The sequence below is a fragment of the Saccostrea echinata genome, unplaced genomic scaffold (assembly GCF_033153115.1).
Source record: "Saccostrea echinata isolate AGI-Se365-2 ecotype Australia unplaced genomic scaffold, CSIRO_AGI_Sech_v1 ptg000001l, whole genome shotgun sequence".
Classification (NCBI taxonomy): domain Eukaryota; kingdom Metazoa; phylum Mollusca; class Bivalvia; order Ostreida; family Ostreidae; genus Saccostrea; species Saccostrea echinata.
The window spans coordinates 28,767,829-28,892,500 of NW_026889750.1; the positions used below are offsets into that span (position 1 = coordinate 28,767,829).

Here is a 124,672-nt window from a genome sequence, read left to right on the forward strand (position 1 = left end):
CTAATTTGGTTCTAAGAAAGCCACGCAGTTGTATACAAATATTCCAAAATAATCTTTCATGTTTAATGGACTGACAGGTGATCAAATTTCCTCTCATTACGATACGTACCCCCCCCCCCCTTTAAAGAATACAATGTTTTTCTTTAGAGCCGAAAATGTCAATCGGTTGGTTTGTTCAGGTACGTATACATATAGGTGAGGGCTCGTGTTGAATTCCACAACCTATTTTAATGTAAACCAATAATCATACGCGACATTTGTTATTCGCGAATCGTCAAATGAATGAAAAACAAGGTCTGCAACGATTAATATCTGTGACTAAGCTTTCCTATTTTATAAACTTTTTAAGGTCTTTTATTTTATTTTAAAACTTAAAAAATGTAACGATTTAATGTGTTCATTGGAGTGGTCAATTGAGCGTCGAAGTGTTTACTAATAGTTTCTTTGGGTGAGGGGAGTTACCATTTTCGGTTTTTGCATTTGATTTCCGGAATTTTGCATTGCACTTTCGACAATTAATAAATTTCACTTTTAACATTTATTATTTTCATTCCTGATTTTTGACTATATTTCCAGAATTTAATGTTAACAAAATAGATGGAATTAAAATTTTGATAGGATATAAATGGTGAATGGCTGAAAATTTATACATTTTATAATGTACATGGTCCTTACGGCCTTTGAGCAATAAGGGATGGAAATCGGAGAAAATGATCAGCATTCCACAGGTGAAATGTTAACGAAAAATGTACTTTTTCTTTGTGGAAAAGAGTGAAAGAGAATAATCTAAATGTGGATACTACACTCTCTTTATTTGATACATATGTAGGTTCTGTTCTTCATTATGGATGTGAGATGTGGGGATTTCATAAAGCCCCACATGTTGAGCAAGTACATATTAACTTTTTGAAGAAAATTATGTCGCTTCGAAAATCTACAAATAACTTAATGGTTTATTTCGAATTTGGTAGATGCCCAATGTATGTTCAAAGAAAACTTCGAATTCTGAATTATTGGTGTAATTTGCTCAATACAAATAATTACATTCTGCGGACATGTTATAAACATATGTGAGTATGAAGAACAACAGGGAAATTGTACAAACTGGTTAAATGCAGTTAGAAAGCGTTTCTAAAACGCTATTTGGTTTGAGTGATAAAATCCTTTAAAAAGAATATTGATGACTACCCTAACTCATCTGGAAAATCTGCAGCAAAATTTAAAATTCTAATGAATCGATTTCGACTTCTTTATCAAAATTTTTCCCGAACTTTTCCGTAGACCTCTGGCTTTTCCCTTTAATTCTGTAACACTCGGAACTCGAGAGTTACCCGCTAGGTGTCGTTTCTGCATCACTTCCGTATAATTTCTACTTTGATATTTCCAAATCTTACATTTCTTACGTTTGACGATGAATACTCGGATTATTGTGGAATGCATAGGCAATTAAATAGCACGATTAAAGACAAAAAATATCTACCGAAACAAGATATAATAACATATTTTGGTGACATGTGGTAGGTATATGATATTTTAGGCCCGATATCCAAGAGAGGTCCAGTGTTAACAAAATAAATGGAAGTGACTTACCTTCTCTATTTCATAATACCGCGGGTATGATTTTTGAATAAAACGTTAATTCTACGGTAATATTTTTTTTCATATGGAATACATTGTAAATGTGTACTAAAAGATTAATTTATGGAAAAAGACGAATAAAAATATTCTTGGACCCCGGGGTGTGTATTGGGTGTATATTTGGGGGGGGGGGGTTCCTGTCCACAAGCACCTGTGCAACATTCAAGCTTAAAAGACCATTCAAACAATATATACAAACTAGGAACAGTGCAAATCTTTTGAAATCAGAGGTAGAATCAAGTGCCATGGATCTGTCATGTTGTAAATTTTGAACTTACCTGTTGTCAGTAAATACAAAATTTACATGTCATGTTGTAAATTTTGTATTTACTGCCACCCGGTAAATTCAAAATTTATAGCATGAGATCACTCATGTTAGCACTTACCCCGACACGAGACCTTATACGGTCTCATCCAAAGGACCGATCTCCACGTTTTACTACTTATCCAAACTGAGCATAAAACATTCTCAATGAATTTTTAAATCATTGTGTTGATCCTAACAAATTATTCCGACTCGCTGTATGGTCTGAAAAAACATGGCTGAACTTATCCATTCAGAAACTCAGACTGGGATTGCTCTTAACCAGTGTGTGTTATGGTCTTGATGCAAGGTCATTTGGTCGAGTCAAGGTCACTGACAGAGAAACTGTAATTTCGCTACCGTATTTGTACTAGTGAAACATTGCTGGTATCATGCAGAGTGTGACATGGCCTTGACTCAAGTTCAAGGTCACTAAGGATAAGATGTTTTGACTGTATGTATGGACTAAAAGAACATGGCGTGTCACTGCGAACTTTTCAAGTCGGTAACACACAGATTGGGTTTTATGACGAGAGTGTGACATGGCTTGTCATTTGGTCATTTGGAATGTTCAAGGTCACGTACATTCCTTTACAGTTTTTCCTAGCGAAATATTGTAAGTTGCTTCCCCTTACAAGATTGCTTACATGTATAACTTTAGAATGTGGCATGACCTTGACTCAAGGTCACTTCTTCCTTCCGCAGCTCCAACGGAAGACCTATTCGTTGCTTTGCAACGAGCTCGCTCTAGTTTTAATTGACATTCTAAAGTGACAGTTAGTTGGCCTGTTTTTTTTTTCTTCTTATGAAGCAGAATGTATCAAACCGTATATATAAGAAGAAGAAAACTGTTGCCTAACGGCCTCAAGCAAACAGTTTTGTTCTTGGGTCCGACAAAACGCATGTTGCCCTCGAACCCAGTCAATAAATATATAATACGAACTAAGCATCTGTATAAATTCTTGTTTTTGTACAATTACCGATATAGGTTGGGAAAATATTTATCACGAACTCATATGAACAGTCTTCCAAATATTATTTGTGTTAATAATCTTTCTGTTTTTTGCACAGATATTCTACATATAGATAGATATTCTGATTGACAGTAATGTAGTCTTCTAGATCTGAGATAAGGTCTTTCAATAGTCTGTTTTGCCACTTTAGATGCTGACCTGTTAATGTACAAAGGTTAATTTACACAAACTCTTTTAAGATAAAACAAGAATTCAATCGCTTTTGCTTCAATTTAGCGTTTGAAATGTGGATATATAGATTTATCAATATGTATCAATTTAAAATATTCATTTATCTCACTAACTAAAAACAAAAGAAAAAAGAGTCTAACACGTCTGCTTAATATGTGGAACTTTTACTATATATGGACATAAATGGCAAAAAAAAAAAAAAAAAAAAAAAAAAAAAAAAAAAAAAAAAATCTAAACTTTATCATAAACGGAATGTCTTCAATTTTTATGCTGGCAACCTCTCTTACATAATCTAGTATCACTTGCACATTACGTGTTTATTACCTATCGATTCGATATTCTAGGACATTAAGGTCAATATTTTGCAAATTCTATGGTCATTATAATGACCTAACTGCTTAAAAATACGTGAGACATTGACTGTTTTTTACCTGCAATTTGTTAGGCCATTGTTTTCATACTGTTTTTTCTTCGTAAAACTCTGTTAACTTGATGAAGACAAAGTTATTACGGCTAGTTTGACGTGTTTAAAATGGATGTTTACTACTTTATGGCACTTAATCCTATTTCTGGTGTTTTCGGAGGCTTTACCTTGGTTTTAGTTTTGTATTGTTACATTGGATTTTGAACTTGATAGCTGTTTTTAATTTTACACTTTTATGAAAGCAAGTGTATAAATTTAAAAGGATTAAATGATGTTTTTATTATTATTATTATATGCACCATAAATTTTTAAAAACTCTAAAATATTTTACATGCCTACGTGTCCTCATATCCTGACTTATCATAATCGGATATAGTTAATAAATTGATTTATAAAATAGATGTTTTTATATTAAGTGACAAACAACATATTTTAATAGCACAAACAATATGACAAATTAAATAGAGTGTTTATAAATACACTTGTCGGCAGGAAGAATCTTATATAAGCATTTCAAGAGATATGTTGAGGACTTCAAATTGAAATGTAAGTTGTCAAAACTATACATTCTTACTACGTTAAGGGCAAATAATAAGGTTTGTTATAATTCTGCTTTTAACTTAAAAAAAAAAAAAAAAACAAAAAAAAAACAGTTTATTGGGCATTGGACTGATTGGACATCACAAGAATTGAAGTCTAGTCCAGCCATTATATGAATTTCACAGCACGATTATTTCGAAAGTCTAAAAAATCAGATTACTCTTTTCAGAACTACCACCAATTTTTTTCTTTGGGTAAATTAGAGTATCCAGGCGAAACTGTGCGGTGGAAATTCGTGGAAACACATTACTAACACAAACAATAAATTATCCATTTATAACAAAAATACTTTAATTCATTTTTGATCGTATTTGATCTGTAATCTCTTAAACTTGAAAGAAAATTGATTACAATCTGAACAACTTTAAGCAATGTGATATAAATTACAAAATTACAATTTCTTATTTAAAACTTTGACTTTGGTCCGTTTTACAACTTTTTGATATGCATATATCGTTTCCTTCGGCAATATACCAATATCAGAGTGGATGCAGTAAAATTTCACCAGTAACATCCTGTTTTGAGAGATAAAGGTGTCAGTTTCCTTTTTCTTTATAAATCTTTTTACGCAAAAGAGCTTTAGAAAATGTGGATTAAAAGAAAGATATACAGTACAGAATATTTGACATGGAATGTCATACTTATTAATAAGAACGTATACATGTATTTTTTATCATTATGCAACCCGTGAGTTCACTTGGCTCGCAAAGCTCACTATAGTCCGAAATATCTTACGTTTTCCAGTCTTTTTATTACGATTTTGATATTTTTACGTGCCAGAAAAACGCCAAAACCGGCGCCGTTACGAAAACTGGGAAATCGCCGCCTCCAACAGGAGGAGGCATTCTCGGGTTGATTTTTGATACTTGCGAACCGAACTAAATGTCAAACTCACAACTTATCAATAGTACAAAACTTTTTGTACTCGCTTAAATCGTTTTATGGTTCGTTTATAAAAAATTACAATCCGATGAAAACATTTTATCTGGCTGTCGAGATTTGTTTTCATTTAGTTTAAAATCTTGCAACTCCTGTATCAAAATTTGGAATGATGTTTTCTTTTCATCGATATTGGTGAGTACTAGAAGCATTGTTTGGTGAGTACTAGAAGCATTGTACTATTGATAGATTGTGAATTTGGCATTTAAATCGGCCTGGAAAACGTCAGATATTTCGGATTAAGCTCACTTTTATTGTTTACATTGTTCATTGATAAAATTGCAGACGCTAACGCTTCACGTGTTTGTATGATCTGTGCAATATAATGCAATGGTTCTTCATGCATTACAAGATAAGCAACATAGTCCCAAGGTTCTTTCGTTATACTGTAAGTGTGCATTACCAGCGCAATGCAAAATTCTGTAGTTCTAGTGGAGATACATGTATCTGTTGAAATACAAATAAAACCTTTGAATTGTGTAATACATTTATTTCTAATATATTATGATTATGGATATGAAATGATTTATAACAAATTTAAAAGGCCCAAATTGGCGTAATATTTAATCAACAAAATACAATGTGTAAATGTGTGTTGAAATGTACAGATTGTCGACATTGTTCACGGTAAACAGCCATATTAAAGTACCATTTTTTTCCTCAATTTCATTTATCATAAGATGAAAAGAGGGGAGGAGAAAATTATTGAGTGTAAGTAACTCCAGGGATTGTAGAAATGCTAAGTTCCTCTGGTAGGTTTACTGATCTTGTGAGCGGTTGTACAATGAATTTATATTTTTTGCCAAAAACCTTCTTACTATATTTTATTGATAACCATGCAAGTTATAATGTATATATAGGTTTGAAAATTTTAAGTGCGCTACTTTTTGTAACTAGTCACATTATATTTTATTTTTCAGAACAAGTGGCAGAAATCTACATTACTCCTTTAGAGATAAATCCATGAAGTAGAACAAACACCCTTGTATACTGAAAAATGTTTAACACTGTTGCACTTTCATTTACGTTTTGGAATTGTAGATGATAACTTGTAAATTTTAAAATCCTTACTGCAATTAAATTTAAAGGAAAAATATCTCTATCCTTTGAAGCCCATTGATCATAGTCACTCAGGCCAATATGGTAATCTAAAGTGGGAAAATCATAATATGGAAGAAAAGTACCTGTTACACAGATGTTTAATGTTTTACAATTATAAATTTGAACTAAAGAAAAATTAATCAATGTTTTAATTTTTAAAAATTCATTATTGTAAAATGTTAAACACGTGTGCATGTAACAATATTTTTTTTTTAGTTGTAATATTTTTTAGATCCCTCAGTATAAATATCGTAACAAAAGAGATCGAATGCAACAAGGCAAAAGAAAAGTCTTTCACAAAGGAAGTGAGCAAAGGAAAGGATATGAAAAACAAAGCAGTGGAAATAAAGTCTGTGCAAAGTGAAGAGATGAAAGGAAAGTTTCTTGGAAAGAGTCCGAATCCCACTACAGACAAAGAAGAGAAGTGTTTGGATGAAGTAAGGGCAAACATGGAAGAGGAATTTACCTCTTCCAAAAGCAATACGACACTATGGCAGAAATCGACAGAGAAATTGATAGAAAGTAATGTCAGTGTTAGTGCAAAACAAGCACAAGATAAATGAAAGGACCCTAAGAAGAAATTCAAAGCAGTTGCAGACCATAACAATAAAACCGGAAATGACAAATAAGCCTGCAAGCACTATGAAACATTTTGTCAATTGTATGGAAAAAAAAAAATCTTCTAAACCAAACTGTTTGATTGACACAGATAATGTGAATCAAAATGATGACGAAGGTTGTAAAGAAGACCAGAAGAGTCCAAAAAGCCTCCCTCAAAGAAACTCAAAAACCAAACCCAAAGTATCAAAATCTCCTCGAATAAAGATCATAGATATGATAAGAGAATCGACAAACAAATCAGATGACTTCATGAACAAGAAATTGCAAAATTTGAGAGGTTTTTACAGATCTTAATAAACAGTCAATGAAAAATGCCATGATTACCCACAATTATATGGAAGCATCATCAGTTTGTGTGGATTCAAGTTTGTTCAAATAATAACCTCCAGGGGTACATGTAGCTAGGGTGGGTCCAAAATATGTGATCAAAGTTATATTTGAAAAAAAAATCTACTGAGAAAGAACAGCAGGGCCATAGTGACTTAGGTGAGCGATGTGGCCTATATTCACACAACTGATATTTTTTTCTAGTCAAAGTATGACATGTGATATTTACATACTTAAAAACTAACCTTTTTAATGATAAAAATTCAGGGTTCTTTTGAAAGTATTATTATATCAAGAGAATTATCTACGTCTATGTCAGTTGTTATATTGATATTATTTTTTCTGTTACCTTAAATAAACGGTTAAACTGATATGTGTTGTCTATTAATTGTAATACTCTATTTAAATAAACTCCAGTATACGAGGGCTGTTCGAAAAGTTTGCGTCTTATTTCCAAGTTTTCAAGATGTTTTAAAAATATATTTGAATGGTTTAAATTCGAAATTTCCAATATATCATGAAATATTTTAAACTTTTTAAAAATTTTAAACTACAAAAATGGGATCACTGAGCAGGTAAGAAATTAGTAATTTACAAATAATGCACTTGATAAAGTCTGGATGGAAATGACAAGGTTGTGAGTGCCAATATCGAACCCTTTTGCTGCGTCAAAATTACAATTTTATGAAGTAAAATTAGCAATTTTAAAGGTCAACTGTTGACAACCATCCTTTTTCAAAAACCCGTTTTAATAAGGAAGAAGATAAACTTCAATATTTTAAACATCAGAAAAATTTTATGTTGGTTTATTGCATACTATGAGCTTGAATACTGTTCGTTATCTCCATATATTGCATTCTATTCATTGACAAATGTGTGCATGAGAACAATGTCTCACAGGAACCGTACATAAATAAATAATTTGTACTGAAAAAAAATGTTTTTACTGCAAGTAGTAATATATACTGAAAAAAAAATCTCGGGTGGTGTGACCGGTCAGCAGGGGATGCTCACTCCTCCATTGCACCCGATCCCATCTCTGATGTTTTGGAGGTCTATGTTTGTTCTGCTCCAAAATTTGTATCGTTTAATGGACTTATGAGCTTGAATACTGTTCGTTATCTCCATATATTTCATTGTATTCATTGACAAATGTGTGAATGAGAACAATGTCTCACATGCACCGTACATAAATAATCTATACTGAAAAAAATGTTTTTAATGCAAGTGGTAATATTTACTGAAAAAAAAAATCTCTTTGAAATGGACAGAGGTTATTTATGCAATAAAAAATCTTAGGTTTGAAAAAGTCAAAAAAGTTAATTTGACAACTTTTTTTTTTAATTAAAATACTCCGTTTTATTTCAAAATAAAATGAAAATGAGCTTATTACAAATAAATATCTCATCCACATGAAACTTGTCACCATCAGAGGAATTTTCTTTCCTTGAGTGCTTACTCATTCATGAACTTCAAGATTCGTGTAAAGAATGCAGGAATTAGGGCTCTATCGCAACATGTTATTAAGTTGCTGTCGTTTTTGCACACCGCCATGAGCATTTGAAAATATGTTGTTGAAATTGTTTTGCATGTTGATTTTGTTGCACATTAACAAATTCCTCAATGTCTTCATCATGTATGATGCATTAATTATGTAGGAACATGTTACTTTGGGGTCATGAAAGCAATTTTCCCTCAATCTTCTAAATCTGCCTTTTAGGTGGCCAATTTCCCTTTCAACAGGCAAGATGAGAGAGCAGAATTGAAACGTTTTTGCTTATTACGCAGATTCCCATTGTCTTGCTACGGTGTCATAAACCGTTGCTTTAAGGGGTAGGCAGAGTCTGCATTGATGTGCATACGTGGTGGAACTAGCGCTCCATTTTTACTTTTAACCTTAAACTGAATTGAAAATGTGCTCTAAAATCACCAGTGGAATACATTGACACACTTTCCTCGACAAAGTCCTGAATACGGGGGATGTGTTTCCGTGGCATTGTAAGTAAATGAATTATTAAATCAATCATTGTATCGAAACAATCGCATTCTTCCATATTATCCTCTAGAAAAATACCCAGTACGCAAGAACATGCTGCAATTGAACTTGACGTCGCCATATAGTTTACCCTAAAATATCAGAGCTGGAAGAGATATATATAAAACCCACTGTTTAGTATTTAACATACACTTATACTTGAACAACCTTTAATAGGCATGATAAATAACTTTTAACCAAAATTACCTAATCATCCCAGCTTTTTTACTTCAATATTGTTTACATTCGTAACAACAGGTGGTGTGAAATTAACTCATTATATTGCAAATTTGTTTGCGCATTTGCATGACGTATATCTAAATTAACTCGAGTTAACCCGGGTTTCCCAATTGAAGTAGGCCTGAGACGTCACTTAAGCACAATTATCTCCATATATATTTTTACGCGTGAATATTCACGGAAATGGCATTCAAATCAATTTCAAAGCTGGTTTAATAAATGACAACAAATGTAAATATTGTTCAATAACTGGCAACATTTATGAAGCAAATATATTCATATTCGGATATTAAATAAAATAAAGTAATGCGCAATATGATATCTAAAAAAAATGATACATGTATTTGCGGTCAAAGACATTGCATAGACACTAAACATTTTTTCACCACGACAGATTAGAGTTCTGGCCAAACAAAAATTATCTTAAAATATTTTTTCAAATGGTTGCCTTATTTCCGTCCAGATGACTAAAAGAAAACACGAGTTAAATGTGCTAAGTGTCTATAAAAAAAATAAACATTTTAACAGAAGAAGGTGTGTTAAATTTGGTTGACGGATAAAGAAACATGAATATACTTTTTATAGCCCAAAAGGAAGATAAATAATAAAATTAAGGATTAGAGGGGTACTGTCGTCCTATTATTGCAAATAGAAGCCAGAACTCCAAAGAGGTCTTGTTTATACAGGTTTTCTTGTTTACTCGAGAGGTCCAGAAATACATGCATGTAGATCCAAAGGAAGGACCATCGATGATAGCTTTCATGCTAAAATTGTAATGAGGAAAGTGAAGCAGGTTTTCTGTAAGGAAGGTCAAAATATCGATACCCAGGGTGATTTTCTTGTACCTTACGATGTTCCAAATAAGCATACTTCATATTTAATAAATGTAAGCAACTAAAAGACATTTCAAAAAATAAAGAAGTTGAGCTTAGAGATGCTAAATGTTCACAAGAACGGTGCGAATTGGTTAATCTTATTATTAGTGGGTACACTATAACCTACTCTAAAGGTAAAAATAAGAGAACAAAACAAAGAGCAATAAAAAAAAAGAATTACAGATATTGAAAATAGACCTTTTAATGAGATTAATAATCAAGAAAAATATAAGTTAGGAAGAGAATTACAAGAAATATTTGATACAAAATCTGAAGGAGCATACATCAGATGTAGAGCAAACTGGATAAAGTGTGGAGGAAAATGCTCCTCTTGTTTCTTAAAACTACAAAATAAACATCAACAAAACAATGTTATAGAAAAAACATGATCAAGATCAAACTTTCTTTAGTAGTGATATTTTTGGATAATTATGTAATTTCTACGAAAAATTGAAAATATACGTCACAAGACCCCAAAACTGAAGACATAAGAAATAATCTAAAAAGTACTGAAAATAAAACAAAATTAAGGAAGCTCTAAACACTAAAGAAAAATGTTTTTTGGACTCTGAGAACATTTGTATTATATAAAGGTGTGCATACTGCTTTTATTTAGTCTATTTTCAACATAGGCTACCAGCCACATTTCTCGAGGAAACATTTTCAAAGACATCAAAATATTGCAGAACAGATTTTCACTGTTATTTACCTTGTTTGGAAAATGCATGCAAGTAATGTTTTCAGTTACTTTATTCTAGTATTATATAACGTTCAGAATATTTTATTGAATTTCAAATTGTGTCATTTACTGAAGTTAATCATTTATTCCACTTAACATATTAAAGGGCAGATTATCCTCACTACACAAAACTACCGTATAATGAGAGTTTCAGTGAGAAGAGCTTAGAGCTTCCTTAATACTGAAAAACAAAGAATATCTGAGGCAAAAACTACTCTCAGAGAGTGTGAAGAGGCAATTAAAATCATGGATAACAAGTCACCCGGAATTTTACAAAATATATTTTGAAGTACATTTATGATTCACTTTTAAAATCTTTTAAATGTGGTGATACACCATCATCTCAAAAATTAGCTGTTATTAGTCTGATATATTCAGGGGGGGGGGGGGATATAATTAAAAAACTACAGACCAATAGGCCCATCTAACTGTGATTATAAAATCCTTGTATGTTTTTGGTTAGAAGATTACAAAGTGTTATTTCTAAATTAATAAATGAAGACCAGTAAGCATATGTTAAATGCCAATATTTAAATAATTATGTTTGTGTTATTCAAGATATATTTGATTATGGTGAAAATCATACACGTAAGGAGAATGAACTACTACTATTTTTAGATTTTGAAAAATTTTTTGATACTATTGAATGGAAATTTACGATACAAACATAAGAAAAATTTAATTTTGGTTCAAATTTTATAAAGTGGAATTAACGTTTATATAATAATTCCACTTTTAAAGTAGAGAATAATGGGTTTAATTCAAAAATGAAATTATGTTAAATCAGTCCTGTGAGTGCTATCCATCACTGTCTTTTGAGCTACCACAAAGAAGAGAATGCTGAGGTATTGCAGTCGTGGGTAAAGAGACCTTAAGTCATTTCTAAACATTAACAGGGAATACGTTGAGGGATTAAAATAAAAAAAAATAATACTTTAAATATTTTTCCATAAAAATTTACAAAATGTAAAAAAAACTTTTTCTCTCTAAGTGACCCTTACCTTATTGAGTGTATATTAATTATTCATTTATGAATACTCAATGCGTGTATATTCTTTTAAATAAATACTGTCTTTGGGTATTGATTTTAACGACTGAATGAAGCTTTCTTATATTGTCACATAAAACTAAGCAATACATATTTGCTTCCGAGTTCAGCTGATCAACATTATTCCTTTTTCTTAGACATATTTTCTAAATTTGCTTTTCTGCCTTTTTCCGCCATTCCCATCATCATCTTTTTTACGATTCCTTCTGGTAACATGCCCATGGCGGTACCCTGTAAAACGCATATAAGACTGGAAAACATTTCAAATATTTTTTACTGAATGTTTAGATAAAACCGCGTCTTATGGTCACGAATCAGACTTATTTTCAAGTATGTTTCAGATGTCTATATGCTGTAAACTGAAACTCAGAATTATACTTTATTGCACTGTAAACTAACAAATTGATTTTATTTTTGAATGTTTCACCACTTCAGTGCTAAATGCGCATTCTGACTCGAAGTTTTGATGTTTCATGATTAACCTTACAAAATTTCATGTAATTGTGCTGAGATATATAAGATGACATTCTACGGACACAATACAAACCTGAACATTATGTGCCCAGTAGCCATTGGTAAAATCTGATACCCCAAAGGAATCCAGGGCAGCTTTCGCATAGGTGGTGGGACTAGGTTCAAATAAGGAAGGTTTTACGATCTTGGACTTCTTTGTTGCAACAAGAAGTGGCATGGACATATTTGTTACAACAAAATATGGCATTACACACTGAAAAGATATGTACAGTCAATGTATTTGCAGGTTGGTCTGGACCAACACAGATATTTTAGTGTAGTTAATTGTATAACGGAGGACAAGAATGGGATACTACAACAAGATTTCATCTTTGTGTTTCTATTCTCAAATAATAGAATTCAAAGAAATGCTACTTCTAAAACAACCAGACTTTAACTTTGGGACAAATTCTAGATTCAAGAATATAAGCAGATACAAAAAGAATGCTTTTAGTTGGCATTAGATTTATCTAATTCGGTGAGTGTTCAAGTATTGTGTTTGATACTGTCAATAAGTAAAAACATGTACAAAGGCATCCCCTGTAGTTTTGAAAAAAAAGTTTTAAAAAGTTATCTTTTCTCTTTAAAATAATGAAAATACAAAACACGACAGATGAACATTGGACACTCTTAAATTTAAAAAAAAAATGATGGTATTGTTTACCACAACCTCAATAAATGTCATGAACATGTATATAAACTGAGGTTAAGTCTTGAATTGAATGAATCTGTGAATTACCAGTACCAGAAGTTAAAACTCAGTTAGAAACACAGATCTTTTCAATTAATAAGTGAAAAAATATAAATCTTGAGGTTGACATATAAATTAATATATACTGAAAGGAAAACAAGGGTAACATAATATGAAAACAATTTTTGCCTGTATAACCGAAAATTATGAAAGTTGGTCTGGGGGATATCTTGGTAACTGTGCAGTAAAATCAGTGTTTAGAACTACTCAACCGTGAAATGTATGACGTCACATAAGGAAAGTGATTTAAAGCCGAAAACACGTGCATATCGATGACGACATGTTTTTCAACACATCTCGCAGTACCATTTGCTGCACTTAAATTATACATTTCGTTTTCGATATTTACAGTCGATTTGCATTTCTCGAAATCAAGGTACGGTTGACGGAAGTACCATGGGGTCTGGCTATTGTATTGCCTAAGTAAGGACAACAACGACAGGTTTCTGTGCAGTTTGTTATGAATTTTTCCACAATAGAACGTCTTACCCGTCCTCAGAGAGGGCGTAGAAAGATTTCCAATCAACCGTGACGATGACGTTGATGCGTAACAGCGCCACGTCAAGATCGGGTTTTTCATCCTGCCACCTGTATAATCACCATCACATTAACCTTAAACTGCTTTTAATACAGCAGACTATCATAATCGTTACATTCACCCCAAAACTGAAGGAAATCGATAGCGCAATTTTGGTTTGTGACTCGTCAACTTTACGTAAGTGTTCCTCTAACTCGCGCATGCGTGCGTCGCTTGCCTATTTTTTGGGCATGTTAACCCCCTCCCAATGCTGCCAGGGTTTGTCAAGATTTTCTCGCAAACTATCACATTTATCCACTTGACTGGTTTCCGTCAAGTTTACCTTTTTCGCATCAAACGTCTGTGGGACTACGTGAGTAGTATATGCGGACGTTTACCCCCCCCCCCCCAACAATGGGGTCTATTGTGTTGGAGAACAATAGGAGAACAATGGGGGAGAACAATGAAGTGACCCTGACCGAGATTTAGTTTACGATATGACCCTGACCGTATTGGTTACTGTGAATGAGCACGGGTATTTAAATGATGATGAAATGGGATACAGGAGCACTTACACGAATGAATGAACACGGGTATTTAAATTTCAAAGTTGGGAGGAAGAGCAAGAGAAGGGCAACAAGTACTCTAACACTTTGTCATAAAAAGAAATGTTGAGATTTGCTCGCGCGCACCGCCGCCGCCGCCGGCCGGAACCGGCCGTGGACTCCGGAGACCGAAGCTACCGGAAACGGAGGACTCCGGAACCCTCGGACTCCGGAACTATTTTAGATGATTAATCGTAAACTTTTTATCGAATTGCGCAGACTGGTTTTAATTTGTGGGGTTTTTTTTTTTGGTCATAGCATATATAATACCCCTGTACTCGCAAATCTTTTCATTACTGCAGAGGATGGCAACAACATACATTCTAAGATCTTCCGAAAGCAAAGACGTGTTCCCCGGCAACCAACCATACGATTTATGGTTATATTACCGAAATGGTTGGTGTTTATGGACCAATGGATTGTAGAACTAAGCGAATTCTATGTCAAGGGCATTGCCAAAACCATAAAGAAAGACCTCTTTATATACTGCGACGTCTGCGACACATTCGTGGTGAGCCAACAGTACAGACCGTTACTGAGACGTATCGTTTTGGAGACTAACAAGAATCAAATCTTCATAAGACCATTCCAAGTGCCACTGCGAATCCAAGAGTTTGAAAAAATACGCGTAGAAATTAGGGATAAAGACAATGAACCTGCTATCTTTTTGAACGGGGAGGTGGTACTAACTCTGAATTTTCGATTGTCAGCCATAGGTAATCAATCGTATTCTTCTACTTAAAAGGATCTTCGTTTAGATGCGTCCTTCATTCGTGTTTCCGACGTTTACCAGTTCACATCATGGATAAAAAAAGACTACTATAAGAAAATTTATGTCTCAGACCCTAGATTCTGGGCGACGAAAGACGTACACATCATCCAACGAAAGCCAAGACATGGTCGCAAAACGGTTAAAACAGTCAAAATAGACAAGACTTTTAAACAGCTGTACCAGCGATTTCCCCCGGCAGAGGCAGCAGTAGAGAGAGCAAATTCTGTGCTGAAAGAGACCGTCAAAGAAGGAAAACCACATATGCCGCTGAAGAGAGAGATCAAGGACAATGGTAACGGACCACCTGGAAAGAGAGTTCGAATGTAATAATTAAATAGAGGTAAATCGGACAAGCCATCATTTGCACGAAGAACACCATGTCGTCCACACCTTGCAACATCTGCCATAAATCTTTTTCACGCACAGATGCCCTAAGAAGACACGAAAGAACCGATCATAAAGGGCAACATCCGTACCGTCGAGGCATTCATGTCGATGGCGGTCACAACCAATTTAAATTTCAGCATCCATTTACCATGGTCATTGCGGGTCCAACGATGTCGGGAAAGTCAATATGGATGAAAGAGCTTTTACTTCAAAGACAGAATTTTATCTCACCGTCTCCTGACCGAATCATTTGGCTGTATAAAAGATGGCAGCCCTTGTATGACGACCTCAAGAGACAAATACCTATCCTTGAGTTCATCCAAGGACTACCGGCCGACCTTGACAGCGACGACTTTCAGAATCCCGACGAAAATACACTTTTAATCATCGACGATCTCATGAAAGATTCCACTACAAATAAAGATGTATGTGAAATATTCGTGGAGGGCGCCCACCACAGAAACATGAGCATAGTTTGCATCATGCAGAACCTATTCAACAGTGGAAAAGAAAATAGGAGGATGAACCTGAACAGCCAATATTTGGTTCTCTTTAAGAATCCGCGAGACAAACTGCAGATCTCTACCCTCGCTCGTCAAATGTATCCTGGACATTCCAACATATTGCTAGATGCCTATCACAAAGCCGTTGATGAAACGCCTCACGGATCCCTTGTCGTAGATTTAAAGCAAACCACACCAGAATCCAAGCGATTACAAACCAATATCTTCTTGAAAAAATTGCCTCCTGTCGATTTCAGCGAGGTTACACTCAAGCAAAGTGAGAACAACATTTTGCAGCCCCTTTGCCTTGATTGTGGTCTCGTGTTTGCTACATCTTACGACTTGGGTCGTCACAGTGTGAGGAAGACTCAGAGGAAGACACTGACACTAGTGATCAAACAGATGATGAGGACGATACAGTTGGCTTTGATATGATGATCAACACCGTCTGAAACCAATTATTCCTCTATTCCAAGACTAAGTTACCAAATTAGTCCAAAAAGGGATTCCAACGGAAGAAGCCAGAGAAACTACCATGAAACGGATGCTGGAAAAAGACAGAGATTTACTTTTGAAAAGTTATAAAGAACAATCAAAACTGTCTGCCTGCCTCATGAAAAGTGCGTTGCATAGGAGTATTCGTCAGGAAATTCACTCTCTTATCAATGAAAATGACGTGCCTCTTGAAGATGCAATATCATGTATTCTCGACAAATACCATGTAAAGTTTAATCACCTATTTCAAGAAAATAAATAAACACGTTTATTTTGTAATGATATTTTTATATATTATTTTGTATTGTTGAACATTGAAATTAAGTCCGAATAAAATCACAAAAAAATCAGGGTTCTCCACATTTGAAAATTTAACCATGGAGGAAGCTGTGCGAAGGCACAATGCGACCAAAAACACGAATGCATGTTAGACTTCCTAACCTTCATTAATCAATTGGTTAATTCACAAAACTTAACCAACTGCAGCACAAAAAAGTTGAAATAACCAATAATTTTTTAAGCTAAAAAATTAAAAATAAAAAGGATTATGTATCTTTATTTATAAATTACTCTACAAATGTACCAAAATTGGTCCAAAACTGTAGGAACATTTTGAAGGAATTTCAAAATAATGTTTTGATAGAGTAACCATGACAACAGTTTTCAAAAACTGATATACAGAATTGATGTTGCCTGTTATATAAAAAGTTTTATTTAAATATGACAAAAACTGATGAATTGGTAGTACTTTAAAAAAAAGTTAACAGACACACAAACAAACGAAAGCCGACATCCTACTAATGCCTAAGCTTTTTTTAACTGCATGATCTATGAAAACTTACTGGTGGCATACATGGTAAAAGTAACTTAGTATAACCGGGGGCATTAATTTGCATTAGTGTAATTTTGCTTTCTCTATTCTGTTTTTCTCTAAACGTTATTTTTTCTACATATTGCATTTTCGCTGAGTTTCCTCCATTCTTAGCACGTGCCCGTGCTAAGAATAGCGCCACGCGAAGTTTCATAAAAACGGGAGGTAACTCTAAAACTGAGACGACGATTGGCACTTACGTACATTTTATCAGAAAGATAATAATTTAAAAGTTAATACTTGAAAACAAAGCACGAGGAATTGATTAAATACAAAGAATAGGAAATTTTGAAAGGGCTCATTTTTTTCTGGGCATATCTACTGCTCGTTATGATCTTTTATCAAATAGTGAACACGTTGGAATTCCCGAAAGTACATGTTTGTATACTACAGGATAATTAATTCTCAAGATATTGATCTTCAGCTGATTGACCCTCCATTGCCACGCTTCCCAGCATAGTCGCCGATCAGCGACCGTGTTTGTTTGCACAGTCCGCTTTCCCTCGAGGCATGCCAGATGCATGGCAGTCGTAGTTTAAACACAATTAACTACGCAAGTCATTAAAAAGTAGGTGTAAATACTAAAATGCAATAAAAATTTAACCATGGCGGCCGCCTATTTTAACCATGGCGCAGCTCGTTTAACCATGGCGCACATAAATTTAACCATGGCGGGCCGCCATGGTAAAACCCCTTGTGGAGAACCCTGAAAAATCATAGTGTTTTGTTTTTGTCATTACATTCTCCACCACCACTACCACCACCACCACCACCACAATATGGTGGTGTTAGTTAAAAAAAATATAAGTTCTATCTGCGTTCTGTAAACCCGGACAGTATGCATTTTGTAAAAAGCACACATAATTTTTTCCCCCTCAGAAATACTTTTGATATCTTAAATTTTTCTCCAAGAATGTTACTTATCATCTAAAATAGTTCCGGAGTCCGCGGGTTCCGGAGTCCACGGGTTCCGGTAGCATTTAAATACCCGTGTTCATTCATTCGTGTAAGTGCTCCTGTATCCCATTTCATCATCATTTAAATACCCGTGTTCATTCACAGTAACCAATACGGTCAGGGTCATATCGTAAACTAGATCTCGGTCAGGGTCACTTCATTGTTCTCCCCCCATTGTTCTCCCCCATTGTTCTCCTATTGTTCTCCAACACAAAAGACCCTCATTGTTAGGGGGGGGGGGGGGGGTAAACGTCCTCACATACTACTTACGTGGACGATAGGGTTTTAAATGTCCAAGCTGGTCTAAATCAACTAAGGGCTCCCTTCTCGGAAGGGTTGAATAATATCCCTATTAGAAGGATAAACACACTGATGAACTGCATGCATTGGAGAATCAAGGCTGTGACAGATGCGCGAGGGAGACATGTGAGATAATGAGAATTTTCATTTTTCACTTTTGGGGGGTACAGTCATATGAGTTTCCATAACTCATGAATTATTGGGGAAAATCAAATGAGATTTTGGTTACATTTTTATCAAAGATGATTTTAAATGTTAGATGGGATAACTGGAAAATAAGTCTGCAATATATAATCTTATTTCACCTCAAAAGTTTACCCTGCGTCTGCGTTTCTTTTTCCTTTCAGTATATTTATTTTATTATTTTTTTTTTTTTTATAAAATCTGTACATTTGACAAATTATTTGTTAGATTAGCTTCTTCTGGCGTTGATGGACAACATACAAAATATGTGCCTACCTGACAAATAATTCCCTTCGATTCATATTCAGATTGTATACACCGGGAGAAAAATATCTCATAAGCCTGAAAAGTGAATTTGTTGTAAAGTTAGCAGAGGTTCAGATCGTACATTACAAAGTTTATTTACTAGCAAAAATAATATTTGTAATCGTGATTTTTCATTTTTTGTCGTAAAAAATTTATAATCATTCAATTAAACAACACTTACATCAAATGCAATATCCCTTAAAACATTTCAGAGGGGATACATAATACTTTTTTGTAAAATCATTTGATTTCAAAATTTATCAAGACGTTACTTGAAGAACTCTTAAATGTTTGGATTGACTGCTAAGGCCAATCTTTCATTCAGAATATTTCAATGAAAAACCTAGCTCTCTCATAAAAGATTCATTCCTAAGTTAAATCGATGTATCCCTTTGAACTCGAAATAAGACACCACAGGGTCTTACACGTCTGTTTCATATTTGGATATTTTGATAGAAAAAGACATGAATGACAATTTAACAAATTAATAAAACAAAATCATAAATATGACGATCTCAACTTTTCTATCATTAACTTCCCTTATTAATGTAGCAATATACCGTTATCACCTGCATATGGACTATATGTGTCCCAGTTTATTCGATACGCAGGAGCATGTTTTAAGTAGGACAATTTGTAGAACGAGGAAAAAAATGAATAAATTGATTATACAAGGATATCAACAATGTCCTTTAAAATTAGCATTTCGCAAATTCTGTGGTCGATACAATAACCTTGTTAGCAAATAGAATTTATCATGCGGCTAGGATAAGGCTGTCCGTAAAGTATCAAACTGTTCCAACTGTAGTATCTTCTCTGAACTACCTAGATATGACGTCGTAATAGCATTTGACGTCAAGTCACTGCACACTTGAGCTTACATGATGGGGATAGTGTCATAACTTTTACATTCCTTGTCATGACATGTAGAATTTTTCTTACGTTGTTGTTTAATTCAAGTGTCTGGATTGTTTTTTTAAGCTCCATTGTGCTTTTATGATGTTGAAGATTTGCAATTAATATCGTTATCCTTTTCGCTTGTCCGATATGCACATATTCACACAATAACATAAAAATGGATGTGAAAATCTCCCCCTTACACGTCCGTAGACGGAGTTGGAATTTATGAATCGTGTATATATTTGACTGGCACAAGTGATTAATAAGGATAAATTGAAGATATTCTGTGTGAATCTACTAGAGAAGTATGTCCTCTAACTGAATTTTGCTGAGGGATTGTATGCAATTTATCCTAGTTTGTATAGATTGCGATAAAGAGTGGAAAATGCCCCCTTCTATGTTGGTAAGTAGAATTTCTCGTGAAATATTTTCTTAAGAAGAAAATTTTGACTTGCCCCCAGCCCTTTAGATGTACCAAAGATCACGATGAATTGATTCATGTAAAAAACTTTTCACAATAATTTTGTTTTGCACTTGTGCCGATGCAATTTGTGTGCAACATTTAGGAATTTATAAGTGTCCGCCACGTGATCAACAGTCATGTGACATCACAAAAATGCCGTATTATAATGGCTGATTAATCTCTCATCACAAGTTGACTACAAATTCATACATGGATTACATATTGAAAATAAAATCTAGCTCAATATAAAATGTATATATTTAATGCATATTAAGCCTTCCGACAGCCTTAACATAGCTGCGCATTAAGTCTGTTGACTAACGTTTTTCATACAAATTGTTAGGCCATTATCTTCACACTGAATTGTCTACAGATGGCAAGGAATAGGTGTGACAGGTCGTTCAGAGGATGCTTAATCCTCCATGGTTTATGATCCCACATCTGTTGTTTTTAGAGGTCTGCTTCCAACTTGTAGTGTTTCAATGGACTTTTGAGCTTGATTACTGTTCGTTGTATCTTTACATTTCATACAGAACATCACAGGTGGAGTACACGGTGAACAGAAGGGAAGGATGCAGACCCGCCGTTTAGGACAGACTGATAATCATTGCTTATATAACTTGCAGAGAGAGTGCACAGTAGAAGAAAATGATTTAATTACAGAACTAAGAGCACACTGATATTAAAAGGTCACGTACATTACAGGTAGGTCAACAGTGAGCAGAAATATGGAGTTGAGTCCTGCAGCAGAGAACACACTCATAACAATCTGATTAAAATTAGATGTTCTGAATCCGCTACGGCTCCTCAAACATCTAACAACATCTCATTAGGGGTCACGTCAGAGCGACCTTCCGATTATGAATAAACATAAAAATTTTGGCCAATCAGATTCAGCCTTCTGTATACGATTCTAAAATTAGTTCCACGGCTACATCTTTACATTATTGATGCTCAATAGACTGTCTTACATTGAATTAAAGTAATTTTGGTATAAATTGAACGTATAGTCCGCCAATCTGGCATTCTTACCTGAATAACGCAAACGAAAATGCAAAACCTACTATATATCCCGCACGTCACATTCATATATAGCATGGTCTTTACCATGCATATTTTGTTTACTACGAAACCCCTTTGGCGTTTAGGTTTGGCAATAAAAATAGAAACGCGTCCGAACTATAAGCCAAGATTTCGGAGACGGCGATTTCATTGGGTAAGGTCGCTCTGACGTGACCCCTGATGGGATGTTGTTAGATGTTTGAGAAGGGTAGCGGACTCGGAACATCTAATTTTAATTAGATTGCACTCATAATAAAAGACCACATGCCTAACAGGCTGAGAACACAGTGGACAGAGGAGAGAGGCATAATTTTACAGCTGCGGAGATACTGAGTATTGTAGGTCACTTGTCGTACAGGCGAAATATACTTTGAACAGAAAAGGGCCTTGTTACACAGCTGAGTATGTAGACTGAAAATTATAATAACGTACCTTACAGGCAGAGTACACAGTTAGGAGAGGCACTGGGTACAAGCCTCCAGCGGAGGAGATGTTGATAACTGCGCCTTTCTTTCTCTCCACCATTGCAGGCATCACAATGCTGGTCATCTGCAATAAGTAACCGGAAAAAACTTTCATAAGTATTAAAAAGGTAGAGGATTAAGCATTTAGATATGTTTTATGAGATCGTAAATGTGTTGTTAGAGACAATATAACTTACCATGGTAACAGCTGTTACATTTACGTTGATCATTTTCATGAAATACTGAAAAGAAATATACATAAGAACTTAAATTTCGTAATATTAATAATGTTGAACATCACTGGAAACATTGACAAGCAAAACCAGGTATAATTTAGATAGAGACCATTTCAAATTAAATTTGAAGGGCAAAAGGGTAAAGTAGACATGTAATTTCTGTAGAACATTTTGTGTTTATTAATCGTTTTGTCTTGGAGTAGGAAGAAAATTTTGCTACTTGTATTTTTTTAAGAAGTAAAAAAAAGAAAGATTTTTTCCCAAATTTTAATTTTAATCTTATTGAGTTAATGAGGCTAAAATTAATCACCCCTTCTTGAAATTAACAAAACCTTTGCCTTTGACTTGTTAAAACACTGCAGACCCTTGTTTCTATGGTGTGTCAAACTTGTCAAAAGACAACTCCAGACAAGGAAAAATGCTCCAGATAAGATTTGCACAGATAATTATTTTGACCTTGACGTTTTATTTGGGAAATTGCATCAAAGTAGATGTACATCCTTTTATCATGAGCATACTTTGTGGACATAAGAGCAAACCTGGGTCAGAGGAAGAAAAAAATATGCTCTAAAGACAAGGTTATACATATGGACTTAGTTTAATCTTAGAATTTCACATGAAATGCATAACGACAGAATGTGCGGAACGTTTGATCACCATATGGAGCCCATTAAAGTGGAACCCTAATTTGAAACAACTGCTGTCAAACTGCAGCTTAAAAAACAACAAACAACCTGAGATTTTCATTTTATAATTTCAAACATAGAAAAAATATTTTTGTTTTCCCTTACCTCTTCTCTATCAGCTACATCCAAAAAGTAGTTATGGAATGGGTAATTCATCCCTACGTTGTTAACTGCAATTTAAAAAGATTAAGATGAATGAATACTACATTTAACATGTTGTACTCCATTTATGATTTTAAAGAAAGTTAACTATTATATTAACAAACAAGATTTTCCATCAACCTAGGCCGGTATACTAGTAATCTTTTTACTTGAAAGTAAGTTGAGCAAAATTTCAAGATACATAAGTGTGATATTCAATTTCATATCAATATAATCAGTCTCGTGCTATGAAATGGATAAAGAAATGTTCATATAAAAGAGCAAGAGCTTCATGTTATAGCCAAATTTGGGCTATATTACAAGTGCCAAATCATTGCATATAAATCATTGCATATAAGTGCAACAATTCCTAGAAAATAATCGTGGAAAAGTCAATCAAAGTAATAAAATATTTTGAAACTAAATATCTACTTTAAAAAACATTGAATTATGATGAACAATATCACACAATAAGATTTCAAGCATTTAGCTTTGATCAGTGTGAGATTCATGAAGTGTCAATGTTGAATTCTCAATTTCGATAAAAGTCAATCCAAACATCATTAGCTTTGTTCCAAATGCATAAGACTGACAAGACACACAATATGACCCAAGTTTGATCTGTATACAGAAAGACTCGATCTCATTGCAAAAATGTGTTTATTTTGTTTTTAATGTCCCTGTTATACTCTTAAAAAAATTAATACTCTTTGTTCTATCTTTACTTTCCAAGAAAATAGATCTGTTTTAAAGGATAAATTAAGATTACCCTTTGAAGAAGTATGACAGAAAAGACTGTAAAATAAGGATGATAGTCCTTTTACCCAGTGTTCCAATCTCCAAGCCGGCTAACTGCTCCCTAATGGAATCATACAACTCCAGACCTTTACTGAAGTCAGCCACAATAATTCTAGTTTGAACTTTGCTCTCTTTTTCTGGAAAGCAAAGCACAAAATACTGTGTACTGTATATGTTACATGCCATCGCTGATGAACATGTCATGATGAATTATTCATTTTGATTCACAAATCTTCATTACCTATTTCATTGGCAACCTCCTGAAGTTTTGCTTCTGAGCGACTTATTAAAACAATATTTACTCCCCTTTCAGCTAGCTAGAAATAGGAATGATTAACATTACATGTACTTTAATACAGTGTATAAACTGTTTCCTTTCCCAATTATTGTTACCAAACGTTCATATACACTATTTTAAAACGCTTTTGATAATACTTGATATCGCGAATAATTAACTTAACGGTACTCTTTCGCGATTGAGGTAGGAGACGTCAATTAACTGGGGGCAATGTGCTGTTGAATACACTATGAGATCAAACACTGTACGTATACCTTTTTCAAGGACATATTAGAAAGAGGTCGTGGTGAAATATCTTGCTAAATTTTCGGTGCATCACGCTGATAAAATTTAGATGCTAGTTCTCTTGTTGCACATTTTTGTAGAAATTTTCGCTTACCCGACTCTTCTCATCATAAATTCAACTATTTCTTTCTGATAAACGTTACTTTTGGAAGTCTAAACATTCCGCATGAGATGACTTACTTTCTGAAGTGCAACCATTGGCAATACATTATACTTTCGGCATACTCATTGTTTAAATCATTCATCGTTACTAGCTTAAACATTACGTTATGCCCCAAAAATGACGCCAGATTTAGAACTTATTTGATTTTTTTCGCAAAAGAGCGGCAGTAAGTTAGATACCCGCGAGGAAATCACGATACTTATTATTCTCTTCGTTTTATAGCACGCTGTATACTCATCCAAAATTGTATATAATTCTTTCTAATATTGTGAAAGGTTGAAAGTAGCGATCCGATAACTATATCAAAAAATACATGCAAGTTGATTCATTCCAAAATATAACCAGAATTCTGAAATGAAATTTAAGCTCTACAGGACTCTGGTTTGAATTTAAACATTCTTGAGAAAGTTGCACTTGGACTTGAAGTATTTCTCTTAAAATTCTTCGATTTTGCTTTTATTTATTAAAGCAAATTAAGTGTTTTCAAATGTTTTAGTTCTTCTTCATTTTCATTTGACAGCTACTAAAATACGGTTGATTGTAGTAAAATTAAAAAAAAAATATCTTGATTTAAATATAAAACAGAGCAGATTTTATTTTAATAGACATATATTCTTGAAGAGGCAAAATATTGAAATAATACGTCATATTTTGCTTTGCGTAAAAGTGTCTCCACTTCATTAAAATCAAAAAGTAGTGCTCAGATTACTTATTTGTATCTCGTCGAAGTCAATTGTACTTGAGTGTGACCTAGTCCTAAATACTAGTTACAAATAGTTACATTTTAGAGACTGCAGGAAAGGAAGCATGTTGAAAGAAATGTTTAAACACATAAGGATAGAATGAAACTAAACAATCCATAGAATTTCTTGGTCTTTTCCAGTAGATTGAAGTAAAAATAAATTCTTTGGTGGTATTTAGAAAAAGATGTCAAATGATATGACTTATAATTAAAAGAAGTACATACCTCTTTTGCATAAGCTTTTCCAATACCATCTGTTGAACCTGTGACAACTGAAAAGAAAAGAGAATTAAACAGTTCTGTAAAAGGGAAACATTCAACGCAGCTTAATTATCGACAATATTTCCTCATTTCAATTCAAAATCTATCATGGTCTTCTAGAGCTCATTTACTATAGTCTTCATATCATATATAGAATCTGTCCATCTATTCTTGCCGCAATTTAGACCGTATGTTCCTTTAAGACAAATTTTAACAGGGTCCGTCAAAAATCATCTCACAATCCGTCCTACTGTCTAACATTTTGAATTTGTTTTAAATACAAGCAATTGAATTTCCGTCCTGTCAGATTTTGTAATTTGTTATCAGTTTGCATTTTTCTGACTCTGGTTTACACTAAGTGACTTTAGGAAATTCATGAAGACTCATGTTACTCTGTAAAGTATGGTTCAATGCCTTACCTAATCGGCACCTAGACGAAATAAGAGAAGAATGAATGAGGAACCAGAAAATTAGAGAAAACGAAAATAAACAGAAGAGGAAGGTCTTTAAGATGGAAAAACAGCAAGAGTAATCAGCTTAAAAGCATTGAAAAAAAAATGTTAAATTAAAAATTAAAATGATGCTACATACACTTTATTTTACGGTGCCATTTTTTAAAAAAATATTGTGTGAGATAAAATGTCAGTAGCTTGCCTCGGTTTAAAAATTGTCTTACCCAGAGCATGCTTTTGAGTATCAAATAAGTTGGGAGGTGACAGAGGAATATGAGTACACAAATAATATAAGGTTGTCAATGGATAGTCTGAAGTCATCTCGTTTGTCATAGAGGTTAGTTGTTAGTTTGCCTTTATCGTCTATAGTCAGTAAAACATATGTAATAGGTATGGAAGACTCTATTGTGTCTTTTATTTCAAGTAAACTGGGATATATCGAGTTGACATATGAATGGAAGTAACTATTGTTTATCGATAAACGTCGTCGATGTATCTGAATGTCGAGTTGAAGGCCACAGCAAGTGATCTCTTCTTCTCATGTAGAAGTTAAAAAAATCTGCTTCATAAAAACAAGTTGGCAAATAAAGGAGCACAGTAAGTGCCAAATAAAGGTGCACAGTTAGTGCCAATCGAAATTACAACAGTTTGTTGCAACTAGAAGACCTGATCTCCAAAACTACATAAATGTTGTCAATGAGGAACTCCAGCATCCTTTTAATATCAACTTTAGAGTACTCTTGTGTAGAATCAGAGTGATTTTTAACAAAGTAATTTTGTTGATGACCTATCATAAGATAAGAAAATTTCCGAGTTCCATTATTATTGAAGAGGTTGTCTATCACATCAAAAAGCCGAGCTTTGAATTGATCATGAGGATTGGTAGTATAAAGTGCAGAAAAGTCCTACGTTTTGATATTATTGACTCTAGAAGAATTTGGTGATTTTATATTTTCTAAAAGTTTTTTTAGAATCTGATTTACACCACTTCTAGAATATGCTCTTGGACAATACGTCTAAAGTTTCTCCTTTACAGCGGTTAATATTTTGTAAGGAGTAAAGAAAGGGGCTTGGTAACGCATTTACTGGATCCGGCAATGTATCTTTATTTGTAAAGATTTTTATGAAGTTTAGGAATCCAGTATAAGTGAATCAAATAAGAAATGTATATTTGATTTATTGATCGAACGATGTCCAGAGCTATGCTCACATCTCTGTGCATTATTAAAAGGTTCCATCACATTTACATTGATATATAGCGGACTAAAGATTCCCCACAATATCCACATTTTCGTTATAACCATACTGAAAAGCATGTCTGGTTTGTCATTCCAGTATTCTTTTCGCTGTCTACGGGGGTAATAACACTGTTAACTACCCAAAAAGCAACAAAGATAGGCCTTAATATTTTTGTTAATAGTCTAGGTGTTGAAACATTCGATTAAAATTACTAAAGTGATTTTTCTAATATTTAATCAGTTGTCAAGTTCAATATTTAGTTGGAACTAAAAATACATAATTTGAAGGATTTAAGGTATGTCACTCGTCAGCCTTTTAGAAAATTTCAGTCAGAACCTCTTACTTAAAAACTATTTATTACAATTCAATCTTTATAACATATTTAAATTAAACAATGTAAAATGTTCAACATTCAATTAAAAAACTGCTCAAAAATTCACAAAGAAGCAAGATTTATAAGGGACTATTTCTTGTGGTGGAAGGATATTTAGCAGAAAATTCTGCAAATCTACACATTTATTAAATTTAATATCTTGGAACTTTAGCCTCACATACTTTTACTCAGAGAATATTTTCCGTTATGATATGCCTGGAATATTAAATATAGGTCTCAATTTATATTATTATAACAAAATTTACACCGTCGCTCAACAAACATTGTCAAGAAATGAAGATATGTTAAGGAAGTTGAGATAAAATTTACACAGTTTTTTGCCTGAAAATTGCATATTTTGACCAATATTTCAAAATTTACATCACTGACCCCAACTTTTTCCTTCATTATTTTAAACTACTCGATACTTTTGACTGATCAGCACTTAAGTCGTAAAAAGTTTGATACAAGAAAATATTCTATTGCCTATTTAGATTTTTAATACCCCAAATATGAGACTTTTTTAGTGCAAAAAGGTCACAAATAATTAACGCGCATTAACTTGCATGATTTGTTCAATGATAAATATTATTCAAACTATTTTACGTAAAATAAGATTATGTTTATTGCCATGGTTACATCTTATAAAATATGATAACGGTTAAAGTGATTAACCAAAGAGTTACAATTTAAGTGCAAAAAGGTCAACTTAATTGTACCGTAGCTCAGTTAGATGCACACTAACCCCCCATTTTCTCTGCGATTTTGAGTCATACTATATGAGTACTTATCCAAAATATACTTCTCAAAAAATCCTTGATATAACAAATTTCACGAGTGACATACCTTAAGATTTTGCCATTTTCACTTGTATACATCTACTTTCTTTTGGACAAGTTCATGTTAACTCTCAGAAAACAAATTCTGCTCTTTATGATTAATTTAAAAAAATAATGCTTAGGTTTCTCTCTCTTTCTCTCTCTCTCTCAAAAAAAAAAGCAATCTTGTATTTTTTAATTTAATATTTTCAAATATGTTTACACCAGTTAAGTGTTTCCAATATACAATGTCAGCTGTTCTCACTTTATTCACTGGTTCTGGTAACCTTTCTTCAGGCCCCTGTATCGATTGGAATAGCACCGTTTTCTATATAACTAACTTCCCCCACTAGACCTTTATTGCTTATTGGTAAACTGCTGTTCTTAACTTTGCCTAATAGCGACTCAGGAAGTTAAAGTTTATGATCTTTTCTTACTATTAAAAGATCTTGAACCATAAGAAAACTCACTGAATGTTTGGTCTCATCAACCATATTTTTTTTAGTTTAATTTGATAATGAAATTGTCTTCAAACAATTATTCAGTACACTGAATTTAACTACACTCCTCCATATATTTTTTGGTTTGGCTACTTTTTTTTTTCATTCCAGAGTTTTGATCGATAAATTGTAAAATTCATATCTAACAGACAAATGGAGTCCGACAACATTGATTTAGTTTTTTGAATGTGTATACGTAGTCTTTGTTATTTGCAAGATGTTCTGTCAATGAAACAATACGACTCAAACCTTAGGAGAATTATGTATTTTTCCTTAAATTCTTAGTTAACAAGATCATTTTTGTTTATTCATGGCATCCCTAATATCTTTTTACATGTATCATAATTATTATAAAGCATTTTCACTGAAACCTCTTTCCATAACATCAATACTGCCTAACAATGACCTATATTCGTCAGTGAAAAAATATATATATATCCTTGAGAATCAAGTCAACATTCAGAGTCAATTTCAATGAATCAATTAAAGACAGGGATTGATTTCAATTGTATTTTTTGTTACATACCATTTGTAGACGGCTTCACACTCGCCTTAGATAATTTTAACTCTATTTCTCTCTAATCTAGTCTTTCACTGTAAAAATTATCTTCAATATTATCAACTATAGTGACAAAACAAGACCTTAATCAGGCATAATGTTTGTTACAACCTAAATATGTGTAATCAAAATGGCAACAAAAAGTATACTTTTGATTTAAACTGATAATCTACCATACTGAAATAAAAAAGAACGCACAAAATAAATCTGTTGACTGCATGTATACATGATAGGCCTGACTTAACATTATGTAATGCTCGCTCAGGAGGAAAGATGCGGTTATATCTCTGGGGTTTATATAGTGTTGATTACCGAGTGTAGTCACATGGTCACTCTTTCGTTACAGTCTTTGCATTTAGACCTTGAATGTAACGCCTAGCTACATTTGGAAAAACAACACTTTATGATACGCCTTGACAAAGCTGAAAGGTGATATCAAATAGAATTTAAAGTATTTAATATAGATGCAAAAAATGTTCTTACGTGTAAGTTGTCCTGTTTAGTTCTGAAAAGCTTAAAGAAATGAGTAAATTTATGAAAATTGAGTCAATGAATAAAGCAGAATACGTTGATACAAGTATCGTTACCTGCCCATGATCCTAGTTTCTTGAAGTTTGTAGATCCAGCAAAAACAAAGTATTTTAAGATTTTGATTACATTAAAAGCTACTTTAAAAGCTATATATGAAGCTGTAACAAATCCAATCATTGCAAAATACGCAGAAGAGTCTTTGCCAAACACATTTATGACATTGTTCAACACAGAGCACGCCATAGTTGCTGCGGAATGTCAAAGTGGTTGTGTCTATATATTCACGGGTAGGCGTTAGAAGTAATCCGGCAGACCGACCGCGTCATAGCTCATAAATATGCATGTATTTTCCGAGTCATTCCGACTAATTTGACCTTATTATTTTCGTTACAAACGAACCAAACAATGACAGTCCTAACAGAGTAAAACTTATGGATTCATTTAATTACTTGCTGTTTTGTGCAACGAGATTTTTTCTTTAAAAATTACAAGCTCCTTTTAGTTTTAATCACTGCATTAATAGATATGCGCTGTTCTTATCCTTGCACACGCAATATACTCATATACATATATGAGTATAGTTAGTTATGCACATTTCAAAAAGATGTAAATTTTAATTTAATGTGTCTAATATTTTAATTATATACTTATATACAATAACTGTTCTTTTTCCAGCCAATACGATGAAATTGTACTGGATGGCAGGTTAATATTGTATATCGACAAAAAAGCAATATTTTTTTTCCTTCAATATGTCGTACGATATGATACAAGAGTATTAAGTCCAAGCCAAATACTGTGAGGGAAGCAAAATTAAAATAAGCATAAAAAGTTGAAATAATTTGAAATTTCTCAATCTAATTAGGGTGCAACCTGGTAATAAATAAAGTCCGGAAATGTTAAAAGGGGGGGGGGGTTACAACTTACAGTCCTTTTTTTGACAAATCAAAAGTAAAGGATGAGAATTCTTCAAATATTATTTTATTGGGGATGTGGTGTTTGAGGTCTTTAAAGGTATGATATTTCGCAATACTGGATCAATAAAGTCAGAAGGTGGTTTACAACGTACAAGCCTTTTAATGAACCTTTTGTTTATTAATCAATTGATTTAGAATTTTTCAAGTTTTAAAAGACAAATTGTCATACATGTATACAAATTTGAATTGAAAAATTCTAAATTTTGGTGGAGGACAGTATTTCTGAGTGAAAGTCAAGTGCATGACAAATATATTTTAAAAACTAATTTTATCAACTTGGAAGTTTACAATTTTAAGTCCAAATAGAAAAAAAATAAATCCTTCTGTTCACCTGGGTCATGTACACGTGAACATGTATTATATAGTGAAAGCATTATTGTCCCTACAAGAACATTCTGCATGTCAGAAACCTGATTAAATCTTACAATATACACCTTTTAACTGTGCAGATACCAATTTAGTAACAATGTATCTGTCACCTATAGTATGTACTATAATATTATATATATATATTATATAATGTAAAATTATATAGGTCAGTCAAGCAGATCTCAAGGTCAGTCTAGCAGATTCACTGAAATGAAATGAGGTCTCATATATGTCATTATACAATAACAAGGAAGTGTACATAATGTCTCTTTCACCTATAGTATGAAACAATATATGTAGGTCAGTCTAGCAGATCCCAAGGTCAGTCTGCCAGATCTTAAGAAATAAGATCTCTTATATGTCATTATACAATAATGAAGAAGTGTACGTAATGTCTCTGTCACCTATAGTATGTAATATTTTATAGGTCAGTCTAGCAGATCCCAAGGTAAGTCTGCCAGATCCCCTGAATTAAGGTCTCATATATGTCATTATACAATAACGAGGAAGAGTACACCTTCTATATAATGTCTCTGTCACCTATAGTATGTAATATAATATAGGTCAGTCTAGCAGATCCCAAGGTCAGTCTGCCAAATCCCTGAATTAACATCTGAAATATGCCATTATACAATAACGAAGAAGAGTACACCTTCTATATAATGTCTCTGTCACCTATAGTATGTAATATAATTTAGGTCAGTCTAGCAGATTCCAAGGTCAGTCTGCCAGATCCCATGATATAAGATCTCTTATATGTCATTATACAATAACGAGGAAGTGTACATAATGTCTCTTTCACCTATAGTATGTAATATAATATAGGTCAGTCTAGCAGATCCCAAGGTCAGTCTGCCAGTTCCCCTGTTATAAGATCTCTTATATGTCATTATACAATAAAAGAAGTGTAGATAATGTCTCTGTCACCTATAGTATGTAATATAATATAGGTCAGTCTAGCAGATCCCAAGGTAAGTCTGCCAGATCCCCTGATATAAGATCTCTGTCATTATACAATAACGAGGAAGTGTACATAATGTCTCTGTCACCTATAGTATGTAATATTATATAGGTCAGTCTAGCAGATCCCAAGGTCAGTCTGCCAAATCCCCTGAATTAACATCGCAAATATGTCATTATACAATAACGAGGAAGTGTACACCTTCTATATAACATACATGCCAACTTTTGAAAATTCCCATGGGGGATTTTGCGCGTGACGACAATTTTCAAAGCTTTAAATTCGCGACATTTTGTCGTGAAAATAAATGTTTATCCCATTTTTTTTTTAATTTATAATATCAATATCACTTGTTTATACAATTTAAGAATAAATAATACAAACAAATTTTTTTCCTTCCAAAATTCAAATATCTTTTTAGTTTAACAACATTATGTTTGAAAAAGACACATAATTTGGTGAAAATGTACAACTTTTAGTTCAAATAAATTTTTTTGCAAAGTTTTAGAAATATATATATAAGGTTTTGTTACTGTACAGTTTCTGGGAAACATTTGTTAAATTCTATATTTACATTTTACACAATTAGAATTTCCTTATTAGACATTAAATTGAAAGAAATATTGAAAAATTGCAATGCATTGTGTGTGTGAGTGAGTGTGTGAGTGAGAGAGAGAGAGAGAGAGAGAGAGATAGGAAAATTTGTTTGTGGTATGTACTTTAAATAGAAGTGTCATTTTATTCCCTATTAATAAGTAGACATCATGGTGATTAATTTTATCACACACACAAAACAATTTGAAGAAATGAATTTACTCTTGAGATCATCAATTATTTATAACAAGGATACCCCCTATCCAAAACAAAAATTAAAATTGTTATAATCATGATGAACTTTTTCATATTAATCCTGGCAGTGTCGTGTGGGTATTCCCTTGTCATATTACATGGGGGGGGGGGGGATTCAGTGTACTTGAGGTATAAGACTTTTTTGTTTCATCTAAATTATTTTTATCTCATTTTAACCGGTAAAATTTACAATATTTTTATTACAAGCAGATAAAATCAGCAGCAATGCTTTGTTGTTTTCTACTTTCGTTTTTAAGTAACGATCAACAAGGATTAATCAGTGTTAATTCCGATTTTGTTGATAGTTTATCATATCACTGTATTTAATTTTTGTTTTTAATAAAATGATATTTAATTAACCCCTAAATCTATGTGTTTCACTATGCATACCCCTTCTGACTGAAAAGTTTAATCCCCTAACTGCTCCAGGCTATATGTTACCTGTACCTGGACAGCTGTGTGCGTTCAAGCGAGAAGTGATTTCCTGTGGCTAATTAACACCTCTGTCTGAGTTAAATAAACAAAGGACTAATCTGTGTGCATTGAATAAACAAGTCTGATATTCTAATCCCGATTGACAAAATATTGCGGTAGGGAAACTCTGAAAATCGGAAATTTTAGGGTGAATTTCTTTCAAATCGGGATTTTAGGGCAATTTTGCTCTCCCGATCGGGAGAGCGGGATCAAAGGGTAAAATCGGGAGGATCCCGCCTAAATCGGGAAAGTTGGCATGTATGATATAATGTTTCTGTCACCTATAGTATGTAATATAATATAGGTCAGTCTAGCAGATTCCAAGGTCAGTCTGCCAGATCCCCTGATATAAGATCTCTTATATGTCATTATACAATAACGAAGAAGTTACTTTTCACCTTTCATATATAAATTATTTTATTAAACAGGGAAGTACATTTTTTTTTTTAATTACTTCAATATTTATGTTATAACCTGCTATTTAAAAGTTTTGCATGGAACTGTACACATACGGGTTATATGAGGTAAGAAATCTTTCAGGTAAATAGTCACACAAATATGAATGTGCTATACATGTTAAATTAAAGGATATTAATTTTAATTCAGCAATAAAATCTATTTTGCTAGCATAATGGTTGTAACCTCACATGGCTTATGGTTTCTGCTACTAATATTAGTAATAAACAGCATGTTTGAATGTCTTAGTTCAAATTGCGATGTACGAGGGGTTATCAAAAAGTTCGTGGACTGATGCGATAAAATTAATACTATGTAGTCTGTGCTTACAAAATTTACGAAGAACATAAATCAACAAATGTTTAAGAAATGTTGAATTTTTTAGCTCGATACGTTGATAATTTGCCAAATTATTCTAAAATAAAAAAGAAATTATATGATCACCCGGCGCTGTCGCCGTTTAGTTTCATGACGTCCGACAACGTCATTGTTTCTCAATGTCCACTCCGTCTACCTTATACACTTATCTTGATGTGATTACCTGGAGTTAAGTAAGGACTTAAGTCCGTCTTGTTTATGTGACTTTACAATGTCATGAACAGCTGCTTTCAATGCATATAATATTGTAAATGTATCTATACATAAGGAAAGATCCTCACTTGATTATACCAGAATACTTAGCTTGATGGAGTTCAATTTCTACCACACATGATCAACGTCACTTTTCGACGTGACTGATTTTTGACACCCTCACTACATTGACTTTAACTGTGCATCTTTCATCTCTCTGAATCTTTTTGGCTATTTAAAACGAGTACTCTGGATGTGTTTTATTTTTTCTGTAGCCCGTTTAAACATTCCCTAGGTCTATACCAGTTTTTCCAGGTGCGAAACTTTAAAGAATGTTGGAAACAGTAACCCCTCCTCCTTTTTGACGTCATTTTTGAACCCTTAATTGTTTGTACACTCCATATAAATTTACGATAAAATTTCATAGAATTTACAGAATGGGGTAAAAATTGCAAATTTTACGGAACAATTGTGTTGTACCACATGCCTGGGTTAACCGGAGTTTTTGACGACAAATGCTCATATCAAAAGAGTTTTTCTCAGTTACACTCAGGTAGAAAAAACGTCATATTTGAGGTTGCGCCGCTTGGACATACCATTGCTTACAAAAACAATAACAATTTATTAAAAAATTAAACTTATGATTTATGGTTTATTCTATCGATAGAAAAGATGATGCTAACTAAATGTATTAAAATTCATTGATGTACCTAAAGCGGTTTTAATTTTATGGCGCTAGTCCACGAACTTTTTGATAACCCCTCGTACATTTCTATGAATTTAAGTTCACTGAAGTTACCTTGTATGTTCTGTTGCCCAGAGATATAACTTCAGTTTCATTGATTGTGTCGGCTAGTTCCATTTTTGACATGCAGTGTTTTATGAGGCGTGGAGGTCTGTTCTTCAAAAACTCTGGTACATCAGTTATGTACGATCGTCCAAACCCATCTGTTGCCGTGGCATTATCCCTTATATACCTAAATAGAATAACACTTTTTCATTAAAAACAAGACATTTCAAGTTAGCAATGTAAAATTAAGCTCCAACATCTTAGTGCAAATATCTGAAAAAATTACTTTCTCTACATTAAATCAATATGGCTGAAGCAGATTTAAACATTATTGAATCAAAATTAATTCAAGAGGTATTTTTTAATTAGACTATAGCATTATACATGTACATGTATTATAAAAAATAAGAAGATTGTTAAATTACTATTAGCAACAGCCTGAAACAAATCCCCCCCCCCCCCAAAAAAAAAAAAGAAAAAACAAAACAAAACAAAACAAAACAAAAAACAAGATGTGTTTGTGAAACATTGATGCCCCCGTATGGCAGCTTAGGGCGAGGGTTGAATTTTCTCAAATGCATGTCAAACTCCAAAGGTCAAGGTCAAAAGTGTTGGTACCCAAAGGAAGGTCTCCTTACAAGGAATATACCTGTGAAATATTCTAACTGTTCAAAAGTTATGGCCAAGGTTAAGTTTTTAAAAAGTGGGTAAACTCCAAGGTCAAGGTCAAAAATATTTATATCAGCTGAAAGGTCTTGTCACAATGAATACACGTGAAGTATGAAAGCCCTAGCTCCAACTGTTCAAAAGTGTGGTATTTTTTTGTAAAAGTAGGTCAAACTCCAAGGTCAAGGTCAAGAGGTCCCAAAGAAAGGTCTTTTCACAAGGAATACATCTGTGAAATATGAAATCCATAGCCCCACCCACTCAAGAGTTATGGGCAGACAGACAGATAGACAGACGAACAGAAAGACAAAAATTTCTGAAATAATGTGGAATTTCAAAGGCTGTAACTTCTTTTTACTGAGTTAACAAAACAAGCCAAATCATGCACATGCAATTAACAAATTCAAAAATTTAAAAAATGTTCATTTACAGCTGAAACTTCAACCTACTTGAGCATCATTGTTGGTAAATACTGATGCACGAGGCTTGATATCATTCCTGAAACATTGTTGTTTTTTCGTTGTTCTAAAAACTGGTACTTGAATACTTTATTCTGTCTCTCCAGACCGTTATTCGTGTTCACCAAGAGTCCAGATCCATATCTCTGTGACCAAACCCAGTGCTATATAGGTAAAAAGAAGCCAAAGATAAATATTGCCAAATACATAGTTTTTACATTTTTTAAAGAAAAATTACAAGTCACAATTTGCATCTGATGCAAATGACATCACAATTTGACAAAGACTTTGGGCATCCTTAACCTTGCTGTGCATCCTTCTTTCTTAAATGGTTAAGTTGTTCAATCAGGAAAACAAGCAATAGGGATCAGAATTTCTTTTTCATGAAATTTAAATATATCAATTAAAAAACCTTTTTTTCTGTCAACCATGTTTTTGTAAACCAGTTTCTAAGACGACTGTTTCTGGCCCAGATATCTGAATTTTGCAATTTTGTGATGGCTTCTGTGTATTCTTTCTCTGATGATGCATGAGCACATCTCCTCAGCATTCCCAGCACATGGTCTTTGCAGTCAGCAAGACCATTGTCAGTCTTACTGACCCATCTGGTCCAACTTTGCAGATAACACACAGATAAAAACAAAGCTTTCTGAAAGAAAAAAATATGGATATAGCAGTTAGTAGTACCGGGGGTACATGTATTAACATTATGTACATTAATTACTTAAAATAATTTTTCTGTCAGATTTCTTTCTTAACAGTTAGAAGTTTTACTGTTGTAAGAAAATCTAATGCCATATTTACCAAGAGATAATTATTATCTCTAAATAAATTGAAATTTTGTTATAAAATAACTGAAAAATAAAAAATAATCATTATACCAGGGAAAACTTCCTCAATGGCAACAATTTCTCTTTCGCAAAAATCTGTCATAAAAAACTTAGGCTCCCAGGACCATTCAGCTGGCCTGTCCGGTGCATTAAGGAGCCGAGTTTTAATGGTTTGTAGACCCTGCATTATGGATTTCTTTGTTTAATGCTGCACAATGAATTCTGCAGCTACACTGTATCCAACATTAGTCTTCACAGCAAGAAAAAACAGAGGCAATGCATATTTTGTTGTTCTGTATGTTGTGTCAAGAAAGCAAAGGGAGTTTCCATACCTGTAACAAATTGCATTATGAAATAGGGATAAAAAAAAACACAGAACAAAATGTGTTTCTGAAACACTGATGCTCCCGTATGGCAGCTTAAGGTGAAGGTTAAAGATTCTCAAATGCAAGTCAAACTCTAAGGTCAAGATCAAGAGATAGAAATGTTACCCAAAGAAAGGTCTTGTCACAGGGAATACAAGTGTGAAATAATAAAGCCCTATTAACAACTGTTAAAAAAGTTATGGAAAGGGTTAATTATTTTTTTTAAAGTCAAACGTCAAGGTCAAATTTAAACAAATTTGTGAGTGCATTGCATTAGCAAAAATATCTTTCTTAAAAATAAATCAACAACAAAAAAAAGTAATCAAAAATTTTGCCCCCAAATCTTTGATTACGGGGCCATAAAAAAAGAAAAGAAATACCTGGTACAAAGCAAACCAAATACAAACACTCATCTTTTATGAATTTTCAATACAGTTAATCAGTATATTAAAGAAATTAAAATTTTATATATTTTCTTCTCAATATCTGAAGAAAAAATGAATCATAATATTTATATGAGTCTTCAAAATATCTGTCAATATTCTTACAAACAAACAAAATTATCAAACCTGTACAAAAGATGACGTTGAAATTCACTTTGGTGACAGAAGAAAAATTCTGTTGTCTCTGCTGTCTGTATTTGAGGATAGACCTCATCATCATCATCCTGCTCCACACACTCTACATCCTGCAAAATATCTCTGTCACTTGGTGTAGAGTCAGAGGCAGGCATAAAGATGAAATTATCCCTTGGATAACTGTCTTGCCACTCTGCTACCTTATATTCCTTGAATATCTACATTAAAAAATATTATTGAATATGATCACTTTCTTTGCCTTGTGCATGGTCAAATGTTTTTCGTCATAATTAATTTGTTATATACTTTGACAGAGTAGAAATTAGACTTTGATGAAATTAAACTTTTTAACAAGTCCTTGTCTTTGTACCTCAACCGTAGCTGGGCAAGGTATATATGTGCTCTGATTGTTTCGTCTGTTGGATAGTAAGCAGCATCAGTCAATGCAGGACGCTTTGTGTCTTTAAACAACATGGTTTCAACAAACACATGCAAATGTCTTTGCATCTCTGAGACACTTGTTACCCCATGTCCAACAAGTTTCCCTAGTTTATCTCGAACTTCCTTGGATAGAGGATTCATGAAGCCAGCAAGCTGAAAATTGTATTACATATCAGTTCTATAAAAGGACACATTTATTAACAACTTGGTTCTTTTAATCCTGATCTTCCTTGGACAAATGGTATAGGTGTGACTTCATATGATCATATTTCTGTTAGTCTAAGCCAATCAACTGATCTTCCAAGTTGCCATGATATTGTTACTTGTTTATTGATATACTTAGTATTATATACACCGATTCTGAACTGTGCGATACAGGTGATGTCACAATACCCTATCTCAAGGACCGGTCCGAAAACCCATATCACGTATCGGACCGGCAAGCAAAAATCCATATCAAACCTAAAGTAACGTTTGTATAAAGTTTTAAAGTTAATTAACTTGATATTAACTTGATATTTATAAAATGTTAATATATTTTTTAGGAGATATCAATTATGTTTCCTAGACCTTTATATGACTTTCTTTTACTGAATACAATATTTGTTATTTACTTGTCCAGTAAGATGTGTTGATTCATGATCCTCACTCTTTGGAAGCAGGATGTAAATCCGCCTCTCTCTTTTGACATTATCCGGTACATCTGAAAGGTCATCCCTCAATAGTTCCCTTGCATTTTTTCATTTTTTCTGTGTTTTTCTTAACCTATTAAAAATACCAATATGATTTATCTCTTACACATAAAAATGCATATTTTTGAATTGAATTCATCCATTACTATATTTTTAAATGATTTTTAATTTTTTAAAAATGAAATGGACATACATATTTACAAGTTTTTACCTTATAATCAGGGAAGAAGACAGCATCTTTCATGACAATCCTTGCCTTGCAACCTTTTTTTTTTTAGAAGCTTGAAGTAACTGTTTACGTTTCCTTGGAACTGGATGATCACCCTGATTAATGCATTCACATATCAAGAAACTCATATTAAAAATTAATTTAAAAGAAAATATTAAATAATAACTTTGAAAAGTACCCCAGAATCTGCTAGAATGACCTATAATATAATACATACTATAGGTGACAGAGACATCATACAGAAGTTGTATATTGTAATCAGTATTGTATAATGACATATAAGTGACATTTTAGAGTGGGATCTGGCAGACTGACCTTGGAATCTGCTAGAATGACCTATAATATAATACATACTATAGGTGACAGAGACATCATACAGAAGTTGTATATTGTAATCAGTATTGTATAATGACATATAAGTGACATTTTAGAGTGAGATCTGGCAGACTGACCTTGGAATCTGCTAGAATGACCTAAAATATAATACATTCTTTAAGTGTAGAGACATCATACAGAAGTTGTATATTGTAATCAGTATTGTATAATGACATATATGTGACCTTTTAGAGAGGGATCTGGCAGACTGACCTTGGAATCTGCTAGAATGACCTATAATATAATACATACTATAGGTGACAGAGACATCATACAGAAATTGTATATTGTAATCAGTATTGTATAATGACATACATGTGACCTTTTAGAGAGGGATCTGGCAGACTGACCTTGGAATCTGCTAGAATGACCTATAATATAATACATACTTTAAGTGTGGAGACATCATACAGAAGTTGTATATTGTAATCAGTATTGTATAATGACATATAAGTGACCTTTTAGAGAGGGATCTGGCAGACTGACCTTGGAATCTGCTAGAATGACCTATAATATAATACATACTATAGGTGACAGAGACATCATACAGAAGTTGTATATTGTAATCAGTATTGTATAATGACATATATGTGACCTTTTAGAGAGGGATCTGGCAGACTGACCTTGGAATCTGCTAGAATGACCTATAATATAATACATACTTTAAGTGTGAAGACATCATACAGAAGTTCTATATTCTAATCAGTATTGTATAATCATTAAATAATTGCTTCCCAAAATGAAATCAAAACAATTAATTGTAAATCCTTTATTACTGTTTAAAATTCAATATATTAATTATAATTAATGGTATATTGTTAATTAGGTACTGAAAACACACAAAACCTCTTTTCGTTTGATCTGCAATTATACTGTCCTAATTTTGATCCCACCCAGTGTATACATATGTATAAAACCTAGAAAGATCTACTTGTATCCCACTGTGATGATCATTAGAATACCCCCTACCCACCTATCAATTAGGTCGGACCTTTGCATACAAATTCTGCATCAAAAGATCATTGGACTAATCTGATTAACATATTTATTACCAGACCAACTAGAATTAATACCACGCATCATTGTTACATTATACAATCTATCTGTCAGCCCCCTCTCTCCCCAACCCAACTTATTTTAATGTTTGAAAATTAAGCTGGTACACAAATAAAAGTGGTTTTTGTACCCTTAAACTTCTGAAGTTTAAGTTTACTGCATTGAGTTTCACAGTAACAGATCTAAAAACTTAATTTGTTTGAAATTATAAAAAAAAAAATGCAGTCATTTTTTTTTTATTTACATTCAATTATTATAATTAAGATTGTTGAATATAATTACGAAGTTGAATGGAATATTAAAGCATTTATATAAGTTACAATTTAAAGCAGAATTTCACATATGATTAAGCATTAATAATTTAGCTGTACTTCGTAAATAGGATCTATGTCAAAAGATATTTTTTTTTAAATATTATGTCTTTTCAGTCATTGATGAGAAGTCTCGTGTACGATTTAATGATGTAAGAGACCCTTGTATTGTTCCTTATGATAGAACACCCTTCATCATTCTGGCTAGGTGTGAAAGATATTGTGTGTTTGGAGAGGACAAACACAAAAAAAGAAAAATGAGCTCAAAGAAGGGAGGGACTCCCGCCTTAAGGTAAGTGTATGTATAATTATTTGAAATGAATGCTACATGGAACTACACTTAAGTACATTGTATACACTTAATAATTTGTAATAACGCATTTGGTTCAATTATTTTATTAATCTAAAATTTATTTTATGTTTCCAAAAATAAAAGAAATGTACGTAGTTTGAACCCATTCAATACAAGAACATCAAAAAATTCTTTAAAGAAACAAAAACAAAACGATATACTTGTAAAAACAAACGCTTATTTAATCCACACAAGCACATAAATATAGAAAGACTGCATTTTGTAAAATTTAACATCTAAAACATTATGCCTAAACAATAGATTTGAAGAGAGTTTGAATCTTATGAATTTTTTTAACTTTCACATATCAAAATTGAAAATTATTTTTTATCTAAATGAAAAAAAATAAAGGGATATATTGTTTAAAAGATGAAACTGACACCACAGTTTTGAAAAATATTACTTTTTCTATGAACTGTTGAGATTGGTAAAAATAATCCTTGCGCAGTGCATGGAATTTTCTTCATCTTGTTTGTCTCTATTAGAATATATTTTAATTATCCCTTTGATCTTCCCCATTTCAGGACAAAATTTTAAATAATGTAACAGGTCAGTCACCTATGGACAGATTATATGTACATGTATAATTATATGGTCATTCTAGCAGATTCCAAGGTCAGTCTGCCAGATCCCTCTCTAAAAGGTCACATATATGTCATAATATATATAATTTAACTGTCTAAATATAATTCTCAAATAAACAATTACACACACACACACACCCTTGTTTGTAAATCCAGCCAACTGACTACATTTGAAATTTTACCTTCATCTCGCTTCACCGATTTAGAGGCTTGAAAAAGAGAAAGTAAGACCAGAATATACCGAGGTTAACCTTAGGATTTCTCTGTATCTATAGGAATTTTTGATATCTTTTACTTTAAGTATATTGAAATTCGACATGAAACTCACTACATTTTTACACTTATTGAACACACACGTGCAAATCAGTACAGCTAATTCAACCCTCAATTCACTGCAAGGTTATAAACACACAGGAAAATCGCTACAGCTAGTGATCATGTTTAATTTTTTAATTGCACCGTTTATTTTATTTTATTTACTGGTATAAATGGTGTATGTATGTACAAGACAGTACACAAGATCAAAGGAAAAGATTGGATATACGGCAAAAATGTATGTTATCAGAGCTGTTCCCATGTTGACATATACATGTATACAGCATGTACAGCGCCGGTCTAACATAAACTCTAATTAACATTAATCTCAGAGTCGATAATTGAAGATATCTTTTAATAATCAAGGACATCATCAATTCATTTTTTATTATTAATAATGGAATGAACGATACTTTCTTTTAATGAAAGAACGGAAAAAATCTTTTTTAAGACAATCTCTAAATTGATTCTTTGCGAGTAAATTTTCCGCCACTGTATTGATAGGCCTATCTTCGATTCAATTGATAAGCGCATCAAATCAATTATTGCTCTCCTTTATTGAATAGTTGCGCGTATAAATCCAGCTGATGAGAGGAATAACTGATCTGATGCTCTCACTCATTCAGAAAATGTATTTCAAGCAGTATCCTAAGCATGTCTTGTATCTTTTCTTTCCATGTAACATCTGTGCAAGATTCGTTAAGCTAAAAACTAGTCCCCTACTGGTAAAAACGGTACGGTTCTTTCCTCAACTGTCTGCCTGTCTGTCCCTCTGTAAGTCCTTCCCATGGCACTTGAATTTTCCGCCCTTTTTCTACAGCTTGCAAATATTGAACTGATGTTTGGTATGTGAGTCTACCTTTACTAAGTTACAGATCAAGTTTGAATTTCCGCTTTCAAGAGTTTTGACGGAATTACGGGCATTTCAATTTTTTAGGAGAACCAGATAACATTTGCCGGTAGGGTGCTAGCATTGCATATGCAATACTCTCAAAATGCTTGTTAAAGTTACGAAAAAAGCTACTCCCTAAGCACCTAAATGGTCACTTTTGCTGATAATGAAGGAAAAAGCAGCATCCGAAGCAATACTGCTATTATCAGCAGTCAATATTAGCTGCTCGGCATTAAGCTAGATAACCTGCGATTTATAAGTTCTTTCAAAATTTAGAGTAGTGGCATGTTTGAAATATATATTCTTTCAGCATCGAATTTTCTTTAAATTTTTCCCAAAAAATCCCTGTGTGTAGAATCATGTGGTCAGTTAGTAAAAAAACAAACTCGAACGTCAATTCATCATAGTTTCAAAACAGTAAATATTCCGTGATCTGGGTAACCAAAAAATTAGTGGAATTAATTGTATTAATGATAATTCATTCTCATTAATACCCAATGATAATCGCCCAAGTTCAAGTGCAAGTTCAGTTTATTCACCCAACCCAAAATAATAGTACATGGGATACATTTATAACATATATATATATATATGAGATATATTGGATTTTTCATTTATATATATATATATATATATATATATATATATATATATATATATATATATATATATATATATATATATATATATATATATATATATATATATATATATATATATCATATAAACTGTTCAGAGGTACAATATCTATATATACAATGCAAAAACACGATAAAAAATGAATAATGATAATGATAAAAATACTTCGCCGTTCCATTTTTAACCATTTTCAAGAGAAAATTCTTAAAAGATTACATATAGTCATATACCCTAATGTATAGTTAAGAAGATGCGAAGACTCCCTGACCGCTTGGGAAAGTGTGTTTTAACACCCTACTGCTCAGATTGACCGGTGGGGGAGACTTTCAATGATTTGAAAATACGCTATCTAACAAGAAACATGTGGTTTAGCTAGAAAATGCTAAAATGCATTCTCTAAACGGACAGGGTGTCTCAAGCCGCCTCAATACCCTTGATAGATTCAGGGCAAAGCCCAGATGATGGCGCAGAGGACTAAAGTCCCTGAAAGCTCCGGAATTTTGACGATGCAAAGCCATTTTATTCACAGAAGTTGGAGAATAGATATATTTTTGTTCTTATTCTAGTGAGGCATACTGGGCGACTGAAATTTCTCGGTACTACATTACTAGAGTATTTGAAAGTTTTTTAAAGAAGATAAATCAATCATAAGTTAATGAAATACATTATAACGTGTACATAAACAGAAAATTTAAAAGGGTGTTTTAGTGATAACATTTTTGTATCGTGTTCCTACAATGAATTTCAGTATAAATATGAAAGTAAAAATTAAGAGAAAATTCATATAGGAAGATGGCTTTCTATGCAAACTTCGTGATAATTATAGTTTTGTCAATGATAAAATATGTACAACCTTTGATTTTGAGTATCCTATGCCCTGAAGGAGTATTAATTTTTTTTTAATCAATTTACTTTGGGGGAGACTAAACGATGTGCATGCTTGAGCATATAAGGAAATATGGAAGCTCTGCCATACCAGCCAAATTAACATACTTTTTATGTTACTTGTGTTAAAGATATATTCAAATAAAGCATGTAAATTGAAATGATAAAAAAAACATGTGATAATTGGTTAGAAATTTTAAATATTTCAGCAATATTAATAATGCCATCACATTGTTGGGGCTCGAGTTAAATTCCACTGATGAGAAGAATGACTGAATTTAATTGCTGCTAGCATCAAATAAATTACTGATCTCATCAATTCAAATGATGCGCGCCTTAATTTTTCTAATGTTTGCCAGCATCAATAATTCGCATTAATTCAATTGATGAGAGCAATAATCGATTGGCACTTCAGTTCATATGAGAGCAATGATTGATTTAATGATATATTTCAAGTAATTTAAGATGACTTCACTATTTCGTGTTTAAGAAATACAAGAATACAAGAAAACAATGGATAAATGTATTAAAGAATATTCTTTATCTATAACGTCAAAATTAGAAAATTTACAGAAAAGTGATATTAAGGAATATTGGAGAATTTTAAATAGTTCGAAGGCTAGATGTAAAACTGAAGTTTATATCAAAGCAATGTACGATTTTTTGAAGAAAAAAAAAATAATGAATCTAAAGATGATGAAGGTAATGTAGATGATAATGATATCAATTTCGATAATAACTCCCCTTTAAATTGTCAAATCTCTGCAGAAGAAATCTTGCAAGCAGTTAACAAACTGAAAAATAATAAAGCTCCAGGGTATGATCAATTCTGTAACGAATATATTAGTACAACAATATCATGTTTTTTGCCACTATATGTTGACCTTTTCAATTTGATTTTTGATACTGGTTTTGTACCTGAGGAATGGCTTATTGGTATCGTTAAAGCCAATGTATAAAAACAAGGAAGACCCACCTCTTCCTGAAAACTATAGACCAATAACACTATTAAGCTGTTTAGGAAAAGTATTTACCAGTATTTTATGTGAGCGTTTGGATACTTTTTCTGATGAATTATAATTGATTACTGAAGCCCAAGCTGGCTTTAGAAAAGGATATGGTACAAAAGATAACATATTGATATTAGATTTTTTGTGTAAATTTGTTTCTTTTAGTAAGAAAAAACTTTATTGTGCATTTATTGACTTTAAACAAGCCTTTGATGCTGCTTGGCGATCGATCTGGTTTGTGGTCCAAAGTATTTGAAAGTGGTATAGATGGTAAATGTCTAAGATTTATCAAAAATATGTACAGTGGTATTAAATCGAAGATATATATTGATCAAAATATCTCTGAATTTTTCATGTGTAACCTTGGGGTAAGACAAGGGGAAAATTTATCCCAATTTCTTTTTACTTTATATATTAACAATTTAGAAAACTATTTATTGCAGAATAATATTGAAGGGGTTACGAGATTTGATGAAAAATTAGAAATTGAAATGCAGATAATGTTTAAACTTTTTAGACTTTTTTATGCTGATGACACAGTTTTATTTAAGAAATAAAGTCCGCGTTATCGAGAATGTTGCAGGATAACCTCCGAGGTCGAGAAATGTTGTCTGAAATATAAAAGCCGAGGCGTTAGCCGAGGCTTTTATATTTCAGACAACATTTCGAGACCGAGGAGGTTATCCTGCATCATTCACGACAACAAGGACTTTATTTCTATTCTACTAACGACTCTAAAATACAGTTGATCGTTTTCTCTATAGAGAAACGAATTAGGTCACCATGTCGCAATTTCGCTGTTCCATTTAACACCAGAGGGTCAATCGATTGCATAAAATGCAGACGATTTCAGCTTTTGCTGGATTAAAAATATCCTTTAATTATTTATAAATTTGCTTGTAACATATATTGATTAATTTTTATGAATGAAAAATAACAAAACCAGTTGTCTATTTCATTGATTTATCAGTAAAATCACGGGAGTGTAAATGTTATGGGGAGGTCCGTAGAACAGCCCCACTTGGCTATAAAAACGATATTTATCAGCTGTTTCAGGCAATACACACGTTTAGACTGCGGAAGACGACACATCGATATGGTCTAAATAAGTATTAGATTATACAGTGAAATATTTATTTCAACTGTACAGATTTGACATGTGTTTCTGATCTGATAATTTTTTGATGACGTTCGTGATTTATTGGAGAATAATGTCCGCGGCATTTCTTTGATCTCGGCAATAATCGTAGTAGAATATCTGATAATCCAGAGGATTTACAAAGATCTTTGAATATTTTCTCTGATTATTGTGACCATTGTAAGCTTCAAGTAAATACAGACAAGAATAAAATAGTAATTTTTCTAGAGGAAGAATACCAAAGAAAATATTTTTGTATATAGGTGCACCAATTGAAATTGTGAACGAATTTAAATATTTACAATGTAGGTGTTATCATGTCTCGTAGTGGTTTCTTCAGAAGTGCCAAAACACATTTAACTAAACAAGCGTCAAAAGCCATGTATGGAGTACTTAGAAAAATAAGGTATTTTAATTTACGGTATACACTTAAAATTTCTGAAATTTGTTTTACATGTTAAATCCAGCACTCCAAATTGTATGGTATATATATGGGGAAACTGGGCGATACCCTTTAATAATACGTATAAAGGCACGAATGATTACTTATTGGGCTAAACTTTTGATGTCACATGAACGTAAGTTTACATATATAATGTATTGCTTTCTCCATAAATGCTTTTCTGAAGGTTTATTTATGCATCACACATATTAATAAGGTACACTACTAACACAAATGTCGAGTCACTATACTACTAACACACATGTCGAGTCACTATACTACTAACACACATGTCGAGTCACTACACTACTTACACACATGTCGAGTCACTACACGACTGAAGTATACATTAAAAATAACAATATTAAATCACACGATGAGCTATACCAGAAACACATATAAAATCATACATTCCCAACACATGAGTCACCATACTACATGTACAACTCACATAACAAACAACAAAATTACCACACATAATAAGCTACACTACTAACACACATGTGGAGTCACTACAGAACTAACACACATGTCGAGTCACTACACTACTAACACACATGTCGAGTCACTACACTTCTAATATATATTAATTACAACTAACAATATTAAATCACACACAATGAGTTATACCAGTTACACATATAAAATTATACGTTACCAACACATGAGTCAACATACAACATGTACAACTCACATAACAAACTAGAGGTACTGTGAGCACTGAACTCACTAAAGGATACCCCCGCCTCCGATATGATTATAAAGGCAAAGTCCATGTTTTGCTCTGAGAGACCCGAAATAAGTGACAGATCAAAAAGTAATATACGAGGTGCACAATGGCACTATGTAATAAAAGATCGGGGGGGGGGGGGGGGGGCTAGGGATAAAGTCTACTACATGTATATAACATAAATAATTGTTTAGAGTGGTGAACGAGGTATAAATGTTTTATAAAATACAAAATATTATATATATATTATCGAAAAATTTTAGTCATATCTAGCTGCAGATATATACATGTAGCTCTCCACTGGTCTGAAAAAAATTGAATGGTTGTCATATTGACAAGATGAGAAAATCTGGGAATAAAAGGGGAAAATTAGCATTCCCTGGAGGTTAAAAAGGTTTGAGTACAGCCATTTTGAAGCAGTCGGTCGGGAGAGGACAAACAATTTTTTAAAGATGACCTCATCATATTCTGTATGGCCTTGCCATACAGGTTTACGTATGAATTGATATTATTTGAATATCAGAAATGAGCGACATTCATAAATCATAGCATGTATATTAATTAAGTTTCTGACTGAAGCATACCTGGGAATACAGAGGGGATACCTTTCATATCAAATTGAGTTTTTAAGTTCGCCCTGGGGCTTACTCTAGGTTGCACACCAGTATCAAATTTCAATAATTATATATTAATTATTACCAAAATTACGAAAATTATAGAAGACATACATGTAACTCGTCGAAAACAAACTCCTCGAGAATTTTTTTTCAGACTTTATAAGACAATGCTTTCTAAGCATACAAAAACTTCCAGACAGGCAAGCGAGTTTATCGAAATCGAACAGGTGCTTGAAAGTGACGCACAGGACTTAACCAGCCTTCCTTAAATACGGTATACAAAAAAACAAAAAACAAAAAACTACAGGACTGCTTTGTTCTCACATCTGGTAAAATTTTCGAGGGAAGTATTGAAAAATAAATGTGCGTTGGCCACGTTTTGACGTAAACCTTTAGTTTTTACGCTATCCAATAAACCCTGTCCATAATTTTCACTTTTTAACAGAAAGATACACTGTATCTGAAATACAGAGGGTCGACCTTTTACATCGTGTATATTCCAACATACGGGGTGTATGCTACGTTGTGCACGGGGTATATGCTTCCGGGGCGATAAAAAGGGGGTCAATGTATCCTTTTTGTACATTATCAATATTTCAATTTATGGATATATTTCGCCGGAAAGCATATGCATACGGAAGAAAGCATTATCTAAGAAGTATATGGATACCTATGAATCCACTGTACACTTTCTAGTTTTATCAAACACCTCAACACAATTCCGAGGATCAGAGCAAGATTGACGCTACATTGTGTTTATGATCAATTGTACCATTAGTTAGCTGGGTTTTTTTTCTTTTATTAAAACAGCCCCGTAATAAGCAAATTCAGTTTGGGGGGCATAGCCATACATTTTCAGTTGACAGTTGAGAGGACACAAGAATTCCCGACAAGCAAAAAAATAAAAATAAAAAAGGGCATCAGACGTTTTTATTGAGGGGCACAAGCAAATAGTATCTATGTTTCCTATAATAATCTATATATCGGCAAAATTATTGGGGGGGGGGGCACGCCCCAACCCCCGTGCCCCCCGGTTCCTACGGCCATATAAAAGTGTAGGTTATCTGTACATAACAAACAATATTATATGGGATAACTACTACATATCAGAACAAAGCTTCGCTTTATCACCACTTTCATATTACTGTTAAGTACACGTTATCTGTATAAATGTATGCATAAATTGTCTGTTTATAAAACAGTTCGTATTTAAAGATATTGACGAAAATTCAATGTTGTGCCCGGGGTGTATGCAGCATGTTGCACCCGGTTAATCCAGATACCCAAATCGTATTCTGCTGATGTCTGTATCTCAATGATAATGTTCAGAAACCCTACAGGTACAGATACAGGCTTACACATTGAACTAATTTTCAGTTAAAGGGGGGGGGGGGGGGAGGGGTTGCACATATTAGAAAGTCCTTGGTACGCAAAAAAAAAAAAGGATCAACTGATGTTATTTTCGATGGGCCCAACTGTAAATATGCTTTATTTTCTATTCTTGAGTAAATATTTGCAAACTAATAGCCCCTTCCCTCCTCTCCCATGCTTCAAAGAATTAAATCTATTCAACCATACTTTCATTCTGATGTATGTTTTCAACATTGAGTTACCTGTTTAAAGCTTAAGCATTAAATGTATTTATTTCAGTAGTAGATATACATAGAAAACATCATTAGGTAAATGCATATTTTACCCTATCCAAAAGTAAATAATTAAAATGTAATTATAAACTGAAAACAAATGGCGATTGTTAAAACAAAATTGAAGAAATATCTTAAAATATTCTACTAAAAATAGACTATAATAATATAAATTACAATTTTAAAGTATGAATATCATAATAGTACTATAATTTGTTCCTTGGCATAAATTATTAAAATAAAGAATTCAGAGCAATTGATATAAGGCAAATACATGGCCATTACATTGCCATTGCTACCTACCTGCAGGTAGAGGTATGATTACTTCACCGCCCCCCCCCCCCCTTGTTTTATTACCTGAACACACAGGCAGATTTAACACCTTTAATCGAAGCAAACGTTGGTAAAAAAAAACAAACAAACAAACAATAGCACCATAAATGTGACACTTTTTACATTTATTTTTTGGGGCATAAGCAGCACAACTCAAAGCAGCTGAACAGGGAATAGCAAGTCTTGCCTTAGAGATCATATTGAACGACAAGGGTAAACAATTCTTTTTTCAAATGATATAAACCCATTCTCTGAAAATTTATGTGATTGTCAAAGTTTATGCAGGTAGCATTTTGCACTACCTGGACCTTTAAATGTAAGCAGACCTTTTCTTATACGCGCTGGACCTTTTCTTTAAAAGGTTATCGTATTAGCCCCCCCCCCCCCCGATCTTTAAACGAGGAGGAACAAATAATATGCAACACCGGTCAATCGGTAGGGGTTGCTTACTCCTCCATGGCACCTGATCTGTTTTCAGAGGTCTATTTTTGCTCTGCCCATAATCTGTTTTGATTAAATGAATTTTTCAGCATGATTACGGTTCAGGGGGTCGTGACATAAATGTACTTAAGTCCAAGACCATGCTAAAGTAGGACTTAAGTACAGTCTAAAAACTTAAGACCATAACTAGAAGCGTGCTAAGATTTGACAATCTTAGCAAAACTTAGGCAGTCGGTAGAGGTGACTTAAGCATGTTTTAACTTCTTTAAACACATATTTAGAACTATTCAAAGGTTGACTTTCGACGTCAAAACATTCATCTAATCATAGTATACATTAAAGAAAATAATTTTCTCTATTTAATATTGGTATATATAAGAATTTTATTTTTTCGTCGGGGGAAGGGGGAGGGGGTGATATTGATCACTGATTCCAATTTCACTCTCTAAATGACATTCATGTAAAGGCAAAATTTTATTTTTGGGATACGATTGAATGTTAGTGGGACCTAGGTTATAAACACTAAGCATTATAAGTTAATTGTACACAGTAATCATGGATTTTTATATTCAAAAATGAGATGATATAGATTTATATAAAAAAAAAACACAGAAAAATTGTCGTTGAATTAAAGGGTGCTTACTAGAAAACTAATAAAGAGTGTCTGCTTAAATTAGATTAAACGTAGAATGCAACAAGCGTGGATTCAGACAGAGTTCACTAATATAAGAGAGAGAGAGAGAGAGAGAGAGAGAGATGTAGGAGGTATACGAAAAATTATCTTCTTTTCCATCCTTGATTAGAATTGTAAATAAGTATATCATAAAACGTCTGCAGTCTTTGCCTGCTGATATGGGCTGATTCATCGGAGTAAAAAGAATTTAATATGTCCCTATTGTTTTATTAAGAGTTTCAATTTCAAGTACATAGACGTTCGGTTATCGTGCAATGTCTGCGAAAGTGACAATTTGAAAGCAAGTGAACCTTTGTCAAAACAAAAGAATAACGACAAACATTGCAGTCTCTAGTGATGAACAATATTCATGCATATTACAGTGAACCACTATTTTTTGTCCGTGCAATATTTATTTTCAAATATTCAGACTAATTTTAAACAGAATATTTTTAATACGAAATCTAATCTAACCTAGCTAAAACCGATAGGTAAGGACGTCAACTTTAACCTATGTGTAATTAAAAACGCAACTAAATCATATTTTTAGAAATACATGTATATATATAAATAAATATGAAAATTATGATGATTCATAAAATATTTTGAACGTAAGTTTGACGTAGCTAAGTTCATTTTATGTTACGGTTTAAGACAAATTTAAGTAGTACCTAGGCAGGTCTTGAGATTGCGCCTAAAACATACTTATGACCCTACTTAATAGTAAAAAAAATCCGGAACCTTTCGGAGAGCCGTGGACAAATTTAATTGTAATCTCTTGTTTTATTCTTTACACTTTAATGCTCGTTTTATAAATAGCTTTTTATTTTCTCAATATCGAAACTTGCAGGACGGTCAGGGGTCTTTGAAGCCTTCCATCTTATTCAGAGTTAATAAAGAAACAAAATTATGAATTTCGATACACACCCCATTTCAGGAAACACGACCCCTTATAAGTAAGGACGTTATATACATATATGCATGTGAAGGAAAACTGCTTGTCGGTAAAAGTGTTTAATCTCACCCTTACTCCACCTTTAAGTCCCCCACGAAATATATTTATAATTACATGTACATTTAAATGAAAGTCCAACAAAGTGAAGAGAATTGACCCACTTTATTTTTACATGGTTCTATACGTAGTAGTATAGTCGGTGTTAGAAATATGCATTACAATTGAATTAAGAAAATTGTAACAATTTTTCATTTAGTCTCAAACTGAACATAATCTGGTATGACTTATTAAGTTATTTAAAGTTATTTAAAAAGTCATACAAGAATTATACATGTGCTACATGTAGTTAAGGCATCGATCGGTGTGTATTATTTCAGAAGCCCTCCGTAAACTTATTTCCGTGATTTTTTTTTTAATCCAGTTCGACCAATTGGTAGAAAACTCGACTCAGCTCAGAGAGACAAGAAGGGCGTTCTAATGAAATTTAAGAAAAAAACAACTACATGCATGGGAGCAATCTATTCAGCTACTCCTGTTTGTATCTTAATCTGTTGTGTAATTTTTATTTTATCTATGTACCAGTGATCCAGATAACATATTTGCGGAATCGTAATACATTTTCCCCCTTTTTTATGCGGAATCGTAATTAAAAAAAAAATTCGAGAAATTGTGACTCATTTTTTGCGGAAAGATATTATCAATATGCGAAAACGTGGAACACCGCTTCAAAGTGAAGGATTGGTGATATCCAACAAGAAGACCCAGGACAAAAAGAAAAAAAAAATATATATAATCTCGTTTTCCTACCCATGTTCAAATGGTTGGGGTTTCTCTCTCTTTTTTGTGGCCCGAATGTAGAAAAGATTTTCGAGTTTAGACAATAGGTTTAGGTTTTTTTCCTGCTTGTCAAACTGTTTTGGAGTCCCCCCCCCCCCCTCCTGCGTTAAAAATCGATTTTTAAGCAGCAAAAAGGAAGAAAAAATGACAACACGCCTTATATTAAAATTTCCTATGTACATTAACAACAGTTATTTTCTCGGGAGAATAAAAAAACACTAGGGGGCATCCCTGTACCCCTTCGATACTGCGTGCTTCAGATCGTAGTATTTCCCGGTTTAATATCACGGCTAGACCATGATTGTGACTTCCTGTTCTATTCCTTATTTGGGGGGAGAGGGTAATCTATGTTCAATTTGGAAGACCAATTATAGAATCTGTGCTGTGTGAGTCAATAACCTCTAAAGCATAATCCCCTTTCAATTATTAAATGGATACATTATATATGATATGTTTTAAAACCTATATTCGCTGTAAAGGTCCCTGGTACAGAGCGAGGACAATCTCCCAGCCTGAAAAAACACGATTCTCAATTTTGAAAGTTCTTGAAAAGTTACATTTTTCAAAAAAAAAATGTATTGTTAATATCATCTTTTACACATTAGCTTCCTTTATTTTACTGAATAACTTATTGATAAATAATTTATTTTTCTCCACGAAGTCTTCTTGTCATTGATGTGTTTCAGTGTGATTAAAATAAAAGAGGTTGTTGAAGCGTATTTTTTTCTATAATGTTCGATTTTCAAATGGAATGGGCTCAGACTCCATTTTTTAAAACTTTAAGTTAATTTTACATTTACTTTTCGGTCATTTAAAGGTTAATGTAGAAAGGGAACTTGTCCCATTCATTTTCAAAAATCATTTTGTGTGGCTCCAAAAAACCAGTTTTCCACTAAATATGCTTTACTTACAACTTTAAAACAAATCATCAACCAATGCCATTTAATAAAATAAATGAATCAAATATGTTGAAAATGCCATTCCTGAAAACTTTATTTTAGAAAAATATAACTTTTCCATGAACTTTAAAGATTGAGAAATTTATTATCTCAGAGCGGGTGATTGTCCCCGCCTTATACGCCCCGTTTCTTTTAAGATGTCTTTTAGGTTTCACAATAATGTGCATTATAAAACCACTATCGTTATTTTGATCTAACTTTACCATGATATTTTAGTAGGGATATTTCCTACAGCTGATTGATTGATTGTGTGTATTTTTGTCCCATTCGAGAATTTCCTACAGTTGAAGTCAAGCTTCTATCATTTAAAATTTACAGCATACCACCGACAAACATTTATCTGCTTTTATATACATTGTACATCAGTTTGCATTGGTCTATAATTCTTACCCAATTTGATCTTCCCCTTAAATCCTTCTCCCAAGCAGAATAACATGTTATATAGTTTTATCATATCTCTACTGATTTTTTCCCTATAGAACATTAGATCGTTAGATGTGACTAATTCCCTAGAAATCGTAATGAATGGATTAGTCCCCGTGCGTTAGTCAAGTGAGCTAATCCCTGCTTCGAAAGCTAATTCCCGGTTATCCGTAATCCTCTAGATTTTACTTTTACATTGGTATGATATGTGAATGGACTAATCCCCGTGTGTTAGTTAGTTAGTGAGCTAATCCCTGCTATGAAATCATGCTATCTGAATCCTCTAACTCTAAATTTTAAGTTTTTATCAGTATAATAAAACAGTTAAAAGTATATCATTGCGGGAGTTAGCAAGATTTCAGTTCCTCTCGACCAGGACTATTTCCCTCGGCTTCGCCTCGGGAAATAGTCTTGGCCTTGGAGAACTGGAATCTTGCTAACTCCCTCAGTGGTATATTTTGACTGTATAAGTATCCACCGTTCTGGTCATGAAAAGCATTTCTAGATATTTAATACTGCAAAAGTTATGTAGTTTTATTCTGCAATCTAACGAAAAAGTAAACATATACAAAGAAAATTAAATTTCTGTTTATTTCAAAAATAAAAATCATCACAAATTGTGCTCATTCAAAATTCAGTCAAAATATGATCTATTCATGTAGCTTACATTACATTAGAAATTCAAACACATGCAAGTTTATCAATAGAGGTTGATATAATATTATATTTAGCAATGTTTTAATAATTATATACATGTACACATCATAAAAAAGTGTCTTTTTATATTATGCTCACACATAGCAAGAGGCTACTCTAACTTACACAGTAAGTCAACACTCTTCTAAACTAACTCAACATGAAAACACATAATGAGCTACACTACTTACACACATATTGAGTCACTACATGACTATTACACATAAAAATAACAATATTAGCACACAAAATGAGCTACATGTACACTACCGCAGGTAAAATTCTACATTCCCAACACAAAATGAATCCCATGCTACATGTACAACAAACAAATCAAAATAACAATACAAAATATGTATTACAAATACATGTAACAATATTAAAACACACAATGAGCTATACCAGTAACACACATAAAATTATACATTCCCAACAAATGAGTCACCATACTACATGTACAACTCACATAACAAATAACAAAAGTACCACACATAATAAGCTACACTACTAACACACATGTCGAGTCACTACAGAACTAACACACATGTCAAGTAACTACACTACTTACACACATGTCAAGACACTACACTACTTACACACATGTTGAGTCACTACACTACTGATATATACCTTACAAATAACAATTTTAAATCACACGATGAGCAATACAAGTAACACACATAAAATTATACATTCCCAACACATGAGTCACCATACTACATGTACGACTCACATAACAAATAACAAAATTACCACACATAATAAGCTACACTACTAACACACATGTTGATTCACTACACTACTAACACACATGTTGAGTCACTACACTACTTACACACATGTCGAGTCACTACACTTCTAATATATAACTTACAAATAACAGTTTTAAATCGCACGATGAGTTATACAAGTAACACATATAAAATTATACAATCCCGACACACCAGTCACCATACTACATGTACAACTCACATAACAAATAACAAAATTACCACACATCATAAGCTACACTCATAACACACATGTCGAGTCACTACACTACTTACACACATGTCGAGTCACTACACTACTTACACACATGTCGAGAAATTCGCTGGATTAGACGACATTCCGGATTAGACAACATTTAAAACAATTGAGTCTACTGCAGGTGACTTAAAGTTAACATTGTATAAGTCAAGTTTTTGGAGTACACAACATCCGAATAAGACAAGTTTCACTGTATTTAAACAATAAAATGCTTTCTTTGGTTGTTAGTACGGGAATTAATGTCACAGCTGTTGCAGAAAAAATACATAACCCGCGTAAGCAGGTTATGTAAATTTTTTTCTGCAATAGCTGCGACATTAATTCCCATACTAACAAACAAAGAAAGTCATTTTATTGTTTATATTTATATCTGTATAAAAAACATTCAAAGTAAAATTAAACATGTTAAATATTGTATTATAGATGTGTATGTCATTGTATGTATAATTAATGGAACAGTCGTTGCTCAAGAAATCTATGCAGGTGGCTTCCTTAGTGTTGTTTACTCACTGATAAACAGCAATGGGTACTTAAGAAATAAAGGAAATAATATTAAAAGGATGTAAATATATTACAAATAACAATATAAGAACACATGAGGAGCTTTACCAATAACACACATAAAATCACATATTCCCAACATTTAATGAGTCAACATACTACATGTACAACACACATAACAAATAACAAAATTACCACACATAAAAAGCTACACTACAAACACACATGTCGAGTCACTACACTACTAACACACATGTTGAGTCACTACACTTCTAATATATACATTACAAATAACAACATTAAATCACATGATGAGCAATACCAGTAACACACATAAAACAAGAAGTCTGTGAGCCAATGCTCACTGGTAATACCTCCGCTGTGATTTGAATATACACTATCATGTGTATATTCACAAGTTCAACTATGGACAGATGCATGAATAAACAGGAAGTTGACATCAGATTCATACAAAAATGAATCCCACCATATGACAATTATGCGTCAACAAAGAGTGTGCTAAAAATTTCAAGCATCTGCAATGAGTTGTTGCTGAGAAAACTTTGACAAAAATTTGTTCCGTATTATACAGACAGACGCACAGTTAAACAGGAAGTTGACATCAAATTCAGAAATGAATCCCATCATATGGCATGCCTAAACAAAGAGTGTGTAAACTTTCATGCATCTGCAATAAGTAGTTGATGAGAAACTGCAACAAATATTTGTTATATATGGTATAGACAGACACACAGATAAACAGGAAGTTGACATCAGACTTGTACAAAATAAATCCCACGATATGGCATGCCAAAATAAAGAATGTGCTAAAATTTCAAGCATCGGCTCTGAGTAATTGCTGAAAAAACTGCGAAAAAAATTCGTTATGTATGGTACGGACAGACGCACAGATAAAAAGGAAGTTGGCACCAAATTCATACAAAAATGAATCCCACCATATGACATGCCTCAGCAATGAGTGTGCTAAAATTTCAAGCAATAAGTAGTTGCTTAGAAAACTGCGACGAAAATGTGTTATGTGTGGTATGGACAGACACATGGATAAACAGGAAGTTGACATCAGATTTGTATGAAAATGATTCCCACCAAGCCTAAACAAAGAGTATGCTAAAATTTCAAGCATCTGCAATGAGTAGTTGCTGAGAAAACTGTGACCAAAAATTTGTTATGGACAGTCAGACAGACACCCACACAGCTAGACAGACAAGGGTAAAACAGTATCTTTTGGAGCAAGAATATAATAATACATTCCTAACACATGAGTCACCATACTACATGTACAACACACATAACAAATAACAAAATTACCACACATAATAAGCTACACTACTAACACACATGTCGAGTCACTACACTACTAACACACATGTCGAGTCACTACACTACTAACACACACGTCGAGTCACTACACTAATAAAATATACATTACAAAAAAAATTATTAAAACACACAATGAGCTATACCAGTAACACACATCAAATTAAAATATACTTTCCCAACACATGAGTTGCCATACTACATATACAACAATCATAACAAATAACAAAAATACCACATATAATAAGCTACACTTCAAACACACATGTCGAGTCACTACACTACTAACACACATGTCATGTCACTACACACTAACATACTTGTGGAGTCACTACAATACTAATATATACACTACAAATAACTATAATAAAACACACACAATGAGTTATACAAGTAACACACATAAAATTATACATTCCCAACACATGAGTCACCATACTACATGTACAACTCACATAACAAATAACAAAATTACCACACATAATAAGCTACACTACTAACACACATGTCGAGTCACTACACTACTAACACACATGTTGATTCACTTTACTACTAATATATACATTACAAATAACCACTTTAAATCACACGATGAGGCATATCAGTAACATACATAAAATTATACATTCCTAACACATGAGTCACCATACTACATACGTACACAAAATAACCACACATCATAAGCTACACTCATAACACACATGTCAAGTCACTACACTACTTACACACATGTCGAGTCACTACACTACAAATATATATTACAAAAAACAATATTTACACACATTATGAGTTATACCAGTAACACACATAAAATTATACATTAATTCCCAACACATGAGTCACCATACTATATGTACTATCATACATGTAAAACAAATAACAAAATTACCACACATAACGAGCTATACTACTAACACACATTTCAAGTCACTACACTACCATTCATTTAATGTTATATATAAATGAGGTCATATAAGGAGTCAATACATTTACAATAGAGTCAACATGCTCCTAAAACACACTTATATTAGGTCGTTATAGCACTTGTCACATGTACTAGCACATGAATCACTATTATGACAAAAGAATTCTTTAGATGTACATGTAGTTGTTATTTAATCTTTGTCTAGCTGTTATGATATTTTAACAGCAAATTTTATACTCTTTCCTGCAAATTCAAAGATTGTTCTGCTTTCTGGAGGGGCATTCAAACACTTCAATTGACCATGTTTAAGTCATACTGACTTATTCCACTCCACATTGGCACTCTATGGCTGTTTTTCTTTTGTCCACACATCTTACAAATGGAACTGAAATACATAATTATATAATAGAACCATTAAAGCTTTTACATAAAAATGAAATAAAAATATATCAGTGATCAAGTTTCCAATCTTAATTAAGACACAACAACACTTCTTTAAAAGCAAAAGGACAAGAATAAATTTTAAAATTAAAATTCCTAAAACAGCTAGTTAACATTTTGTGTATTTGATTTGTATTAAATGATTATCCTTTAGAACTTGTTAGCCTTTTGAATTACTGTAAATGTATTTTATTTAGCGTGTACGATATTTGGTAGAAGTTGATTATTGAGCAAGTTAGCGGAGATTTGATTTAGAGCATTTGTTAATGTTCTTCTTTATGGGCATTTGTGCAAGACATTTAGCGTTGTACTTGAATTAGCGGACATTGCTTTCCGACAAAGGCACTAAAAAGAATACACAGCGAAAAGTATATTCACAACTTAACAAACACTTTCTGAAATTTTGGGTTATCCTTTTCTTTTGTCCTTGCCTTTGGTTTCCTATCAAGCTTTCCAGTTTAAAGTGCCAAACTTTAATCTCATCTTGTTCGATAATTTACATATCAAAAGGTTGGAATCTTTATAGTTAGGACTATATAAGTACTCACAACAGAATACATGCATCTAGACAAATAAGGATTTTTATGCCCCGCCATGAATATGGCCGGGGCATATAGTGTTTGTCATGTCCGTCTTCCGTCCTTCCGTCCTTCTGTCCTTCCATCCTTCCGTCCTTCTGTCTGTCCTTCCGTCACACTTTGCGTTAAGCTCTGTTCAAAGCTCAGTTTCAAAGAAACTACACAAGATATTTTTATCAAACTTCATGGGCTGATAGATATTGATGAGAGCTATGCAACTGCATCAACATTTTTTGACCTTGACCTTTCCTTTGACCTTGACCTCACTTTTCTTAAAGTAGTGTTTAGCTCAATTTTTTAAGATACCATTCAAGATAGTTTAATCAAACTTCATATGTTGATACATACTGATGTAAGCTATTCAACTGCATCAACATTTTTTAACCTTGACCTTTCTTTTGACCTTGACCTCACTTTTCTTAAAGTAGTGTTTAGCTCAGTTTCAAAGATACCATTCAAGATAGTTTAATCAAACTTCATATGTTGATACATACTGATGTAAGCTATTCAACTGCATCAACATTTTTTGACCTTGACCTTTCCTTTGACCTTGACCTCACTTTTCTTAAATTAGTGTTTAGCTCAGTTTTAATGAAACCATTTAAGATATTTTTAACAAACTTCATATGCTGATACATAGTGATTAGAGCTATTCAACTGCATCAATATTTTTGACCTTGACCTTTCCTTTGACCTTGACCTCACTTTTCTTAAATAAGTTTTAGCTCAGTTTTAAAGATACCATTCAAGTTGGTGTTATCAAACTTCATATGCTGATACATACTGATGAGAGCTATTCAACTGCATCAACATTTTTTGACCTTGACCTTTCCTTTGACCTTGACCTCACTTTTCTTAAATTAGTGTTAAGCTCAGTTTTAAAGAAACTATTCATAATATTTTTATCAAACTTCATATGCTGATACATATTGATGTAGTCTTTTCAACTGCAGCAACAATTTTTGACCTTGACCTTTCCTTTGACCTTGACCTCACATTTCTTAAATTAGTGTCAAACTTCATATGCTGATACATACTGATGTAAGCTATTCAACTGCATCAATATTTTTTTTACCTTGACCTTTCCTTTGACCTTGACCTCACTTTTCTTAATTTGTGTTAAAATATTGCATTACTAATATACCCTCGGCGGGGCATTCATGTCCTATGGACATATTTCTAGTTTCAAAATGAAAACATGTATCCAAGCAAGTCACTTATAAGAATATTATAAATGAAAACATTCAACAAGCTACACAAATTAGATTCATTTAGCTTTTCCTGTATATTTATCTGTCTCTCATTAGTAACATATATTAAGAAATGGAGTAAAATGAAAGATCTAATTTTAATTACACTAAAAGTCTACGAAGTAACAGTAATATGTAATAATTAGTTTTACATGTTTCATAATGTGCATAAGGAGATGGGTGAACAAGGCATGCAAAAAGCCTATAGCTTCAAATGTATAAAAGTCATATTCAAATACTGAGTTTAGTATTTAGAGTAAAGTTCTTCTTATTGAAAGGTATAACATTATATTACAACAAAACTTTTCTGTGGAAAATTCTTTAAGCAAAAATCATTCTATGATAAAAAAAAAAAAAAGTGGTATTCTAGGGGTTGAAACCCAAGCAATGAAATTAAATCCTGAATATCAGTTTTTTTTCTAAGAGACTAACATGCTAACCACTAAACTATATACATGTAGCTCATGACAAAAATGGGCATTTACATATGTAAATCACGTTTAAAAATGTGGCTCTTGACTAAATGGATTTCAAATATATTTCTGAAAGATATGCAGGGTTTGACACTAAGGCACGTCCGACTGACCCAGTCTAGTAAATGCATGGTCCGTCATGTTAAATGTTCAATAACTTGCCCGACTGGTTGTGTGGATGAAATAAATGTTAACTCTCATTTCAGTCTTTCAAATAAATGCTCTGACTAAAAACTTTTTAAAGAAATTTTCTTAATTTTCAGATTGCAAACACAGCCATTGCTCTGAAAAAGAAAACTTTCCTTCATGACACAATTGCTATTTTTTTTAGACCGGCTGTAATAGACAAGTCACAATCGAAACCTCAGCTTTGTTCAGTATCATTTGGTATAAATATTCATTGAATATTATAGTTTTTAATTTATTTACATGTATATTTACGGTAATAATTTTATTTAAGTTCCTTGAATTAATGTTCTTTAAAGCTTATAACATTCGCATGTTCACTCATTGGGCTGCTACCTATGGGCTCAACAGTCTGTCAAAATGTATACATGAACACATGCGAGAGATACACTGTAGTATGGTTTCAAAACTTTTTTCCAATTATAATAGGAGGTTATAAATAGAAAATTTTCAAGTTTGGTCAGGGCTAGTGAATTTGTGGTCAGAGCTAGTAAAAATTATGGGAAGTAGCACGACTGATCTAGTACTCATAAAACTTAATGTCAAACCATGATATGAATGTTGTTGTGACTAGTGGTGTTCCAATCATCAATTATAATCGAAAATCAGTAGATTGCTGGCATAATCCAAGCACTCGATTACAATTTTTTTATTTATTTATTTATTTTATTTTAAAAGCGTAATAGTTTTTAAGCCAAATATTCCAGCCGCAACTTTTCTATTAACTTATATGCATATCGTAATGGCACAGACAAAGAGACATTGTATTCATACCCAGGTAACAACGCTCATTCCTGGGTATGGACGTACTTTGGATTCTACAAAATGAGCGTAGAACCAGCTTGACTAGATAGAACATTCTGTCGTTAAAATGATATTGTCCTAAGGACTAGGGGTTGTTCCGAGACACAGTTATTCCAACTACAGCTGGACCACCACAGAAAGTAGTTATTCAACCATTCTTACCATTTAATAAACTAAAATTGACAGACTTTGTAAATGTCCGATTATAATTGATAATTAGTTAGTTACAGTAGCCTGATCATCGATTATGAAATTCTTACCAATTCCCATCACTAGTTGTGACATAAAAGTCTATTTTTAGAAGAGTTGGTCATTTCACCACGTTTTTGTCAAACGAAATAGGAAAAGTTTTAAATATGCTTCGAGTATAATCTTACCAAAATATGGAGTGAAGACCTACTCATATTTAAAAAGTATGATATAGGAGGAAAAAATGACCATTTTTGCCCTCTTTTGGTGTGTATCTGCTATTTCATAGATCAATAATATTAATCGTTATAAGATTGTAGCAAATTGCAAAGATTTTACATAAGGTATACAATAATGTTACATGAAGTATCAAAGAAAATTTTGACATGATTAAGATTTAACTTTTTACATCTTTTTTTGTCACACAATAGGCATTTACTTGCCTTGTTTGCCCATCATCTTTATCAGTAGATAAGGTTTATGATTCAGACGGCATCTGATAATGCAGCAATAAAATGTAAAATGATAGAAATAACTGCACTATGCTCACTTTTTTCCTCCCAGAGCTCTTCTTTTCATCTTCAATTTCTTCCTCTTCATTTCCTCAACTTTCTTCTATTGCAAGTTCTGTAAAAAAAAAAAAAATCCAATTCGATAAACTACTAAACTGACAAAAACTCAATTTGTCAAGTTTCGGATTTTACCAGATTCATGAAAAATCTTGGCATACTGAACCTTTTTAGTAATTTATCTGAGAAAAGAGTGGTTAGTAACTTATTCGTTTTCATGTACCTGCTTGACTTCGACAGAAACGTTTTGGTACTAGAATGTGAAATACATACTTTTGTTATTACCTAAAATATTTCCATGACCTCAAATTCACCTATATTTCTTGCTGCTATTAAAGCCTGGTCAAGAAAAAACATTTCCCCTATAACAGGCATCAATTAACAAGGTTATGATTCAAAGTTTCAAAGTGTGCAGCTTGATTCACACAAAAGGAAAAAAAACATGACTGAACAGATTTACAAGTACTTGCAAAGAAGACTAGAAATGTGTCTTGATCGACATTTTCAGCCTAAGGTAAAGTCAGGGCATAGTCATGTAACATGTAACATTTTTCATGATGAATTACCTATATAATCTCATTATCTTAAACTAGATGACACAAAGTAAAAAAAAATAAAGATGTTCCTGGGTTCCAGTAAAGAGTACTCAAATACCACTTAATCATACAGTGAAACCTGTGTAATCCGACATGCACTGGGAGACAAATTTTTTGTCGGAATAGATAGGGCGTCGTATTGATCAGTGTAAAAAAACATAGAAAAAAGTAAAATGGGAATAAAATTTAATGTTGGAATTTACAGTGTGACGGATTGCACAGGTGTCAGATTAGACAGTTTTCACTGTACAATCATATAATTATGGAGATAACGAAGCTCAAGAGTCCATAGAAAAAATACAAATCAGGAGCAAACACTGACCACTAAAAACATCAGAGGTGGGATCAGGTGCAATATAGGAGTAAACATCCTCTGCCAATCATTCACATTTGATGTGTGCTCCTTGTCATGATCGGGAAAATGGAAAAGCCTGTAGACAATTCAATGTGTAAACAGACAATTCAATGTGTAAATAATGGCCAAACAATTAGTATTAAAAACATCAGTCCGCATTCGACTTACATGTAATGAAAGATTGTTTTTGCTGACAAGGTCATTGTATCGACCATAGCTAATTACACACATGCAAGTCACTACATCCAGTCAAAGTTGATGTTTTGATATTTTTTCTCAAAATATTTATGAAAGAATAAGATAAGTACACGGTAATTTTGTTGACTTGAAGAAATACATTGATGGGGGAGGGGGGGGGGGGGTATTGTGATAATAATTACCTAGTCCTTTTTCATTCTGCCTTTTTCTTTATTTTTTTCCCTTTCTCTTCCGTTCCACCCTCTGGCTCATTATCTTCCATCACTTCACCCCTCTCAGAAATGGTTTCCAGTACAGATAAAGTGGTTGATGAATGACTTACTCAAAATTATGGACCCAAGATATAGATGTAATAATGTTACATGACACACACTGCAAGTCACTGTGCCCTGTAAAAATTGTTACCTTCTTCATTTATATTTAAGGATCAAGAACTAAATAAGAATTCATTCTTAAGTTTTACAAAAAAACTATATAAATCAGGATTTGAGAGGGCTTTGTAAAAATACTGTGAGATACATAATGTAATAACCTTGTCCTTTCTTCACCTTGTCCTCCTTGTTCTTCAGCTTTTTCTCCACTTCCTCATCTTCCTTCATTAAATCTTCCCTAGTAGCTGCTTCTAGTAGAAATAAATACCAATAAAATAAATTTAAAAAACCTTGACTCAAGAAACAGTAATGGTTACACATATTATAAAAAAAGAACATTCTTAGAATATTTGTGAAGAACTAAATAAGTATTTAAGCTAATTAAAGTAAAAGACATTCCTATCAAATAGAAAACAAGAAGTCTGTGATCGAGCCAATGCTCACTAGTAATTATAATTCCCGCACTGATTTGAATTTGGTACGGACAAGCACAGGGGTAAACAGGAAGTTGACGTCAAATTCATACAAAAATGAATCCCACCATATGGCATGCCTAAACAATTTAAAAGTGTGCTAAACTTTCAAGCATCATCCTTAACAGTTGTTGAGAAAACTGTGATGGAAATTTAGTACGGACAGATGGAGGGATAAACAGGAAGTTAACATGGGATTCCTACAAAAATACATCCTACCATATGGCATGCCTAAACAGAGAGCGTGCTAAAATATTAAGCACCTTCGATGAGTAGTTGCTGAGAAAAGTGCAACAGAAATTTGGTAAGGACATGGATATAATAAATATGACTAATTTAAATCATGTTTCTGTCATTCCATGTAAACTTTGATCCTCTTCTGTGTCCCTACCCTACCCCTAGGGTCCATGAATTGAACAAACTTGAATCTACACTACTGGTATTTCAGGAAGCTTTCAAATACATGCAAGTTTCTCAATTAATGCAAAATTGGTTATTTTCACTGGTTTAAATTTTCATGATTTGAGGGGATTTAATTTGTGGTTGAAAAAAAAAAAAAACATATGACACCATATCAAAAAATTTCGATATTTGGTTTCACTACAATGTATACTAGTAGCTTAACACTGGAGGTTTTTTTTTTTATTTTGCCTACCATGAAATGAGACCTTGATCTTTAAGGTTTCATTTAAAACACATGCATCTTTCACTCATAGAGTCACAGCTTAGTAATCGAACAATCTCATTACCTTTTTCAAAAATCTTGGATTGACAAGGTGCTAGGAACAAGAATTGAACAGGGACCTATTGATTATAATGCGAGTACCGACAACAACTACCGTCTAGGCTACTGTGATTTGTCAGTTTCAGGAATTAAGATAAGGGATATCAATAATGAACACTTAAGTAATTATTGCAAAATATAAAGTCTAAACATTTCGGAAAGACTATGAATTTTAAATTAATTCTACTGATTTAGTTAAAAGTTTTTGTTAGAGACTGATAAAGGAGACTTAAATTTTCAATTCAACTTTCCAGCATCATGTTTTATACAGTGTAAGCATGACCTGACTAAATATATGCCTGAGATATTTTAATGTCAGGGTTCAACACTAATGTTAGTCCGTTAGTCTGATCAGACTAATACATTTTCATTTGGACTAATAAAATCTGTCGCTAGTAAGTCCCAACAGACCAATAAAAATTTCTGGAAAACAAAATGAATAAATTACGATTTTCAACAACATTTACTAGAAAACCCTGCATGTATTTTTAGCTTTCTAGCATCTTAGCAAGTAGTAAGGTAATTCTGAGTCAAGTTGGCACTTAATTTTACGACTGACTGATGTGAAATTAAACATTTTAGTGATTATGATTTAGTCCTGTACAAACAATTAAGGTGGATTCCGCCCAGAATTTCGTTGGACACCAAGGGTATTCCACCGAATCCACAAATTCCAGGCTCTCGGAGATTCCGCCTAAATTTAATTGATTCCAGTCATCAAATTCTAGGCTGAATTTAGTTCAGTGGGAAAATAGCTGGAAATTATAAAAAAGAAATATTTTGGACAGTTTAAATGGAATCTATATTCAGGCGGAATCCTGTTATTTCAATTCTAGGTGGAATTTCAATTTCCATGCAGGCAGAATGTCAATTTCCAGGCGGAACTAATTACATTTTCGCCTCAAATTTCCAGCTAGTCTCCGCTTGGTTAACGCTTGGTTTCTGCTTATATTGCTTTAACATTTATAGTAAGTTTTACGCCTGGAATTTTACTGAAAATTCTGTCTTGATTATGCCTTTTTCCAGGTGGAACATTTTGTACAGGGTATGATACATAAAGATGTCAAACGTTTTGAGTATAATGAACGAGATCAGGAATATGTTCATACTTCCTGCATGATCACGAGATTTTAAACAAGAGGCCCAGGGGCCACATCGCTCACCTGAGCACTATGGCTAGGAAAAAGCAGAATTCAGTTCAGTCTTGAAAGGTTGAAAAGTTTAAATAAAAAAGTGGTTCGGGGGGGGGGTTCATGAATTGAAGAAATTTGAATCTACATTATCTGAGGATGCTTCCATTTAAATATGACCAAACATGGCTTTGCTGTTCTTGAGAAGAAGATTTTTAAAGATTTTTCCTATATATTCCAATGTAAAACTTTGATCGCCAATTGTGGCCTCACCCGACCCCCAGGGGTCATGATTTGAACAAACTTGAATCTACACTACCTGAGGATGCTTCCATGTAAATATGACCAATCATGGCTTTGCTGTTCTTGAGAAGAAGATTTTTTAAAGATTTTTCCTTTATATTCCTATGTAAAACTTTGATCGCCCATTGTGGCCCCACCCGTCCCCTGGGGGTCATGATTTGAACAAACTTGAATCTACACTACCTGAGGATGCTTCCATGTAAATATGACCAATCATGGCTTTGCTGTTCTTGAGAAGAAGATTTTTAAAGATTTTTCCTATATATTCCTATGTAAAACTTTGATCGCCCATTGTGGCCCCACCCGACCCCCGGGGGTCATGAATTGAACAAATTTGAATCTACACTACCTGAGGAGGCTACCATATAAATATGACCAATCATGGCTTTGCTGTTCTTGAGAAGAAGATTTTTAAAGATTATTCCTATATATTCCTATGTAAAACTTTGATCGCCCATTGTGGCCCCACCCGACCCCCGGGGGTCATGAATTGAACAAACTTGAATCTACACTACCTGAGGATGCTTCCATGTAAATATGACCAATCATGGCTTTGCTGTTCTTGAGAAGAAGATTTTTAAAGATTATTCCTATATATTCCTATGTAAAACTTTGATCGCCCATTGTGGCCCCACCCGACCCCCAGGGGTCATGATTTGAACAAACTTGAATCTACACTACCTGAGGATGCTTCCACATAAGTTTCATATTTTCAAGCACAGTGGTTCTTGAGAAGAAGATTTTTTAATGATGCCATTAATTTTTCACAAATTCTTAATTATCTCCCCTTGGAAGAAGGCGTGGCCCTTCATTTGAACAAATTTGAATCCCCTTTACCCAAGGATACTTTGTGCCAAGTTTGGTTGAAATTGGCCCAGTGGTTCTTGAGAAGAAGATGAAAATGTGAAAAGTTTACAACAACAACGACAATGACAACGACAGACAACGGACAAATTTTGATCAGAAAAGCTCACTTGAGCCTTTGGCTCTGGTGAGCTAAAAATCTTTGGAATAAAACACTTCATGTAATTTCAAAAAACTATAAAAAGTACATTGTAATCAGTCTTCGACAAATCCCGGGAGTCCGAAGCCTGGGACCTGGTAAAATTGAAAGGGGGCATGTGGAAATTGCATACTTACAAGCCCAAAGGGCATGTGAATTCTGAGGCCTAAGCCTCCGTATTATCAAATTAAGTAATACCAATAACATTAAATGTACTTAAAAGTCTGATTTTTCATCTGAAGTGGAGACCAAATAAAATTTTAACGATAGTTTATTCTACCACGATTTCCAGGGAACTCTTTTGCAAAAGAAACACAAAAAGTGTACAGGTTGAAAACAATATTAATGGCTAGACATTAGATCGATAGAAATGGATTTCGGATCATTTCCTTGCCATGAAAAGGCAAATAAGAATTAAATTACTTGATAAAATTCTGGGCATGTGAATATTTGTTCGGGCTAGCGTAATAAGTGGTTAAACCTGCCCGAAGGGCATGTACTGAAAAAAAGATTTGGCAAAGACTGCATTGTAATGTTTATTTTTAGATAAATCGTTACAAAACACTGATCTTTCCTTTTTTGACGGACTCATGTGAAGTAGTAAAAGAAGGACATGTTTGTTGAAACACCCTGTATTAAACAGATTTCAACACTTATGTACATGATGTATTTGTTTAATCATTCATCCCACCCCAAAACAAAAAAAAGAAGCTTTTTAAAACAATTCTACTTACGCATTAGAAGTACTGCCATCTTTCTTCTCCTGGTGAAGATTCAAAATATAATTAAATGGGTTTGTGTTCACTGGCCAATAGTTTTAAACACCATCTGCAGGAACCTTGAAGTTTTCCTGTATCACCATGAACCTAAAAAAATCGATGTTATACTTCAGTATCACAAAACATCCATCCTAAAACATTCACAGACAGACATTACACACATACAAACGTTCCACTTTCCATTTATGTTCATTATTTGAAAATAATCATAAATTATGAATTTGCTTCATCTTGCACTGATTTAAGTCCCAACATTGTTTAGTTAAATAAATAATACAGTTAAAAAGCATGTTTTACTGACCATGCTGACAAATAATACATTAGACAAAATTAATACATGTATCGATCATGCTATCAATAAAATATGAAAAATGTTAGTGTGCATGTTCACACACACTTGAATAAGTTGACTGACTGCTTCCAAAGAATGTACATGTCCTCATTCATGTAATCCTGTTCCATGAAAATAGTTTTCATTTATACCCCTTCATAAAATGACACATGCATGTCACTTACATACTGCAAGACCCTGCCGGCCTGTACATGGAGTACACTACTTTCACTTTGAACTTGAACTTGACTGAATACCGATTCCGACCTCGTTTGTGAATTTTTGTGTACATATTGAATCCTTATGTAAAAATATATTCAACTTAGCTTTGAATTAAAAAATAATATAAATTGACACATTAATTGAATTTATTCGCTACATACATGTAACTGTAAACAACAGGAGGTATGAGAATTAGCTGTATATTCATAAGGGGGGGGGGGGGGGGGGGTTACTCCCATATGAAACTGTCTGGGTGGTTTAAACACAGGCACAAATTTAGCTTCCATAAACCTGTAACAGACTAGCATTTCTCCTCCTATATATGTAAAATATGTATAGAAAGCCATGCGAAAAAGTGGTCAAGGCAAGAACAGGCATGGGATAATGACTGAAATATAACATAACACAGTTTTACAAATAAACCCTTCACAGAAAGTTGTGCTAGGTTCCCTACATGAACTCATGGATTCTGAAAAACTTGTACCAGAAACCTGTGCCATTTTCCATATCTGGAGACCCTGATTTGGGAAACCGACCATGTCAAAAAATAACCAAATATGGAGTCATGAGATCTGCATGTGCCTTAATTAATTCATCTAGATCTGGGTTAGGATCTTGGAGAATCCCCTGATGTTGCTGTAGATGCCAAATAGAGACTGAATACAAACTTTACAATGCTTTACATTATTAATTTGATTAGTTTTAGAATTTTTAAAGTTTGAAATTAATACATGTATGAGAGTGCCACATTCATTTTTATAGAACTTATCCACACTATCATTTTAATAATTTATAGTAGTTTCTTATTAAGAATCAAATGATTCAATGCACAATTCTATAGTAATTTAACTTAATTAGGCCAAATGAAAAAAATTATGTGTTTCTGGTGACATATGCTAAAAAAAATTAGGCTAGGTAAGTAGGGAATAACTTTTTTTTTTACTTTACTGTTAATTTTGTTTACTTGTTTGTTTGTTGTTTAATTCCCTTTCGAGAAATTTTCACTCATATGGAGATGCCACTACTTGTCGGTGGAGGGCTGCAAATTAATAGACCTATACTCCGCTCTCAGTGAGGGATCTTTTTCATGCCAGCACCTACTGCGACATAGGACCTCTGTTTATATGGTCTCATCCGAAGGACCGGTCTTCACGTCCCACAGTGGGATTCGAACCTGCAATCTAAGGATCAACTCCTTACTTCGCGACTCTAGAGCAAACACTCTAACCACTGCGTCACACAAGCAACACTTTTTATTTTGAAAGCATCAATTAATTATACATTGTTTTGCTATCATATACATGTACATAAACATACATGTATATGAATAAACAAACAAACAAACATATATATATATATATATATATATATATATATATATATATATATATATATATATATATATATATATATAAGTGGGAGTACTCTTTAAGACTCTTGGATAAACAGGTTTTTACAGTGTACGAGACATGCATTTTATGGACTGCACTATGAGAAAACTTTACTATGAACAAAAGTATGATTCAAAATCTCGATTTGGAATAAAAAGTAGTAGAGTCGGTGGGTAAAATTAGGTCAGCTGGGTTATGGGAAATACATGTTGTTGTTTTTTTCAGCCTAAGTTTGTTCAATTTGAATTTAATAAAATCATAACTTTCTTTATCATGTGATGACACAAAATGAAATGAGATTGTTAACTTAGGTTAAACATCATTGATCAACAAAGACTATTTCAATGTCTGTCAGCTTGCATTGAAACATCCAAGGATAAAGATTTCAAATGGCTTCTATATTAGACTTACTTACTTAGACTTTTAGTTCAAAAGTGACAAAATCATTCAAGTTGACCTAAGTACAATTCCAAGTGATATACATGTATATTAGTTATGTATCTTTTATAAAGTAAGAAAGACACAAGCTATATTAGCTCAGGATCATGAATCCTTCTAATCTGATTTGCACAAAGGAAGTTATGATCATGCTATGTAAAAAGCCGTGAGATTAAAAATACATGTATATAATTTGAACCAAATCTGCCTCATTCAAATTTTGTAAGTTAGAAACTGTCTTCTTGGGACAAGTATTCCTTGCCTACACATTGGTTTCTGTGCACAAGAACACCTTGCTTTCAACCTCAGATTCTGTGTCCATATCTTGGGTCTGTGGAGCCCGTACATCTTTTCTAAATTTCATATATGGGTTCCGTGCCTTAACTGTGTCTATATACACTATGTCTATTTCACCTCAAAATTTTGGAAGGACACTACATTGCGACTCGATTTGTTTTAAAATATGCACATTAAGCAAAATAAAAGTTGTGTATTTCATAGATTTCAACAATTGGAAATGATAATATTATTAAATTACAAACTTCAACTCAGCCTGAAAGTACAATTTTTTTAACAAGTAGAATTTCTCTTAGCATGCTTACCAATAGACGTACTCAATATATATGGGGTATACAGTCCACCAATACATTTCCCATAGGTGACAATGTTAACCTTTTCTCACACTGTTTTAAATCCTTGCTTTACATTTAAGGATGGAACAACTCTCAAATAACATCTCAAGGTGAAATGTCAGATTGTTTTCCGGCCAAATGCACACATTTGCAAAAAATAAACATCTGAAAATGAAAGTAATTAAAACAATAAAAGTAGAGCATTAACATTTCCAAAATCTAGGGTGTGCACATATCAAACTATACAATTCCTTTCCTTTAAAGTCACCCGCGTGGCGCAGTGGTTAGAGCGTCTGCTCTAGAGTCGCGGAGTAAGGAGTTGATTCTTACGTCGCGGGTTCGAATCCCACTGTGGGACGTGGAGACCGGTCCTTCGGATGAGACCGTATAAACCGAGGTCCCATGTCGCAGTAGGTGCTGGCACAAAAAAGATCCCTCACTGCTCAATGGCCATAAATGCCGAGTATAGGACAAAATTTGCAGCTCTCCACCGGCAAGTGGTGGCGTCTCCATATGAGTGAAAAATTCTCGAGAGGGACGTTAAACAACATACAAACAAAACAAACCTTTCCTTTAAAAGATATAATGTCGAAATCTTTCCAATGAACAGAGTCAAGGGAAAATTGAATGCACACTTTGGTGCTAATATGGTTGATTTAATGACCATTTTAAATTTTTTTTACTTCAGTGCAATTATCATGATTATGGTGCATGGCACAAGCCTTCAGCATATGCCAGCGAGTATTTTTATCTTTCTGTACGTCGATGCAAGTTTTTTAAGCTGTGTACATGCTGTAGTGTGGCAAAGCCTTAATTTGAAGAGGTGTTGAGCAACCTTTACATCTTTTGTGTGTGTATGTGAATTTACAAGAGTCTCACTTAGCCTATCTTCTTTTACGTGTTGGTATCACAGCTGTATCACGTATCACGCTCACAAACACCACAGTGAAAGGTTTAAAATATATGCACAACCAAACCTTTTCGAAATATCTGCACTTGACTGATATCACATGCATGACTTAATAATTTTATACGTGACTCGAATGACCTCTGATTTGTTTATCATGTAAATATTTTGAACTTGTCATTTACACCTTTATATAACGTTTCTTACTCTTTACTTACCATGAGGGGTATTTACATACTAAAATAAATCACAGAATGACATCGAAGGTATAATCCAATAAGTATTTCTATGTTATTAGGTTCACAATCAAGCATCACGCCACAACAGTTACGATTAAGTAGTAATTCGTTCCGGTGATGACTCGGAATGAAATTTTACTCAGAAAAAAAAATGTTTATTACTTGAGTAAATTTGAGTAGAATAGGTTAATCAGACAATTTTTTTTTACTAGAAATAAACATGGTAAATGGAGAGGGGGGGGGGGGGGGAGGGGGGAGGCATTAACAATGTTCAAATAGATATTTCTATATATAGTCCCTGATTAGACTAAGTGTAAAATTTATGCAGTTCTTTATATATACGATGGACAATGTTTAGCAATTCATGCACCGATCCAGTCCAGTCTACTCATATTTTTTTTTTTTTTTTTTTTTATTTATTTATTTTTTATTTTTTTTTTTTTTTTGAGTTTTCAAATTGTAGTTTTTCTCGGGGGGGGGGGGGGGGGGACAAGTTTGCGTTTTTTAAAATTTATCTATTTATTTTTTAAGTTTTGGGTAAATTTCTCAGTTGGATTTTTTTTGGGGGGGGGGGGGCATGGAACCCCCCCCCCCCCCTCCCGGAAGAATTCCTGGATCATCTCCTTCTGAGGAAACAATAGTGAACATGAATCACTAACTCTATTGAATAAATAAGGTAAAGTCTTGGAAACCACATTTTACAATTACCGTAATCACACCTCATCAAGTCTAGAGACTGTAATTATTTCTCTTAAACGGACAGGTAAGCAACTAATGATTAAAGTTTCCAATCTGAATACATGTACGAAAACTTGCAGATTTTCATATTTTGATTAGTTTACCAACTTTAAGGACACATACAAGAAGAACTGAGCATACTTTATTTTTGGATGAAAGAGAACTCTGATCTTGTCTACATTAGCCGTAGTATTTTAAAAATGCATTTCCCCTTCCGATCAAAACAGTTTATCATACACGTACCTCCATGATAAAGATATCTAATCTTTCTAAATTCTTTTTATACAATACATGTGCAGGTGTTCCATTGTGACATACATCAGGGACATTGTATTAGAAAATATTTAAATGAATTTGTTCATTTGAAATTCTGTAAAATCAGTCGAGAAACATTTAAAATCGAAAAGTGTGATTCTTATATGGTGAGAACGTACTGTTAAATACTTTTGTAATCATACATATTTGAAGCAGTTTTTTTTTAAAATAAAGAATAAATTACAAATGAAGTGCATGTCATGGACAAAGATGAATAAGATAAATAATTTCTAACTTCATAAAATAATTTATTAAACTTCTGAACTGAAGATGTGTTGATGGCAATATGTGTGACTATAAAGGATAGAGATAATTCCAGTTCAGTTCATAACTAGAACAAAGAACCAGATACGTTTGATATATTACATGAAGTATAATTTTTTATATAAGTTGAACATAATTAATTAATACGAGTGCATGAAATAGAAACATGTCAACATTATGATTAATTCGAGAAAATTCGAACTTAGACTCGATGACGACTGCAAATTATGCTTAACAAATGGATTGTGCCATGTAGTGGATTTAAAGTTATATGGAAATATATTTAAATAATTCTTTAACCTTAAAGTTTTATTTTGTGGATTATAACTAAGGGATTTGAACATAAATTTTTCAAGGGCATATAAACAACGAAATCTAAATACTCTATGTTTATCGAGTGATTGATTAATATCTTTGTATATGGAAACGATGTGATGTTTTGTAATTAACGCTTTAATTCACGGTAAAATCAACAGAAAATTAACTTACCTGATGAGATCATTTGTTGCTTTGTAGAAAAATCGAGATCTTTACACACCGGAAGTCGGCCATAGTATTAGTCTGCATTGCGCATGCGCTAGAATCAAAACCGAGTAAAGTGTGTAAGGGCCATTTTTTGATCATAAGTCGGTGTGTGAAAATACGGGTGTAAACCGTCAAATGACACCAACTTTTTTTCTCGATTTTTTGGGCATAAATAATCGAGAACTACCCATTTTTCGTAAAACGGCAACTCACTACAGTGATTACTGTAGTGACTTGAAAAACTGTAGTGAGTTGATTGATGTGTCAATAAGTACCTGAGCTGAGTTGAAGGTGTTTACAAACGCACCCTCACCCTCCCTCACACACACACACACACATACACACACCCTCACATGCATCACCGACCATTCGAGGACTATGACACCCCACCTTCCTCCGAGGACTATACTTTCTAATTGAGATATTTTTTCAAGATTTGGTATATTTATAAGGTTTGGCACTAGATACACGATGGGGGGTTGCATTATGTTGTATTTTGAAAATTAAAGCATGATTTTTTCACTATGCTTTAGAGGACGTTGTGTTAACGTAAGAGGACGTTGTGTTAACGTGAGAGGACGGTGTGTTAACCTTGCGAGGACGGTGTGTTAGCCGTGAGAGGACGGTGTGTAAGCCGTGAGAGGACGGTGTGTTAACCTTGCGAGGACGGTGTGTTAGCCGTGAGAGGACGGTGTGTTAACCTTGCGAGGAAGGTGTGTTAAGCTTGAGAGGACGGTGTGTTAACCGTGAGAGGACGGTGTGTTAAGCTTGAGAGGACGCTGTGTTAACCTTGCGAGGACGATGTGTTATCCGATAGAGGACGTTTTGCTTATGCCCCACAAAAGAGATGTAAACAAAGTTAGGAAACACATTTTTTTGTTTTCAATCATTCTTACGGTGAGCTGTAAGAACATGCGCCATGTGCGTTGACAATAAGGGTCATCATTCGTCATACACAGGCGAGGGGGGGGGGGGTGATAGCGTCGTAAATCTTAATTTACATAGTTTTAATCAAGACCTTCTTCGACCCTTCAAACACATAAAATATTCATGTAGACCTCAACATTGTTCCAACCAGCAAAAGGACCGACTTTGTACGGTAGACCCCCCCCATCCTCAAGTATTTCCCGGGAAAATGGTTTTAGAGCACATACTGGCGCGCGTCGGGCACCCCCCCTCCCCCCCCCCCCTCAACTTTGAGTTGTTTTTTTTCTTTTTGGCTTTCGTAAATTTTTAATTTATTCACACGTAACGACCAGGCACATAGTTTCAGGACTAATGATGAGCTAGTATCCTTATATCCTTATCCTAGTATCCCTAACCCAGGAAATACGATTTTAGAGTTTGGACAATTTTTTTCTTTTCTTTATTTTGTCAAAGAAAACCATCCGTGAACTGCTCTCCTCCTCCTTCCTTTCTAAAATTTTGGATCCGCCGCTGTTCACTTCTATCCTAAATTCATCTAAAATTTTGAGTAAATACGTAACAGCGCTGTCATGTAATTTGAGTGATTCACACAGCTTTCCATCATCGCTAAAATTAAACAGTTCTGTATTGTTAATATTTTGTAGTTATTGTACAGTTTCTGCTCATTTACAAAATGAAACGACCACGAAGTGTTTATGTCGCAGTTATTGTATCTGACTAATTCCCTGGAAATCGTTATGAATGGACTAATCCCCGTGCGTTAGTCAAATGAGCCAATCCCTCCTTCGAAAGCTAATTCCCGGTTATCCGAAATGATTTTACTTTTACATTGGTATGATATGTGAATGGACATATCTCCGTGTGTTAGTTCAGTGAGCTAATCCCTGCTTTGAAATCACGCCATCCGAATCCTCTAAATTTTACGTTTGTATCGGTATAATAAAACAGTTAAAAGTACATCATTGAGGGAGTTAGCAAGATTCCAGTTCCCCAAGGCCAGGACTATTTCCCGAGGCGAAGATTCCAGTTCCCCTCGACCAGGACTATTCCCTCGGCTTCGCCTCGGGAAAAAGTCCTGGCCTTGGGGAACTGGAATCTTGCTAACTCCCTCAATGATGTACTTTAACAGGAATTTAACAACCGTGACAGCATACTAATACTTATAGATTCAGTACTCACTAGGAAAAGGTGATTGGTGCATGCGGTGCATGTTACTTTGCATTGGTTAGCAAAAATTACAAGATGTTGCGCTTAACAACCCAAATCTTAATATAAATCAAACTATTCTTAAATACATTGATTTGATATAAACTGGGATAAGGACTGAGATATGAGCGCACCAATTTGAAAAATCTCCAAATTTAGTATTTAGAATTTCCTTATTTACTACGAAATATTAATTGCCGGCAGAACTTTAACACTTTTATTAATGTTCTGAACTAGATGTTTTTTTTTTTCCAATACCAAGCGGTGCATGCAGTGCACATGTAATAAAAAAGGAAACATCATACAAGACTTTGTAAGGGACTAGAGGATATTATACATGCATCTAAAAAGAATTGGGCATAAATCAAATGAACGATACAAAATTAACTAGAAAGGGGTTACACTGACAGACCCCTTTCCTTCTTGTAAATGCATGTACATTTTATGAATTCCGAAAGCTCTGCGTTTCCTCTCCTTAGGGGGTTGGGGGGAAGGTTATTTGACTCTATAAAGTTTAAGACTGAAAATCCCAGGGGTAGGTGTACGGATTCCCTCATCAGCTCTAAATCCTAACTGACCATTGATCAACTAACTGATAACTAATTACAATGTAATTCTGAAACCAAAAGTAGATATAGTTGAACAGGAAGAAAAGAATTAATTTAGGTACGTGAAGATGAGTCAAAAATGAGATACTTAGCCCCCTCCATTTCCCGGATTTCATACAGGTATAAACTTTCATGTAATTTAATTTAGTCATTGAATATTTTTCAAGAATTAGATGAATTGTATGCTGTTAAGGGGTTGAGATGATGAAAACCTCAGTGCATGTATGACGTAATGAACATTCGAAATTTGCAACCTACATAATTATATTGAGTGCAAAAATTAAAATTTTACATGCATTTAAGCAGATTCTCTTTCGCATTCCCCAAAATCACGTAACAACCACTATTATAATGACGTATGTTATTATCACATTTTATTCCATGCCTTTATATAATAAATACAGCATAGTTAATAAATCAAAACTGCACTATGTGAATACTTGGCTTATACTTGTATGAAATCCGGGAAATGGAGGGGGCTAAGTATCTCATTTATATATATATATATATCTAAGTATCTCATTTATATATATATATATATATATATTTTTTTTTTTCCTTGCACTTGGCGTCATAAATTTCTCTCTCTCCCTATCTCTTTTTGTCAAAGAATGGTATGTTTATCTAGAGTTGCAGGCATGCTTTTTAGCTTTCCTGGGACGAGCTTACGGCATATCATAGGGAGAAGAGAGATGGGGGGGGGGGGGCAACGAAGCTATCCTATCTTAGGAGACTTCCTTATCTTTGCCCTAACTTCAAGACGACGATGTGCTTATCCTAAGACATATCTAAATGATATCAGAAGCGCTGGTGCCAGGAAAACAACTAGAATATATTGAATTTACAGAGCTTATATAATTTAATCCAATAGTTTTTGTAAAAATATTAATTTCTTTTATGAATTAAATCAATTAAGTAGACACTGTGCCGTGTCACTGTATATGTATGCATTTAACCGTACAAATAGAAAAGAGACAGTGATAAATGAAAATACATTTATTAATTGATGAATGAAACATGTAGCAGGTTAAAACGTTCATAAGCGTGACTACGGCGCGGATGCAGACGGGCACTACCTCCAACCTTTCTACAGAGAGAGAGAGAGAGGGGGGGTCTGTTACATCTGGGGACGAACATCCGCAAGAAGTGGCATTTTGAAAATAAATCTTATTACTAATCTCAATTGTTCTTTATATGTGAATTATAAATATATCATAATGTTATAATGTTAATTTTTATTGTTATTCAAAAAGGGAATGCTTCAATTTTTTTTTCAAATTGACTTATCCATTAATATAAATATTTTTTTTTAAAAATTGCATATAGATTTTCTTTTCTGTTTTTTTTTTAATTTTATTTCTCTATTATATCTATTACAGCTCAATACATGAAAACGGGATAAGAATGGACAAACCTGATAAAAAATTTAAAATGAAAATCGAGGAATAGCGATTATTTATAAAATTTCTGAAACATTTTATTATTACCAATACATATCAAGCGCGGATACAGGCATTTTCCGGAGAGGGGAGGAGGGTACAGAGCCGCGCACTCAAAAAAAAAGAAGACTCAGACATTATTGTTAAGCATGGATAAAAAACCATAAACTTATCCATACCTTATATAGCTATTTCGTTTTGGAGGGGGGAGGGGGTGTTAAATCGCTTTGCCTTTATAGATATACAGAAGATGTATAAATGTATGTGACTTTCTATGCCATTGTAACAGGGGTCCGTGTTTTCTAGAGGGATTGGGTTAACTATTAATATCATTTCAACAACTCTAAAAATTCCAAGGGGACCGGATCCCATGACCACGCCCCCCCCCCCCCCTCCCAAATTACGACCTCTTAACTAAAGATATTCCTAAGATGCTTTTGTTTTACATCCAAAGACGTATCTTAAGATAGTCCTAAGATATGTACAAAGTATGCTGCTGGTTCTGAGTTGGTTGGGGAAAAGCCGCATATGATTTGGTAATAGAAAGCGAATTCGTGTCGGACGTCTGAGAAAAATTGATTGAAATTCTAGCTTGAAGTTAATTTTCAATCCAAATTTGCTTTTCTCATACGCTTGATGCAGAAACAAATAATAATTTCAATTTCCGAATAGTTTGAATTTAATTCAGATTAGAAACTTCTATCCAATCTATTCTTTTAAAGAAATCATCAATATCTTTTAGGGCACGACAATTTTCATTCTATTGGGGGGGGGGGGGGGTAATTAAGAGGGGGGCGCTGGCAGATTTTGGAAATAAAGAATCTGTTCTTGAAAATACATGTATAAAAAATCTCTCCTCCAGTGACCGAAATCAGTGGTATTAAGCCGATATCCGTGCCAGTAGGTACGCATACATGTATCCTCAGATGTCGAAAAGCTCCACAGCTTCGAGAGTTTACATCTATAGATATACTTATATATCCCTTCAATCTGCTAGTGAATTAAAATGATTTGAAGATATATACATATAGTTTTTAAACCTATAAAGCAGAGAGAAATTTGCAACATATACCTTTATACAATACATTAAATCAAAGGAAATGATTCAAGCGCTCAAAATCTGAATAATCACCAAAGAAAACCCAACATTTCAAGAAAAAGAATATGGGTCACAATGTAATTAAATATTGGGACTTTATCAAAGATTTAAGCATACACTTCGATATTGTGGTAGGCGAAATGATGTACGGTCGAATCTCCAAATATGTTACGGCACCTCGAATATATCTGTTTTTGCATCTCTTCGTAGCATACAAAAATGTATATAAGTATCATTTTTGCCTCATTTCTAAACTGTTTTTACAATGTATGGATTATTTCCGTACTGTATAAGGTGGAGACCGGTCCTTAGGATAAGACCGTATAAACCGAAGTCCCTTATCGCAGTAGATGCTGGCACGAAAAAGATCTCTCTCTGCTCAAAAGCCGCAAGTGTCGAGTACAGGTCTAAATTTGCAGCCCCCCACCAGCAAGTGTTGGCGTCTCAATATGATTGAAACATTCTCGAAGGGACGTTAAACAACTAAGCAAACAAACAAACATTTTTATACATTGTATTTACCGGTACATGTAAAAGTATATGTATTCTTTCTCTACATAAGATTTGGATTTGGATTCATCTGTCTTTTGCAGATACACCTGTATGCATGGTATTATTTTATCTGAGACAACCCCCCCCCCCCCAAACACACACTTTCCACACTTTTCTGTGGTAGCGTTGAACCGCTTGCACCGTATTGTACAGAATATATTTCGTGCAGAAAAGAAAATGAGAGTATAACACCACCACCCTCCCCCCTCCTTTCTCAGTTTTAAGAATTTAAGTTTTGTAAAATAGTCAACAGCCTATTTCCCTTTATTGCTTGTAAACATTTTGTTTTTTTAACATTTAAAAAAAATCCTGAATGTTTTCCTGAGGCTCAACCCCTCTCCACCTTAAAAAACATTGTTACAGACTTGAAACTACAAACTTTACTTTTCACGATTGAAAAGGTTCCTTGTCGACGGATTTTTCCGTATTTCACGATCATGACAAGGAGCACACGGCGGGTATGACCGGTCGGCAAGGGATGCTCGCTCCTCCATGGCATCTGATCCCACCTCTGACATTTTAGAGGTCCGTGTTTGCTCTGCTCCCGATTTGTATTGTTTAATGGACATTTGAGCTTGAATACCGTTCGTTATCTACATATATTTCATTCATTGAAAGGGCAGCTCCCCCTTTTTTGTTGCAGTATAGTCAATTCAGGGTAATGTATTAATAAAATTTGGTACTGAAAGATGGAAGACCTACCCTCCCCCCTTACACCTCCCACGAAATAGGATTTTCGAGTATGTTGAATTTTTTTCTCTTGCTGCCACAACCCCCCTTTTTTTCAAAAACGGTGCTACGTTCCTGTGAAATATTTGACAGATACATTTATGCGCAAATTGTTAAAATGCAAAGAATTAGAAAAAAATAAAACTAGCAGGTACCGATATCATTTACACATGGTTTTTATGTCCAAAACATCAAGGTACGCTTATCACCTTCATACGAGATATATAATTTATTTGGCGGTTTTATTCAACTCTGCTTGTCGCTAGCTAATTGTTAAGACTCAATATATCTACAATTCACTTTGATTCATTTAAGGAAATATGACAAAAATAACAAAATCAAACGGTGTAAACTCATGAACCTGTCAAGCTCGACGTCATCTTGGGATATGCGTACCTACCGGTACAGATATCGGCTTAATACCATTGAATATTAAACAAAAAAATAATCCGACAATGACTGGTGCGCCTCTCGCATGAAATGCATCTTTGCTAACCAAAAACTTTTACACATGTAGTTGTTGGAAAGCTTTTTCTTACAAATATTTTTGATATAAACAACAAATTTAAGCATTTGCTGTCAATGAATACATAACATGAATGTGTAATAAAATATCTAAAGAAAACCTGGATAGACATTTAAATTTTTTAAGTAAAAAATTTATTTATGAAAATAAAACACATTATTTGTGAATATTTTTTAAGCTTATGGATAAAATCTTCATAAAACTAGTCAGAACTATGGAGAACATGTTAGTCAAACATATTTTAAAAAGAAATTGAAATAAAATTGCAAAATTTTAGGAAAACTATTTTTTTCAATATTTAGACCAATCCCGATCAAAATTAACACAAAATAAATAAAATGAAATTATTGCCTTCACTAAGAAATTTATTTATTTATCAAGTTCAATTACTTTTTAACGCGTATTACACCTTAACAAACTTGTATTTCTTCTGAAAATATTATCTATTATCAATTATTATAAAATTCTGGTTGGGATCAGTTTAATTTCGATCGGGATCGGCTAAAATTTGTAAAAAATAATTTCTCTAAAATTTCGCAATTTCGTTTCAATTTCTTTTTCAAATATGATTGTCTAACATATCCTTTGTAGCTGTGACTTGTTTTTTGAATATATTATCCATATGTTTTGAAAATATTCACAAATAATGTACTTTTCCGAAAAAAAATTTTAGTAAAAAAATTAAAATGTCTATCTGGCTTTTCTTCACATATTTTATGAGATATTTATATTATGCATTCATTAACATCAAATTTTTAACTATAAAGCATCTTATTTGCAAATAAAAATTTTTTTCATTTTCTATGAAAAATTGGAGAAAATTCTTATAAATATTCTTAACATAATTAAGAGCTAGCCCTTTCAATGCTGAAACCATGACTTAAGGAAGCTCTAAACACTGCACACTAAAGAGTTCTATTTGTAGGGTAGTTTTATTGGGTGATTTGCCCTTAGAAGAAAAATAGTATAAATGGGAATCTACAGTTAATGACACAATTTCTAATGAATTAAAGTATTCTTAATGTTATGTTAGACCAAGATTAAGTAATTGAATACATTATTTCCATTAATTTTCCTGATGCAAGTAAAAAACATTTGATTTCTGTTCACAAATAGTTCATTGTCTTTGAACATTTTTTCTGCAGAAATAAGGCAGGTACTTTATGTTGAAAATGAACTTGATACACTGAATATGTGCACCTTTACATGATATATTTTTCTCAAAGCCCAAAAAGCGTTTAGAGCTTCCTTAACATGGATGTCTTAAGACCAATCGAATTAAATTTTGGTGTGGCATTTCTCCTTAAGGAAGTAATTATGGGTCCAGTTCCTAATGAATAGAAAGCCTCATTTGCAGTTTGTATAAACAAGAGCATAAATTATTGATATAAAATTTTATTCAGAAGATAAATCACAAATAAATACCTCACCTTTAATATCATCAATGTTCATTTTTGCATACTTAAACATACATCAATAAAAAGAATTGTTATTATTTTAAAAATATGTAACTATATAAATCAATACTAAAAAAGTCTAACATTTCCAATGTTTTACTGAGCGTTCATACAAAAAAAATTATGTTTGACTGCAGAGTGAGATATTGGACATTGGACCGCTTATGTCACAATGTTGGCAGGATCAGCTAAATCTTATTTTCATCTGTTGGTGTTCGACAGTAACAGAATTGACCAAGTTTAACGCAGTGCAGGTACAGGAAATTAACATCATAGAAGCCAGCACGAGTACAGTCATAACTGAGGTACAATGTGTAGTAGGCCTCTCGGAGTAAATAGAGAACAAGTATCAGCTGTCAACATGCAGTAGACCTGAAACAAAGTGAGAAAAATTATTACATCACTTATGTCAGCTAAAGGAGCTTTGAGCGAGCTAACAAAATAATAAGGTTATAACCCTGCTGCAATTCTTTTATTTAGAATGTGTAAATGTGACCTTGAACTTACCAAAATGACTTTGGTAAAAAAAAGACAGATCTTTGGACATGATTAAATTAAGAGTGAAATATGGACATCCAATTTTTCTCCTTGAACTTGAACTTGTCACAATGACCCTCAGGTCAGAAAAAAATTTTTGTAGCAAATTAAAGCTCAGTTACAAAGTTATTGACTGGACAAGAATGTTATCTCTTATCTGCCAGTGACCTTGAACTTGCCAGAATGACCTTGGTCAAGGTCAAGACAAACTTCCAGGTCATAAACAATCTCTGTAGCAAGTAAGAGCTTCCAATGATTCTCCATTACAAAGTTACAGCCTACACAAGTGTTTTATACCTTTTAAGCCAGTGACCTTGAACTTGCCAGAATTGCCATGGGCCAAGGTCATGACACACTCTCAGGTCTTCAATAATCTTTGTACCAAGAATGAGCTTCAATGATTCTCCGTTGCAAACTGATATCCTGGACAAGAAGTTTATATCATTTCTGTCAGTGACCTTGAATTTTGACAGACTGTTTGATGGGATCCCGCCAATCATGTCGGGTTCATCAGGACATTTGAGCAATATAAGCCTTAAAGATTCAACAAACTTTCATAAAATAATTATCGTTAATATTAATAAATTAGTTTAAAACTATACTAAACTTAACTATTTACATCATATTGAAACATTGTACTGAACAAAAGTAGTTTTGCCCTTGACTTGTTAATAACAGCTGTGGCTAAAAATAGTGATTGGGACATGTGGGGATTTTTTCTTTACAGAGCAATGACTGTTTACAATCTAACATATAAGAAAGGATAAGATAGGCTAAGATCCCTTTTTGGCCCCTGGTTTGGGGTGTCTTTTAGAATGTTGCAACAGTTAACTGTGTTCTGACTTTTACATCAAATAAGGGGCCAGATTCGGCCATTACCATACCTTGTCCTTTCTTTAAAAGTTTTTAGATAATTTATTTGAAGGACTGAAATGGGGGTTCAACAGTTATTTTATCAATACGACCAATTGGTCTTTTACACGACTGGACTACTCATTTACTAGACTGGGTCAAACATGCCTTAGTGTCAAACCCTGTTGAACTAGCTGGAATGACCTTGGGTCAAGATCTTGACACACCAACAGGTCATAAACATTCTTTGTACCAAGTTTGAGCTTCCAATGACCAACAAGTTGGCACCGATAGACTGACAAGGTGATTCTTATATATTCCCCCAACCTTTATTGTGGGGGTAGAAGACCAGCATGATGAATATATAACAGAACATTCAGGATCTAAATGAAAAATGGGGAACTCCTGATACACGTATCAGAGTGGAAGGAGATGCTCAATACAAAATGCCACCTTCAGTGCCATTGGGAAAACCCAATTCTAAGCTGCTACCCAAGTGACATATACTGTGTTCTTAGAGGAAGAATATTGTAGCAGTGTTCTATGGAAATAAATTTTGTAAGAAAGGTGAAAGCTGAGAAATAAAGGAAAGGAAGTTACCTGCCCAGTCATGAGGACTGCACTGTCACCATTCCTCCAAAGACAATGATTGTGAATGAGAAGAGATGGGCTGCAGAAAGTGAAAGTGAGCTGCAAAGTGATGACCATCCACTAGTCATCTTCTATTTCACCAGTGGTGGTTAAGGTGCCACTCTATACAGATTATCTGAAAAACAAGGAAATTTCATTGAAAACCTAGAAGACTTGCTGCAATTCTTTGACTCTCAAAGAAAACAGACAGCTATGGCTCAATTAGCAGCCACACATTCTGAGAAGAATAAAAGAATCCACACAAAGAAAATTTGCCTTTGACCTAAAGCTTCAATGCAAAACAGAGTAAAAAAAAATATCAGTACTATTAGCACTATTCCATGAGATTTACCTTTGATTAAGTGGGCCATGTCTTCTACCATCAATTCAATCATAAGCTGCTACCAGAAACAGTGTGGAAAGTCCTGTCAACTTACCGGTAATTCCTTTTCCCGTCGATGACTGAAAAGCAATGAGTGGAAATTTCAGTGTAGCCTAGTGACTATGAATTAAACATGACAGAAGAAAATGTTTGTTAAAAGATTATTAACTTGACTTTTAAGTCCAAATAATCTTGCTAGCTAAAATTAAAAGAGTGTTCCAAGGAACACATGTGTCACCTGATGAACAGCATCATTTAAGATTAAAAGAAAATCTAAGATGGTCAAATATTATTTGATACAAGCATTATGAGGGCTGTTAAGAGATTATTAGTACATAGTGTTTATTTTTCTTTCCAAGTAATGCCTTTTGGTGAAAAATGGCATATATGTTTGAAAAACACTAAGAATTAATAAAAGCAACAAATATTTTACAAATATTTTATTTCTTCTTTTCAATGGTATATTAATAGGTAAATAGAAGGGGTACCCGGTGCCGTCACGAAATCATATATTGAAATATGTTATACCTATGTTCAAACTCCCAGTGGACCAATATACAGCAAGAGCGAAAATAATTCAAATTATATATCGGTATTTATTTTTTCAATTTCATTTCAATTCATTTTGTGCAAGCTTCTTAGAATTTCAATCAGAAATACGGAGATCATAAAAAAATCTAAGCTTGGTATAGATATCTGATTACATCAATAAAATAGATTTTGACGTCAACGCGACACAGCAAGCATACCTATAGAATTTTACGTAGCTCTGTGGAGAACTCTTTTCCAGACTAAAAGATCTGCTTAAACAATAACAACTAGTGCTAACTGTAACGAGAACTGTTTCAGATGTTCCCCAGACATTTCCCCATTCTCTTATTGGCCCCATTCATTACAGGCTTCATTTAATTATGCAATTCTTTTGTTTAATAAATCTATACTTTATTTTCAGTAGTATTTATTCGAAAAACAACACTGGTATAGTTCTTCGAGTATTAGCCAATTGGATTTCAGCACATGCTAGGCCTGAGTATTGCAAACTACCTAACAATATGATACATATCATGATACGGTCATGTGATATACAACATGTACCACGATACAGCTGTCACCAATTGAATTAAGCTTTATCTTAACATATAATTCTTTGCTAACTCCAAAGTTATAGAAAATATACAAAGAATATCTTGATAACCCTTATCAAAGTTAACAAAAGGTGGATTTATAGTCTTGATATTGTATTTTTTCTTTGCTACCTTTTTTCAGCCATTTTAAAACATTAAAATTTGTTAGGTTGTATGTAGAAGTTACAAACAAAACAATGAAAATTATCTTCTACTGTATCAGAATACATACATGGCGATACGCGTATCATCAGCCCTTGCGATCAATACGATCGATTTATTGCTGTATCGTTACACCGCTAGCGCATGCACATGCCCATATTTTCTAAATATTTCATATTCCTTCCTCGTGAAGAGACTCACAATAAATAGCTATGTAAGAAATCTAAAGATTTTCATTGAAAACTATGAGAGATACAGCCATATAAGTATTAGCAAATCAGAATCCACGTTCGTGCATTCAATTTTCAGAGTAGCACAATGTAGGAACCCAATACACCTATCTATATTGTAAATTCCATCCAGTTTTGTTAAAAACTAAGAAAGTTACTACTGTAACAGCCATTGAAAGTTTAAGCCAATCAAATTGCAGCACACTTGCATGAGCGTGTTTTCACAATATCTCATATATTATATCAAAATGTAGAGCCTTGTTGTGTATGACTATGTTTTAAATTTCAAAGCATTTCATCAAAAAAAAAAAGGTTATTGAGATTTTTTGTGTCAGTCAAACAGAGCAAAGCACACATGCATGCACATGCTTTCTTGCTAATTCAACCACCTCTTCTTGTCTACACCACTAATATAAGTTTATACAATGAAGTTCAAAGCATATCATAAAAAAAACAGGAAGGTTAATGGTGTTTTAATTGCTTCAGTCATTTCACTCCTTGCACGCGCACGCATGTGCATGTAAGTGTGGGTAAAATGACCTTCCTTCTGCACATCTACATAACATGCCTGTTAACCCTAAAAAGGTTTCATCTCAATCAGTTGAGTAGTCTCTATGATGTCAGAGAAAGAAGCATTAAAGCTTCCAGACTGTCTCAACATGGTAAAGATCTATGGCTGGCATGAGATGAAAATGAAGAAGCAATGATGCTTTAGGTCAATAGACATATGCAAGTTTATAATTCCAATGGGACATGTCTAATTATCCTATCAATTAGAAATTTTGCATAGCTGTTTTATTTGTTCTTGTGAAAATGTTGACAAATTTTCATGAATTTATGTCTTTCTTTTATGGAGTAAAAGTAAATGTCTCATTATAATTTCAAAATAGCCCTTATATAGCAAAGAAAAAAAATCCACAAATAGTAAGACCCATACAGAATAGCATTTATCATAAAAAAATCTGACAATAGATATATGATTCTCCACCCTTCAAAGCTAAAGTGAATTATAAAATTGAAATTAACAAGAAGTCTGTGAGCCAATGTTCACTAGTAATACCCCCGCTTTGATGTGAATATACATTCTGATGTGAATATACACAAGTTCAGTTATGGACAGACACAAGGATGAACAAGAAGTTGACATCGGATTCGTACAAAAATGAATCCCACCATATGACATGCCTAAACAAAGAATGTACTAAAATTTCAAGCATCTGCAATCAGTAGTTGCTGAGAAAATTGCGACCAAAATTTGTTATGTATGGTACGGACAGACACACGGATAAACAGGAAGTTGACATCGGATTTGTACAAAAATGAATCCCAACATATGACATGCCTAAACAAAGAGTGTGCTAAAATTTCAAGCATCTGCAATCAGTAGTTGCTGAGAAAATTGCGATCAAAATTTGTTATGTATGGTATGGAAAGACACACAGATAAACAGGAAGTTGACATTGGATTCGTACAAAAATGAATCCCACCATATGGCATACCTCAATAAAGTGTGTGCTAAAATTTCAAGCATCTGCGATGAGTAGTTGCCGAGAAAACTGAGACGAAATATTTGTTAGGGACAGACAGACAGACACACAGACAGACAGACAGACACACATGGGTAAAACAGTATACCCCCCTCTCCTTCGGAATGGGGGTATAATAATTAAAATAATTATTTTTAATAAATATACCTTTATCCCAGATATCTTCCAAAAGAGATTTCACTCTCTATTCACTCTATAACGATACTTTTGGTATACCCATCCTGATGTCTTTTCATTGTATTTAAATTTCAGTTTGTGTGGTTATATTGCATACAGTTTCAAAGTACAGTGTCATGAGCTCATATACAGTAACGTGATATAAATGCTAATTATCAAAATCCTGCCTCTCAAAATCAAAAAACAAAGAAAAAAATAATAATAATTCAATCAACCGCCAGAGTGATTTTATAAAATCAAAATGCTGGTACAGTTTCTTTGCAATAAATACTCGTTTAGATTGAAATCGGTTAACTTGAAAAACTCTGTTAATTTGAAGTGATTTTGGGGTCTGCTGAACCAGTTTTGATAACGGGTACATTGAAGTTGCCGATTGCGACGCATGGACTCAGGTGACTGACTATATATAAAGTCTAGCACGTGTTAATTTTTCACAGGTGATTTGATGTTGGTGGACCTGTACAAATTTAATTATGTGTTGTATAGATAAAATAATAATAATTGAGCATTTCTCACCGGAACATATTAGTCCCCATTTTTATTTTCTATCTACGGCATTAAAACCGACATGGATAAAATACGCAGGGGTGTCATGTGTACATTGGTGTGTGGAGAATAGGGCTGTGTATTGACCAAAATATTTCGATAAGATATTTTATAAAGCAATATGCAATATATTGGATTCTTAAATAAGTCTAGCAAAAAGGTCTTGTAAATCATTTAATGCATAAATTTGATAAAAACTGGGTGTTTTAATACCAAATTGGAAGTTCATATGTCTCACTGTCTTTACAAAGAACACTTCAAATTCAAACTTTTAATGACTGAAAATCTAATATGTTAAAATATAGTTGTATATGAATTTTGCAATAGTTAATTAAGATGTGCTATCTCCTTAATGTTTATTTTATTAGGCCAAAGTTTTTATTTTTGTTGGTTTACGATTTTCTGTCTCCAAAAAATGCATTGGGTGGTCGAAAAATAAAAATAAAAATAATTTAGGATTCAACAATTTCATTTTAAAATACCAGCAATGTTTATTTTAATGAAAATAATACACATCAATAGTACTTTTAAGTTTTATTGTCTAGATCACATAACTCTTTTTATTTAATTTTAATTCATTTCTAACTTTAGACTGAATGTCATTTTCATTTAGTTCTGATTTTTGTTTATCAATCAGTGCTTGGTTCATGATGTTCAACTTCTTTTTGTGCTCTTCAGTGATAGGTGATGTGTTATAAACCTCAGTATACCCACAAACTAAAAATAAGGATCCAAATTTAAGTTAAATTTAGATTGAAGAAAAATACAATTTAATTGTTTAACAATATTGAAAGTAATTAACGTTGAAATAAAAGTTATAATAATTTGATCATGCAGCTATCAAATTTAATGTTCCAATAATTTCTCAATCAAGTCCTTCTTTAAATTTTGTTATGTACCCGCACAGTAGGCAATGCTCATTATTTACTTTATAGTAATTCAGAGGGCTCTGATCTCAATTGAGTATCAAATTTGCAAAGATTTGTATATTAAAATTACTTCTATAAATTAACAAAATGTTTTATACACATTTGAATTTATCCAGTGAAATACCAGTCAGCTTTACTTCAACTAAGATGTATCTCTCAACACTAAATTGGCTTCACTATTATCCATGGATTTATCAGCCTATGATTTTGGGAAACACCATTTTGGGGGAATTGGGAAAAAATTATCGGCTATTTGATGAAATTGGAAAATTTTTTAAAATGTTGCTTAAATCACGTATTCAGGGGTAATTCATTTAACATTTCAGCATGAACTCTAATTTGGGCAACCAAACGACAATTAAATATGATCCATCTTCATCATACAATGATACAAGATCAATTATGAATAATAGACTAATAAAGGTAAAATGGACTTCAATGAGTATAAAGTATTTTTACAACTTAGGGTAGTACATGTACATGTGTGTATGAGATTTCAATTTAGGTCATTATAGTATCTGTTTCTGGAGATTATAAACCTCCTGCAAAACTTATACTAAGTACACATTTTCTAAAAGTCCTATTCACATGCAGATCAATAGAGTAGGTGGAAATAACTTAATAAATCTATATAATTACACAATATCATCATTTTTAGAAAAACGGAGGAAATTCGGATTAAAAGTTGGCGATGTTTTTTCAGTGTTTTTAAACATGTGTTATGACTGTAGCTTTGCTAAATGAGTTAAATAGATGAAAATTACTGACAATTTTACTTTTTTCCAAAGATAATTAAAAATAAAAGCATTGTTCACCAATTGGGAAAAAATACTGCCAAATTGGAAAAACTGAACTCATTTTCAATTGGGAATGAGGCCGAATTTCGGCCCATGAGAAGGCACTGATAAATCCCTGTTATCTATAGGTGTATCCGTGTCTGCTAGGTCGATCAGGGTTGGGCATACACTCTCCAATATTACGGTATGAATTTAGCCAATTGAGACATCGCAATTAGAGAAAGGGATCATACATCCAAGATTTTATTCACTTTTCCATGCAGAAAAAGTTCTTTTAAGTGTGTGTCATTGCTTTCAGTGAGGAATTACCTTGTTACATGACAGAACCGCCATTTTTGGTTTGCACATGTGTTTATTTACGGTCACCTAAATGTTTGTAAAGGGCTCATATATTTATATACATTTATTTGACTAAGATGTATTCTAAAATTTAAAACCCACCAGTTCAGCTGAGAAAAATCCGGAAAAATATTTCGGAAAAAGACATTATTTTTATTTTCATGACTGGTGAAAATTAGGGTCGGCGGAATCGTAAACCAATTGAAAAAAAAACTTTGGCCTTATTGACCAGTTTTAATTAAAAACAGTTAAAAATTATCTTTGGTGACTGAAATTCCCAACTTTTTCACAGAATTATAAGAAAAACTGTCTAATCCCAATACGTATTGGAAGTTAGTTTGTCGATACGATAAATTCCTGAATATTGATATGTATTGATTAATCAATATATTGACACAGCCCTAGTGGAGAAAGTGCCGGAGTAAATAAATCCACTGTAATTAAGTAAATGGAAAATAAACTTCTTGAATTGAAGTATATGAAGCATATGTTTTCAATGCTGATGAGACAGGGCTGTTCTATAGATTTGAACCTGACAAATCATTGCATCTATGCGGAAATGTTCAGGACAAACTTTTTTCATGTATAAATAGTCTTGATAGTTTTCTAACACAGATCAAAAAAAAAAATAAAATAAAATAAAACAGTAAAAAAAATTTAGGACATTTTTGAAACACTGCATGTAATGTTATGTAAAAAATATGAATTCTCACATGTATATTTTTTTTACTGTATAGTCAAGCCTCGTTACCTCTAACTTGAAGGGACCGAGAAAAAACTTCGAGATATCTGAGGATTCGAGATATCGAGGGTTAAATACTTAAAGAATAAGTGGTTGGGACAGCAAATCACTTTGACATATCCATGGTATTCAAGATATCAGTGTTCCAGATAATGAAGTTCAACTGTATCTACATTTTTTATGTAATTCATAGCACACAGATATAATGAAATTCGGTTAATTTGAAATAAATCTCAAGGTCCCTTAAATTTCAATGTAAACAAGTTTGACTGTATATGGTATTTTACAAAAGCCAAAGTGCCAAGCAATGCAAGTGCAAAGTATCAAATCCATTCCTCTTACAGTTCTCAGGAGCTAGGGTATGACAGACAGACAAACAGATAAAGTGATCTCTAAGTGTCACTTTTACCAAAATTTTTTTTCATAATTATTTTGTTTTCTTACCTCTCTGAAGAGCATGACAAAGGTTACATAGGTGATAGGTAGAAATACATGCATGGGGTGTATTGTTGTAATCTTTTTAGTGAGCAGATTGCATCATGCATTGTTTATCTGCCGTTGCTGATCTTTAACAAGGGAGACTTCTCCTGAAATAAGAAAAATTATTTTCAAAAGTGAAGTTACCTGTTACTCTTAAAGGGACATAGACACTGATTCGACATTTTGAAATATTTTCTCAAATTGTCTGTATTATATCATGACATATATGTGACTATAGCATTTCACATGGAAATATAATAAAAAACTTATTTTATCTGTAAATTATTGAAACTATGAATTTTGGGATGCGTTTGATTGACACATCCTTGCACTTTCACAAGTAAACTTCATCCTTAATACTTAAGAAAAATAGGTTTTTTGATACATATTAATGAAAAAATATTAAAAAAAAATATAATCCAGAAAATTAAGAGAAGAAATGAGAGAAAGCAAAACCAACTAACCAGTATTGCCAGTCCGTGCTCAGTGATGTGTGAAGAGTTTAACAAATTGAACACAAAACAGTTTACGTTCCATTGGGTGTGATCAATTTGTTAAACTCTGCACACATCACTGAGCACGGACTGACAATACTGATGAGTTGGTTTTGCTTTCTCACATTTCAACTGTGAATTTTCTGGATTTTATCTTTAATCTATTTCATTAAAACACAACAAAATTTCTACTTTTTTTAAGTATCAAGGATGAAGTTTTACTTTGTGAAAGTGCAAGGATGTGTCAATCAAATGCGTCCCTAAATTCGTAGTTTCAATAATTTCCAGGTAAAATAAGTTTTTTATGATATTTCCCTGTGAAATACTATAGCCACACATATGTCTTGATCTAGTCAAAAATTTTAGAAAATATTAACTTCAAATCTGAGTCTATGCCCCTTTAAAGGTCATACACAAGAAAACAATTCACTATATTTTACTATAAAGCCTTGATTAAATTAATCAATTAATATGACCCTCACTAGATAAAAGATGAAGAAAAAATGAATGATGCTTGGACAAAAATTTGAGACCAGAAATAAAATAATTCCTTATGCAGCTTTTAACCCTTTGTGTGCTGAATTGATTTTCAGTGACCTGTACTGCAGGACTGAGTTGTTTTAGAACATTAACAAAATTATAACAATGATGTATTTGACTGGGATTATTTTTTGTTACAGGCAATCGATTTGACTCAAATTTGTCACATATATTTCAGGTATCAAGCACTTTTGATTGATTTCTTTTTTTTTAAATTAGGCTTATTTTACTGTTGCCATGGTAACATTTTTCTTCAAAAAAGAGAAAATATTCAGTTTTTGAAAGTTTATCATAAATTTCTTTAATTAAAACACACTCCTGAGGTATAAAAAAAATGTTGGCTTCTAAAATTGATAATATTAGAATATAACAAGTATTAAATTAATGAAAAATAAATGAGAAGAAAATTGTATTCAAGCATTTTCAAGTACATGTTTTAACACTGCAACTCTAGAAACATGAAAAAAAAACAAACTGCAGAAACATAATAAATGAAACATGTACTTACTTGCAAATGTTATAGACTCCTTTTATTATATACTGAATTTGTTAATGTATAGTTATTTAGGTTTTTTCCCATTATTCAATTTTCTTTTGTTCAGTCTGTAATTGTATTACCATGGTAACCAAAATAAGGGTCAAATCTTGAAGATAAAAGTACTACCATTAAATCTTGAAATGTGATAACTATTTATAGAAGGTAACCTAAGTAGTGCATGCACTAGTCTTCCTCTGAGCCTTTTTTTTTTTTAAATATTGTTGGAGAGATGTAATTTTTTTAATTATTAGAGAAGTGTAAATCTCAATAACATTACTATGCTCTGTAAATGTGCTAGATTTTTTAACTGTACAAATTGATGCATTGAAAAAATCACTTAATACTGGTTATGGACAAGAAATTAATTGCATATTTTTAAAGACAAGCAAGTAAATATATTAAGTCATTGATCATCATAGGAGATGAGTATGAATATCACATATTTAACGATAGCTAGATCATGATCATCACTCTTCTGTGACTTCTGCAGGTTTAAGTCTTTTGTAAGCAAGCAAGTAGTCTGACTTCGTGTGATACAGTTCAAAACATGGCTCTACACAAAGTGCCACTTGGCAATGGGTGCACTGGTAGGAGGTTTGCCTTCCAGGTCTTTTTCTTCCCAACTCTGGCTTGCTGTTAGCCTTACAGCATACAATACAAGATCTACATAGTGCCTTCTGTCTGTCTCTGCAAATTTTCCCCAGAAAGTGCCTGCCGGTCAACCTTTCAATTGATCTCCCTCCAGGCCTCCCAATGACTTTGGTATGAAACTCTAAAGAAAATCATTTTATGCATGCAATTTTTATGTCTGAAATGAAGTGGAATATTCTGGCTTAAAGGGAGACTTTTTAAAGCTATGTTATTTACCATCATTAGAATTAAAAGCAATTTTGTGTAAATTTACCCCCTGAGCTGTCCAAGAGCTCATGGACCAGCTTCTTTCTGAAGTGTCTGTGAGTGAGTATACACTCTTCTGGTGAGTTTTCCTTGTACAGAGTGTATGCATTAGCTATTGCCAAGGTGATTAAGTGGAAAATGACTTTTTTCCACCACTTCATGGTCTTGATCTCTAGTTTTGCTGCTGAGACCACCATGTCTAGCCGATCCACAGCCCCCATCATGCTGTTGTACTTGTGGACTACAAGAGGTTTCACCAACTCCTCATCCCGGTGGTTATGCTTTCCTGTCGCCACTGGTGTTGATTGGCTTACAGTACTTATAAGGTACACTGGCTTTGCATCTAAGTATTTTGTCACAGTCAGAGGGCCATTCGACACAACTGACACATCACCTCTACTTTCAAGCTGGACCTGAAATTTATGTGATAAGCATTTCTATGTGACACCTTAGTCACTAATTTATAATAGTAATCTTTTTTATCATTGCTTTGTATTGTACTCGGAAAGCTTGAAAGCACTCCACAACTTCTGTTGTTAGTACAATGTACATGTACCTATGTGTGAATTCATGATGCCATTTTTTTTACTGAGGGTCTGAGGATTTGGCCCAGCCTTTGATATTGATATTTGATGTTATTCTTGAGAATCTCATATCATTCACTTTGAAAAGAAACTTATGGGTCTTTCAGATGAGACCTTTAAAAAAGACCTCATGTCACATCATGACTTGGCATGATAAACATTTATCACTGCTCAATGGTGCAGAGTGATGCCTTAAGGTCAATGGCATGTTACTTCTCATAGGTCAATTGAAATAAACAGGCAAGGGATGTAAAGGAATGAAAACAACAATCAATCCTAGGTCAACATCATTAGGACTATTTTCCTGGTATGAGAATTTATTTAAAAGAAAACGGATGCTTGTTATTTGGATATATTCAAGCATAATGCTCCATCTGGGAGTGTGCAAGGAAATCATCCTGAATACATATAGTAACCAATGATATTTCAGGACTTTTGTGTATAAATATACCTTTTTTGAGCAAGAAAATGACACTGATGCATGAAGTACACAAGGTTTATATCATAATCTTTTAAATACTGCATTCTAAAAGATATAATTTTTAGACTCGATCATTGTGCAGTTAAAAGCACATTGCAAATGATTGTAAACCTCTTTTATGGCTTCTGGTATCCCACGACGATTTGGGCGTACTGTGCCAGTAGCACCTACACCAAGACACCAAAGGTCCATGAATAGGGTTGGACTGGCATAGTAGTTATCACAGTAAAGTACATGTCCACATGCAAAATGGTTGCGGAGCAAGTCCATCACCAAATCATAGGTGGCACCTTTCTCGCTGGGTGGTGTAGTCGGTTTACCCGTATATAGCTTCATTTTCAGACAATACCCATTCTCTGCATCACAAAGGATGTAAGCTTTCAGGCCATACTTGTCTGGCTTGTCCGGGCTGTATACGCGGAAATGAAGATTTCCCCGCCATGGGACCATGCCCTCGTCAATGCATAGATTCTGATGAGGTTGGTAAACTGTGTCAAACCTTTGAAGAATTCGTTATCAGTTATACCTAAATATGTTGTTAGCTCACCTGAGCCATAGGCTCAAGTGAGCTTTTCTGATCAAAATTTGTCCGTTGTCTGTCGTTGTTGTTGTTGTAAACTTTTCACATTTTCATCTTCTTCTCAAGAACCACTGGGCCAAATTCAACCAAACTTGCCACAAAGCATCCTTGGGTAAAGGGGATTCAAGTCTGTTCAAATGAAGGGCCACGCCCTCTTTCAAGGGGAGATAATTAGGAATTAGTGAAAAAATAATGGCATCATTTAAAAATCTTCTTCTCAAGAACCACTGGGCCAGGAAAGATGAAACTTATGTGGACCCGAAACATCCTCAGGTAGTGTAGATTCAAGTTTGTTCAAATCATGACCCCCGAGGGTAGGGTGGGGCCACAATGGGGGATCCAAGTTTTACATAGAAATATATAGGAAAATATCTTTAAAAATCTTCTTCTTAAGAACAGCAAAGCCATGATTGGTCATATTTTTATGGAAGCATCCTCAGGTAGTGTAGATTCAAGTTTGTTCAAATCATTACCACGGGGATAGGTTGGGGCCACAATGGATGATCAAAGTTTACAGAGGAATATATAGGAAAAAGTCTTTTTCTCAAGAACAGAAAAGCCATGATTAGTCAAATTGATATGGAGGCATCTTTGGGTAGTGTAGAATGAAATTTGTTCAAATGAGGGCCCCCGGGGGAAGGGTGGGGCCACAATGGGGGATCAAATTTTTACAAATGAATATATGGGAAAAAAGTCTGCTGCTCAAGAACAACAAAGCCATTTGTTATATTGATATGAAAGCATCATCAGGTAGTTTAAAATTCAACACCCCCCTCCCTGTAAACTTTTCAATACTGTACTGATTTTTGCTTTTTTTTTCCTAGCCAGTGTGCTCAGGTGAGCTATGTGAAAAAAAAAAAATTGATATTACTGATAGGTAAGATACCTTCAATCATGTGGATTTCACATGCTGATAAACAGTTAACACACCATCCAGGAAGTTGCATCATGAGCACCTAAAAAAAGAGTACTCCTTAAATTCATTGATTGCCCACAAGTATAATATTCCTAATATTTGAGTAAAAAATAAATACTGTAGGCCTAAAATGAGAAACCGAAAAAGAAAACATGAAAAGAAATTGTCTCTTTCTACAAAGAACAATAACTGACTAAGTTCATTTTGATTTGCTATTCCTGGCTCTAAGCTAAGCATGGCATAACAAGGTACTACTGGAAAGAAAGGGTAAATTATTCATATGGTAAGAAATTAACAAATCAAACTTTGTAAATAAATACCCAAGCATTTGGTTTTGTCTTTGATTTCGACAAAATGTTATTGATCTCCAAAAATGTTTATGTGTGCTGAGCCACAGTAAAATTTTAAATGTTGTAGAACAGTATATCCATATCTAGATTCAGTAAGAAATTTCTAGTCATTTGACAAGTTAATTTCACAGTTTCACAAAAGTTTGAATAACAATGTTATGGTTAATAAAATATTATCCAATTTAAGCTTATAATTATATTATTAAAGTGCAATTTGTCAAAGTAAAAAATGCCTGTAAAAAGAACAAGTGGCCATGGGCAACAATGCTCACCCGAGTCACTATGGCCTTGCTGTTCTACTTTTTTTTTTACTACACATGATGATGTATATTTATTCATATGTAAAAAGTTGATTGTCCATTGTGGCCCCACTCTACCCTGGGGGGGGGGGGGGGGGGGGGGGAGGGGGGGTCATGATTTAAACAAACCTGAATGTACACTAAGTAATGAAGCTTTCAGAGAATTTTCATTTTCTGGCACACAGTAATGAAGCTTTCAGAGAAATTTCATTTTCTGGTCCACTGATTCTTGAGAAGAAGTGTTTTTAAAGATGCCATTAAATTTACAACAATTCTTAATTATCTCCCCTTGAAAGAGTGTGTAGCCCTTCATATGAACAAACTTGAATTTCCTTTACCCAAGGACGCTCTGTGGCAAGTTTAATATTGGCAAAGTGGTTCTGGAGAAAAAGATGAAAATGTGAAAAGTTTATGTTGCCGCCTCCAACAACAACAGTGACAGACAACAGACAAATTTTGATCAGAAAACCTCTCTTAAGCCTTTGGCTCAGGTGCGCTAAAATAAAAAATGGAGAAATAAAATTTATTGTTAATGGCAGTTTTACTTATGTATTTTAAAACTCTTTCTCAAATACCATGGATATGTCTAAGTGCTCAAGTTCAGTGAGTTTATGATCTTTACCCGCTATTCTTGAAACCTCAATTATCTGTTTCTCAAAGGTTTTTTTTTTCAGTCCCATCTATTGCCATAATAGGCTTATCTCCAGGGGGTTCTCATGACTAGCAATTACATACATGTAAGCAATAATGTTTTTGGATATTAATATATTGAAATAAATAAAACTGAATAATTAAATGACAAGATATGCATTCGACATTGGGTGACACAATTGGGGAAAATATTCTGGCATGTTACCCTCGAAGTAAGTGATTGTGAAATTTACTTGTCTGAACATAACTTTTACTTGTATGAAAATATTTCATAAAAGACCTATTTAACAATTTGAAAAAATATTGTACATTACAATAGTCTATAATACATTCATTGAGTCTGTTTTTGAGATTTTGAGTGGACACATCTATTGCAAATTACTAAACTGTATCATCCTATCCTAAAGTAGATGTAAATCATGTTATATAATTACATGTATGAAAGAAAAATAGTAACAAGAAATAGCTGACTATATGACTTCAAATTTTTCTTTGCCTTCTTTTGCTTATCCTTTGTAGCCTAAATTGTCTTTTGCTAAAGCTCTCCTGCCAGATAATAAAAACCCAAATTTCCTTCAGTAAAAGTACACGTTTCAAAGTTACTGTAGTTCTAAGTAGTCAACTTCCTGGTACTTTAAATATTAAAATTAAAATTGTGACAAATGCCTGAAAAACATCAGATATTTCAGACAAGTTTCATAGTAACATTGTTCCTGATCAAGTTTGACAACCAGGGCCATCATTATTACGAGCAGGATCAACATTTAACTATTTACAAACCGCATGCATGGCATGTTTCCATTTTGAACCTCCGATAAAAAGTTGACAACAAATTTTAATTCTTTAAGTTTTCATGCTCAGCTAAAAAAAATTCTTTCTAGAAAAATATCCCTTGTCAAATCGGACAAGTGGTCAGTAATTATCAATTGTTCATGAAAAATTTTACTGGTACCTGTACTGGACAAGTGGATGAGCATACAATGTCGAGCCCAGGAACTATGCCCCATTTTTTGTTTATATTTGCCTTAGCAACCAACAGCATTAAATCTCTAACCCGAACTATTATAATATGTAGCATAAAAGCACATGAGGATGATCAAGAGGGTGTTACAACTGTTTCTGTTTTGTTGTATTTGTTTCTGGCATTTGTTATTAACTGTTTCTGATGTGATGTGAATTCTTCATGGTATATATAGTGAAACTATATTTGTGACAAAAACATGATAAAAAAAATTATTAAAAAATGTTTTTCAAAAATGTAAATGATACTAGTAGTATAAAAACTCATTTTTAAGCATTTTAGAGTAGAATATAAACATCGAACCTAATGGGTCCTAGAAAAATCTTTGTGATATCCTACGATTCAAGATACTGAAGTTAAAATATGTACTTGTAGCATAGCATAAATTTTCCATCTTTAACGCTCAGTTATACCTCGATAAATATTGCTAATGAGAGGAGGAGCGCAACTAATATTTCTATCTTCATGATAACACAAATCTAAATAAGTCAGTTATTTTTATAGCTAATTTAGCCTTCATTAAATTCAACAAATTTCTTTAAATCTGTTCAGAATCAGACAAGTAAAAAATATTTATGCATTCGGACACAGGGTTTAACATTTATAAGGCATGTCTGATCGACACTGACTAGTAAAAGTTTGGTCCTGTCTAAAAATTGAGTGTACATCTGACATGTAAAATTAATATAACAAGTGTGCAGCATGTGTATTTTATTCATCTGCTCTCATGTACACACAGGATTCGAAATACCCCAAACTGTAGGGGTCTACAAATACAGTCATGACTTTAATGATTTTAGGTTAAAATTAAAAACAAGTAATTGTAATTGGAAGTATTCTATCAATACTAATATGTCAACTATCATCCACCAGTATAATGCTACGACATTGACGAGAAAAAACCATGCGTTTTCTACATGGGCATTTCTTCAATCAGTTTGTTTATGTACAAGTATAAATTTATAATAATCTTCTTGGGTTTTAATGTGATGGAGGAGGGTGCATTTAGTCATCAGGATGTTGTAACGCGGTCTTAAAACTCTTTAATAGCTTTGGGGCACGAACTACTTTTAAATTAGTTAAATAATCTAACTGCGTCTCCAGACGAGCCCTCACCACACCTCTCTTTAACCGGGTCTGAAGCACATTAATCAATTTAATGATTAGAAAATTCTATCTACAACTACTTCCTCTTCCAGATGACTCCAGTCTATTGCAGTGTAAACAAAAAATGAGTTTTATATTTTTTGGTTTTGGTGTTTGGTATCTCCACTGCTTTATTGTTGTTACAAGGATTACAGCAAGTTAAACTATGAATTAAATTGTTTATTTTATACATACATGTGTACCATGCATGTTCATGACTTGTTGGTTGTCAAATGTGTGGATATGTCATGCGAGGAACAGACGTAACTGCGCAAGGTAAAATACCATGAGTCGTGAAGCGCGGGTCTGCGACATTCGGAATACAGAAGTATTTCTGCTGTTTGAGTAACCATACACCACTTTGTGTGCGGTGAGGCATGGATAAGTATGATTACTTCACATTGTGCTGAATAATTACCAATCAATTATCAAGTTTACCTGAACTGATCTTCTTTGTTAATAGTAACTGTTTGGTCACAAATTAACTGAGCGTTGTATATAGCCCTAAAACTTTTATAACTTTGAGTGCAATTGCGCAGAAAAAGACACATTTTCAAGAGAATTTTTTTCATGAACATAATGAATTGTTTTCAGATGAGCTAAAAGTTGAAAATTATCACTGCACGAAAGTGCGATTTTGTGCACATCTTGAGAAAAAAGCTAATTAAAGAAATGTTTGATTTAGTAGTTAAATAAAGCTACTTCAGGTAGGTAAATAAAGCTATGTAGGTAATTCAAGCTACGTAGCTAAAACTAGTGATTGTACCAGCTAAATGACTGTGTATCAGTGTATCGTCCAAGTGTAGAATTGTAGATATCTTTTAATTAAAACTTTGAATTTGATAGATTTGAACTTAGGCGACTAACCGTATGTTTCTTACACATTCTTCTAATACCTCCACAACAAAACACTCGCCGCAACCATTCTTATTAGTCATCCTAAGCTTCCTCAGTCCTCGGTCGGAGCCTGTACTGCCATTTTGGTCGGCTAAATAACCCGACCCACTGTTGTTTCGTAAATTGCCAGCCCGTTTTTTTTTTTTTTAAATACAGAACATTTAATTCTAATAAATCAGATCTTATTTCCTCTGGTAATCCATCACAATTTTTTTCAGACCAGCTGTACAGCATTTGAAGACAGAATAAAAAGATAAATATTTATTTATAATTGCCATGTCGAACCTCGTATTAGTCGATGCTGAAGAAAGATGGTAATGAGGACGGAAATGCACAATTCATTTATTTTATTGATTAATCCTATTGCAAGTAATTAATGATAGTATCGTCATGATTTTTTCATAAATATGCAATACAGAATTAAAAAGTTTTGAAATTATTGGTAAATAAACATGATAAATGGCAATATTGATCATGTATTTTTTATCACCCTGTACACATACTGAGTGTAGGGCACTGTATTACAGTATATCTGGTAGAGTTTGAAATGACATTTGTTTAATCATAAAATATGCTCTTATAGTGAAGAAATTGCATGCGTCTAATTAAATAAACGAGAAAACTACATGCATGGGTCCCAACTTGCATTTCATTCTATGTTAGGGGTCTCTTAGCAATACCCAGAGACCTATATAGTAATATACTAACAAAATATCACATAATTTATTCAATATATAAGCACCATCTTGTAAAATATTGTATCATGTCATAGGAGATGTTCTATTGCACACCTTAAACATACACATAGCCCAATCACCCTGTTGTAAGTGTTAAAAGTCTATGCATATTTATGTGTTATGTGATTTACATTTGTTGTGCAGTACTTGTACATTGTTTAAAAGAATTTTTAATTATTTCAAAGATAAAGTCTTGGGTCCCTGTATTTATTTTGGGGCAGACAATAGTCACTAATTTAATTTAGGGTATGTGTACATCAGGAATTAAATTTGTGTTTATGATTTAGTTGCTTTCAAATTGGCTTTTAGATCAGTCTCTACTCCAGTGGAGAGGATGATTCCTCTTGATTCTGGAGTCAAAAGGTCAAAGTTATGATTTCGGGGTATGGATATGGAATGAAAAAGAGAAGATAATGAACAGTGATCTATTTCATAAAAATTACAAACAATACAAATCTTTGAACACTGCATAAACACAGACCCCCTAAAATTCCAGAGGTGGGATCACGTGCCAAGGAGGATTAAGCATCCCCTGTTGACCGGCCACACCCACTGTGAGCCCTATATATTGATCAAGTAGATGGAATATTCGATAGTCAAATTTAGCATATAAACAAAGGCCTAACAATTGGTATGAAGCAAGTCAGCCAAAATACGACCCAGTGATAGGTTATATTTGCTAACAGGTAAATCTTTGTACACCCTTGATTACACCTGGATAACAAATCTTTATTTCCTATATAACCTAATAATTTCTCTGTAAACCCAATTCCACTAATATTTTAAACTACTGATTTACTACATGCTTCAATACATCGTGACATCATGTTGTATGGTGTTTATTTGATATAGAAACTATTCATTGTGATGTCACATTATTTAACCCCACCCACCCCACCCCAGCTTTAGCTGGGTGTAAGGAAATTTACACACCGCTTGCTAACCAATCAGATCTCGTGTTTTAAGATACATAGGAAATAATTAAGGACTCTTATTGAAGGTTATATAAGGATTTTTCAATCCAAAGAAACGTGAATTATATCAATTGAGGCAATGAAATTATAATTATTTTACCAAACTTTTTCATTATTTCATAAATATCTCTAAAGCTTTTGAATATGGTCCATGTATACTGCCCTACTCATCTGCAAAAATGGGTACAAAACTGGTTGTTAAAAAGAAACTTGGAAGTACTTGCACATGGACTACTTGGGAGCTACTTCATAGTTAGATTACTTTTTCTGTTTAACACGACAAAATGCTATAATGGTTACAACCAAAAGATTTACTTGAAATGCTTCACTTATATAGTAGCATTTATTATCTTGATACATCAGCTTTGTATATTTATTAGTATGATTGCAAATAGATGAACAGGCAGGCACATATGCTAAAGTGTTCCTTCACTTTGATTTTTTTAATTATTTAAATAGATACTACCTATTTTTGAAACATATTTTCTGATCTGTTCCTAGAACGAATCAAAAAATTGATAAATGAATGAACTTCTTTTCTACAATTTCAGTACTGTCCAGTAAATGAAGCCATGTTTCTCAAATTTTCCATTTTGACATTTCTGATCAATTTAAATTTATTTAAATTATGTATATAATATCTTGTAGTTGAATACATAAAAAGAGTTGGTAAAATGTATATAATTATGAACTTTTAACTAATTGTTAATTTATTTTATTTAAATTATATGTAGTAATTGATTAATGAGTGGTTGGTTGTTTAGAACTATAAAAGTTTGCATCAAAATGTGAAAACTTGTTGGTGATTCATATGAAATTCATCAAATGCTAAATAAGAAAGATGCACAGTCAAACCTCATTATTTTAAAATAGATGGAACTGAAAAAACTTAGAGATATAGGAGTATTCAAGATATCGAGTGTTAATTTCTTAAAAAATAAGTGGTTCGGACTTCCAGATAACTTTGACATATCCATGGTATTCAAGTTATCAGTGCTTGAGATACCAAAGTTCAACTGTATTTAAATTTGCAGTGACTGAACACTTTTGGAATGCATCTGATACACCTGCACAAACAAAAGTTTCTAGAAAATAAACACTTATTTAAAATTGCAGTGCTTTCTCCTGAGAAATATTAGGATTCAAGGAGACTCATTTATAACTATGAATGACTAAAAAGGGTCAATAGTTCAATGCTGTAGTTCCTTATTCTAGCTTGACATTTGATTTTTTGTTGTTGTTGTTTAACGTCCCTCTCGAGAATTTTCACTCATATGGAAATGCTACCACTTGCCGATGGAGAGTTGCAAATTTTGACTTGTACTCGGTACTCAGGGCCATTGAGCAGTGAGGGATCTTTTTCGTGCCAGCACCTACTGCGACACTGGACCTCGATATATATGGTCTCATCCGAAGGACCGGTCTCCATGTCCTACAGTGGGATTCGAACCCACGACGTAAGGATCAACTCCTTACTCTGCGACTCTAGAGCATATGCTCTAACCACTGCGCCACACAGGTGACGCTTGACATTTGAAATTCAAAGTAAAAACATTAATGTTTTATACACAATTTATAATATTCTAATGCTTCATATATGGGCAAAATGTAACATGAAAAAGTATAATATTTTATCATCTATGGGACTATAGTCATATGTTGTTACCTACCATAAAGCCCTTTGGATTCCATGGGATTTGATCACATGACCAACGTGTATCTATAGCCCCATGGTAATTTTAAAGGGGATAGAATAAATGTGTCAGAAATACTTAAGCTTGCATGTCCCTTAATAACCAGTCCTTTAGCTATAATATCTAAGTTTTCTTAGCTTTAAACCAAAAGAAATTTAACTTAAAAATCCAGCTGTTTTACAAAAATTATACAGTCATGTATCTTTATAACCAAGTTGATTTGTAAAGGCAAAAAAATCAAAGATGTGCAGATAGTGAAAACAATTACAGGGTATGCGATATATGGTATAGGTCTAATTGCCGACTAATTAAGTTGCCATAGCACCTAAAAATTATGATTGGTGCCTAAAATTTTTCTAGAATTCGCAAAATTGGCGACCATTTTAAATTGGCTTGGTGATCATCAAATTACTGAACTATAAACATTTTCAATTTTTTTTTTTTAGAAAGAGCCGAAAAGAAGCAATGGACATGTCTCTAATATTGACTAATATCAGTTTTTAGATTGGTGCCTAAGAAAAATTTACCTGGCGGCTAAAATTTGCATTTGTGACTAAATTTTTTTTTCATAAGGAGCCAGTTGGTGCCTAAATTTTAGAGGTCACATAGAGGCCTGTGGTAGAGTTAACATATTTAGTGCATGTTTATCAATTTACCAGTCGCCACGTGGCATAGAGTATAGAGCTTTTGCTCCAGAGTCGCAAAGTAAGGAGTTGATCCTTACTTCAAGGGTTTTAATCCCATTGTGGGACCTGAAAACTGGTCCTTTGGATGAAACCGTATAAAGCAGGTTCTTTGTTGCAGTAGGTGTTTGCACAAAATATCCCTTACTGCTAATATAAATGGCCATAAGTGCTGAGTTCAGGTCTAATTTTGCAGCCCTCCACAGGGCAGTGGTGGCTTCTTAACATGAGTAAAAAATTCTCGAAGGGACGTTAAATAAACAGTAAAAAAATCATTTTACCAAGGAGAGAAATCAATTGTTAATAAATAGAACATCATGTTTGACATAAACAGAATAAAATATGAAATCTAATTCAATTTGAGCAAATATTTTTTCAAATCTAAGAATTGTTGAAACTTCCTGAGGTATTGATTATTTTTAACTCTTTGAATGAATGGGATGTTTGAAATTCTTTGGAATCTTGACTTATTTTAAGTGCATTATATAAGACTTATAAACTATGTCTCAAAGAGCAGCAGTATTTGGTTTATGTGACTACATAGGTAGTGCATATAGTCAGTGACAGTTACTCCTATAAGAGGCTATCAAGTCATTTCCTCTGAGGCATGGAAATCAAAGTCACCTGCATGGTGCAATGGTTAGAGCATTTGCTTTAGAGTCGAGGAGTTTGTTTGTTTGTTTTTATGTTGTTTAACGTCCCTCTCGAGAATTTTTCACTCATATGGAGACGCCACCATTTGCTGGTGGAGAGCTGCAAATTTTGTCCTATACTCGGCACTTACGGCCATTGAGCAGTGAGGGATCTTTTTCGTGCCAGCATATACTGCGACACGGGACCTCGGTTTATACAGTCTCATCCGAAGGATCGGTCTCCACGTCCCACAGTGGGATTCGAACCCAGGACGTAAGGATCAACTCCTTACTCCGCGACTCTAGAGCAGACGCTCTAACCACTGCGCCATGCAGGCGACGAGTCGAGGAGTAAGATGATCCTTACATTGTGGATTCAAATCGCATAGCAGAACGTGGAGACCGGTCTTTGGAGGAGACCTTATAAACTGAGGTACTGTGTCGCAGTAAGTGCTGGCATGAAAAAGATCCCTCATTGCTCAAAAGCCATAAGTACTGAGTACAGTTTTAAATTTGCAGCCCTCCACCGGCAAGTGGTGGCTTTTTAATATGAGTGAAAAATTCTCAAAGGAACGTGTAACAAACATGGAGATCAGTTTTGTGTTTTGAAGATGAAAGGTAAGGAACATTAAATGAATTGAAGTGTGCAAAAGTATTCATACTAATCTCGAGTTTTACAACAACAAATATAAACAAAATCCATAACCTTAATATTCCATTTATAAGTTTCTGAAAGTTTGTTAAGTTATAAATACTGAGTACGGTTGGTCTTGTTTTCTTGATCACCACTGCTTTTCAGACCCATAAAACTTAACCATGATTTTCCAAAAGAATAGAATATTTTTTTTTAATTTTGCTTTTCCATAAATTAAAGATTTGCATGCATGCTACTTTTTTAACAAGTTAATCTACTGCTCCATTTCTGAAAACTATGTCAAAGGAACTATACATTGTTTTCGATTCCAAATAAAAAGTCTCTACAGTGAAAAAGTGAGGAATCTAAGATTGTCATGTGAAGATAAATGATCGATATTTTAGTTTCCCTTTTCAGTAATTTTGGCTCTTCCCTCTGTAAATTCTAAATTTACAAACTGCCGTTTTAAATAATCCTACCTTAATTTGTGTGAATTAAGTTAACCAGTGCCACGTATCATTGCTTGTACAAGTGTTTTGTGATTTAAAAAAAAATATTTAGGTGGGGGGGGGGTTATTATAAGCAAGCGTTTTGTCAACAAGTTAATGTCACCTAAAAACCTGAAAGGCTCATAGAAATGAACATGGTATAAACATATGTTTTCCGTACTTATCATTTCCCCTTCTTCATTGACAGTTTTTCCTCAATTACACGTTTTTAAGTAGTCAAATGAGATCTATCATTTATCTGTTTATGTCTTTTCCTATTAATGTTCGTGTATGTCCTATCTGTTTACATCTACATGTAAGTACAGATACTAGCGTTAAAATTCTTTGTTAAATGTCTTTTTTATCTAAGATTATTTATTTTCATTAATGAAAACAACGTTAAGTAAATATATTGTGAATACTTACATATTGAGACGTAAAAGTCAAGACCTTTTATCATTTCCGCCATTCCTATGCGCATGCATCAGTGCGCATCGGAAATATCCTGTTTGGATGCGCGCGCATCAGCGCGCGTCTAAAATATCAAATGTGTGTTATGGCAGACGATAAAACTGTGTGATGGTGTAACACAATTTCACATCTTACTATTCTTCTGAGGACTTTCACCAAATTTCACCACGTGATGTAGTTCGATATTTTGTGACGATACAAGCAATTTTTTTCCGAGGACGTGGAAAAAGTCCTCGGAAGAAATTTACGTCCTCGGAGTAAAGGTGTTTTTTCACACCATAGTCCTCGGGAGATCGGTGAAACCAACACACACACACACACACACACACAGAGAGAGAGAGAGAGAGAGAGAGAGAGAGAGAGAGAGTTTAATTTTATAAGTGCAAAATAGCCATGTCTCCAAACAGTCCAAATTATGAGTCAACACCGTAATACATTTTTTTTCATTGACCATATTTCATTCAATAATTAACACAGTGTCATACATATATGTATAGTTATACATAAGTTATACATAATTCAATTACTTATACATACACACTCGTACAGAGGGCTTAAATAGGCTTTGTCTGCTGCTGCCCAATCCCATTCACATAATAAAATTATTTGTGAATAATATTTTGTTTAAATAAATACACACTCGTATGCACAAATCAATTCAGATTTAGAGGACGATGGTCATGTATAAAAGAAGACTCATGAATGAAAAGTTATTTAACTCAGCATCTCTGATGATAAATAGAATGCCCAGAGTTTAAGAATGTTTAACAATACATGCATACCACAGAAATTTTTTTTAAACCTACCGACTTCTGGCCTTCCGAAGTTGGCCTCTTTTTTCCCGGAGACGTAGGTGATTGAAGTCTCCACTTCGTAGGCCTTTCGCACCTTCTCTGCTTCCTCAGATGTTGCTACCCACCCACACATCCCATCCTCTGTCACAGGGGTCCATAATGTTTCCCACCTCTCCGCATTCATGATGCTGAGCGCACCATGTGCATGTCGCCTCGCGCTGGCCTATTTTTACTTTCTCGACAAAGGATCGGTAAATTCCGTCACCTTATGCATATTAATGAGTTATGACGCGGTCGGTCTGCCGGATTGCTTCTAACGCCTACTATAATCACGAGCCTAACGTAGTTATGAATATTTATGAGGTATTGATAACGACAAAAAATATCTCGGTCAGCTCAAAGAGATCCGGTATCCGCAATAAATGAAAGAAGAATGAAAACAAACTTTATTATCATTTTTAATAGTTTAATCAACGTTTAAATTGTTGTTTTATATACAAATAAGAAGCAATTCATTATTTTATATCCAAGTTTTTTCCCATACGAATATAATAATGTAAGGAATGACTTTGACATTTTCGCGCAGTTTCTAATCAAAACCATGCCGGCTGTCAGAAAGTTTAAGAACTACCAAGAAATACAAGCATTTCTTGAAGATTTAGAAAAAAGAACAACGACAAGATTCATCACACAGAGAATCAGCAATAAACGACACTTTGAACTAGAAGGAGATGGTAAGGAGAAGTATTAACTACCTATACAATATAATATTACGTAACGATAGATCTGTGTGTGTAAGAGTAATAACATTATATTTCGAAGTATGCTGTTCTTTTCCAAAAACAGGTACAATTAAATTGAATTGAATTACAATTAAACAACGGGAGTAAACTAAATTATTTTGCCAAAATAAAACGATTGAGTGAGAATGCAGAAAACGATGGAATTATTACAAAGAGGTATGCATGACTTGCATTGAAAAAATATATAATAGGCTAATAGGCTACCGATATAAAAAAAAATTTCACAACAAACTTTTACACAGATATAAAACCAGTGTGCAAGGCTATTGACCTGGTCTTTTGAGTACTACATGACAGGTAAGAGTCCAATACCCTAGGCTATTGATATGGTCTACACTGAGTACTACAGGACAGGTAAGACACCAGTGCCCTAGGCTATTGATACAGTCTACTGAGTACTACAGGACAGGTAAGTGACCAGTACCCTAGGCTATTGATACTGTCTGATGAGTACTACATGACAGGTAAGACACCAGTACCCTAGGCTATTGATATGATCTACTGAGTACTACAGGACAGGTAAGTGACCAGTACCCTAGGCTATTGATACTGTCTGATGAGTACTACATGACAGGTAAGACACCAGTACCCTAGGCTATTGATATGATCTACTGAGTACTACAGGACAGGTAAGACACCAGTACCCTAGGCTATTGATATGATCTACTGAGTACTACATGACAGGTATGAGTCCAGTACCCTAGGCTATTGATACGGTCTACTGAGTACTACAGGACAGGTAAGACACCAGTACCCTAGGCTATTGATATGATCTACTGAGTACTACATGACAGGTAAGAGTCCAGTACCCTAGGCTATTGATATGATCTACTGAGTACTACATGACAGGTATGAGTCCAGTACCCTAGGCTATTGATACGGTCTACTGAGTACTACAGGACAGGTAAGACACCAGTACCCTAGGATATTGATATGATCTACTGAGTACTACATGACAGGTAAGAGTCCAGTACCCTAGGCTATTGATATGATCTACTGAGTACTACATGACAGGTAGGAGTCCAGTACCCTAGGCTATTGATACATCTACTGAGTACTACATGACACTCAGGTAAGACACCAGTACCCTAGGCTATTGATACATCTACTGAGTACTACATGACACTCAGGTAAGACACCAGTACCCTAGGCTATTGATACATCTACTGAGTACTACATGACACTCAGGTAAGACACCAGTACCCTAGGCTATTGATACATCTACTGAGTACTACATGACACTCAGGTAAGACACCAGTACCCTAGGCTATTGATACATCTACTGAGTACTACATGACACTCAGGTAAGACACCAGTACCCTAGGTTATTGATATGATCTACTGAGTACTACATGACAGGTAAGAGTCCAGTACCCTAGGCTATTGATTCGGTCTACTGAGTACTGCAGGACAGGTACATGTAAGAGTCCAGTACCCTAGGCTAATGATACGGTCTACTGAGTACTACATGACAGGTAAGAATCCAGTACCCTAGGCCATTGATACAGTCTACTGAGTACTACATGACAGGTAAGAGTCCAGTCTCCTAGGCTATTGATACGATCTACTGAGTACTGAATACAATGTATTTCCATTTACATTTGCCATTTGTATATAGTCATGAAACAACTTTCAGATCCATCTACACAAGATACAGATCATATGAAAACCTGAAAAACCAACACCTAGAACATATCCTGAGAGAAAACATTTTGTATTTATTTTTCTTTTCTTTATACTGTAAACCAGGAAATTCTGTGTTATTTTCACCTAATTGGCTTAGGTCATCTGTGGGAAAAATTAAAAAGGAGTAACTTCAGAGAAAGTCAAATATCTTTGAATACAACTGTGTGTAGACGAAATTGTTTGAAGGTGTGTTAAGTAGAAAATAACACTTAAAAATAACCTGTTTGCAGTATTTTTTCCACATTTTTTTTAAAACATGTCTATAAATTTTAACTTTGTACTATGAAAAAATGTGATCTTATTTCTATTTCTTTCAAACTCATTTAAATTTTCTTTACGTTTTATAATTTCAGAATGGGAGTACATTACATGAACCTGGTTTTGGTTAAAGAATCTATAGTGTATCTGATATGTAAGAGAACAGGTTTAACATACGAAGAAGCAGATGAAAGATGCACTCTTACAGAGCGTTCTGTACAGGATGAAATTGCTGAACTCTAGTTATATCTTAATTAAAAAATGACGAACACAGAAATGCATATCATAAAACTTTCATAAAAATAGCTACCTGAATCATGAATCAATAATTACTTAACAATTTGCACTAGAGTACAGGTGTGTCACTTATATATGAACTCAGTGGAACATATCAATAGCCTAGGGTACTGGTGTCTTACCTGTCCTGTAGTACTCAGTAGACCGTATCAATAGCCAAGGGTACTGGACTCTTACCTGTCCTGTAGTACTCAGTAGACCGTATCAATAGCTTAGGGTACTGGACTCTTACCTGTCCTGTAGTACTCATCAGACTGTATCAATAGCCTAGGGTACTGGTCTATTACCTGTCCTGTAGTACTCAGTAGACCGTATCAATAGCTTAGGGTACTGGACTCTTACCTGTCCTGTAGTACTCAGTAGACCGTATCAATAGCCTAGGGTACTGGTCTATTACCTGTCCTGTAGTACTCAGTAGATCGTATCAATGGCCTAGGGTACTGGTGTCTTACCTGTCCTGTAGTACTCAGTAGATGTATCAATAGCCTAGGGTACTGGACTCTTACCTGTCCTGTAGTACTCAGTAGATCGTATCAATAGCCTAGGGTACTGGTTTCATAGCTGTCCTGTAGTACTCAGTAGACCGTATCAATAGCCTAGGGTACTGGTCTATTACCTGTCCTGTAGTACTCAGTAGATCGTATCAATAGCCTAGGGTACTGGTGTCTTACCTGTCCTGTAGTACTCAGTAGATGTATCAATAGCCTAGGGTACTGGACTCTTACCTGTCCTGTAGTACTCAGTAGATCGTATCAATAGCCTAGGGTACTGGTTTCATACCTGTCCTGTAGTACTCAGTAGACCGTATCAATAGCCTAGGGTACTGGTTTCATACCTGTCCTGTAGTACTCAATAAACCGTATCAATAGCCTAGGGTACTGGTTTCATTCCTGTCCTGTAGTACTCAGTAGACCGTATCAATAGCCTAGGGTACTGGTTTCATTCCTGTCCTGTAGTACTCAGTAAACCAAATCAATAGCCTAGGGTACTGGTGTCTTACCTGTCCTGTAGTACTCAGTAGACCGTATCAATAGCCTAGGGTACTGGACTCTTACCTGTCCTGTAGTACTCAGTAGACCGTATCGATAGCCTAGGGTACTGGTTTCATTCCTGTCCTGTAGTACTAAGTAAACCGTATCAATAGCCTAGGGTACTGGTGTCTTACCTGTCATGTAGTACTCAGTAGACCGTATCAATAGCCTAGGGTACTGGACTCTTACCTGTCATGTAGTACTCAGTAGATCGTATTATCAATAGCCTAGGGTACTGGACTCTTACCTGTCCTGTAGTACTCAGTAGACCGTATCGATAGCCTAGGGTACTGGTTTCATTCCTGTCCTGTAGTACTAAGTAAACCGTATCAATAGCCTAGGGTACTGGTGTCTTACCTGTCATGTAGTACTCAGTAGACCGTATCAATAGCTTACCTGGGTACTGGACTCTTACCTGTCCTGTAGTACTCAGTAGATCGTATCAATAGCCTAGGGTACTGGACTCTTACCTGTCCTGTAGTACTCAGTAGACCGTATCGATAGCCTAGGGTACTGGTTTCATTCCTGTCCTGTAGTACTAAGTAAACCGTATCAATAGCCTAGGGTACTGGTGTCTTACCTGTCATGTAGTACTCAGTAGACCGTATCAATAGCTTAGGGTACTGGACTCTTACCTGTCCTGTAGTACTCAGTAGATCGTATCAATAGCCTAGGGTACTGGACTCTTACCTGTCCTGTAGTACTCAGTAGATCGTATTAATAGTTTACGGTACAGGAGGGTCACTGTTATGTAGTTCCCAGATGACCTTATCAAAAACCTAGGGTGCAGGTGTGTTACTTTTGTACTTAATAGATTGTTTCAAAAGCCTAGGGTACAGGTGCGTCACATATATTGTATTCAGTAGAACATACCAATACAGTAGCTTGGGATATCAGGAAAATGGATGCTGGACTTAATGTTATCAGATTAGATCAGGTGACTTTCTGAAATGTGTTTCATATTTGCTTCCTGTTTGTTTTATTTTAATACTGTTAATTTCAGAATTATTTATTTAATATAGTTACAATTTATCTAGTGTTGTTTTGTTTAGAAAATTGATATCTATCTTTGCATCATTTACAATCTTAATTTCATTTCTTTTTTACTTATTATCACTCACATTTTTTTTCTTTTCTTCAGTGCCCTTGTTATTTATTTATTTATTTATTTATTTATTTATTTATTTATTTATAAATATATTTTTTAGAATTTATTTATATTATTTCTTTAATGTACAACTGCACATGATAACCAAGCAATAGCTTTCAATAATTCTTTTGATGTGAAATAAAAATTAAATTCAGTTATTATCGGCAAAGATAAATAAGGTTAAATCAGTGTGGAATACATTAAAAAGAAAAAACTGAGATGTTGCTATCTATCTTATTCTTTTTGACAATGATACTAAACATTCCGGAAATAAAGTATTGCATCGGATTCCTTTTAATCGCTAGAGGCATCTCATAAATATTCATAATTACGCTAGGCTCGTGATATTTAGACACAACCTCTACATTATCATAGGCCTTCCTTAATATTACGTAATGCACGAGAGGAGGAAAGATTGGTTCTACATATGAACTGCGGTTTAGACAATGTTGTCTACCGACCGTAGTCACATGGTCAGTCTTTTGTTAAAGACCTTGAATGTACCGCCTCGCTACATTTTGAAACACAGCACTTTATGATACGCCCTGAGAGAGCTGAAAGACGATATCAAATAGAATGGCATACACACCAAGTATTTGATATAGTTGCTAAAAATGTTCTCACGTGAAAGTTGTCCTGTTTACTTTTGAAAAGCTTAAAGAAAGTAGTATATTTCTGAAAATTGAGTCAATAAATATAGTAGAATATTGATACAAGTATCATTAGCTGCCCGTGATCCTAGTTTCTTGAAATTTGTAGATCCAGCAAAAACAAGGAATTTCAAGATTTTGATTACATTAAAAGCTACTTTAAGTGCTATATATGAAGCTGCAACAAATCCAATCGCTGCAAAATAATCAGAAGAGTCTTTGCCAAACAAATTTATGACATTGTTCATAACAGAGCTCGACATACATGTAGTTCAAGGTATCACACCGGTAATTGACCAATCAAAATGAACTTAGTCAATTTTAGTTCCATACATAATAAAGAAATGTTTTTTTTATTGTGAGAAATTTTATATTTTCCCTTCATCTATTTTTACATTTTTGGTATCTGTGCTTAGGATATTTTATGAACTTTGTAAAATATTAAAGGTTTTTGACGGGAACTATTTCTTTCGGGGCATAGGAGGCCACTTCCTGGGGTGCACAAAGGATGTTTATAAACACATTGAATACACGTGGTTTTGAGGGTATTCCTGTTTGTGGATGGAAAAAAAATCAGAAAATGCCGTGTACGTACCCTATTTTTTTTTGTGTCAGCTGATCTGACTGGTAACGTTTAACACTGCCTGCTAAATATTTTGTCATAAATTCAAATACCTGATTTTTAATGATTTTTTATTCTATATAGAATTATATAGTGAAAACAATTACCGGTGTGATACCTTGAAGCGGAATGTCAAAGTGCACATGTTTGAACTTCAATCCCGACTTTAAAAAATGCAAAGGACAGTAAATAAACTGCACTGGCACCTAACGTTGTCTATTTTTCTTAAAATAAAAAAAAAATATACCGCTCCCGAAATATTAGGTAGGGGATTTGAATTTTTTTATTGCAAGAAAATTAAATAACGTCAGCTGTCTGTGTAACGTTACATACAAAAACATATTTTTGAGCAGGAACCTAATTTACGGATTATGGAACTTAGTTCTATTTAACACAAATAATAACAAACAGATTATAAATACATAAACACGTTATATGTTACTCTTCAATAATAGTTAGCTTTACCTCAACTTAGTAACTGAATCCCTTCCCTGTTTTTCTCACAAAATGAAGTTTTTTTTTTTGTTTTTTTTTTGTTTTTTTTTTGTTTTTTTTTTTTTAAATCAACTCGAAAGAAGTTCTTTACTCGTAGGTGGAAATTTAAAAGTACATATGGCATTTTCATTACCATTGAAATACTTGATCACGGGGCTGGCAGAGAACGTATTAACAAGAATTAAGCAAACACCAAGAAATCAGAGAAAATACTGGAAAATTGGTCCTGTGTACTCAAAATAATATCAGCGATAATGAAAATCATTGATATGTATGTCTCCTAGCAATACAAAATCCACGAAAAACGAATACTTATTACACTAAAAATTATTTTGCTGAATTTCTCTAGTTTCCATGGAAATCATTCCAGTTCTTAAACAGTTTTTAGAAACAGACGACGTACATTACCTACAGTGAAATGATTTCATGCATTATCAAGTTTTCATAAACACCACTTAGAAGTATCTTTGAGAATTTCTGAAACAAACTTAGAATGTTGAAACTGGTCTTTTGCATCTAAATCAACTGAAATCAATTGAGTTGAAAGGTAAATGAAATTCAATCTCTAATGAAAGATGACATTGTTTAAGAGTTAAATTCATACGTAAAATGATAGAAAGGGTGTGTAGAGCAATTTTCAGTCTGTAGATTTTGAATAAAGGTATGTCAAAGTGTTGTATACGGTATACACGTAATTTACTTAGAAAATAATAATGATCAGTATATAATCATATTTATAGAAATATTAGGGTAAGTTGCCCTTAAAGTTGGTTGATGACTTAAATCTTTAGTGAAAAAAGGGATCTGCTTACTCTGGGGACTATCTATTAGGTCCCAAAGTAATCCATAGCAGAATACCAAGAAAAGATTTAATTTCATGATCTTTAAACCCTGAATCATGGAGAGGACAACCTATGGAGTATTAAGTCTTAACATCACTTCAAAAAGGATTGAAAACTTTTGTATCCAAGCTCTAACAATTTCATTATTTGAATTGCGCTTGCAACTAGAATTATGCTCAGAGCTAGCTTCTTTTTATCTTTTTCTTTTGTGTGCCTAATCAGGGTTCTCAACAAGGGGTTTTACCTTGGTGGCCAGCCATGGTTAAAGGATGACTGCACTTAACGCCTGTTTTTGGGTCTTTTTCGGTTGCTTCTGTTGCTTTTATATCTAAACCTTATCTTACTTTTGTATGTTTATGAAAGAATACTGTCAATTTGGAACCACATTTAAATCTTAAAATGACTTTAGACTGTGATACAATAAAATGATTCAATGTTTTTTGTCCTCACTTCTTTCCAAATATAGTGATTTTACACTTACCTGCCCTTGATTGAACATTAGATATGCATGAGAGGTTGAGCTAACATTGTAAGAATGGCTCTAAAATTAGACTACATAAATAACAATGACATGTTTGGAAAAGCGAACGTGATCCCTCTTTCCAATCTCCCTCTTTATTCTGTATGGTACAAATACACTTCTGACAAAGGTTTCAAAACGAAATTAACAATATGAGCACGTCAATGTAATTAAAGCAGATTTAATATCAATGCCAGATGACTTAACGTGTTCGAACACAATGTCCTAGTTAGCACAAAACATGCTTCCTTACAAGTCACGTGGCGGAATTTAGTATTCACAAAGTTACATGAGTTAAGAAATCACGTGGTGAATTATAATATTCAACATGTCACAATCCTTGGTTACAACACGGAGAGCGAATGTAAGAAGAAGCAGTTTTTTTTTCTCTTTTTAACCATGAGCGCATGTTTGTCTATTAATCTCCTTTTGACACATTATTATTTATGCAAATATACAACGACTGTTAAACGTAGAATAATAGACAAACATGCGCTGACTATGTATAAAGTCAGGAAAAAAGTGGGCGTCCTCATTATCGAACGGAGATTCAAGAATTGTGATGACCCCTGCCTTTGAAAACAAATTCGAACTTCGTAAATACACACTTTTATTAAACGTAATTACATAAAGTTTTAGATTGGATGTTAACCATTCTTGCAATGAAAAAAAAATGCTTGTTTTGAAAGTTTATTTTGTCGCAAATTCCGCATGTCCTTAAGTGCAGTCATCCTTTATGTGCGCCACGTTTAAACGAGCTACCCTTTGGTCAAAATCTGCGGCCGCCATGATTAAATTTTTATTGCTTTTCAGTATTGATAATTTGTAATGTCTTGAGAAGTTAATTGTGTTTATACTACGTGGCTTGCACCTCCCTCTTGAGAGAGAGGAAGATTGTGCTTAATAAACGCGGTCGTTAATCGACTTAAAGCGCAAGTCAATAAGCTGACGATCAATATGAGTACCGGTAGATACATACATGTACGTACATGTATCTCCACACAGGAGTTATTCTTTCTGTATACTTCATGTAATTAAGAGAATTCTAACGTGTTTGCTTTGTAATAAAAGATTTACAAAACAAACTAGATGCTGTCATGAGACAGTAATACCCGCACTAAGGTGTTTGCCTCTAAATGCACACTCCTTCATATTGGGCTTACCAAGGAAAAAAGTCCAAACAATTCTATAATTTACACAGTACATGTATTCGTCAAATCGAGCATAAAATGCTCAGGTGACCATGTGACCCATGAACCTCTTATACGCATTTCATATACTTAATTCATTACCAGTCTGAAATAACAGAATTTAATTAATGATGAAAATTAGGTTTTGATAAAAGGGGGGAAGGTATAAATTTTTGGCCCATAATTGGAACTTTTCAAATTTATTTTCTCAACAACAAATAATATTATTTTAGTACAAAGCGTTTTTGATGAATTTATCAAAATGTGCAAACTTTTTTTAGTATTTGATTAGGCAAAAACCTCCTTGAAAAGCCATACCCAATCAATTTTCTCACCCCCCCCCCCCCCCCCAACACACACACACACACAATTTGCCTGTTTTTGGAAATAGGCCTAGATGGCAAAGTTATGTTAAAACATCGTTTGTTATGATAATTTAAAATTTGTTCTTGTACTGTGCATGTATGTGAACACCTTTTTGAAAATTTCTACATCACATTGGGCTTGCGTCACCCTACCAGTACTAGTACTAGTTTTACCATTATCATTTTTAGATTGCACATGCCATGTGACATGGTGTGGTGCAGTGTTACATGTATATCAGTGGAAATTAATTCATTTTGTGTTTTAATTGGATTATATTTCATGAAGTTGACAGGACCTATGACAGTCGGTAAGTACAAGTGTAAGTATAGATTGGGGTAAAATAAACCGAAATGCAAATGGTTAGGTTAAAGTTTAAAAAGGATCAAAGATCATCGGCAATCTCCTATGCAGAGTTGTCGTTCGTTTCTCTCTCAGACACTGAATGTGGACACAGACTACCAATTATTTTGCTATACATTCCTTTATAATGTTAAAATTAATTTAAAAAATCACACCGGCTCAACTTACCTGAAACTTGGCATAGAGTAACAACAATTCAAGTCCAAAAAATTTTCAGGCTCTGGGGAAAATTCATAGTCTGCAAGTCCTGCTATGGCATCGCAAATAACCCCTACCCTGCTTATTTCACTTTTCCTTCGAGGAAAGGGTAAACATGGGCCTCTTTACACCCTTCCTACTACGCGCTTAAAAGCAAAATTTCCCATTATTATCAATTTTATAATTTTTTTCAGACCCTCTCCTTTCCATCTATGCCCAAAAATAACCCCATTCCACCCCATATACACCCCAAAGAATTTTTAAGAAAAAACCTCTATTTTTAAACTGGCACTACTTGCGTGGTCAATGAAATAGGGGTAAAATTAGTAGTCTGTAACCATGTAAAGAGTGGATCATCGGATGCCACAGTAGACGAATTTCACATTCTGAAGAGTTATCTCCCGTTGTCGACATTACATTCAGTTACAGGCACAGATCCGGGAATTTTTTCCGGGGGGGGGGGGGTCCACACCTCAGTCAAAAAAAATTCCAGCCCAGAATTTCCTGAGGAGCAAAAAAAAAAAAAAACCAAACAAACAAACAAAATAAAAACAATGATGGTGGGGTCCATGTTTTTAAAGAGGGGAGGGCATTTAAAGTCATTTTTTATTTGCTTCTGTAAATCAGTATATAGTCCTATTTAAATAACTCTGCAAATTCCGGGAGGGGGGGGGGTTCCAATCTCCCTAGCCGCTCCCTGTCCCTGAAATGACAAATGATCATGTGACTCCTAAATAGTAGAAAACTTTTCCATTTGACTATACATAATTTTGTTTCTTGTGTTATTATGTTATGTACATCTAATGGTTTAAGGTTATGAACCCCTGGAGGTCATCCCCACTCTCTTAATGAACTGGAAATGTTCATAATATGACTACATCAAATTAAATAAAAGTGCATCAATGATAAGATTACTTGACATTTCATTCATGAATTTGGATCAACCCATGTACCCTCCTAGAATTAGGAATGAAAATCATTCAAAGAGATGGACCATTAAACTATTTGTATATATTCACATTTTTTTTTTATGTCAAACCAAAGTATTAGACTAGTTTGCATACATGAACAAACTGGGGTCTGGGAAGGGGCAAGGGGAAGGAGTTATCTCTTTACATCTTAATTGTTGAAAACTCCTAAAATGAATGTTAACTTCAAATCCGACTTGTACGTCTTCATTATTTTTAAGTGGTGGTGTCTCTGTATGAGTGAAAAATTCCCAAGAGGGACATTTAACAACAAACAAACATTAATGACTTAAAAAACACAATATACATGTACATGTTTATTAGTCAACAGATATACTTCTGATCATATCTCTAGTTCTCCCTTGAATCAGAAATGATGATATAAATATTTTAAGAATGGTTAAGAGTTGAAAAGGTTGTGCATTTTAAAATTCACTAAGCTCTGTGCTTGAATTAGCTATACCAGTTTAGCTTATTTTGCTACTCAAAGCACCTTGATTAACTATTTTTAATCATACTGTTTTCTGAAATGTGAATTTTTTTCAACATGGATACAATTAAGTCATACCTTTTCAGATTCTGAAAACAATGCATGAAAAAAAAACTGCTTTTCAAATACTGTAACTCTTTCCAAGTACTTGTGATCATCAGTTTTTAGCTCACTTGAGTTTTTCTGGTTTTCTGATCACATTTTGTTTGTCATCCATCTGTCCGCCTGTAAACTTTTCACATTTTTGTCTTCTTCACTAGAACCGCTGGGCCAATTTCGACCAACCCAGCCACAAAGCATCTTCGGGTAAAGGGGATTTAAGTTTGTTCAAGTGAAGGGTCACACCCTCTTTCAAGGGGGGATAATCAAGAATTAGTGAAAATTTGGTGGTATCATTTTAAAAAAGTTTTATCAAGAACCACTGACTGGGCCCAAAAAGTTGAAACTTTCTTTACATAGACTTAGTGTAGCTTCAAATTTGTTAAAACTATGACCCACTGGGGTAGGGTGGGGCCACATATGGGGATCGAATGATTTACATAGAAAAATGCAGGGGATTTTTTTCCATCATAAATCTTCTTCTCATGAACAGCAAGGGCATTATTGTCGTCCGTTTTCGCAAAAGGGACCTATGGGACATTAAATCTCATTTGTCTGTCAGTCTGTCCGTTTGTCAGTCTGTCCGTCTGTCACAATAAATTTAACCTTGGTCATAACTTCTGAATAATAAGAGATAGGGCTTTCATATTTCACATGTACATTACTTACAAGAACTTTCTAAACATACCATGATTTTTGAACCCAAGACCTTGACCTTGAAGTTTGACCTACTTTTCAAAAAATTTAACATTATTTTAAATGATCATTTTGAAAGAGAAAAGATAGGGCGTTCATATTATGCATGTATATTACCTGTGACAAGACCTTTCTAAATATATCATGACTTTTGACTCTGTGACATTGACCTTGAAGTTTAACCTACTTTTCAAAAATGTTATATTTCCTTATAACTTTTGACTGAGAAGAGATAGGACTTTTATATTTGACAGGTACATTATCTGTAACAAGATGTTTCCAAGCATGCTATGATTTTTTTTACCCCTTGACCTTGATGTTTTACCTAATTTTCAAAAATTTTTACTTTGGTGATTACTTTTGAATGACATATGATAGGGCGTGCATATTTGAAACAATATGTCATAAATAATGGCATCCCATCCACTAGGACACGGAAAGTAGGGGACCACAATTCTTTGAATTTGCTTGTTAGTCATTTTGATATGCATGGAAACATCCTCATATAGTGTAGATTCAAGTTTTTTATGCCCTGCCATGAATATGGCCGAGGCATATAGTGTTTGTCATGTCCGACTTCAATAAAATGTCATATGCTGATACATACTGATGTAAGCTTTTCAACTGCATCAAAATTTTTGACCTTGAATTTTCCTTTGACCTTGACCTTACTTTTCTTAAATTAGTGTCTAGATCAGTTTTGAATAAACAATTCAAGATATATTTATCAAACTTCATATGCTGATATATACTGCTGAGAGATATCAATTGCATCAACTTTTTTGACCTTGACTTTTCCTTTGACCTTGACCTCACTTTTTTAAATTAGTGTTTATCTACATTTTAAATAAACCATTTCTGATATTTTTGTTGAACTTCTATGCTAATAGTAAATACATACTGATATAAGTTTTTCAA

General features: G+C 33.7%; 3 protein-coding genes and 3 long non-coding RNA genes across 7 annotated transcripts; all 6 read right to left on the reverse strand.

The window, feature by feature from the left end:
• Window positions 1-10,486: 10,486 nt before the first annotated feature.
• LOC133188815 (very-long-chain 3-oxoacyl-CoA reductase-like) lies at window positions 10,487-30,480 on the reverse strand. The gene is made up of 10 exons (XM_061324302.1): window positions 30,284-30,480; window positions 25,720-25,766; window positions 24,248-24,323; window positions 24,033-24,143; window positions 23,173-23,237; window positions 22,343-22,387; window positions 22,114-22,230; window positions 19,227-19,292; window positions 12,644-12,823; window positions 10,487-12,327 (listed from the first exon to the last, which is right to left on the reverse strand). The coding sequence occupies exons 1-10, from the start codon at window positions 30,468-30,470 to the stop codon at window positions 12,217-12,219; spliced, it is 1,005 nt and encodes a 334-aa protein (XP_061180286.1). The 5' UTR covers window positions 30,471-30,480; the 3' UTR covers window positions 10,487-12,216.
• A 1,924-nt stretch (window positions 30,481-32,404) lies between these two features.
• Window positions 32,405-38,769, reverse strand: LOC133196514 (uncharacterized). Its single transcript, XM_061332392.1, has 6 exons — window positions 38,562-38,769; window positions 37,679-37,959; window positions 37,210-37,446; window positions 36,789-36,961; window positions 35,683-35,860; window positions 32,405-32,437 (listed from the first exon to the last, which is right to left on the reverse strand). The coding sequence occupies exons 3-6, from the start codon at window positions 37,345-37,347 to the stop codon at window positions 32,405-32,407; spliced, it is 522 nt and encodes a 173-aa protein (XP_061188376.1). The 5' UTR covers window positions 37,348-37,446; window positions 37,679-37,959; window positions 38,562-38,769.
• On the reverse strand, window positions 37,830-39,748 carry LOC133196526 (uncharacterized; the record flags this gene model as incomplete). The annotated part of the gene is made up of 4 exons (XM_061332403.1): window positions 37,830-37,959; window positions 38,562-38,788; window positions 38,877-39,164; window positions 39,626-39,748. Coding segments are annotated over 4 exons (768 nt in total), but the record flags the coding sequence as incomplete, so codon positions are not given.
• Window positions 39,749-56,280: 16,532 nt separating this feature from the next.
• LOC133175210 (uncharacterized) lies at window positions 56,281-64,564 on the reverse strand. Its single transcript, XR_009719260.1, has 3 exons — window positions 64,503-64,564; window positions 59,853-60,416; window positions 56,281-57,279 (listed from the first exon to the last, which is right to left on the reverse strand). It is a non-coding gene; the product is annotated as an uncharacterized LOC133175210 (long non-coding RNA).
• Window positions 64,565-65,918: 1,354 nt separating this feature from the next.
• On the reverse strand, window positions 65,919-73,554 carry LOC133175286 (uncharacterized). Of its 2 annotated transcripts, none has more exons than XR_009719267.1 (4): window positions 73,498-73,554; window positions 70,469-70,600; window positions 66,203-66,292; window positions 65,919-66,059 (listed from the first exon to the last, which is right to left on the reverse strand). It is a non-coding gene; the product is annotated as an uncharacterized LOC133175286 (long non-coding RNA). The 2 variants fall into 2 exon arrangements; XR_009719266.1 differs by lacking the exon at window positions 73,498-73,554 and adding an exon at window positions 70,909-71,044.
• An 11,767-nt stretch (window positions 73,555-85,321) lies between these two features.
• On the reverse strand, window positions 85,322-104,003 carry LOC133175386 (uncharacterized). The gene is made up of 6 exons (XR_009719277.1): window positions 103,897-104,003; window positions 99,533-99,602; window positions 94,497-94,639; window positions 87,430-87,539; window positions 87,048-87,213; window positions 85,322-85,430 (listed from the first exon to the last, which is right to left on the reverse strand). It is a non-coding gene; the product is annotated as an uncharacterized LOC133175386 (long non-coding RNA).
• Window positions 104,004-124,672: the final 20,669 nt, after the last annotated feature.

Coding starts and splice junctions, on each gene's coding strand:
- LOC133188815 (XM_061324302.1), bottom strand. CDS start 30,470: ATGGCGTGCTCTGTGTTGAACAATGTCATAAATGTGTTTGGCAAAGAC. Junction 19,293..22,113: donor CTGTGTACTCTGCCTGTAAG/GTACGTTATTAT, acceptor TTCACTTTTCAG/GCTTATGAGATATTTTTCTC. Junction 12,824..19,226: donor CGAAGGGAATTATTTGTCAG/GTAGGCACATAT, acceptor ATATCTTTTCAG/TGTGTAATGCCATATTTTGT.
- LOC133196514 (XM_061332392.1), bottom strand. CDS start 37,347: ATGCTGAGGAGATGTGCTCATGCATCATCAGAGAAAGAATACACAGAA. Junction 35,861..36,788: donor TTACCAACAATGATGCTCAA/GTAGGTTGAAGT, acceptor TATTCTATTTAG/GTATATAAGGGATAATGCCA. Junction 32,438..35,682: donor TGGGCAACAGAACATACAAG/GTAACTTCAGTG, acceptor ATCTTATAACAG/GGGAACTGGCAGACTGACCT.